This window comes from Lagopus muta, chromosome 7 (assembly GCF_023343835.1).
Source record: "Lagopus muta isolate bLagMut1 chromosome 7, bLagMut1 primary, whole genome shotgun sequence".
NCBI classification, from domain to species: domain Eukaryota; kingdom Metazoa; phylum Chordata; class Aves; order Galliformes; family Phasianidae; genus Lagopus; species Lagopus muta.
This window is the reverse complement of record NC_064439.1, coordinates 8,137,857-8,282,035: the sequence shown is the minus strand read 5'-3', so window position 1 is coordinate 8,282,035 and position 144,179 is coordinate 8,137,857. Positions and strand designations below refer to the sequence as shown.

Sequence of the window (144,179 nt, the reverse complement as noted above, 5' to 3'; positions counted from 1 at the left end):
AATGATCAAGAATTCAAGTCAACATAACCAGCAGGACTAACCCTTAAACATTCTCATATTCATAGCCAGTGTTTAAACAGCTAGATTTCAATATCTCTTAACTTTATGGTTATATCTCTTAACTTTATGAGTGCCAAGGAACTTAAGAAATATGTACTGTGATTACTTCTCACCTCTGTGCACTTGGTTACATTCACACCCATGTATACACACACACATACAAATTCAAGGTATATATGGGAGGAAGGAAGGAAGGAAGGAAGGAAGGAAGGAAGGAAGGAAGCTTTCACATACTTATTTATTTAGTCTTAAAATAAATAAATAAAGCTCCAACACTTTTCTATGTGGTTTGATGCTGCCTTTTCTTCTTCTTCTTCTTTTTAAACTCGGCACCAGCCCTCCTGCTGCCTCTCCGGGCACTGTGCGAGCAGAGGAAGATGCTCGGAGCTGCTCCCATCGCCGAGCTCCCCTAGCGGCTGCTTCCCTCCCCTGGCACCGCCTGGATTCCAGTGCCAGGGTTGGGGTTTTCCCCCACTCATGACCAGGAGGAAGTGGCTGCAAGTGCTGTGGATCACAAACCAGGAAGGGAAAACTAAATGTTAATAATTTCTACCTGAGGATCTCGGTATGGGGAAAAAAAAAGGTCAGGTCATCCAAGGAGACTGAGGAAGACTTGGTCTAAAGATTTTGCTGCAGTTGTACAACTAGACACCACTTATTGCCCTGCTGAGGGCATAAAGAATTCTATGGGACATTCTGCTTTATAGTCTGAGTTAACAGAAAATATGCACACAGAGTATGTATAAAAATATCTTAGGAAAAATGCTGCCTACCTGATTCTGTGTGTGTGTGTGATGGAAGGCTTTACTGACTGAATTCAAGACTATGATTAGCATTAATACACAAGCAGATATATTTAAAAACAGCAAAATCAGTGCACGTAGCTTTTCCAAAAGCAGCTGCTTTTTGCCACTCTGCACACTGAGAGCATTTTTCCTGTGGCAGAAATGCCTGCATACTGCACAACCACAGGCGTATCTGAGCAGGTACCAGGCTTCCCCTGAATGTTGATGGCAAACAAAAAAATAGATGGAAAATATGAGCTTAATATCTCTCACTGGTGCCAGCATTTGGGGTTTTGTTGTTGTTTGTGGGTTGTTTTTGGTGGTGTTGTTTCGGGGTTGGTTTTTTTGGTTGTTTTGTTTTTGTTTTTGTTTTTTTGAGGGAAATTCCTAGGAATAAGACCTGTTCTGTTTGTCACTATGAAGGTGTTGCCAGCCAACCTGCAGCTCCAAAGTGAATTTTTTAAGTCGATTTTAAAGATAGCAATTGCAATGCCACCAGGATAGGCAAACAGGGATGAACTACTCCTTCAAATAAACGAGTTTAGTATCTTTATGAAGGAAGGTGGGGTGTAGAAAAGAAACAAACAAACAAAGCTTGAGATGAAAAGCCTGCCTGATTCTCTGCCATTTATACCAGTCTTACTCCATCCTAACCTCTACCTTCACTGAAGTTTTTCAGGTTTAATTCAGTGGAGGTGAGCATTCAGGTCCCATGTGTGTTGGGAAATATCACAGGTGCAGAAGAGGCTGTGGGAATGAAGCGTTAGCACTCTTAAAAGTGATCATTGATTTCAAAAGGCATATACTAAAGGTGAGCTCTAAAGTTGGCTGTTAAGGGTGATAAGTAATTAAAATCCAGCTGAAGTCTACACAAATGTTTGTCTCTTCAGTTTTCAGGGAGAAGCTTCCTGCACCTTGGTATTCAACAAGAATAAATGTATCAGTGCAAGGAAACTCAGGGAGCTTGGCCAATGAACATCACTTGTGAGGTCTGAGCCCTTCCCTGTTTTATGCAAGGCAAACAGCAGACAACAAGTTCAGATTTCAAACAGCAAAGTTGGTAAGTAATAACTGAGTTTCTCAGAGGTGTTGCTGGATCACAGCAAGGGTTAAGGAGGCAAACATATCCCAGGCCAGTGCTGGGAAAGACTGGGAGCTTTCACAGTTGTGGCAGAGCCACTAGAAGAGCCCATATGGAAGCAAACAAAGTTGGGCCACGCAGCTATAGGAGAAGCTTGTACACAAGCAAGGAGAAGAAGACTCTTCGGGATCAGTGGTGGATGCACCCACGGCACGGGTTCTTGCTGTATCCAGGAGTATAGGGACCAGATGACCCTAGAGCTCCCAGAGTTTTTAGATTTGAGGCATTAGAGATCCAACAGGGAGCTCAGGGGCACTGCCAAGAAGGACTCAGCTGTTAGCATACGCTCTCTGGGCAAGGAGGCCCTAGGGGCTGCTCACTTCTGGGGGTGCTGTGGATGGGGGCCATGGGAAAAAAGAGCAGAGCAGCTCTTTGAGGGCTGGGACAGGGCCCAGCTCCGTGCTCAGAGAACAAAAGGTTGTCCTGTATGTTTTGGGACATCAAGACCCAGCACTGACTTTTATAATCCACATCTGAGGGACTGATCTTTCTAAGGCATCCGTGTCTAGTTGGTGTTCTGTTTGGTGGTTCTTATTGTTGTTGTTCAAATGTGCCCGCAGAGCAGGCAGGGATGTCTGTGGGTTGGGCAGTGATGTGTTGGGAAGGGTGCCTGTATGTCGGGCAGGGCTCTGTTGGGCAGAAATGTCCATGTGTATGTCAGACAGGATGTGTTTGTTGGGCTGGGTGTCCGTGTATTGGGCAGGGCGTCCGTGTGTCAGGCAGGGTTCCATTGGGCATGAATGTCCACGTGTTGGGCAGAGTGTCTGTATGTCAGACAGGACGTCTGTCTGTTGGGCTGTGTGTCTGCGTGGCAGGCATTGTGTCTGTATATCAGTCAAGCAGTGTGTCTGTATGTCAGGCAGTGTGTCCGTTTGTCAGGCAGGAATGCCCACGCGTAGGGCAGCGTGTCTGTGTGTCAGGCAGGGTGTCTGTACATTGGGCAAGGATATGTTGGGCAGCACGTCTATATGTCAGGCAGGAGGGATGCGTGGGGCAGGATGTCCGTATGTCGGGCACGGTGTCTGTGTGTCAGACGCTCTCCAGCAGCTCTGGGCGGGCAGAGCACGGCTGTAGAGGTGGGGGCGGTCGGGGGGATCCGTGCTGGGAGGCCCTTGTGGTTTGTGTCCTCCCGGCCCTGGGAGAGGTGGAACTGCAAGCCCGGAGAGCAGGGCGGGTCAGCGGGCACACCCCGCACCCGGCCCCGCTCCCGGCCCCTGCGGCCGCTCTGAGGCTGAGCAGAGCCCCCCGCCCCCCAGCTCTGCTTTCTTTCACATCTAATTTGATAGCAGGGTGATTTCGAGCTTCCCACAGTTACAACTTTTCTTGATTTCTCCCCTGCTCCCCCCCTTCCCCCCTCTCCAACCCCCCCCCCCCCCCCCCCCCCCCCCCCGTGCATTTATTACTCGCATTTAATTAATTCCTTCTTTGCGTTTCCTTTCCTGTTAATCTTTGGGTGACTGCTCTGTACATATGGCAATCTGATAATGAGGGAGTTTATCCTTATTCCCTATACTTGATCCTCCCAGGATATCGATCATCTTTCCTTGGGGAGAGGGACAAGGTAAGAAGGGTGATAAAAGATTTGCAGGATCCCACACCATTAGGGGCAGCTTTTATTCCTTGGCACTGTTTAATCAACTGCTATATCAAGTCATGCTGCTTAAGCAACCACATCAAAAGAACGTACCCTCTTTTGTATAAATTATATATTCCTTGTATCTGTCTTCTTGCATGCACGCAGACGGGAAGATAAAACTTGAGTGTGTTTTTCATGGCACGAAGCAGGCGTTTGGCTGTTAGACGGCTTGTTTCTGCAACTCGACGGGCTGACAAAAAACTCGCAGACGAGCAGCTGCCTTCCTCACTCCTTACCCACCGTTAAAAACGCCGACATTTCAAGTTGGGAAAGAGAAAGTGGTGCTTTACTGGAAGGTTACGCAGAAGCATAAGTAACAGAAGAGAAGAGTGGGTGCACGGGAGGGAAAAGTCGATCTGAGAGTTTCCAATCACTTCTTTCAAGCTCTTTCTCTAAAGTTTACCTAAGAAAGATCACTTTGTCCCTTGCAAGTTGGGGTGGTGCTCCATGTTGCTGTTCATGGTGTACAACTTTTTCTTGATTCTTTTTCAACCACTTAAAAACTAATTTTAAAGTCCATTTTCACGTGCTTTAAGTGGATTACGACTCAGACGGGAAAACTCCCATATCACCTCTCGCTCCAAAGAGCTGCATTTTATTTTTCCTTAAATAAAGCTGATTTTTATTTATTATTTTTGCTAAGAGAGTGGACTTCGGCTCACTTCAGCGTGTCATCTCGGGACTTTTGAGAACTCTCAAAAAGCTCCTTCGAGTTTCTGGACCCTGGGACAAATCGCGTGCTCTCCGGAGCAAAAGCAGAGGAGCCCTTAGCAGCGGTGTTTGTCCATACGGGACCCTGCCTTTCCGCCCGACCTGCTCTATCAGCCCCATCTCTGCAGTTCTGCTCGTCTCTCAACACCTTTGTCTGATCAGTCGCTTTTGGAGACCGGGGATAAAGACATCACTTGCCACGCTGCACGAGATAACAATTAATTTCACATTAAACTTATCCCCCCGCCATTCACTTTGCCGGGATCGATCGCTGCTAATTGTGTTTGCGGATGCTTTCAGCGCGTCGCTCTCCTTCAAAACTTAATGACACCCCGCGAGGAGGTGTGAGAGCCGGCAGAGCCGCTCGGAGCGCAGAACAAAGCGCAGCGCTGTGCCATCCCTGACCGCGGCCACTTCCCGACTCGCTGCGTTATTTTCAATGGGGACAGCTCTGATTTTTATTTATTTACTTATTTGAAAATAAACGCTGCTGAGGTGTCCGCGTGATGCAGACTGGCGGCCAGCTGCCTCCTCCTATCGGTTTTTCCTTCCTCCAAAGCAGTCATTTATCAGCTAAAACGTGACTGTGGTTCAATGCGCGGCTGCACGAGGGGAGCGGTGTCCCTTGCCATGGGAAGAAACCTGTTACAAAGCCCCCGAGGTGGGCTCACCCTCACACGGCACTGTTTCCCCCAGAGCTCCACCATTTCCCCAATAGGTTTCTATTTGCGGGGCTCCCCGCTAATTCGGCGTTTTATGAACTGCCCTCAGAAGCCCGCCTCGCACCCCTCGAACCTGATGTATTTTGCATTTATTATTATTATTATTACGCAGAGGCGTCTGTTCCCCTTACTGACAAATGTACCATTCTGCCAAGAAAGTTTTTATTTTTTTTTAAGAGAAAAAAAAAAAAAAAAAAAAAACAGCGTGTAATTGATGTTATCCCAAGAAAGCGCAATCCCCGCCCCTTTCAGCTCCGAGCCCTTCAGGTAAAAGGAAAAAAAAAAAAAATCTTTCAAGAATTTGTTGCCTTTTTGAGGGTTAAAACATCAGAAGACAAGCTTGTCTCGCCTTGGCCAATCAGCTCTCGGCCCTGGCAGCTATAATATAGAACTAAAGGCAGACTCCTCTCACAAGCGTCTTGCTTTGCTACCATTAAAATCAGACCCTTTTTGTCTCTCGATTGCTGTCTCCCGACCAAACTCCGATGTGTTCCGTTATCAGCGACCTAAAGGCTGCCATTCCAGCACCTGTCTTGCTAGGGATCGGTGGATAGTATACGATCAGAAAGCAGACAAGGACATAGGAGGAGAGAGAGCTCTAGAGAGACAGCCAGGGATAGGCACAGAGAGCTGTGAAGTAATTGGATTCAATGGACGAAATGCTGCTGTTGACAAGAATTCTCTTGGTGGGCTTCATCTGCGCTCTTTTAGTCTCCTCTGGGCTGACTTGTGGACCAGGCAGGGGCATTGGAAAAAGGAGGCACCCCAAAAAGCTGACCCCGTTAGCCTATAAGCAGTTTATTCCCAATGTGGCAGAGAAGACCCTAGGGGCCAGTGGAAGATATGAAGGGAAGATCACAAGAAACTCCGAGAGATTTAAAGAACTAACCCCAAATTACAACCCTGACATTATTTTTAAGGATGAAGAGAACACGGGAGCTGACAGACTGATGACTCAGGTAGAGCCACAGAGATACCTGTATTTGTGTTTGTTAACCTCTCTGAGCACCCCTAAAGGACGCATCTGTCTTAGCATTTTTTTGAGAGCCCCCCCTTTCCCTCCCCCCTTCCCCCCGCCCTCCAAACTCGGCTACTTTCCCCGTAATGTCAATGCCATCTCTCAGACAAGTTAGCGGGGCCGGAGCCGGCGGTGGGGGTTCGGTGCGATACCCGCCGGCATCGCCATGGCGTTCCCTGCAACTTGGGCAGGGACAGCCGCTCGCGTTCGTCCCCACGGATGCACTTTGCTCAAACGAACCGCATCCAGCGCGGAGTACCGCGGGCGCGCAGTGACCGCTGGGCCGCTCGCTCCCGTCGCCGGAGGAGCCCCCGCTCGGGTTTATCGCTCGGGTTTATCTCTCTTTTCTTTCTTTTTCTTTTTCTTTCTTTCATTTTCTTTTTTTTCTTTTTTCTTTTTTTTTTTTTTTTTCTCCGCTGTTTCATTTCATTTTGCCCTTCATTATTTTATTTATTTTTTCCCTCGCGAGCGTATTCTATATTTAGTAGGCATGCAGTCGTGCACTCACAAAAGGCAGCTGAAGCCGGATCGACCATGGCTCTCCTGATTCCGTATGATAGAGCTCGTATTGCAATACCATCATTTGCGATTGTGCCCATCAGAGCGTAAATATATTGATATTTCTTTAAGGATGCTCGCCGTCAGTGCTCTGGTACTTCCATAGGGGAGGGACTTGCAACTTATCGGCATTGCATCACCTTCGGGTTTAAAAAATCTGATGGCACAAGGTTTACAACCGGGTAAATATTGGATCTCGGGCGGAATCGGATTGCGGAACCATTTTATGCAAAAAGAGAGAGAGAGAGAAAGAGAGAGAGAGAGAGAGAACCTCTCCGAGAGTCACCTCGTAATTATTATTCATGCTCACCAGAGAGCTCGGTGAAGTCAATTGCTCTGCCAATCCCGGAGTTTCTCAAACTACATGCAATCTAGGCACTGGAAATGGGTTTCCTCCAAATATAGGTCAACGGCGCTTTTTTTAATATTAATACATTTAAGCCCCACCTTCAGCGCTAGAACAGGACTCTCGGGGAAGGACGAGGCGGGGAGTGGACGCGGAGGGGGTGCGGGGAAATGCGGGGGGGGGAGGGAGGGGAATTTCCCAAACTCTCCCCGCTCCTCGGCCTGATTTTCCGCACGTTTGCCGGCTCTCCCGGGGCGCGGGGCCACCATCTCCTCCCGACCACCTTAAATCTCCGCGTACCTCGGAGCGCGGCGACGCGCCTCTGCCGGGGCGGAGCGCGGAGCTCCGTGTGCGGTGCGCGGAGCTCGGAGCGCGGAGCTTCAGCCCCCGCGCCCCGCTGAGCGCTCCTCCGCCCTCTCTGCCTCCGCATCTCGCATTTTCAGCTCCACTTAACTCCTCTCTCGCCCATCGATCGCGCCGGCTCGGGTTTCACCCTTTCCTACGCGAACGGAGAGGAGGAGGAGGAGACGGCGGCGGCTCCGCGGGAGATGGGCTCCCGGCGGGGCGCAGCGCGGCGGTGCGGGCGCGGAGGAGCGGTGCGGGCCGGGGGCGGTGCGCGGATGCCCTCCCGGGGCACGGCTCCAGCCGCATTAGCCGGCAGCGGGTGAACTCCTGACCTTCTGTCAACTTCCCTCAGACGAACGGAACGAAAACAAATAGTTGTGTTTTTTTTTTTTTTTTCTTCTTCTTTCTTTCTTTCTCTTTCTTTCTTTTTCTTTCGGCTTGCCGTGCTTTAGGCACAAAGAGGGAAAAGGGCTGGGTTGGGGCAGAGGGGACCAGAGGAGAGGGGTCGGATTCGGGGGTTGCCGTCCCGCAGCCCCCCGCCCTTCGCCTCGAGCCCTTCAGGCATGGAAAGATCTTCCCCCGGAGAGAATTGTTAGACTCGGGGAATAGCCGCCGAATGCATTAGCCGCGGGTTAATATTAACTTCGGAGGGGGGTGGAAAAAAAAAAAAAGGCAAACATAGCTCGGTAAGTCGGGTTCTCAACTTCGCAGGTGACAACAGCGGTTTGCTGAGGGCTGCCCCCTCCCTCCCCCCCATCCCGGCCATTGGCTGGATTCGGCTGGGAGATAAGGAGGCCAGGTCAGCACGATAAAGCTGGAATTTGTTCGAAATAAAATAGCCATCTCGCCTAACGCGGGCACACGGCGGTGCGCGATGGGAGGAACTCAGAGATCAGCTTGGCATTTAGGAAGCCCACCAGGTTGTTTACACTGACAGGTACCTGTTAAGTGTTTCCTTCAAGCAATTCATTTGTGAAGAGATTAGGAGCTGGCAGGAGAGGGCTTGTTGAACAACTTCGCCTCCACACAAAGCGTCGGCGGAGGCAGCCCTGCTGAGCTTCACGGTGGCTGAACAGAATTGGGCTTGATTTGTGGCACACGACCCGATGAATTAATAAATAGTCTGGGCTTCACGGCTTTTGACTCCGACAATCCAGCTCAGGCGGAGTGAAAGGGAGGAAAGTCCTTTAGGAGGCCGTTCCCCTGCTTGATTCCCGACTCCTTGCGTTCTCCGGGCCAGAGGCCGGGAGGGAGACCCGCCACTAGAGCTGCTAGCGTGATATGCTACTATCATGATATCCTCGTATTGTGAAATCCTTCTATCGTGATATCCTGGCGCTGCAATATCCTGCTACCGTGATATTCTGCTATCCCGATCTTGTAAATACCCTAACATCCAGCCATCCCCATACCTTGCTTGTCCCTGTACAGCTCTGCAGGAGCACATCCATCCTCCCAGGTGTGCAAAGGGGGAAAGTAAAAAAATCCCCTGCGCTTCCTTGTGCTCTGCTGCAGGGAATGGGCTGAAAGCAGCCTCCCCGGCTCTTTGCACCGAGCGCTAGGCCACAGAGTCCAAAGTGAGCTCGTGATTGCTTTTGATATCTCTTGGGGCCATGTATGCTGCTGGAATTGCTTTTTATTGTGGTGATAGACACACGGGAAGTTTCTTGTTGAACAATCTTGTCACGTCCCTCGGAGTGGGGTCGGAAAAGGGGTGGCCGCACTTGGCCCTGCTGGGAGCTGGGAAGGGGCCTTTGTGGGACAGGGCGTCCCTCTTGGGGCTGTATGTGAGGGAGAGCTTCTGCTTGCCTCTTGCTGTGGCTTTACCCCATGTGCATCCTTGCTGTTTGTAGTCATGAGTTATTTCCCTCTGAAAAAGGGGGGAAAAGTTGGCCTTGTGTGGTTTTACTAGCTGTGTGCCTTTCAGTCAAATGCTTTCAGTGCTGATTTCTTACGGCTGGGGGTGACTGCAAGTCCCTCTTCCTGTAGAATTGGTCATTCCCCTTCATTGGCCCACACACCAATCCTCTACACTTTCAGGGCTCCTTATAGAGCTCACCCCTGAATCTGCCCACAGTGCAGCTCTAGGTGAGCCCAGCAGCTCAGGGGTGTGAAGGAAAACACTGAAACCCTTCCCTATGAGGCCTGAAGCCTCTCATTGCACACAAAGGCCCCTCAGCATCCCTGTAACTCCTCTGCTTGGTCCTCTCCTGCTTTCCATCTTCCCCCTCTGAGCCGTATTACCCTACGTCCATGCCGAAAGCAGAGGGAGCGCTCCCAGCCCAGGTTGCTTTGAGGACTCTAATGAGTGATGGGCGTGGAAAAAAAAAACACTACCAACAAAACAACACAAAAACTAGTAGCACATAAAGGCTGTTAACGTGTATTGAGACCCCTTTCAACAGAGAATTAAGCTGAAAAGACCGGGGGAGACATTCTGGGGAGAATCTGTGACTCCCAGATATATGGCGAGTGTTTGTTCTCGGCAGAACTTTGTTCTGGGAAGGGGACAGGGCACTTAGAGCAGGAATGCGGGGCTTTGAGTCCGCACACTCCGGCTGTGGAGCAGGTGCTGGGGAGGGGGAGGCGTTGCGGTGTTTCACCCCTGCTTGCTCCCTTTGGCTGGGGAGGAAGGGCAGGATGCGACCCTAGGGGTGCGGGGAGGCCGGTGGGTCATCTGATGTCGGTGACAGCAGCATCTCCTCAACACGCCTTTCCCTGTGTCCCCATGTCCCCGCAGCGCTGCAAGGACAAGCTGAACGCCCTGGCGATTTCGGTGATGAACCAGTGGCCCGGGGTGAAGCTGCGGGTGACCGAGGGCTGGGACGAGGACGGCCACCACTCCGAGGAATCGCTGCACTACGAGGGTCGCGCCGTGGACATCACCACGTCGGATCGGGACCGCAGCAAGTACGGGATGCTGGCCCGCCTCGCCGTCGAGGCTGGCTTCGACTGGGTCTACTACGAGTCCAAGGCGCACATCCACTGCTCCGTCAAAGCAGGTGAGGCGGGGGGGGGACGCGCTGGGGACACCCCCGGGCTCTGTGCCCCAATTCCCCGTCCCATCAGCCCTGCCCGCCCCGTCGGGGTCCGGAGCGGAGCGCCCGCCTCTGAGGCACACGTGGGAGGGGGGAGGCAAAGAAGGAGAGGAGGGGATGCGAGAAAGAAAAAAGGAAAAAAAAAAAAAAGAAAGGAAGGAAGGAAGGAAGAAACCCAGCCAGCTGCAGCACCTCCTGCCAGCGTTAATTTCGCTGTCAGTTTGCCCAGCCTTCCCACCACCGCCACACGCCCTTCTCCTCCTTCCGTGGGATCCGAGCTCTCCCTATCCGAAGCGATCGCTCATCTCGGGGCAGGAGCGGACCGGGAAACCGAACACCGAGCGCGGCCCCTCCGCCGGGAGGCGCCGGGAAATTCCCAGCGCCCGATACGAGCGCATCTCTTTCTGCCTCCCCTCCCTGTGCTTACAACGCCACACGCTGTCTCAACCCGGGAACAGCTCGTGAGAAACCCCGAGCTGCGTTTGGCGCTTCTGAAACAAAATTATTCTCGTTTTGATTATTTTAAGTGAACACCTTGGCGTGTACCAGCCTCCTGGTGCTGTACAGCGGTGTTGTGAGAGCATCTTCCAGCCTGGAGAGTGCTGCAAGTGTCAAGAAACACTTGGCTGCAAAAGAAAATAATGGGCTTTCTCTAAATATATCAATTTACTTCGAAACAGCAAGTAAACAGCATTGGCTTCACCACGCCAGTCTGTAACTGGGTCCCGATCCACACCGGGACTTCTCCAGCCCACGAGGGCTTTGTCCTGGGAGCCCAACACTGCTTTTGTTCATGTCCCCCAGCCCTTCGGAGGCTCTGCAAAGCTGCCGGTCTCACAGCGATACGAAACGTCCCTTTCAATAGCGAGGATGGGCTTTATGGCTCAAGGTGTCTGATTGTGGCTCACAATAACCTTATTCCGAGCGCCCACCCTAATCCACCGCCATGTATATTTCATAGGACAGGAGCGACCCCGAGCTGCTCATTGAGATTCCGCACACGCGGACTTTGGGGTGACATTTAGTGCGTGTCAGGCGGGGTCGTGTGACTGTACCACGCGGGTTGCAAGGGAACGGGCCTGAATTCCACCCACTAGGTCTGGTTTCAAACTGTGGAAACCTCGTTTCATGACGGAGCATCTTATGAGAAGATTAAACCCCATAATGGCAGGCAGGAAGATTCTTTATCTAGATCTCTGTTTGCAAAAAGTATGATCCCGGAGACTGGAATGCAAAGAAGAGTTCCCCCAAGGCCTGAATTATTGTCACTGGGACAGGGGAGGGAGAGGCAGGGGTGGTAAAAGGGACATTGATAATGCGCTGCGGCAAGTATTTAGAGCGAGCTTCTACATTTAAAATTCAAATACACATCTTGAGTGCCTTGGAAAAGTGGCTCTGCTGTGCAAATAGTGCTTGGAAGGTCCTGGGTTTTTTGGAGAGTATGTGTGTGAATTGGCACATAGGGTTTCTGCACCTGAACAAATAGGGAGGGGGAGAAAAGGGGGGGAAGAAGCTGGGAAAAAAATGGAAGTGTCCTCTCTTCCAAGAGTGTCTGCATTTATTACATGAATCAGAATGACAATGCTGATCCTTTATTGGATTTTAATTAGAGAACCCAAACAAGCGCTGCTCAAAGAAGCAGATTTTCACACCTCAGCCAATTCACTGGCATGTTTGTAGAGCTGCTACAGTACTAGATCTATTCATCAAGTCCCTGAATATGCAAACAAAGCTCAAGCCAGACCTTTGGTGCAGGCTTGTACAAAGGTGTAGTTTGCTAGCAGAGGGCTCCACATAAAGCACATAGCTTGTTTGTTGCCATGTCCTCTCTGAAGAGGCCTTGGAGATCTCGCTGCTTCATTTCTGAAAGAGAAGTGATAAAGTCGTTAGCAAATCAATAATGTTCTTATTTTCACCCTTCCTGTCCTTCCTGAGAAAGTCATTAGGAGATGCTCAGAGTGTTTATGTAAATCATGATAGCTTCAGCACCGGCCACAGAAGCTAAACATAAAATCTGACTACCTTTAGGAGATAAATTACCAGGACTCTAAATTGGCATAGTGACTAACTGGGAGAAACAAAGGGAATGCAAGGCAAGGATCAGAAATGCCGTGACTGCAGCAAAGGCACTTGATAGCCCATGGTATCATGGGCTACAACCCAGTGCAGAGAAGTGAGACCCTGCAAGTTCCTAGGCTAGGCCTGGAAATCAGCAGTGCTCCTTTCGAACTGCACTGCACAAGGCTAAACTTTTCAGAAGGAATTTGCAGAAGAGACTTGAAATCCATCAAGTCCTCTCACTGTTTCTGATTTGTTAAAGCCTACAATTATTCTTCCTGGTAGTTCTCAAAAAGCAGCAGTGGTAGCTACAGCATTCAGTGTCAAAACCCTGAACAATTCCAGCAACAGCTGAGCACGTGTTCGAGAAACATGGAGGTGTGGTGCCTGGGGGCATGATTTAGTGGGCAATAATGGTGGTAGGTGGGAGTTTGAACTGGATGATCTTAGAGGTTTTTTCCAGCCTTAATGGCTCTATGATTCATGTGAAGGAGGTATCTGGGTTGGGTGCAGGCATAGGGATGCCCTGGGACTACTGACTCAGGACAGAACCCTGCTTTTGGTGGAGTGAAGTAGTGAGAGAGGGGTTTTTACATGGAGTTAATTGAAGTCTTGGGGACTGCAGGGCAGTGGTGTTACAGGGAATAGGGTGAAAACCCCAGAAATGAAAAGGCAGTGAAGTCTGTGGGTGGAAGTCTTGACAAATTGGGCTTCTGTTCTTTCCACGAGAAAGCTATCCTGCCTTGTGGCATTTGCTGCCTGAGAGATGGGCTTCTTCAGTACAAAGTGCCATGAGCAGCAAACAGGGTCCTAGAGAAAGAGAAGACACTCTGCTTGTAGACCTATGCTCTACCTGCTGGCATCTGTGAGGTGCAAGGCAAATGGAACCAAGTGAGAAGTACTTCCAGAAAAAAAGAAAAAACAACGCTTATTCTGGAACAGCTATTTCAGCAGAAAAGTTTTGACTATCTTGCTCGAGGAGGTGAATGCAACTGAAGGGCTTGTAACTCAGCAGGAGGCCAAGCATGGTGGCATGGTGCTGGAAGGGTCTCTTGTAGCCAGCTGCAATGAGGACATGCTGGTTACCAGGACTCGTGGTGCTGGAGAAGACCGGAGAAGAGCAGGCTCAGGGGATACCTAATCACTCTCTACAACTCTGTTAGAAGAGGTTTTGACAAGGTGAAGGCAGCCTCTTGTCCCAGATAGCAGCGGTATGATGAGAGGGAATGGCCTCAAATGAGCCAAGTTCAAGTTGGATATTAGGAAAAACTTCCTCTTGGAAGGAGTTATCTGGCACTGGCATGGGCTGCCCAGGGAGGTGGTGGTGGACTCACTGTCCCTGGAGGTGTTATGAAACGTGTAGATGTGGCACTGAGGGACATGGTTTAGTGAGCAATATTGGTGGTAAGCGGATGGTTGGACTTGATGTCCTTAGAGATCTTTTCCAAGCTTAATGGTTCATGGCTCTATGCTTGGGGCATGTTGGGAAATGTGTCCCCGCACATTGGTCACCCCTCTAACACCTTGTGTCTCTTTCCTCGTGCAGAAAACTCAGTGGCAGCCAAATCAGGAGGCTGCTTCCCCGGTTCGGCCACAGTGCACCTGGAGCACGGCGGCACCAAGCTGGTGAAGGACCTGAGCCCTGGAGACCGCGTGCTGGCTGCTGACGCAGATGGCCGGCTGCTCTACAGCGACTTCCTCACCTTCCTCGACCGGGAGGACGGCTCCCGAAAGCTCTTCTACGTCATCGAGACGCGGCAGCCCCGAGCCCGGCTGCTGCTGACTGCAGCCCACCTGCTCTTCGTGGCCCCCCAGCACAACCAGTCGGAGGCCGCAGGGCTCACCGGCGGCCAGGCGCTCTTCGCCAGCAATGTGAAGCCTGGCCAACGCGTCTACGTGCTGGGTGAGGGCGGGCGGCAGCTGCAGCCGGCGTCCGTCCACAGCGTCTCGTTGCGGGAGGAGGCATCGGGAGCCTATGCCCCGCTCACCGCCCAAGGCACCATCCTCATCAACCGGGTGCTGGCCTCCTGCTACGCCGTCATTGAGGAGCACAGTTGGGCCCATTGGGCCTTCGCACCATTCCGCTTGGCTCAGGGGCTGCTGGCCGCCCTCTGCCCAGATGGGGCCATCCCTACGGCCGCCACCACCACCACCGGCATCCATTGGTACTCACGGCTCCTCTACCGCATCGGCAGCTGGGTGCTGGATGGTGACGCGCTGCACCCGCTGGGCATGGTGGCATCGGCCAGCTGAGAGCGGCTGGAGAGGGACAGAAATGGAGTGTGGGAGAGAGAGAGAGAGAGAAAAAATGGGGGGGTTGGAAGGAGAAAAAAAAAGGAAAAAAAAAGAAATAACCCAAATGGAAAGAAAACAGAAAAAAAAAAAAAAAAAAAGCAACAACAAAAAAAAGGAAAAATAATACATATTTTTAAAAAAGAGCACGGATTAAGACTTAAAAATAATAATAATAAAATAATAATAATTAAGTAGGACAGTCCAAAGTAGACTTTAAGGGAAACAAAGACCCCGGGAAGTTCTGTTCCGTTTAGTTTATAAATATATATATATTTTTATTTGTTCTTTTGTTGTTTTGTTCATTGTTTTGTTGTTGTTGTTGGTTTTATTTTTTCCTCCTCTCCTGGATATTTATTTCTTTGGTATGTCGAATAGATGTTTTAAATGATATGAACCGGACCTTCAAGAGCCTTAAATAGTTTCTTTGATAATTTATTATCATGCGAACTGTTCTCACAGGGGAAAAAATTATTTTGTGAGGCCGAGCAAAACTGCGCAGAGTCTATTTTTCTACATGTCACGTGTGTCCTGACTTTCAGAAAGCAAAATTCCGTACTTTCCCATCTCTCCATTACGTTGCTCCTTCATTTCAGCGAGTCTAGAGAAACAAGCAAGTGAACAAATATACAGAAAAGAAAGACAAACTTCATGGGGGTCCGTAAATTATATTTTTATACACAGAATTGTAAATTAGATTTTTTTGAGAGATCAATACTTAACTGAATCACATTTCGTTTTTTGAAATAGTGTAAAATATGAGAATATATTATTTTAATTTAAATAGTTTCGAAATGTAACGTCATTTCCTGTATTGTTTTCCATGTCTCTTAAATATTTTTGCTCTGTAAAAAAAAAAAAACAACAAAAAAAACCCAACAAAAACAAACCACCATTTGGCCACGTTCATGGAAGTCAAGACTGTTACACAAACTCTTTATTTGAAAAAAAAAAAAAAAAAAAAAAAAAAAAAGCCGTAAGAAACTTTGTTATTTTTAACTTCAAGAAAAAATTTATTAGAAAATAATATTTTTTAAGAAGCGCACATGGCGGCAATTCTGTGACGATGGAGACGGTAGTTTGTACAGAGGGGAGAAAAGGATGTTTTGCATTAATAAATTGAGAAATAACTGCTGTAAATTTACTAAAATGTATTTTTGAATATTTTGTAATAGTTTTAATAGTTTTATAGAAATAAAATGTGCCATGCACAGTCTGGTTAGTATATAATAACTAAGAGTTCCTGGTGCATCCCATTTTTTGCTTTTTTTTTTCTTTTTCTTTTTCTTTTTCTTTTTTTTCTTTTTTCCTTATTTTTTTCCTTATTTGTTTGGGAAACGTAACATATAACGCCCATAGAAACGCCCGTTATTTTATTTAGATATGTTGCTTATCACTTTTAATTTTGGTACGTTGGATAAGGAAACAGATACATCACACCTGCTCCAAACCTGTTGTACTAACAGTAGAACCTCACTCATTCGCACTAACAACCGCAGACCTTTCCCTTTGCCCACACCAGTGCCCCATCTCCCCATTCTTGCTCAGGCAAAGTTTCTCCTCTTCCAGTTTCAGCACTGGGTTTGTGCCCACCTCTTGGTCAGACCTGGGCATTGCAGGCATTTCTTGGTGGATTTCCAAAGGGACCAAGCCCGGTTTCCCCTTGGAAGCAAATTACCCTGAAGACAGGAAGCTGCATTCCCATTGCAGTGAGTCTGTGGGGTTGATTAGCTTTAATTTGCATCCCCTGGAGATGCAAACCTGGGGAACTGGCACTGACTTTGGTGAATTAACAGGAATTCACATGGCTGATGCTGAAAGATGGAACTGCTGACTGGATCCCAGTGACCACCTTGCCTGAGTGAAGATGCAGGGCCTGGGGCTACCAAGAGAAGAGCAAAACAACCTTTGCCAAAAAAGAGGGGTAAAAATTGTTTGTTTATTCTGAGAGCCAAACCTGAGTGGTAACTCATCCAAGCCCAACCCCAGCCACTGACTGGTGGAGATTTGGGGGAGAACAGCTCAGCTCCAAGGCCCCAGAGCTCGGTTTGGGGGTGCTGATCAGTGAGGTTCTGCTGCAACCCCCTTTCTCCTCCACAGAGAATTTTCAGGATTCCTTGACAAATTTTGCAAAACATTGTGTTGTGTGCATCTGAGACAGGACCGTGCTGGAAGGAAACTTTCCTTGAATGTCTTCTCACCTTTTCTTCGGTTTCCATTACTCACTGGTTTAGGATGTTCACTCTTCGGGCAGCACTGTGCTCCAGAGACAAGGCCACATCCTCCACTGGGATGGAAGGCTGCTCCAGAGGTCCTCCTGGGATGCATGGAGGAGCAGATCTTGCTTTTCTGTGCTGAGAATCTAGGAATTCCCAAAGAGGTGATGGGAGAGCCTGGGCACACATGCACCTGCGTCAGCCTCTAAGGGATGGATCACAAGAGATGGCTTCTCCTTCCTGACAGCCTCCATCTGGAAGCCACTTTCTCCCTCTGAAGATAGGGATGATGCTTGGTGGTGGCCAAGATGGCTAGAGCTTAGCATGACCACTCAGTGTTGCAGTATCTGCATGGACTGTCAGGATGAGAGCAGAGCTGTGGCCTTGGGCAGGAGATGGAGGCTCTGCTCTGGGATGGGCCAGCCAGCTCCCACTGAAGGTCCAGCTTTAGAAAGAACTGGTGTTGGCCCTTGAATGGGCACGCTTGCAAGACAGTGGCAACTGCAGTTCTTCAGACCATCTGACTGCAGCTATGTCAGCTACTCTGGCTCACTAAACGCCATCCTCCATAGTGCTCCAACCATCCCTAAGGTCACCACTGCAGTGGTGGTAGTATTTTCACCTCTCACCAGAGTATGGCATCACTGGGACTGTGCATTGAAGGCATCAAGGCTGGGACTCTGCTGCCTGTGGGTCTTTTGGGAGCTGCTGGTGCACTGGGAGCTGCAAGCATGGATGTAAGATACGGTCATGGAACAAAGGAGCCTCTACTTTGTAAAGAATTTGTCCTTCCATGGAGGTGTTGGGGCATCTCAGCTCTCTGTTCCCTATCTCTCAACAGTGGCTTGCACAACATAAGGACTTTGCTCTGGGAAAATGGCACTGTGGAAGCGCAGATCTTCATGAGATTGTGCAGTGCGATGAGGTTGTGCAATAGGATAGAGCTTGAGCCACTGATGTGAGGCCTTCAAACTAACTGAGATGACAAAGACCTTCCAGTACAGAGCCCGTGCTTTGGTCAGAGTAGGGCACACGTCCCAGTACAGATCATATCAGACCATCTCTAATCTCCACCAGAATGCTGGAGTTTTGCTGTGTGGAAGAAGCTCAGAGGCCTCTGTACGCTAGGATCAAGCTGCCGTGCCCAGTAACCCTGTGCCGTGTCCCCTCGCGCATAATTCTGATGGCTGACCTCCCTCTCACCATGTATTTATGACATCTCCTGTAGCCTTCAACGCACTGTGCCCAGACCACCACTCTACACCTTAGAAGCAATTCATTAGGACAGACCAATGCAACCAGCTCTTGTAGGAAGGATGTGCTGTTGTCACCTCGTTTCGCCTAGGAGATGTCACCGTCCATTTTCAGGGTCTGAGTATGGCAATAGTTTGTATAAAATGTACACATAGTGGTGGCTACAGAATAGTTTATGACTAAATACATATCTATTACTGTTAAAATAATGTATAAGAATGTACTTGAAGCTATTATTCTTGTGCTCTGTTGTCTGAATAATTAAAGAAATTACAGAGACTTGCTGAAATGCCTGCTGTGTGACACTCAGCTTGCCAGCTCTTGCCCCCAGTGATACTGAGATGGGACACGGAGACAGGGTTTGGCATGGGAGGAATTCTGCCTGGGCCAGCCTGATGTTTGCCTGCCAAATTCCAGCTGGGTGTGCAAAGACAACTCATTTGGCAGGGTTCTGGGAGGGAAGAAGGGCTGCACTGAGTGTTATCCCACAAGGCTGTGTGAGCTTGCCCTGAAATCAGGGTGAGAAGTGGCCCTAATGAGACAGGGGCTATTTTGTGTTGGTTTCCAGTGAATGGGGCTGGTCCCTCACACAGCACCCTGTGCCAGGTACAGCAGCTGAAGGGCAGAGGGGATGTGCCAGTAAGGGAGGATCACATCCACATGGCAATTAAAATTCAAGCCACTCACTGAAGCAAACCATCATCTCCATGTCTGGTAGCTCTGTGTTGTCATGTGAAGGAGCTTGCCTAGGTCTATCTTTTTATGTATGTGCACACAAATAGCTATATATAACATTATTACCCACACATCAAGAGCTAAACACATCCTACTGGGCTATAAATACATTTACATTGGCCCTCCTGAGCATTTCACGTGGAGCAGAGCAGGACGGGTGATGTAAATGAGCTGAGTTGGGTGATAGTTGGGCGGCAGCTTTGCAGCTCCAGCACGACTTATATTTCAATTACAGGGGGAAGGAAATCGGAATGAGCATCTGATTTTACTCATTACTGAGAGCCATTAGGGACCACTGCATTTCCCAAGCTTTTGAAATTCTCTCTTCAGCAATTTCTGCTTTAAAACTAGTGCAAACTTCACCAAAAAAAAAAGTCAATTTTCCATATACAGAACACTTCAGAGCTTTCAATGGAGCAGTGTTAATGCGATCCTTGGCCTAGGAAGCTAAAAAGGAAAGGAAAAATCATTTTTAAAAAGTGCATCTTTACAGAAGATGGGATTCTCTCCTATTTTGGTAGGAGCAGGATGAGACCCGCAGGCACTGTTTGAGCCAAGACTGTTAAATGTCATTTTCAATACTTTGCATTTGGGGTGTTGAGCCACACAGACTTAAATAATTCTAATTTTCAGGACTGAATGATGAAAAAAACAGGGAGCAAAGGCAGGAAATACGGGTTTTATAATCCTGCAATCCTGAAGCCAGTGTAGCATTCAGAGCAGGTTTGAGAGCATGGAGAGCTGTGCTCTCACCCTAGAGCCCAGTGCAGGACGTGTATTTCTTTCTGCTCCTTTTTTTTTTTTTTTTTTTTTTTTTTTTAAAGTGAGAGCAAACCACCAAACCCTGCTGCAAATCACGAGCGAAACTGCAAGGTCAGGAAATCTGTTTGGGGGGCAAAAAAAAAAAAAAAAATTTGCTTTGATGGACTGTGACCTAAATGCGAAATAAATATTAGATTTGCTCAGTTTGGTGTAAAGAAATGTCTGTTCATATTACCGAGGAGAAGAGGTGACAAGGGATGCTCTGAGTGCGTGACCATGAGGGTCCCCACGCTCGTGCCTGGCTCCTGGGGAAGCATCGCTGCAGCGTTCCAAGTCAGAGCCTTCTGCTGGCATTCACTGCAAGGGAACGGAGGATACATCTGCATGCAATTATGGCAACATCCTTTCGGTATCATCCGTGCTCTATGTCACAGACCTGACATGGGGTCTCACTGCCTGCAGGGAGCTTATTTTGCAAGAGGGGCACAGCTCAGGATCTGGCCAGTTTGGAGCATTACAGTCCTTCGTGAAGTTTTCTGAAGCAGTTTAGTCTGAAAGGGTCTATGATGGTCCTGGATGAAGAGTCATCCAATATAGGGCCAGCCTAGAGTGGGCTGCTGGGGGCATCCAGGTGGGTCTTTGGGGATGGAGAGCCCAAGCATGAATGCTTCCCCCATTAGGTAGCAGATCTTGTTCTGTATAATAACATTTTCCCCTAGATACTGCAAATCTCTACAAAGAACCATAGAGTCATAGGATGGTTTGTAGGTCAAGCACTAGATCAGGTCGGGTCAGATCCTTTATATTCTCTTCTGGGGGAAAGAAAAAACAAGAGTTAAAGCGATATCATAACGAAGTCATGCCAGGTTCAAAATCTGGGAGCTCAGAGCCCTACCACTCCCACAGAGAGCAGGGGCACTGCCTGCCCAGCCTTCTCCCTAAGTCAGCCCCATCCTGCTCTCTACAGCAGTAAGCACTGACTTTAATTATTGGACTGTGATGAATGCAAATAAACACTAGTCTGGGGATTGCTCATGCGGGATTTCTTGGAATAGACACTGGTTTGGTGCGAGCTTTGTTGGCTCTGCCAAATGATGCCCTTTCTGCTCTGCAAAGTTTTACTAGAGATGGGAGCATAATAAATGCACAATATCGAACAAGTCTGATCTGGCACAGAGTGTGTATGAATAACCATTTTGTGTGAACACCGGTGGCAGCTACGGGGTTCACAGGCCTCAGAAAGTCCAACTGCCATTCAAATATTTGCAAATAATGAATCATGTGATCCCACAAATAACAACAAACCAACCTGCTTGCTTTCATTGAAGAAAATGATTATGAATCACTGTGTACCGTGGGCCCAATCCAACAACCACCAGCGTCAAAAGCAGCCTTTCCACAACTTCAAACAGGCATGGAGCTGCTCTGTGTTTGCTCAGCTTTGCTCAGTGTATCCCTCGGCTTCATATCTCACAATTAAATAATAGAATATATCAGGCAAGCAGGAATTTCCTAGAGCAGCCAAGAGTGGGCAAATGTCATCTCCTGACTGCATATGTGCAGCTCCCACTGATGTCAGTAGGGTTACGCATGGGCAAAATGAGGTCAGGCTGTGTTGTCCTACTTTACGTGCCCTGTGGTATTGCACTCAATTAAGTTTGTCTCCCAGGACACAGCCTCCCTCCCACTTAAGTCACCAGGAACTTTGTCACTGCACAGCAGCGCAGGAGAAGGCATGAAACACCGCTCTTTGATCTGGAGAGTGATGAGTCGGTAGCACACGGCTGCTCTTTGAAAAGGGTAGTTTGATGCTGTAGGATAAAATAGAAAAATCCATGAAGTCACAGCGTCTTCTAGGGAATGTGACCACATTGCCAGGTCCCCCACTGATGGCTTCTGCAGGACCCTTTTCTAAAGGCAGCAGTGCACTCTATGAGGATAAAAAAACACACCTTTCTCTAGTCTGCAAGATGAGAAACACAGTCATTCTGACACCATCTGAACGATACCTCTGTATCTGTGCCATTCTGAGCGATGTGCTCTGCACAGGTACCACAAAACCCAAGAAGATTTAAAACTGTCACGTGCAGATATACATTCACAAAGCAGCCTGTTTGAAAGCCCTCTTATTTATATGATGATTAACAAATTGGGTTTGATTTTAATTCAACTTCTGCCATTAAGTCCCTTCTAAATACCTTTGGAAAAACAGGGTAGCTGGCTTTTAAAAGCTGTTGAACTTTGCACCAGCCATGTAACTCATAAGGAGGCCCCCAGAAGGCAGTAGACAGAACTTTGGCTCTGCTGGTGTGTCCACCTGCCTCTTAGTGCAGGCAATGGACTCCAACAGATACATCAGTTTCCCCTGCGGTGGGTGTCCTCTGTCTGGCTGGAGTGGCTGGGTTGACCCCATCTCCAAAGGGAGCAGAGACATTAAGAGGTCACTTGCAGTCATGACTCTAAACATAGGTGTCCCAGCTTGGAACTGGCTTGCCCCAAACGCTCTCCATTTTCCACGAAGGCTCTCTGTTGTGTGACAGATTGCAATTAGGGTCTCCTTGACTCATCCTGCTGTCCTGGCATGGGGAACATCTTGGACCTTCCACAGCTTTGCAGAATGGCTGAACACTGACAAATCATCCTTGTAAATGTACCTGCAGTGAGTCTGGCGTGACCCCCAAAAGGGATTTCTCAGACACTGGTTCTCTGCCGCAGGATAAGCTCAGGACTTCAGAACAGCTGGAAACCCCAGCACCTCTCCTTCCAAGTGCATGGTACGCTTGTTCAGCCTTGTCTGCTGTGGTATAAACACCGCACACGTACAGTGTAGTTAATTAAAGCTATTCCCACTCTTTTTTCCTTGGGGGGAAGGAAGGGAGAAGAGAGAGAACCACTTAGGAGAAGTGCTTGTCGTATTGCTTAATGCAGTCTTCAGGGGGCTATGGAGCACTGTGGGGAAGAATGCCACAGAGGCACTGGGAGAGCACCATGGAGCCAAGGAGACTTGTCTCTAGAATTTCCCTTAACTCATGTGCTGTCACAGAGAAGGAGAGAAAACAGACTGAGAGCCTTCACTCGCCAAGACCAGGAACATGGATGGAGGCTTGCGCTGCTACCCACCCAATATTGACTTCGTGCTTGGGACATTTTGGGACCACGGGATGCACCCGCTCTCCAAAAGCCCAGGTTCAGGGCAACTCTGAAACGGCAGCAGGAGTTCCATGTGGCTGGGCACGTCCATGACACAACCAGCTGTGTGCCAGCACTCAGTCTGAGTGACTCAGCCCCATACCCAGACCTTTCCCAAGCTTCAGATGTGGAATTAGAGCATTCTGCAGCTCCATGCTTGCCCTTGGAGCTGAGCTACTTGCCCAGACACCAGGAAGTCACTCGGGCTTTTGTCCTGTGGTATGACTCTGGGGCACATTTGGGCTTGGTGATGGCTTGTCCCCTGCTGGGATGGAGCTGCAGCATTTTGAAGTGAGCCACAGCACAGTTCTCTCCTGGGATTCAAGCATTTCCACAGTGCATGCCAACAGGAGGAACTTGCAGGGTAGGGCATGAAGTAGCCCAGGTGTCCAACAGGAAGGAAACACCTCGTTTCATTCTACACAATCATAGAATCAATCCTGGAACCACAGAATGGTTTGGGTTGGAAGGGACTTTAAAGATCACCCAGTTCCAAACCCCTGCCATGGGTTGGTTTCCCTCCACCAGTTCACGCTGCTCAAGGCCTCATCTAACCTGGCCTTGAGCAGCTCCAGGGATGGGGCACCCACAGCTCTCTGGGCAACCTTAACAAGGCAAGTTGTTTCTTTACAAAAGTAAAAGAACTCAAGTTTGGGTTCCTCTCAGATATGTCATTCACAGCAGTAATACATCTCAGGGAAGTGTTTTTCATGATATTTAGCTGTTAGTGGTTTTTTTTTTCTCTAACCAAGGAAATAACTGCACTTCAGTCATCGGCTGCGGCTGAGAAAGAAATGCACAGATATTATCCCACCTTACTGTACAGCAGAGCAGGCAACAAAATTAGAATATTATCTTGCAGATTTATACATCACAGCTCTTCTTTTCCCATTTATAGGGATCCTGACAGGACAGAAATATTTACTGAGAGTTAAACGATGTCATCTGTTATGATGAATATCAATTCCAGCAGAAGCTGTTTCATATTAAAATAGGTAGTCAGGGCCAATTCTCCTCTTATGAATATAGGCACAGCTTTATAAACTCCTTTAAAGTTTCACCCTGTGCACCAAAATAAAGCTCAGCCCAAGTAACTTATGTAAACAAGCACCATACACATGTGCAAGAAGAGTTTCCCTTCAAATAAATATCTCACCAAAAAATAGAAATAAAGCAGAATCCAAGCCCCAAATTTTAGAATTCCCTCCTTTAGGTGGAATCAAAGTGACCCCTAGTGATCTGCTGCTAACCATGCAGCCAAGCACGGTGTGCAGTTCCACGCTGGCTGATTAAAGCTAAATTACAGCAGTTAGCCACTATTACAAAGACCATAGAGACTATTCAAGTATAAAATATTTTCCAAAACACCACTGATTCTTTTCATGCAAGTCTTGCACTGTTAAAAGGAGAGGATTGTTTTTATTAGGCCATTGAATATTGGCAACACAATGAATTTATTAGTAACTTATCATCCATGTGTCTTCTGGCACTGCTAACGTGCTGTTCTTTGGGAATAGGCAGGATAGGAAGTGCACTAGATTTGTGATTTAACTCGTTTGTTCCTACTTTTTGGAACAGTCACAGGCTGATGGCAAAATTGTTACCAGTTGTGCAGTGAATGCGGGGTGCTCCACTGGGGTCAAGCTATGCTCCATGGGCCCAGCAATGGGCTGGGGGCAAAGGGAGACAGATCTTACCTTGGCAAGGTCATGCTTCTTCTCCTAAACACTCAAGTGTATTGGGTTTTTAAAAATATATTGACCAAATTGTGTTTGTTTACCATGAGAATCAGTAGAAAAGAATGCAGAGATGGGGTATCTTTGGGGTCACTCCTCAGCATGAGATCCGCAGGAGTGACGGAGGGAAGTCAGCCAGCAGTGGGTCCATGGTGTGCTCCAGCATGTCTGGGGAAGGTCAGGGCTGGAGTGTGGAGCAGCAATAGTGGGTTCCTCTGGTTCAGGAGGTAGGGGCGGATAGGAAAGAGATGCTGAGCTGGGCTGAGGCTCAGGATACAGATCTTTCATAAAATATACCTTCCATAGCTTGCATGTGTCAATGTTGGCACCAGAAATGGGTAAAAATCAGGATGCCATTCTTGCTAGGAAAGACTATTTTAGTTTCATAAGTGTATTAAAGTGTACCTCCAGCCCATCTCCACATCCATACCCATTAGCAGCTACACAGCCGTGCATCTGCAGGAAAAAGCACAAGAGCATTCCTCCTCCTAATGCCGCCCTCTGCGATGGCCATGCATGGAGCAAATTGCCACTTGACTCCTTTCCAGAGCTGCTCCAGCACTCCCTGTAATTTTTGCAGAGGCTCTCCTGGAGCATCATAATGACACTTGCTGCCTTGTTGTGGTCAGTGCTACTTTCATCACCCATTTGCAATAAAGCTCATTATTTTATGTTGTTTTCTTTTTTGGCCTACATTTGTCAGCACCTTGCTCTCCTAGCAGCAATTATGAGTTGAGGCATTTCTAGGAGAGGTTCCAGGAGGACTTCTCGTGGCAAGGAAGTTTCACAAGTGGTGCTGCTGGACCTGCCCTGCCAGCCCTGCAGGGGTGGTGGGGACCCTCCAGACTTTCAGAGGTGCCCAGATTTTAGATAACTACAGCCTGTACCCCCAAATGCTCACATCAAGATGCCGGACTGCTGCTAATGGTCAACATATAGCTTCATTTCTCAGGAACAGTTCTGCCCCATCCATCTGGGGACATGAAGAAACTTGAATGAGCAACGTTGTGCATTTGAGCATTGAAAATTAACCAGAGAACAAGGGTTTGTCATCAGACAATGAGCTCAGCTCTCAGGGAGTCCCAGCCTGTGCTCTACCCTGGGAATCTCTCATCAGAGCCACTGCTGGGGGACAGTACCTGGACTGCCAACACTGCTGTGTTAAATGAAGAATGGTTGGACCTCTGTTTGCTTTTCAGGCTTACAGACTGAAAGAAAACATTTTTGTTTTGTTCACAAGGAGCAAATCCAATAAAAACAGGCAGGTAATAAGAAGCACTGTGCTCAGTGCAGTGAGCTGGGTCTTTCAGACTTAGATATCTTCATTGGTGTTAATTCAAAACATCCTCTTCCAATTCTATATTTTTTTCCATAAATAAAGAAACTTATTAATCACCTTATATGTTTTATTTTTGTTTTGAATAAAATGATATAATTTTAATGAAGGGCAATCATTATACAAATACCTTTCATCTTGACAGAGCCACTTTCTGGTGAAGAACCATTTCCTTATTTATAGAGCCAGAACTGTGATCATCAGACATACTCACACAGCCTCTGAGTCCTAAATCTGAAAGCTGTAAAAATATAATTTATTTTATACATGCATGCTGCAGGTTTACTTCTCCAGCTCAGGAATGAGAATACAGAAGCTGGTTTCGCTTTTGTGGTCGAATAGGTCAGTGCAGATTTACCATTTTAAACATGTGCAGCCATAAATACCCAACAAAACAAATTGTCACTGTTGCTGTGATCCAAACCTCAAATTAAAAACAAACACAAATTAGAAATCCCCTTTCGAAGTCTCATCTGTCTCAAGCGGCTGAAATATCATCTCGATGACAGAACTTCTCAGATAACAACAGCAGAATGTTTGGGCTTTTTGGAGTGTTTTAACTCAACCTCTTTGTTGTTTGTTTGGAGTATCTTCATACTTTGAGGCGTTTTTAAGTTTCTTACTCTGTGAGCCATGTGATTGCATGAGAATTTCAGATTATGCTGTGGTTTTATTTTTTCAAGCTGGCTTCCAGCCTTCAGCATTTGCAGAAATGATGGCGAGAAGGAGAACCTCAAATCTTTAAGACCTGGAGGCACAAATAAAAAAAATCCTTGGGCTTAACATGATCTTGTGTTTATTTCCTGGTAAAGTTTGCACAGTTGAAGTTGGCATCAGGAGACGAGCAAGAAGCAGCAGAGTGTAACATTCCTACACTGCAATGCTGGGAGCTATGGAGAGCTGAGGAGCAGCCCTGTTCTGCCCATCCATGGAACTGCAGGGGCTGCCCTGCCAGGGGTTTCAGTAGGATGCTGTTGTTGAATATGGCAGAACCAGAAATATGGCTCATGGCAACCAGGGTATGGGGTGCGTGCACCGTGGAAATGGAATCACAGAATGGCTTGGGTTGGAAGGGTCCTCAAAGATCATTGAGCTCCAGCCCCTCGCCGTGGGCTGGTTGCCAATCACCAGACCGGGCAGCCCAGGGCCCATCCAACCTGACCATGAGCACCTCGAGGGTGGGGCATCCATGGCTGGAACCTGACCATGGAAATGCAGTCCGGTCTTTAATGCAGTGAAAACAAGAAGCCTTGCTGCTCTGTATTAAGAGGGAACCAACATATGAAATGGCACATGCAGCAATGAGAAATTTAAACACATATATCACATTGGCTGTCTTGGCATGTGACTGCCCAGCAAGGGTAGAAACTCTGATTTGTAATAGGGAGAAAGGAGCAGAGATCTTGGCCTCGATATTGCACAAGAAAATAAAGTAAGTTTTAGATGAGAGAATGATCAAAGATTAAGAGTCAAAGAGAAAATGAGATATATAGCACCTGATTGATTGGGTCAGGATAATGCAGAGCAGTTCTTTGATACTGTAAGAGGTTTCATTTTATTTTTAGTCAGAACAATTGATCTAAGAAGTATTTGCAATGATGTTATATCACTATATGCTGCCTAAGCCAGAGAAGATGGAAACAGAGAAGTGGAAGCTGCAGGCTCAGCGATGGGGGCTCACTGTGAAAATGGGAGGAGGAGACAAATGGATTTCCTCAGGCATTGATCCTCTCCCTGATCTATTTTAATACTCCTGGAGGAAACTGATATGTTTCCAATGGTGGGTTGGACAAGGTGAGCGATGCCATTGTCAATAAAGATGACCAAAATGTTGATCAGGAAGAACGGGGTGATCTTGACTGAAATAATAGAAATGGTATGAAAGTGAATAGCAAGAAGTGCTGCTTGGGCACTTCACAAGGAAAAACAGCTATTCCTTTTACAGGCTGGAGGTAAGAGAGGAGAAATGAGCCCTAGACCTATTAACCACCCAGAAATAATTGCTGTGAATGTGACATGACCTTGCTGAACGGTATAAAGATGCCAGGATGTATGGCGTGAGGTATTTCCAACAGATCAATGAAAGGCTTGGAAATAGTGCTTATATTTACAAAGGGAGGGATTTTAAAGTTTTTTGGTGCTCCTGGTGTTCAGGACTAGAGTGAATCCGATGAGAGAGAAGTAGGAAGAGGCACAGGGTGGTGCGAACTCTGGAAGATGTGGACTTAGAGTTGTCCCTTCCATCATACATGTTAGCGCCATCCATCACACCGGTAGCACAAAAATAAGCACTCAGAAATGATTACATTCCCTCAGGTTCTATAGCTATCTCAGTAGCCAATGACTTGTTTATTCAAAGCAGAGTTAATTTCTTCCCATATGCAACATCAGCCAGACTCAGGGTCGACAAGCTCAGTCTATGTGTGTAGAAGCACCAGCACGGGATGCCCACAGCTCAGCGTGGATGCCAAAGCACCAGTAAGCCACAGCAAAGCCCTGAGGGCCTGCAGTCCTCACCATGGGGCCTTGCTGTTTCAGGGACATGGGTTCCAGGCTCAAACCCCCATCTCCACACCTGGATCCCACAGTCCTGGTCGTGGAGGAGGGGAAAGACTGGAAGCCGAGCCCCAAAACCCAACCCCAGACTGCACTCAGTTCAGCTGGATGAGTTTCTCTCTAGTTAAGAATCTGTTTTTCTTTAACCCGCATACAATCACTGAATCAAAAACTTCCCCTTTCAGCTTCACTCTGGGAACAGAAAATAACAATTAACCTGATTCAGCTGTGAGTTAATTCATTTAATCTCCAGGTGCCCTTAGCCTTGAAATTAATACCCCTAAAACGCTGCTAAATAGCGCTCAGCTCTCTTCCTTTAATTATGTGCGTAATGAAGCTAATTTAAACAGCAACCAGCAGCCCGGAGACCCTACTGCGGTGCTGTGCCCCGTCCCGATGCCACCAGAGGACTTTTTTCAGGTTAGCTGCTCACCCAACCAGGGATGCTGGATGCTCGCCGGCCCCCGAGCACCACCTGCCGACACGATGCCTCAAAGCAGGCGGGGAACGTGCAGCCCTGCCCAGAGGGGGAACGGCGGTCTCGTTGCGGTCTGTGGGGGGGTCGGTTCTCTCCTTCCCTGTGCTCCCCACAGACGTTGAGATAAAAGGATGTTTCATGCAATTGCTGCCCGGCAGACGTGGTCCTGTGAAAGTTCTGCTTGTGCCGCGGCTGGAATCACTCGGAAAGCTTCTGGAGATGGGCTCAGGCTCTTTTTTAGGATGGACAGGCCCATATTAATGATCCTTATGAGTCCCTTCCAGCCTGGGATATTCTATGATTTTATGATGCTGTGTTATCGTGGAGGAGAGCAGCGCAATGGGGCAGACAGTGCCACAGTGGTGAGAGACATCCCAGAGGCAGAATTGCTGCATCTGCAGTCACTGTGTTGTTAATGTTGGCTTGGGGATGGGCAAAGGTGTGGCTGATGGATGTGCATTGGGCTTAATTATGAGGCTGGGGAAGAAGAAAAGCTCTTGTGCCATCATGCTTGGCATTCTTGCAGCTAGGGCCAAAAATCGCCTCTCATACTGCATTGGCAGCAGTTATGCACGCTGTCTCTCCCTCAGGCATGCTCTCCTTTAAGATATTCTCAGCAAAACAATGCAGCCTTAAAAGCCCGAGGACTTTTGTGAAGGCTCGCTTTCACATTGCTATGTGGGTTTTTTAAATTATTTTTGTTATGGATAATTTAATTCTTTTGGGCTGCATCCAAAGCAGTGTGGTCAGCAGGTGGAGGGAGGTGATCCTGCACCTCTGCTCTGTGCTGTGAGACCTCACCTGGTGTGCTGCATACAGATGTGGAGTCCTCAGTACAGAACAGATGCGGACCTGTTGGGGCAAATCCAGAGGAGGACCACAGAAATGATCCAAGGGATGGAGAACCTCCGCTATGAGGACAGGCTGAGAGAGCTGGAGCTGTGCAGCCTGGAGAAGAGAAGGCTCAGGGGGGACCTGATGGAGGCTTTTCAGTATTTAATGGGGGGCTGTAAGAAAGAAGGGGACAGACTCTTCAGCAGGGTCTGTGGTGATAAGACTAAAGGAAATGGTTGTACACTAAAAGAGGTGAGATTTAGACTGGATCTAAGGAAGAAGTTTTTACAATCAGGGCAGTGAGGCACTGACACAGGCTGCTGAGAGGTGGTGGGTGCCCTATCCTTGTAAGTCAGGCTGAATGGGGCTCTGAGCACCTAATGGAGCTGTAGGTGTCCTTGTTCACTGCAGGAGGTTGGAGTAGATGGCCTTTGGAGGTCCTTTCCAACTCAAACAGTTCTATGACCTTCATTCAGGAGGCCAAACCAACCATCTCCTAACTGAACACCGCTTATTGCCAATGGGTTGGGTTGCCATCCTTACATTGCCAGCTCCAGGCTTCTGAGAACCCACAAAACCTGAATGCTAGGAATTTTAGATGACCTTAGAGGTCTTTTCCAACCTTAATGATTCTATAGTTCTAAACATTGTCCAGGACTGTTATATGGGAACTGCTGAATCACAGCCTGAACCTCTGATTGATCACCTGAGGCGAGCACTGAGTCAGGCATGGAGCACAGGTGAAGGCAGGTCAGCTGTGCTGCAGGAAGGGGAGGAGCCTGGCTGCACCTCTCCTAGACCCCATTTAAGAGCTGATTGCCAGGGGGAAAGGATCTCTTCTGGAGATATCTGCTGGGGAGTTTTGCAGCGAGCCCAGGATGCAGGTAAGCACTCTATTCTCCTTTGTATAGTAACCTGCTTAGCCAAACGCTCTGGTATATTCCATAATTATAACATCTGTACATTCATTGATTATACAGCTATATGCTGGCATTCTGGCCACCATCACCTTTTTCCTCTGCTTCTCAAAGGGATTTTTAGAACCTGAAGCTGGCATTTAGAATGTGAGCTGCTGGAGAGCTGGTGACCTGGACCATGTGTCACACAGCACTTATGGCAGGTGGAAGGACTGAAGTCCTTTCATTATTGGTTGATTTTGTGGAGTTGGAAACTTTTATACACTGGATTTTGTGTGTGTGTGTTGTTTGTTTGCTTCCTTCTTTGGGGGTAATTATAAGGAGTGATTTTTGGATAAAACAGTTACTCCTCTGCAGGATAAGTCACCCCATTTCACTGAACTGGAAGAGAGGGAAATGTGAGTGTGTGGAAGCTCCTAGTGGTTCCTTACCTCTTCCCCAGCAAAGAAGGAGGAGCAGCACCTTTCCCAGCAAATCACGGAGGTGATTTTGTTGTTCTCCATACCACCACCTGCACAAAGCAGAAGGGACGGGATGGCAGCTTGTGAAACTTGCAGATTGACAGGCTGCACTTTGCAGCAGGTAACACACTGTTGATATCATCCTATTTGACTTTTCTACTCTGTTTTCTACTTCAGTTTTAGCATAGAGGTGGGGTTTGGAGACCCAAGAGGCAGGAGATCTCACCTGCACCACAATTTGGGTTGAGGAGGACAGGGATGTGTGCAGCAGTTCCCCTGTTAGAACATGGTGAGTCACTGTAGGACATCCCCACTTACATGAGAACCTCGGCGCAGTATACTTGCAATGGCTCAAAGCACAAAAAGGTGTTGGAAATGCTGCTGCCTTCCCCCCCAGACAGCCCCTCCACCAGCAGCACTCAGTGTGAGAGCCCATTTCACCTCTTGGAGAGGAGGTAATTATTTCTTGTCAGTTAGGCTCAATCACTGAGCGCTGGCCAGCTGGTGGTATATCACCACTTAGCCTCATTTACCACCATGATAGCCTTTCAGCTGCTCCACATCGCACAAGTTCTCTGTCATTGTGCTCATAAATTCGCCTTAAAAAAAAATCATAAAAATTTATGAGGGAGGGGAAAAAAAAAATAAGGCATAAAACAGAGGCAGCTTAGAGAAAAGGTACTAAAATTTCCAGATGAAGATGAGGTTGTATACCCCCAGCTGTGTGAAGTGCAGTGATTGAGGGGCTGGCTGATGAGAGTTGATTGCCTTCCTCCTGCTCCTTGCCCCCATTAAGGGAGAAGTGCATCCTCCCTCTGGGTGCACTGATTAACAGCAGTGCAGGGGAGACCTGGGAACAAGAGCATCTTCTGTGCTTTGATGCTATCTGTGGGTTTTCCTGAGCCTTGTGAATGAAAATAAAGGGGGCTGTAAGAAAGAAGGGGATGGACTCTCTAGTAGACTGTTGTGACAAGACAAGGGGAAATGGTTGCAAACTAAAAGAAAGGAGACTTAAATTGGCTATCAGGAAGAAGTTGTTGTGGCAATGGTAGTGAAGCACTGGCACAGGCTGCCCATAGAGGTGGTGGATGCCCTGTCCCTGGAGATACCCCAGGTCAGGCTGGATGGGGCTCTGAGCATCTGATGGAGCTGTAGGTGTTCCTGTTCACTGCAGAGGAGTTGGATCAGATGGCCTTTAAAGGTCGCTTCCAGCTCAAAGAATTGTATGAAAACAAGCCCATTCCAGCAAACCTCAGAGCCTGAAGAGGTTGCAGGAATTGAAACTGGGAGGCATCGCTTAGCATAGAGGACAACATGCGGCAACATTTAGGATAGATTTACAAAGAAATTACTAGTTGGTTTAGAAAACCCAACCCATTGGGCCACCCTTTGCTGATGGGCTAAAATCCTTCTCATAGAAGTACAGTCTTTTATCAGTGATATCTTGAGAAATGATCATGAAAATGCTCAGCTCTCAGTTCACTCCCAGTGCAGGTCACACTGCCACAGAATGGTTTTTCCAGGCTAGTACCTTTACCCTTTCTTACCAGCTGAAGGCAGACCTTGCTGCTTGTGGGCACAGTGGTAATGGGCTGGCAGTTGGACTAGATGATCTTAGGGCTCTTTTCCAACCTTAATGATGACTCTATGACTCCCCAGTGATCTTTGTGAAACAATGAAAGTGAATGGGAGAGTTGACACTCAAAACCAAGTAGCTGTGGTGCCATGTGATCAGTCACTTCTCACTGAACTGATATTGCCCAGGGGCTGCAGATGCTCTATTCCTGGAGGTGTTCAAGCCCAAGGTTGGATGGGACTCAGGGCAACCTGGTTTAGTACCAGATCTGGAGGTTGGTGGCCCTGCCTATGGCAGGGGATTGAAACTTGATGATCCTTGGGGTCCCTTCCAACCCAAGCCATTCTAAGTACTTGTATGAAGATGTTTTCTGTATCTAAGGCCCTGGTATTTCAAAGGCAGAACATGGAGAGCAAAAAAAGTGAACAATCTCTGATTGCTGAACTATTAAACAATACATATATATGTATTTACTGGGGGGTTCCTTCCACTTATGGCACAAGGGAGGGAGTTGATTTGGTTGCTTTGTATTTTGAAGTCCAGCACTAATTCTTTGTATTACATGTATACAGAGGAGTGTCTCAGCTCTGGAACTGCCTGATCCACTGATCCTAAAAAGGTTTTTCTTCCTTCTTCATGGTTCACCAGATCTGCTGGTCAGCTATCTGCAATTAACTCACTGCTCTCTATTTCTTTCTCGGAGACTCCCAGCTTACAGCAGAAGTCTGTACTTGTTCATACTGGAGTGAACATTCTTGCACTCCACAAGATTTAATTGACTCTCATCTACATTTTAATTCTCTAGCTCATCCAATTCCTGTATAGTGTTCCAATCCTCCTCCTCCTCACGTCAGCCCTCCCTCGTGCATCTCCCACGCTTGGTGAGCACGCTGCAACTCCTCGAGCCTCAATCATTACCAATTAATTAAGGTCAATCAAGACCAATTTTTGCAGCACTTCACACAGCATCCCAACATTTGATTTTAGAGGCTTGTTCGTTCCTCCCTTGGTCACTCCCTTTCCATTCCTCCTATAAGTAGTTTTCAACCCCATTGATTTCTTCTACCACTTTGCATTTATCAGCCTCAAGCTGAACATAGGGCTTTCCAGCCTTGGCACACACTGCTGTATATGTTCTGCATACAGCTTCTGAAAAAAATTACTAGTTCATTGGTGGGAGATTTTAACTATAAAAGTCATGCAGACTGGTACGCCTGATCCCAACTGTGTTCTTAAGTAGAAAGGTTGTTTTCTGGCCTGTGCAGTACAGCTCTTAATCCTTCCTGTTTATTACAAGTGAACTGTTGTGCCCTGTGGTGCACAGTATAATTGATGGTGACCATATTGAGCTTCTTGGGAGCTCCTTTATGTCATAAAAATAAACAATATCTGAAAGCAGAAGGCTTTTATTGGACACGTCAGCATGGCTAAAAACAGTAGAGGAGCTTTTACACGCGTAAGTGTTTCTCCTATGTTCATGCTATGAGACCCTTATTAGCCTCAAGATCCTTTCAATGATTCACACAAGCCCAAGTGCGGGACCATCAGCTGTTTCTTCATCTGGGACACCTTTGCACAGCTCTGGAAGATCTCCATACTACAGTACTGGTGCAGAAGTGGGGGCAGGGGGATGCTGACACAGTAAAACAATATGGTATGTATAGCTTTTTCTGGCAATGTGGAAGTTCAGGTAGCTGAACTAGGAGGAGGTTTTTCACACAGAGGTGGTGAGGCACTGGAACAGGTTGCCCAAGGAGGCTGTGGATGCCCCATCCATGCAGGCATTCAAGGCCAGGCTGGATGTGGCTCTGGGCAGCCTGGGCTGCTGGTTGGCGACCTGCACACAGCAGGGGGGTTGAAAGTGGATGAGCATCGTGGTCCTTTTCAACCCAGGACATCAAAAGACAACAAAGCAAACATGAAGAAGATAAAGTTTTATTCACATAGTGTTAGGTACAGTAAATATATTTGCACGTTGACACGTTAAACATGGAATTACAGGCAATAAGAACTTGCACGAGATCATTTTTGCGTTGCCACTTTTACATTCACTTAAATAAGTATGACAGAGATCTCTTATGCGAGTGGAGGGTTTGGTATAGCTCAGTTTTACATTCAAGAAATAAAGTGTGCAGATGATGCTGTAGAAAACATGAGGCAGATGAACCCCAGGTGGAGTCAGAATGATACAGTCGGCTGATGGATTTATATTCTGAACTGCTAATCAACAAACTGCCATCCAGATTAGAGCGACACGCTCTGATTCTCAATACACCTAAATGTACACAGCATTTCAGACTTTACAGGTTAGGAAGGATCACATTCAGTAATAGTAATAGGAGGTAGAATTGTGTCGGCAGAGCTTGTATTACTAAGTGACAATAAAAAAGTGCTATTACTATCACTGAATTCAAGAACAGAACTCCTGAAAAAGCAAAAAGGATGAAAGAGTTGTTAATCCTGTTTCTCCTGGCTTGCATAAATGCTAGAGCATGTATAAAAACTCTGTAATTCTCCAACATCAGTAAAACTGCAAAGCAAAATTGTTATTTGTCCAGAGCTTTGGGATGGGCAGCATCTCCTAAGGTCTGACACCTGCAAATGAGGCCTCAACTTTAGGTACTGTAAGCAAGTCTGCAAAGAAAAATACAGGCTGCTATGCTTCTGCGTGGAGATTTAGGCTTCAGGTATCAAAAGAGCCACTGGTGAGAAGAAGGTCTGGAGGGAGAGGGATGAATGTGGAGTCAAAAGAGCAAGAACATAACAAGGATACAAATAGCCTCATGGGAATGGAAAAATGGGGGCAAATGAGACGGAAATGAGGTACGGCGCAGGGCAGAGGAAAAGAGCACCTGAAGAGAAAAGAAATTTGACTTATTCTAAGGGCACCTTGTACCAATAAAAATTATATTAGGTGACAGAGAAGATCAGCTGTGAATAAATTAGCATTAGCATCTCATCTTTGGTGTATCTGTAAGTGAAAATGTGCATTCATTAGGAAATGAAGCAGTTGAAAAGTGTCAGTGCCTGGAAAAGAAATCCTGCAAAAAAAACCTCCTTTTTATTATTATATGCATGGAAATAAAACTCTTAAGGTTCCAAAGTCAGCCTGGCAGACGCTAGGAAAAAACACAGGGCATGTTAAAAACCATCAGATGTATGCAGAGAAAATTCTGAGCCACGGAATGAATGTAACATTAATACAGCAACGCTCTGTTCAAATTGTGATCTTCCAAGTAACTACGCACAGCATTTGCAATACAGCTCCTTTTAACTGTGCACAGGTTCCTGTACACAAATAGTCTTAATCTGTAACACGGATTGAAATTATTCAGAGGGTTAAAAAAAATGGCTTAACCTGAGCGCTGTTACATGAGAAAAGGGATGTAAACCTGTTGAAAACCTGTGTGCATACAAGGCCCATTTCCAGTTAGTCAGGAAAATGTGTCTGACCAAGAAGTGAGAAAGCCACACAGGCACCTAGAAGACCCACTGAGATTAGGTTTCCCTTTGAGGTTTTGTTTAGTGCAACAGGGACCATACATTCCACCAAAGCAAGCAGAGAAATAGAAAAAGGACACGGTGTTGTAGTTAAAAACCAGAAACTAAACAACAAAAATAAAAACCAACCCTAAAAAAGCAGCATTACAAAGAACAAAATGATCCTTCCCAACCGTATGATACCGGAAGATGGTATACGTAAGGATCCAATATGAATCAGATTTTGTACACAAGGCCCTTTGCTCATGTAGATAATAAATCATCTTCATGTTAAAAAAAAAAGCGGGTTACAAAAAAAACCCTTACATAAAAATCCTTAGGATTTCATACTAATTAAAGATCAAATACTTCCAGTACTATGGTTATGAATGAAGCAGTATTTGAGGTAGCACTGAAACAAAAGCCCCGTTTACCCTAAATGACCCGTTATCCTTTATAATACTGCTAACTTCCTGCAATCCATTCAGTATTTGTTTCCTTCACATTTTTTTCTCATCCAACACGCTGCTAAAAATCAAAAAGCACAAAAAATGATTTCAAAAAGGTTTGTCTGCATGAACAAAAACGTCTCTTGGACAGTGAGCACGCAAAGCCAGCTTTCTACCTTTGGGCATCACAAGCCAGGGAACAACCACAATAGCAGGGGAAGGACAGAACAGCACAATACTACAAATGTAGGAAATCCCTCCAGTAAGTCAAACAGGCAAAACCAATACATGAAACCCCCAGCCTCCCTCCGCCCTCTCAGCCCAAGTATAAGGGCATCACACCACACGCACATACACACACACAGTTACTTCATGCAACTACAGAAGTGCATACAGTAACTGCCCTATGTAAAGCTAACCAGGTGATATCCTACGTTTAAAAATTCTCTGCACCAAGTGAAAAGACTTTTCTCATGCCAAAGAGGTACATTATGTAAGGAAAAAAAACTATGAAGGACCTCAAGGTGCACATGTTCTCACCTAGTTTTGTTAAAAAAAAAAACAAACAAGCCTCATCTAAGCCCTTACAGAGGAAGACCAAACACTGAAGAACTAAAATGCTTCCTCTAATTGACATTGTAGTGGTTAGATGGCCTTTTTTTTTTTTTTGGGGGGGGGGGGAGAATATGAAGTGAATTCTCTGAATTAAACTGGGGACTAAATTCTGTATCTGAAGATACTCTGCACACAGGGTGCCAGTATTTACTCTTCTTACATCAACTCATAGGCTTTCTGGGGGGCTGAGAACCATCACCCTGTCTACATTTACTCTCCATCACTACTTGGAGAAAAACCATCAGCGTGGCAGTTTCTGTTAGCTGTGAAGATGCTATGGATCTGTCCTCCTCCCACCTAGCAGCAATTACACCCAGCTCTTCAAACACTCCAGTTGGTTTCACCATACAGTATGTGCCACAATCAGCTGCTAACATTGTGATGAAAACAAGGGTTACACGACCAACTTGAATTATGTGTAAAACAAGAACAGCCCAAACTTTGAGAACAGAATTACAAGGCAGACCTGTCTGTACTGGTACAGCAGAACCAAACAAACCTAGAAGCCCAGGCCTCAGTCTGACAGTGTATTCTATTTATTCTATTTCCCCTTAACAGATAGAGCTGTTTTTTAAACCCTTTTTTTTTTTTTAATGTATAACATTCTACTAAAATACCACAACATTTGGCCAATCTTTTAGGCCAATTCTAAGCAGAATATGATTAGTCATGAAGTGAATTATTCGCCAGTGCTACAGTGTGACAGACGAAAACAAAGCAATAAAAAAAAAGTTGGCTCCATATAAGACCTACTGGAGTCGCCTATTAAAATCAATATAGAACTACTCTAATAAGAATGGTGGACAAATAATACACAGATCAGGGTATACGTATTGACTTACTAGCATCTTTATAAAAATTTGAAGATATACACGAAAACACATCAACATTTATGGAACCATATCCATTAAACTTAGATAAGACAACACAAAAATCTAACATAGCTAAGATGTGGTTGACTGTAAGCACTTCGAGTAACATTTTAATTCCAAAAGTTCAATATTTACATACTACATTAAACGCTTTGTTTGCATTTTGCATTGTATTTTGAATGCATGATCAAGAAAGAACAAGATAATGGTTGCAACAGATCTTCCAAGAAAGTTAACTTAAGATGTTCAGATTTAACTATGTGCTGAAAGAGAACATGGAAATAACACGTTCATCTAGCTTTACCTCTACTTCCTCGGTGGTTTTTTGGGAGGAGACACAACAGAAAGAACTAGAAGAGATGCATCGTTCAAACTGCTCACTTGCCAACAGATCAGTGTTAAGGAAGGATTTGAGAACTAACAAAACACAAACATTTTAACAAGAGACTCGCCTAATCGCTACTTTTGCTACTGAGTTTAAGATACTGGAAAGAAGTGGTGACAATAAGGGTGAGCGTATGTATGTGTATAATAAAATACATATAGACATACATACATGATGTTTACATATAGTTCTGATACTCAGCCACTGCAGTGAGCAGTTAAAATCACCAGCAATCTGCCCGCACTGTCTATGCACAAGCAATAACTGCAACCACCTTTAAAGACAACCCACCTCGTCATTAAACAAGCGTTGTTAGCATCGCCTCCTACATTTAAATAGATCTGAGGCAATTCAAGTCTTTGTTCCAAAGCCACCCATTTTTGTAATTGTTTAAAAACATTTAAAAAAAAACCCAAAACTCAACTGAATAAAAATTCATAACACTTGTTTGGGTTGGCTGAACCTCAGCCTCTCTGGGATCGATTCAAAACCCAAAGCAGGAGCAAACTTCTACAAAGTTCTACGAACTTCTTTGACTTTTGAATCAAACCCATACCCTTCAGCTCCAAGAAACCCTCTAACCCCAACAACATTTGCTTATGACAGAACAGCTGATCAACTGCAGATGTTGCTACTGCTGAACTCAGCTGCTGGCCTGTCTGGCATTTGCACCTGACACAGATTTCCAGACACACGCTATTAATGCTCCATTCCTAGATGTCTTTCCGTTCTCCTCAGTACAGAGAAGTTGCTGTCTTAACAGTGGGGTGAATAACTGTTTAATGACTCGTTTTAAATATAAACATTTATTTAAAAACAAAAATAAAAATTACATAACCTGAGCAAGTAGCACAAAGGTCCCAGCGCTCATGGGAGTGAGGAACTAAAGAGCACTTAGCAGGGCTGGTCACTGCAATCACCTGGCATTGGTCTTCAGTTGGCTTCCACCGGGTGCTTCCTACCTGTGACTCTGTCCTGGGCTTAGGTCTAACTGAAGCACTAACAGCACTGTATGCAGAGTAACTGTGCTGAACGTTAAGTGTTATGCATAAGAGGGGAACTGCACAAACAGGTACAAAATTAGCTTCTGTATGAATATTGTTCTGATGTTCTTGTGCCTCGTCACTGCGTTGTAACTGGGCTAACAGTATTCTTCACATTTTTTCACCAGTGCAATTAAAAGCACCACATTACTCTGTTACTTCAGTGAACAAAAAGCAGTTCCTACCTAGAGGACTAGGTGGTATATATTACTCAATCATTAATTTTAGCAACTTCCACTCAATTCAAAGTTTGCACCAAAACTGTAAGAAAGCCAATTAGGTCTTAGTGACTTTGGTTACCATTTGATCTTAAGAAATATGTATCTATGCTACTATAAACTTGCTTAGTTCATCCTTCTCCTGTTTTGGACCCCACTCACAGTTGTTTAATTACATACCAATGGTGCTCTTCTGTGGTCGTTCAGATGACAAAAAAAAATAAAAAACCAAAACAACAAAACTTTGTAGGCTTAAGTCCCCCCATTCAATAGTAGGTGGAATGCTCAAGAGTATTCCTAAAATAAAGGGTGAAGCAAAAGCTCACAGTCTAAAAACTATGGAAATGTTCATTAAAAACTGCAATCCAATATAAAGATGACATTTTAAGAAGTTTATTCAGAAGTAACTGAAAAAAACGGTTCCTTTGGCAATACCATCTAAATGGTTCTAACCAAAAGGAAACATGGGTTTTGCTTTGAATAAAATATAAGCTCCTTAATGTTTGCACGTACTGTTGCGAACTGCCACGTTCACCAGCAGATTCACAATGTCCTTACAGTCTCGTATGCATTGGGAACAACACATCAAACCAAATCCTTTCAGTTAACGGGTTTCTTATGGTTCAGCATTAGTCACAAAGTAAATCTCAAAAGGAAAAAAAAAAGCTAATCCAAATAAAGCATAAGGCAATTATGAAACACTAGCCGAAAAGAACTATTAGGAATACACCACTCTTCCTGTATAACTTTTTGGTTTTTTTTAGGTGAGCCACTAAATATTTCTTTTTTCCTTGTAGCTGGCAACATCATTAAAAACAATTTAGTTACAACTTGGAGTTAACTACCCCAGGATGCTACTGAATGGCAAAGATCCTTGTTTTTAAAAACCAAGGGAAAATACAGCAATGTTATTTCCTACACAGTGTTTTATGGAATAAGTGGAGTTGGAAGGAGAAAATGGGAAGTCTGTATTGGAATAGAAAATGCAGAGACAGACTTAACATATTTACAAAGATAGAAACTACAGTTTTCCAGTGTCACCTCCAAAGTTTCTCAGCATACTTCTATTCAATGAAGTAGACCACGTTTAAACCTATGCAAGAATACCTTCTATGCTCTTGGATATACAACATAATTAATGTGTTTTGTTTAGAAAAGTGAGCTCTCATTCAAATACCTCACGCTGAAGATAAGAGCAACCATTATCAAATATTCTTTGCTATGAAGAAAGTTTGTACATCTTTCGGTGTAAACGTTCTATCTCAAAGTCACTGTGGTCACAAAGTAGTATCTTGAAGAACAGTGTCTACCTGCACTGTAGCTTTTTGAGGAAAAAAACAAAACAAGACTGTAGCTCCATGTGGTTACAACAGAATCTGAAGAAACCGAACAGAAATTCCACCTCTGTAGATCCTCTCAAGTTCAGCTCTTCTCGAGGACACCTTGCTGCTCTCTGTAGTTCAACATGGCATTTAAAAGACTAAGCTGAAAGGTTTCAGAACCTGATAGTTTTGTCACTGTGTCCCGTGTCGCTCCACTGTATGTTTCTGGTAGTGTAAGTAATTCTCTCAGCAGACATCACTCAACTATCAGTGCCACGTTTATGTGGGACAGATCTATCATGTGCCTGTTAAAAGAAATTTAGATCTGGTAATCAAGCTTATTCTAGGTATAGAGATCAGACAAGAAGGTTCTACAACGGTCAGTAACAAGCAGATGCTTGAATGGATTAAGAGAAACTTTGATCAGATGCAACAAATTTCACCTTTTGAAGGGAGTGAGCAAACCAAAGCCAGCTGTGCTTAATTACTTACCTGTGGAATTTCTGTTGAAATGCTAAAGCATGTGCTGGCTCCTTAAATTTTGCTATGGCTTTCCGTTGTTGAGGAAGCATCTGTAAACTCTGTAAGAAAAAAAATCAAAATCTGTTGTTAATGAGCACTAAGAATTTCACTTAAAAAAACATCTTGCATGGAACCCACTGAAATCGTCACCCTTCTTTTCTTAGAACCTCTTATTGCTGTCCATGAAATGGAAACAGACTTCTGAGATTCAGTCAGGACCCAGGTGAAGCTGTCTGAGCTCATGAATTAAGCCACTGTGCCAAATGGAAAATTCAATCACTTGTTTAGCAAGGACCACAACTCTTCGATCCGATCCACACCGATGAACCAAACCCCGCAGCCAAACTCTCCTCAACTGAATGAGAAGCATTAAACTGAGCAGAGCTTAACTTCACACCTAAGCACCTGGATTCATTCACTTGATCTGCTTTACTGGATCGAAACAGGGCAGAAACAGGAAAAAAATGGTAGGAAAAAGTCGTAGTTTTTCATCTCTGGATTGTATATCCTCACACTATTTCAATACAAATAGGTAGAGCTTTTGACAGACACTAATAACCTTGTGATGAGATGGCTTAGGGCACCAATTTCAACTCCTCCCAGTAGTGAGGAACCATGTCACACACAGCTACCTGAAAAAGTTCCTAAAATGCATGCCTCCCATACTGTGAAAGCAGCATTTTCCAACAAAAAACAGATGTGGTATTGAGGCCTCCAAAACTACAGCAAGCCTCAGCCTAGGAGCAGAACTCAACGTTCACGCTTCCTACCACAGCAGGAAATGCAAAGGTGTCTCCTGAGAGTCCTGTGGTCTTTGTAATAATACAAACATAGAATCTCCTGAGTTTCTATGGAAGATAGCCATACAAAAGTAACAAATACCTTAATACCTTTACATAAAGGGATGTTCCTTGGGAAACCATAATCAACCCCACTCTGATACATTCATCAGGAGTGCCACACTTTGAGAAGTCTTTGTGAAATGATTTTTAATCCAACCAATGTGTTTCCTATTCATTCAATCTAATGCAGCTTTTTAAGGCCAGATGTCAAATGCCATGATGAAATGTGCTACTAAGATTGCCTACTTACAATCTTTTTGAACATGTAAGACTCGAGTTGATAGCATGCTTATTTAGCAAAAGCTGTGGCATCCAATGGTCATAGTTCTCTATTTTCAGTTCAGGCAATGCAGCTTTAGGCTCTTTCTGCAACTTAATCTATCCGTAGATTTTGAAGTCATTAACTTTGGCAGTTCTTGCATCACCTTGTAATTAAAAGGAAACTCCCCCACAAAATCACAGAAGTTGAATACTTCCATCTTTCCTACAATTTTGAAGTGAAAGCACAGGAAAAGTCAAGGAAATTATCTGCTTCAAATTTGAAATGATTGAGAAAAGAGTGAGAAAGAAAACCTGAAAGAAATCAGGCATCATAGACTAAACAATCAAGTAAAAAGGCAATGTCCTTTATTTGCTAGACTTATTGATAGCAAAAACAAAATGTCATCATATTTTTTTCTCAGATATATGATTCATCAAATCTGTAAGATTCAGGTGGTTAATTTGCACTGCATACCTTTTGGAAAGCCTGCTACAAGAGAAAAGGTGCAGCTAAGTCACTGCAGTTTGTTGGTTGAAGCTAGCAGGAATAGAATTTATCTTTAAAAAATACTAAACAGATCTGATTTTTAATCAGGAAGCTCATTACAAAGCTAAGTACATTTTTACCAACGTGAATACTGTCAAGCTCAACAAAGCATCTAAAAAGGAACTTGGAAAACTCAGTTCTCCTACGAGTTGTTTGCTGGAGTGGATGAAGGAAGCATTCAAGTTTGTATTTTCCTCTTTACAGATGTCCCTTATAATCTACAGAGCTGTAGTTAATATACATTCTCTTCATATCACTTAACAGGCTGGAATGCTAAGTTTTAAAAAATGTTTTCAGATGATTTTTCAATGGAAGCAGCAACCATTTCATTACCAATTCCCCCTTTATTCAGTTCCCCTGACAGTATTTTATATTTCAAAGCCCCAGTGTAAACTCCAACAATCATGATTTTCCCACATTCACCTGGATAATGCATCCAGATGCAAACCACCTAAGTGGCACAGATGGGCCTCCTCCAATTGGAAGAGCTGTCCAAAAAAATCTACGTTCATAAACAGCTACATCTAAATTACCAGATCTAAATAGCAAACAGCTTTCATAAATATACTCAGCCTTCAAGAGACTCAAATTATAGTAGAGAAAATGGTGCAGAATAACTTTGTGTTTGTCTTGTTAAGGTATTAAAAAAAGTTTTCATCTTGTTTTAGCAAGGAAGAAATTGGACAATTATTAAGCTAATTTACTTGGACTCTATGAACACCATAGCTTGCAATACCAGCACAATACCTTTGCTGACAACGTTTAATATCTCAACACGGGACACGATCAACATCGTGTTCTCAAACAAATTATTACCTATCTTACCTTGCATTCATACCTGCTCACAGAAGTCTCTTGAGAAGGTCTGCTGTCATTTTGAGACAATACAGACTTCTTTACGTTGCAGCTTAAAGCCTGAACTTTACGCTTACATGGTTAAAGGAACAACAGTGCTGATTGTCAGGCACTGAACAAGTCAGTACAATTTTGCTGGAGTGTGTAGGTCCTGACCTGCTGCTATCCTGAGCCTGAACAGATGGGCTATCGGCCGGGAATACAAACAAGTGTTCCACTTCAGTGGCAACCTGAAATAAAATAGCTGCATATTCATCTTAGTGGATGATTTCTGTCTCCTTGAATTCTGGATGATACCTAGCTTAGATCTTGCACTTAAATGATGCTAACAGCAATATTCTGATGAAACTGATTTAGTCTGTTACCTGCAGAATTTTATACCTCAAAGGTGGTTTTTTTCAAGGCATTCCCTTTATAGACTTACTCCATAAGTTCTTCCTAGATGCTAGGAAAATACATACAAAATTAATTAATTCTGAATATCTTAAACTACCTTATTAGTTTAAAAGCCAGTTTTTTGTCACCCTTCTGAAATAATTTGGCAGCCATCCCTTGCAGTGATCAAGTCAGTATTTCCAGCATTCATATCTTCAGGATAGCCTGACTGCTCACACATTCATTACAAGGTCATCTTGAAATAACCTCCTGGAAAGCTGTTCACCACACAGACCACCCACTGTATTGTAGCCAGATTACTTGTAAAGAAAGCTCTAGAAGTTTCCAAAATTCCTGGTACTACTGTGTAAGATATTTCATTAACTTGTATAAGTATTTATTATTTGTAAATACATTAAGTATAATCTTAGCCATTGCAGAGCAAATATGAAAACAGATGCTCATCTGTTTTCAGTCTGATTGTTGCTTCCCACAAAGTGCCTGATTTATATTTCCAGCAGAATATTGCATATCACGAGAGATTTAAATGTTCATGATTTCTTTTCATAATGCTCATCTAATTCTGGAGAAGATTTTACAGCAACTTGAAGAGAATTATGTATGATTCTATAGATAACTAAATCAACTAATCTAAGATTTGTACATTTTTAACTATAGATCTTGTTTGCTTTTGAAGCTAAAATGACCTTCAGTTGAAATTACTCCAAGTTCAGGGAAGAGTTTTTCTATTTAATAGCTAATTTCATGAACAGAAACGACACGATTTTAAAGGAAGTGGTTAAATCTAATTTGGGCTGTCAGCCTCAATGGCTGCTCAACGATCTGCCTAAAGCATTAAACTGTGGATGTTCCTCCTACAAATTTCCATAGGAGCAGCCTTGAAGTGAAAGAGCTGCAATGGCAGCAGGCTGGAGAAACCACTGTCAATGTAAGGGCAGAAAAAAAATCATAATAAAAAATAATTCTCCAGCAGCTGACAGCTAGTGGGAACCACAAAATTTTTTCATCCCAAAGAAAATATTTCTACTTGACAATATTTAATACAGGCAACATTTGCAAAGTTCTACATTGCTCAGACAAGGTTCTATATATCATTTGAACCAATGATGCCAACTGGTCCTACTGCAAGTCCCTGCAAAAATATCATTCATTTGGAAGAAGTGCCAGCTGTCCAAGAGCATGAAATTCCCAAAAATGTATCAAGTAGGCTGCAGTGGGCTAAGGATCTAGGACCATTAAACAGGTCTTCATATGCTCCTACTGACATATTTTCAAATATCTAGCACTAAAATAAACCTCTCCCTTATGTTCTCCCTTACAATGTTAAAGCATGAGTCTGTGTTTCCCAGTGTACATCATGCTTCCCTTGGTCTGAATTCAGTATTATTTCATTAACTGCTGATTTTGCAGTGTGCCAAAGGTCACTCAGGGAAAGCTGGGGAAGGGCCAGCCACACACCACTGCCTTTGGAGATGCATTGCTTCTACCCAGAGTTGCTTCTCTGCCCGTATAATGCAGGGACACTGAAATTTCCTCAACAGGAGATTTCAGATTTGTCACATTGCACTCCACAACAACCTCTTTCTACGAGCAGTTCCTAAAACGAGGTATCACAATCCTTCCAACCATCACAGCTCTGAAAAAAACAACTTAATTCACATTTTCTCTTTAAGTTGACTCAGTCAGACATCAGAGAATGAAAACCCCTGCCCTGATCCACTCAGGTGTAAAGGATTGACAATGCAATAACTACTAGGGGATTTCAAATGACTTGTTAGTTTACAGATTAGGGCATCCAGATCTACTATGTGGCTCTTACTGGAGACCAGCCCGAGATCCAGGTGAGATCAGAGGCATTCTATGTATTTTCTCATTTGGCTCTGGTGTAGTAAAAGAGAAATCACATCCTGACACAGTCTCAGTATTAAAAAAGTAAAAATGAGTAGGGCCAGGAAGAGTATTCTATGAAAAAGATTTTGGAAGCACACAGCTCATATTGATCTTGATTATCTCCTGTTTCTGTTTCTTTAGACACTGTCGCTGGAAGATACAGATCTTGAGTAGGATGGAAAATGAAATAGTTGCAAACAGCCAGAATTTCATGAACACTGAATGCTTTTGATGGAGAGCTTGCCTACAGCTTTTTTTAAAAACACGTTAAATTTAACAACTCTAAAGCATCAGAAGCACTGACATGATCTACAACTGAACTGTTAGCAGTTACTCAAGAATGAACATTATAAAATGACCATTTCATCTACAGGTATTTCTTTAGACCTACACACTGGTCTCAAATTCCTCCTTTGCACATGTTTTATTCTTAAACCTATTCTTTTCCAGTATTCAGAAAAATAATATTCAAACAAGCTGTATGATAACAGCAGCACAATAATCCCACAATAACGAGATGAGCAACAGGGATGATCTATGGTCAAGATGAAGACGAGCTTCTCTAGCTCACACACTGCTCTACAGCTGAACTGGACAGGCTCATTGTGGAGTTGCTCTTTTCTCCCCCATCCCAAGGACACGGCAGGACTGACCATGCCTTCTTCCACAGTCAATGGAGAGAGACTCAGCAGCAACAGCTGAAAATGTTTTTTTGTCTTTTTTTTTTTTTACAGGCATGAAGAACAAACAGGTCACCAGAGCAGTGCTGTGCACCCCATGAGCTGTGTCACATGGAAAAGAACCCTGCTGATGCTGGAAGAGCACTCATGTTCTGGGCGCACTCATCTACATGTGCTTGTCATTTCCATTACTAAGCCTTTTACCCTTAAAGATAAAATCAGCTTTGCATACAGCATTGGTGCAGATACCTGTCTTTCCTCTAACTGAGCGCTAGGTAGCACTATCACTCTAAGAAAGCAAAGAGAAGCACATCAACAAGGAAAATGTTTTCCCTTTCTGTGACCAGAAAAGCAATAACTACATACATTATCAAAGTAAAACACATAGTTGTAAAAGCATTCAAAATACAACTACAATCACAGCATTCTAATCACCTCTGATACACAACAGCAGCTCCCCACTCCACTATTAATTGCTCTTAAGACATCAAAATTTATGATCTTCATAAAGCAATACTGGGAATTTGCACTGATACTTCATGCTTGGAAGCATCTGATGAAAGAAAATTTAAGACAATCATGGAACAACTGCACAGGATGATTACTTTAGTGACTGAAGAAGAATAAGGATGCAGAAAGGGACCACTTCTCCCCTGTATACCTCACTATCCACACTTGTAAAATAAGTCTCAAAAAAGTTGAAAAATTTCTGGACTTCTAGAAGTCTGACTTGAAATGCAGAATTATCAGCCTCCAGAATCATTAGCTAATTCAGCCACCTCTTTCAAGTACTACTCCTATATACACAGTGAGGTGAAAGCTGCTGATTTAGAACTTACCAAAGGTACAGCTGACACGACTGCAAGAACACAAGTTCTGTTACAGAAACACATATATCAGATCCCACTGGGAAATTACTTAATTTATTTCCCATAAACATACCCTCCCATACTGGTCTGTGACACTGCATTTAGAAACCACCATTTGCAGTCTGCTAAAAAAATATAGCAAGTACTGAAAACATTCCTCAGTACATCTCAACTGCTTCTCTCAATTCTGAATGCTTCCTAGCAGGATTTCTATTAATCTCCTTCTAATGTTCTCATGCAAGATTTAGTAAGTAAACACTGACTAAACGTGTTTTGGAACTGTATGAATAATTTCCTCGAGTACTACAGAACATGAAGGGACAAAGTATTTTGTGAGAGTACTTTCGCCTTCACAAACAAATTAAACCTCTCTGAATTGACGACATAAATAATTCAACTTTATTCCATTTACTAAATTGGGAGAAAGTGAGACAGAGCATACATCTCTAGGAAAGCACTGTGTTCTACAGCAGAGAGATAATCTTATTCATAAACAACTGAGCAACTGAATTGTTTCAATTAATGCATTGCATTTGTCTGAAAATGTTGATCCTGTCAAAACAAGCACCCAAAATGGAAAAATTGGAGTTAAAAAAAACATTGTAATCGTCTGCATGTTTCATTATCCACTGAGTGATATTTTTGAATGCACCAAAAAGGCAGAAATGGCCTCATAAGCCCTTCAGTGCTTTGAAAGCCTCATGGTCTTGCTTAAAGTCAGTTTTACTGACGTGATACTTCAGGAGCCTTTGCAGCAGATACACCTCCATACATATGTCATAACCTTGCTTACAAACCCCTCCCCCTTCAAGGGAGATCTTCCAAAAAATAAATACAGAAAATCCTTCAAACCAGAATGTGTTTTCATTTGAAAAAGCAGATAGTGCTACATGGTGTAACACCCGAAATGAGTAGCCTTCATTAAATACTGTTACCCTAGGACTGCAACAACACGAATCATAGAGTGTAGGTGCAAGCCAACAATAACAACAGCAACAGAATATTTGTTCTTACATAATTTGGCTTTAACAAAACCCCACAGAATGGACGTGCTCATGTTATATATAGAAACAATGGAGGCAGTACAACAACTCCAAAATGAAGGAGAATCTTTTGCAGCAGGAGTGTGACGGTTAGCAAAATTCTACTGTAGCTCCTCTGCTGCAATATAATCATGTGCTTGTCTTTGCTATCAGGTGTTGTGTGCGTGTGTGTGTGTGGAGGGGGGGTGCCTTCAAACACGAATTACCAATAAACACACATTGTATTTAGTGTCAGGGAATTAATTGAGCTTTCCAGAATGAAAGACTTTTGGCACAAAAATTATAAACCAAGGTTGACCTACCTGAATGGGTCCCACTGACATCAGCAGGTTTTTCAGTTGGACATCAGTAGTTGATGAAGAAAGCCCTTCAACTGACACAATACAGGGCTGAGGTTTGCACTCCACCACTCGCAGGTTCTGTTTATTTGGCATCAAGCGTCCTCGGCCCATCTGGCCTGCTACTCCTCTGCCTCTCCCATGCATAATGACCTGCCAACAACAAAAGTAACGGTATTTTGATTTACTTACCCAGTGTTTCTGTTAACTACGTTTGACAGATGATGTGAAAGTTAGCAATTTACTTAAAAACTTGATTCATGTACACGTCGACTTAAAACAGCTTGTTGCTGTTAGCTTATTTGAAAGGTCACATATTAACACATCCATCCATGCCTTATACAAACCTAATTTAGAGGGACAGAGAGTTAGAGATACTAAGGCTAAAAGCCTCAGCTTTAGCATAATTAGCCAGACAGTAAGAGTCCCACACCAAAATACATATGCTGTACATCAGTAAGATGTAAGGATTGCTCCCACATTTTGAGTCTAGTCAACAAAAACAGCAATACCTCTTCTTCCTTTTCTCATCTCAGTCCAAAGATAAATTTCATGTACATACGAGACCAGCAAACTGCCCCAAGTGCTTCCAGTCTCTATTATACCAACCATTAGTCTGTTATCAGGATGGAGTGCCTGTGTATAGCGAACAACTTTTTTTTTAAAGCTCCTTTTTCCCCCAAATCCCATAGGATCTGGAACTACAGTATTTGCCAGAGCAGGAAACGTGCGACTATTCTTGTAAATTCAAGGTTGAATGGTTAGAGGGAGAAAAAATTAACAAAGAAACAGTAACAAACATTCAACAATTAACACGTAACATTGAGTTAACACTCAACACTTTCTCTTTTGGAGCAGGATTCATGCTTGGAAAGCCTATCAAAGGTCAACAACTCTTCCTCTCTGCATCAGCAAGGAAATCTTATCCTTACACAAAGCAGGAAGGTTATGGTTTACAGTTCAAAACCAACAAATAGAAGCCCAAATCACTGTTATTTTCAGGGAGCATCTCAGCTTGAAAATGAACAGAAAGTACACACCAGTGCAGCATGAATGATCTGCCTGCCTCCTCCCAGTGAGTGATGAGTGTGAAAACCTCGTTATGAGCTCACCAACTATTTTGAGCAACACCACCTTTGAGAATCAACCAAAGAGCATCCTGACACCATTGTTGTGTACCCTAGTGAATAAAAGCTTAAGCACTTCAGAATAACTCTTGTTTTTTAAGTCAGAAAGCACGTTGGATACCGTTCCTATAGTAGCTATCATGAGACACACGCCTTTCCCATGGGGACTACTGTGCTGGCCAGAAAGCCATCAGACAAAACAACTTGCAGGCATCACCAGTCTGTGCTGGATACAAACGGACCTCTGTAGATTAAATGCTTTATATGCAATTATGCATCTCCTGGGTCATGCAGCCCTGTGCTAGTAATTGACAAACAGAATGCTAGTTATGAGTATAGCAACACAGCTCAACAGTACAACTTCTAGCAGCAATATGCATCTAAAAATCACCTTTTTAGGTTGATGGATTCCCTGGATGTTTTTGACCCCTTGAGGAGCTGCTGAACGGATCAGTGCCTGCTGCTGTTGGTGCTGCTGCTGTTGCATTCCCTTTGTCAATGTGACCTTCCGCACTGGCTGCTGTTTCGGCTCCAGAGGTTGTTGAGGCCGCTGGGGCTGGCCCTCTGGATGAAAAAAGCCAGCGTCCTCTCCCCCCTGCTGAAATCAACAACACAACACGCGGCTCAATGTCTACGCAGTGCAAACGCTCGCCCTGAGAAACCTCCTGTGACATCAGCGCACTTAGCGCAGCGAGCTCTCATCGATTTGCCTATTAACCAGGGGCAGTTGCAGAAGGGTGTAAGGGCTCAGCCTGGAAATTATGCTTTACTTCGTTTGGACTTCATTACTGACCACTATGTTCAAACCCAGATAGGTAAGGTATTTTTCATTTCTCTTTCCAAATCATTCTTCCTCCCGGGGATACATGTGAACTACGTTTGGGTTATTAATATTATTTTTGTTTTGTTTCTTTCACAGAGACGCACACATTACAGGAAACCGTGAGAGCTGGAAAAGCCGCTCAAACACTCTGCTCATCTTTACGAGTCCAACCTCTCTTTAGAAACCAGTATTATATTTATTTTGTAGTGTATGTTTATGCTGTCTGTTCCTATAACAGCAACCTCGTAAGTTATCTCTGTCCCCCAACACTGCCCATGTTTGGAGCATTTAGAACAGCTCTTCCCCCCAGGACTTTTTTGTTTGGTTTAAAACACTCTTAGTACAAATATTTACACTCACAAGCACTAACAACGCCTCACTCCCCCTCTGATCCAATGACCCCTAACTCTCCCCACTACACCTCTAATTGCAGTGACATACAGCACAAATAAAAGGTGAATGCACTGGAAGATAAGTGATTTGCTTGCATTGCCTCTGCCTGAGCAGTTCAGCTTTCTCTACAAACAGAAAGGCAATTTGTAGAATCATGGACTTCTTCACACAGTACCACCCAAAATCAGACCGTATGTCTGAGAGTATTGTCCAGAAATTCTTGAGCTTGTGTCAAGCCAGCAAATCAGGGCAGACACTGAAAAACATCCCATGGAACAACAGACAGCAGAAGCAGTACCTTGTTTGAGCCTGACAACAGATAAGGTACTTCTGCTTCTGTAAAGTCCTTTGAATTACTGCATGCTTTCTGCATGGCTTCGACAGCAGAACTTATATTTAAGCTGGACTCCACTTCAGAACTCCAATCTGCTAGTATTAGCAAATCCTGTATTTATTTCTTTTTAAAGCAGCTCACTGCATTGTAAGATTTAACTGGGAGCACACTCGCCATTGATCCAAGCTGCTATAACAGCTGGAAGGCCCACAGCACTTACAGCCCTGGGATGCACCCAAGCCACCAAGGGAGCCAGGCAGTGGAAATTCATTAACCTGCAATCACACACCACTGTAACACCAAGAGTCAAGCCAAATAAGCACGGCCTATGCCTAAGCCCATGAAAAACCCCAGGTTAACCTTCAAAAGCTCTCTAATGGAAGGCACGTCTGAAGAATAAAAAACAATTATTGAAGCATCTTTGTTTACATAATTTCTTTCCCTTCCCTTAAATACTGATGAGTCAAAAGTCTTTCTGCAGCTGTACCCTGTGTCGCTAACCAGAGGGCGTCAAATGATCCAACACCGTTTTCTGCAGATAAGGAGACAAAATACAAGGCTGCAGAGGGAGCACGTTTATGGTCCATGTGGAAATCTAAATCTTATCTTGAGTGGAAATATAAATCACGACACCTCTACCAGCATTACACCACAGGAACACCTACTGAGGGTAGGAACACCTACTGCTTGTTACTACATCTCCCTACAGCCATTGAAGAGAAGTAGCCCAGTAAGGTGTTATCTGGGATATCCTCACGTTCTCAAGCTCACTGGCATGCAACTCAAATCCCCAAACCACATACATACTCTGTATTATCAAGCATATGCAGGCAACAACTTCTCAAGAACTTAAATCCCACACAAGTCAAACCCCACCAAATTGGTTTCATCACTGCCTCATACCATCTACACTTCAAAAACACCATCTGGCACAGGGAGTCCTGAAGCTCTTCCTACTTAAGGGCTTTCTTCCACAGTATCCACAGTGAGAAAACAATAGAAAGTGGCATCTTTTCTCTACTTCTCATCACATTCACTTTCCCTCTGCTGAAATGAATGGCTCCACGTTAAACGTGGCTTCACATAAAATTCTGTACATAAACCTTCGAGATCAGTCACTAGAAGGAAATAATAAAGCTTTTCCTTCAAAGTCTGTCTTCGACTACAGCTCAAAAAAGAAACAAAAACAAGCAACAGCTTTTCTCTCCTGAAAACATAAGCACACAAACAAAAACCTGTACAAAAAACCAGTATTGAAATAACACTAAAATGAAGAGGATTTAAATAGCAGCATAAGCCTTATGCTCTGGTCAGATAATTTCCTTTATCCAACCTTACAGCAGCTGTAAGATTACAAAACTAAAAAGAACCAAAAATTCTAGCAGGAATTTAATCCTAAGAATTGGAAGTTCAAAGCTAATCTATGCTAAATGCCTGCTGTGCAAAACAACCATAAATACTTGCGACTGTGTCTCTCCAAACCCAAAAATGATTCCTGCACATATGAACAGCGTACAAGTGAAGCCCTCAGGTACAAAACACATCACACATGCTCATTATGGAGACTTCAAAAGCAAGCCATCATTTCCCATAAATGCTCGGACGGCCAACAACCACCCAATATTTAACTGGAAAGCTCAATTATCACCAAATAAAACTGTTCAAAATACAGCAGGAAACACACAATCACACAAAACAAACGCATAAACACACAATATGGGTTCGTATTCATGAGGAATATGGTGGGATATGTTTCCTGCTGGGGTTTCTCATAGGTCAAGACCCAACCCTGGGCTGAAACCCAGTCTGTGGGTTTCAAATGTTAACACAACGTGCCTGCAAAATTCTGTCAGATGCCAATCTGAAAGGTGGAAGCATCTCTGGACTTTTTGTAAGTTAATACATCTCAGAAGCATGAAAACCTGTAAAAAACAATAAAGGAAATCCACAGGGTAAGAAACGGGGAAGGAGCAAAGCCTGCTGGCTCCTGCAAACAAGAAAGGAAAAAATGGACAGCTGAATCAAAACCTGGCTTTATAACCTTGCTCTAAAAACACTGCTCCTTGAGCTGGCTTGAGCTCCCTGACAGCAATGCACTGTTTCATGCACAGCTCTCCTGGCTGTAAATGAAGACAAAATATGGCGTCTGTCTTAAATTAAAAACAAAACAAGGCAAACAAAAACCAAAAACATGGCTCCTAGGTCAGTGTGTGTTCAACAAGTGAAACAACAAAGTCTCAGGTAACAAACCTTAACCAGCTAAAAAAAGAACTGCTGAGAAAGATGTCACGCAGAGTCAAAACCAAAATGAGTAAAATCTACACAGTATTAAATTAAAAAGATGGCACTTTTAATTTGCCACCATTTTAATTGCCACCATTATCATCCTTTAAACTTATAAGGGAGATAACTGCTGGCTTCTTCAGGAATGCAAATGAAGAAGTAAGTCTGAAGCAAAACACCCATAAAGAGCTTTATCACCTGGTCTTAAAGCCACAAATCCTCTGAACATTACTTAGAGCCACACGTTTGTATGAGAATATTAACACTGGTAGATTGGCGTAACTGCAAACAGGACTGCTCCTGTGCTGACTCCAGACTTCACTAGGGAGGCAGAAATAAGCAGATAAAACATACAGTAAAGCTACAGGTAAGTGAAGCAAGATGGTACTGCAGAAGCTACCCAAAATGACATGGGAATCATAGAAGCCGAATTGCTAACATCTCTGCATAAAATATCTCAGTTCCAACACATCTGACATCAACTTTTTCTTCAGGACTTAATTTCTTAATGCTATTTTTTCATTAGCTTACATCACCTTTCCCCCCACATTTAAACATGTAGGAATAGAATGAGATGCTTTAGGTCTTGTCGAAGTACATCTTTATCTTTTTTTTTTTTTTTCCCCCCAAGAGCTTTTTTGGGATATACTGGACAACTCCAGATCTTTCAGAGATGCATCTAGCCATCATCATAGCCTGCTTCCTACAACCTGAAAGTGCTGAAGCCAGGTAGAACACTTCCCAGTTCACCCCAGTCCTATGGTAGGACCTGAGACTGATGACTATCTTCAATTTTATAACGCAAGCTTCCTCTTAAGTCCTCTACAGATAAGTGAATTTCATTTTCTGTCTGCAAGCCGATGAAGGAAAAATGTTTTTCTTATTCCCTACTGTGTATAATTAAGCAAAACTCAAAAGATCAAGACAAAAAAATCTGATCTACATAATAAGTATTTTTCAAACTTGACTGTGAAGGAATCTGCACCTCCTTGATCTGGAACTGGAGACTAACAAAAAAGAGAAATGATGTGATTCACTAAGGCCATAAGTTTTAGAAGCCATGCCCTGATACTAATCAAGGCTGTTTGCCAATATTGACATCCTCTCGCTTGTCAGCGTTGTGCATTCAGAAACAGAAAGAGCTTTCTGTCAAAAATGAGATCACAAATTCTAAGACCAGAATTGTATGATACTGCCTGAATTTAGTGAGCTGAAGCTTTGCACTCTATCATAAGCACGATGACGATAGTTTTGTTATGAAGTTTATTTGCCACCAACATTAGCAGGACAAATTTATTTATAACAAATGCTTTAAAATGTACTGATAAAAATGCCTATTGATACTGTCAGAGCTTCCTGCGATTTGACAGATCAAATCTTATTTTCATTCTTAAACCCCATGAAGGAATGGTATCACCAACCCGCATTCTGTAGTGCGCAAATTGATTAATCCCCCTCTATAGAAATCTCAACTCTTGATTACACCTATCAGACGTTAAGCAGCATTATTCTAGAGTGACAACACTTGACAAATTCCCAAACCATTTTTCTCTGCCTTTGTGGCCCTGCTAGCTTGTATTAACCCTGATGAAAAATTAATTTTCCTTATCTTGTGCTAAACCCCAAAATCCAAATCCGCCAAACTGGCAACTCTTTCTGTAAAGGTATTATGAAAACCTCTAAAAGATTAATTGCATGTCTTCAGGTGACATTAAATTAATTTCTGTACTCGTGACAGACATTTGATACTCCGTACTGAGAGGACAGATAACATTGTCAGGATACACAGAAGGATAGTGGTGCAGTGTCCCAGGGCAGCCTCTTATGAATTCTCCTTTCGATAAGGCCATACTTCACTGTCACTGGCACTGTTAGAGATCTTGCAGCTCACAGACCTCACTGCACAGGTTTCTATTAACGACAACAATGCTGTGTCTATCCATGTAATCTTTATAAAGCTAATTCAAAATCACCCAATAGTAAAGGGATGTGCATGCTGGATAAAGCACTTAGAGGAAATAAACTGCTGATTTGTGTAAAAATAACCAGAGAACCAAATTTTTTTCTTATGTTTACGATGCATTAACTCTCTCCAACATGATGAAGGCTTGAATCTTGCAGGAAAATCTCAATCCAAAAAACATCTTGTGATCGATTTCCTTTAAGAAAGGAGAAACTCCTCATCTCCTACCAGTTTGAGTCAATATTTCCAGAAATGAGTACTTCTGCAGTATCACAGAAGTGAAGAGGAAAAAATATCTACCATGTTACTGAACTCATCTTCACTCCAAGGACAGCAGCAATTTACTGTTCTTTCACCAGCTGTACACATTTTCCTTTCTTTTCTAAACTTTTTCTTTTTCTCTGATACCACAATTGGATAGTCAGACATCACAGCTGTGATCCTCACATAAAACAGTAAAGCTAAATGATGTATACAGCAAGGAAGACAGTCTTCCAATATACGTGAATATTTTTTCATCGCAGTAATCAGAAACATAAGTTGAAGGTAAAACCCTAATAATTATCTGCTTTTCCACTGGAGCTCCAAGCAGGTATGAAACAGGCAGGGACCAGGGAATAGGAAGCCCAACCACTTGCCAAACATCCCACAAACAGTGACACGAACAAGTGCTGTTTCCAAACAGCTGAAGATTTGTTTTCAATCTGTCAAACACCAGTAAGAAACATCTGGTGACCTTTTATTTTATTTAAAGGCTTTCAAAGACCTCTCAAAGTCTTTTTTTTTTTTTTTTTTTTTTTTTGTAATTCAAGGATACAGCACTTTAAAAAAAAAAAAGATGAAAAAAGCAAACTGAAAAGCTCCTGCTTTCTGGTCAGGCTGCAATACACTACTCAATGAATGCTTAGTCTAAGATACACTAAAGGTCTGGGCTTGGCTTGGAGTGCAGGAAGTAATCAGCCATATCACACCTCAGACCTGGTAGAGCTTACCAACACACAGCAGAAATATGACACTTGTGGTGCTTACCAGAAATATACTTATTTTTCCCAGCCAAAAACTTTGCTTAAATAAAAACCAAAAGTGGTTCCCTTCCTATGATACAAAATAAAAAGGCAGTTGAGCTGCTTCAATGAACTGTGTTTGATGACAACCTTCCAAGCCTAATGGTGTATGGATAAGTCAGAACAGCAGAAGAAAACGCTTCAAGAAAAAGCAGCCAATTCCACTTAATCCCATGTACTAGCAGGCTTCTTACCTTTAAGAATCACATCACACACCGAGAGAAGTAAGGCATGGAGAACTGCTCAAAAGGCATGAGAGAACCCCAGCTGTGCTACACTGGTTTCACCAGCACCTAAACATAGCTGATGGGGTGCTCCATCATGACTACACGTCCTGCTAGCACAAAGACCCACCAGTTTGTTATGAGAAATATGTGTCAAAACTACAGCAAAATCCAGGTTGTGCAGTGGGAAATTGTTTAAGCATCACCTTCATCTTTATGTTTCTGACTACGAAATACAGCACTATAATGTAGATAACAAAACCCAAAATTTCACATCTCCCAATTCAGCTGATGGTACCACATCCAGGATACTTGATAGGAACACTGGACACGCAGAGACATCACCAACAGAAAACACTCCTGTTTTAAAATCTCAGTGACCCAAAAGCCACCCAGAGCTCCTGAAAGAGCCCTTCCCAGCTGGACACGAGGTGTCACACTGCAATGGGAGCTTCCCTCATTTTTAGTTGCTCCAGCTTGCGTTCCTTGAAGCTTAAAACTAAAGACAACTTGAATCCTTCCCACACACTGCCCTATGCTTCTTGCACAGTCTCGGTAGGGACAAACTGCATTATCTCCATCTCCAGCCACTACTGGGATTCTCCCACCTCACAGAACCACAGAATTGCAGGGGCTAGAAGGGACCACTAGAGATCATCTAGTCCAACCCCCTTGCCAAAGCAGGCTTCCTAGACCAGATTACACAAAGAAAAAATGTGTTGATGTCAAAAAAGAGCAACTAATCAAGACAAGGACGACAAATCCACAGATTTATTTATTTATTTCCCTGTAAAGCAGATTTCCAGTACTCCAACCCACTAGCAATATTACTGGAACAGGTTGCCCAAGGAGGTTGTGGATGCCCCATCCCCAGAGTCATTTAAGGCCAGGCTGGATGTGGCTCTGAGCAGCCTGGTCTGGTAGTTGGTGACCCTGCACAATGCAGGGGGTTAAAACCAGATGATCATTGTGGTCCTTTTCAACCCAGACCATTCTATCATTCTGTGACTTTCATCCAAAAAACAGCCTGCTCTCTTTATTATGCACTTCAACAGTGTTAGCTGCTTTTAGTCCTTTCCCATCAGGTAGTTGGGGAAACTAGATACTCCATAACACCAACATCATACCAATGCAAACTCCACATTGTATCACTTACAATGGCAGAAAAGCTCTCCTTTGAGACTTTAAAAAAGTGACAAGCAATATCAAATGCCTTGCTTCCAGGGTATTCAGGAGGCTGTGCCTCTTCTTCCAACATACAATTTGAAAGTCTCCTGAGGAAAAGGAGAAACTTGTTCTCCAGTTTACAGTAGGAAATATTTTATTGCATTTTGGTCCCAAGTTATCCACAGCAGTACTAAATTCAGTGTAATTAGAATTATCTTCTCCCTTTCAAGGATTATATTAAAAACCTATAAAAAGTACTGCCTGCACCTAGTCTAACCCTAAGATTGCTAAGGGTGTCCACAAATACCCTCGTTTCCCCTGCACCTCATCCTCAACAACACAGGACAGCCCACCTCAGTTCTATAAAGAACTACTCTGAAGTTATGATGTATCCTACCGGGACAATCCTCACTAGATATCTGGGAGGACAGTTGATTGCTGAGAAATATTTCACAAAAATACTGTCTTTTTCATAACTGAAATACCATGGGGCTCCCTGATTTACTTTTGTTTGTTTGTTTGTTTTCCCTTGATACTTGGAGGTGGAAATAAGAAATCCACATCCATTTGTGAAATATTTCTAGAGTGCTATCTTGTAGCTTGTGGCTGGCAGAGTCCTTTTTCAGCAGGATTTAAATTAGCAGTGCTTCAGTGGTCGCAACCATTCTGACATACTCTGAACAAACATAGTAGCTGAATGTGAAGCTATCACAGCTTCTGCAGCTTCTCCAGTCTGCTTGTACTATGGGCGTTACCCGGACCTCCTTCAAATGACGGGATGTGAACAAACCACCACGTCATTCTGTAGCTTATTAAATTAACGCTGCTGTGTGTGGGGCCAGTTCCTGTGTGCTGTTTCTCAGAGCTGGCAGCACTGCACAGCTGGGCAGAGATACCTCAAGAACTTGTCATATAAGCATTAAGAAATCCTGATGTTTGTCAGTCCTAACAAATTTAGATGCAAGGCGCTATAGAGATTTCAAGTCAAAATGTTTTTAATTAAACTCGAACATACACATGCAAGCAAAAACAAATACAAACATTCAAGCGAAGTTGATTGATACGTTTACATTATCAAACAAGAATCATTTAAATCAGTGTCTCTTTCCATATTTAGAACTCCACATTCATCGCTTTCCCTTCTCAGTTACTTCACGTAAGAATGAAGTTTATCTTCCATTCTGATTTTCTTTTTTCTTTTTACAATCCAAGGTTAATTTTGTGACAGACTTCTCACAGAAATCTTGCCAATACTTTCTTCAAGCTTTCCAGATGAAGAATCTCAGGTTTTCAGAAATTAAGATCACTAATAAGATATTGCATTTAATCCAATGGGGAACACTGAGATTTCTACGTAGCTTACATATATAAAAAGCTCATTGTGCAGTTTTCCACAAAGATTGGCGCATTCTTGGTGCAGCGTAAGAAATCAGCATTTTCAGGCCTTTGGTACAGACATATATCACTTTGTGCATGGCAGATCATTTTCTGGCTAGAGAAAATACACCCAACAACAATATAAGATGAATGAAAGATACAGACATTTTAAGATTTTATTATGATTTCCCACAGAACCTCCAACTAAATGAAAAATACGTTCAGCACTCAACTTATAAAATCAAGGTACAAACCTGTTCTTTCCAGGAATAAAGGCATTTACAGTATACTGACTTAAAGAATGCAGTTCTACTACGTACTAGAACTATGTACTGACAAACTGTTTGCAGAGCCCAAAGGAAATCACTATAGAAAGCAGAAGGGTTAGAAAAATGTGACTTATCCAAAGGACATGACTGCTCAAAAACACTTCAAAAAGATCTTCAAAAAGAACTGGTCACAAAAAAAGGAAATAATTTTTCTGCTTCTTGACAGAAACATCTATAACAAAACTGTAGCAAAAAAAAAAAATCTGGCTTGATCTACAATAATCTAAAAGTACACATTAAACACTGAAGTAGATGGCAAAAGAAATCTTTATAACTGAGATCTCAGAATAAAGGCTGGACAAATCTGTCAGGAATGCTCTACAGCTCATCCCCCCTCAAGGCAGAACAAACTATTTATCTGGTCCTTTTGCTGCTGTTTTTCTGTAACTGGTTTATTTGGGCATCGCTTCCCGATAAACAACAGCCTACAAACTCACTGTTTATTCTTAAGCTGATCTTTAGGACTGAGTTCAGGCCCCTTTCCAAGCCAAGCAAATCTCAGACTTTTTGTAAGTAAAATATGTCAATACAAATAATTCTTAGTAAAATATCCTAGTATGAATCACAGAATGACTCGAGTCGGAAGGAATCTCAAAAACAATCTAGCCCCAAGCCCCCTACCACAAGCAGGGTTACCAACACTAAATCAGACACCAGCTTGGCCCCATCCAACCCGGCCTTGAGCACCTCCAGAGATGGGGCATCCTCAGCCTCTGTGGGCAGGCTGTACCAGTGCCTCAACATTCCCTCAAGTAAAGAAGTTCCCCAAGCTCTAAATTTCCTCTCTTCCAGTTAAAAAAAAACAAAAACAAACAAACAAAAAAAAAGTTCTCCCTTGTCCTATCTCTACCATGTAAAAAGTTGATTTCCCTCCTGTGTATAAGCTCCCTGTAAGCACTGGAAAGCTGCAACGAGGTCTTCCCAGAACCTTCTCTCTTCCAGTTAAACAAGCTTAACTCTCTCACCCTGTCTTTCATAGAATCATAGAATCACAAGGTTTGAAATGACCTATAAGATCATCCAGTCCAACCATCCCCTCATCACCATTGCTACCATTAGTACTAAATCACATCACGCAGCACGTCGTCCAGACGCCTCTTGAACACTGCCAGGGACGGCGACTCCACCACCTCCCTGGGCAGCCATTCCAGTGCCTGACCACTCTCTGAGAGAAAAAGTTCTTCCTTATGTCCAATTTAAACCTCCTCTGGTATAACTTGCGGCCATTACCCCATGTCCTGCTCGTTGCCTGGGAGGAGGCCAAATCCCTCTTCACCACAACCTCCCTTCAGGAAGTTGCAGAGTGCAGTGAGTCTTTGGAGGAGATCATATTCATGGCCCTCCTCTAGCCCCACTCCACATCGTTCCAGCAGGAAAGCAGGATGCAGTACTCCAGCAGGATGCAACACTCCAGAGGGGGCCTCAGGAGGGCGCAGTAGAGAGGGACAATCCCCTCCCTCTCCCCGCTGCCACCCTCTTGCTGATGCAGCCCTGGATACAGTTGGCATTCCAGGCTGCAAGCGCACACTGCTGGCTCACGGCCAACTCCTCACCCACCAGGAGAAGGTCCTACGACCATAGGGCTGCCCTCAATGACTTCCTCTCCCAGTCTGTATACACACCTCAGACTGTCCCCAAGTGCAACACCTTGCACTTGGCCTTCTCAAACCTCACGCAATCCATTAGGTTCATATAGGATCACAAATATTCAGCAAATATGCTGAACTCCTATTTCAAGAAAGGAAGACTCTGAAGACTCTGAAAAGTCTTCTTGAGCCTCAAATAAATTAAAAAAAAAAATTAAAAAAAATACCCAATCCAAAGTATTAATCTTCTAAAGATCTGTCACTGCTTCATTTTTCCAAGAGCATAACATCTAAATGGAAAACTATTCATTGTACCGCATAAATTCCTGCATAACTTAGGGGTGTACTGGAAAGGGACGGACATACCAGTATTTTTTTCTGGGGGAAAGGACAATTTGTTTAAAAAAAAAAAAAAAAAAAAAAAAAAAAAAAAAAAAAAAAAAAAAGCACAACATCTAACATGAGTCATCTTGATATGCAAACTTGCTCTGGTATACAGAAAATACTGAATATTTTCTACTTCTCTTTTCTCTAGTATAGTAAGACATAAATGAAGGCTGCTTCTACATCAGATAAGCTGAACAAATTATTTCTTGGAATTTAATTAGTAATTCTTACCATTCTGTTAAAATACTTAAGAAGTAATATCCTCAAGAGAGAACATTGTAGAAACAGATGAAAGGCTATTTTACCTACTTAAATAACAAGGATTACCTTTATCTGAAAGGTCAGAGATGCTCAATAGTACTGCAATGCCCAGCAATACAGATAAATACAGTCAGAAGCTTAGATCATGAAAGATACTGCCCTCAAGAAATGAACCTTTCTCTTCTGACGTTTGTACATCATAAATCTCACCAATACATTAAATACATCTCTTTAACTGTTAAATAAAAAAGCCACCAGCAGCACACAACCATTAGGCCCTGTTGTACATGTGGTCCTGCTGAATGCAGGGGAATAGCCCTCGCCACCTGCTCCTGTTCTAGGTTAATTTGGACTAGATAAGTTTGTAATAGGGCTGGCCTCAAAACAGCCAGCTCTTCAGCTGACAGCTCTACTACCATGCTGCACTACAGCTGGCAGGCAGATAGAAAAGGCACCTTCCAAGTCTTTACTGACATGAATCAAGAGCTTCAGAAAGGAACCTGCATTGTGTCTAATCGCAAACATCTCACTCATACAAGGGTCTTAAAAACACCACTGCACAAAAGAGCTCTAGAAAGCAAAAGGGGTACAAGTGATTACAGTCAAGAGCAACAGCAGGGCTGCTTAATTGCAGGGTCAAGTCAATGCCTGTAGATCAGAGGCACCAAACACCTCCTTGGCCAAAGGTAGGGAACCATATGAAGCACAAGAGAGATCTGGCTTCTGCTGTACATCTAGGGTTCATACAAAAGGTGTGAAAATAAATTTAAAAGGTGGCGGGTCTAAAAGGGAAACTAAATGTGATGCGATCTTTATGATACTAAGAGTCCACACAGCATTTAATTCTTTAAAATCCTGTCAGAAGAGACAAGATTGCTCCCCCACATTGCTCTTTTTTTCTTTTTCCTTGTGTGGTCAAAGAAACAAAGTCATATAGATTCAGCTTGTCACTAAATGATTAAAAATTAATCAACCGTCTTGATCAACGCTAAGCAGCTAATTGCAATGCCTGCTCTCATTCTTCCACAGTGGGAAGGAAAAATGAAATTTTCTATGACTATATGAAAAAAAATAAAAAAACAGAAAGCAATACATAAAGACACTGCTTTACCTTGGCAAAACCTCAGTATCTGAAAGTTAAGGACAGAACAAATCTGCCTGAGTGTATAATGAAAGAGAAGCTACATATGAATGTAATGAAGCTAATTGCTTTTGTTTACCAAGAGATTTATATGAAACAAATCACTAAGTTTCCTAAAACAGAGCACTACAATAAAAATTATTTCATTATAAATGAAAGTTTGGGCACTGACAACCTTTTGTTATGAAGAGCTGTATGCAGTGGTGACTGGCATTGTTTTGCTCCATCACATAATAAAAGATGTTGTGCATGATTGCTTTATTCAATTATTAATGAATAACAAAACTGTCATACCTCTTGTAAACCACTGGGATTCCTGCAGACATATCTCTATATAATTATTTTTTAGCCCAATAGAAACAATTTCTTTCAACCTCTGGTACTTTCTTCTATGTTTAAGTTACCATGTCTGAGGAATCAGACACCCTTTAAGTCAGGTTGTTGCCAGCTCTAGTCAGTCAACAACGTCCTTTGTGTTAATATTTTGAAAAAACATTATTATGCAATTGAAAGTATTAAGCATATTTCGACTTATGAGCTATATACAAGTAGCTAAGGTTTTAGTGTTTGATTTTCTCCATGTTACTATGCACTAAAGCCTAGCCTCCAAGGCTTCATGAAGCCCCTATTAACACAGGACATTCACTTCATTACAGCAGTTCTGTAAGTTCCTCTAATTAACATTCTTCATAATTTAAGAAGCATTCTTCTTAAAAAAAAAAAAAAAAAAAAAAAAGAAAAACCCACCATAAAAAAGAACAACACAAGAACACCCCAAAAATACAAAAAAATCTGCCCAATCTCCTCCATTGTATCACAGCATTCAAAATATCATGTCCTCCTCAACATAAAAACTAGACAGATTGCATACTGGCAAACATGTCCCTTCATCTCAGTTTCTCCAGAGCCCTAACAAATTAACTCATCTCTTCATTAAGATAGAAGAAAATCTGGTCTATAAACTTTCTAACCAACCCCCAGACCTTCAGTATGCATGCTGCCTTCAAGGCTGGCATTGAGAGTCATCCACAACACTGGTGCTCAAGGGACATTCTACAGACAACAGACCCCTCATCAAAAGATAAGGAAATCTAATTTAGATGCAGAAGTGAAACGGTAATGTTTTAAACCCAGCCTCTAGCAGGAAACATCCCCCTCCAATATACTGCTTGAATTCGCTTCACAACATGCTTCCCTAGAAAACAAAAACAATCTCCCCTTGAGTACAGAAGTCACGCTATTTCCAGTGTTTGCTCCCTACTACATTATGTGGCTTCAACTAATGAATGAACAAAGCCTGGCCGTTTAACTGAACCTTACAAACAGCCATATAAGTCCTTTTCTCTGAGCCGTGCTCAGACCTACCAACCTTAAGCTACATGAGCTAAGCTGAGGAGTCTTGCAGACTCAAGTTACAAAGAAGTTAAAAGAATGGAGTATTATTTTCAAAAAGATGGTATCAGTGATAACTGTCTGACAGTAAAGCATTATGGCAAACATACACTCCTGAGTAACTGCTAGTAACTTACAATTTTGAAAATCTAAATTATGGATTATTAAGTCTGATAAATCTGCTCCTTCCCCCTTCGTCTTAGGCCTATTTTTTATTTTGAACTTACACGGAATGAAACACACAGAAACAAACCATGACAGCACACACACACAAGATGAGCCTTGGAAACTTACCCCTCCTGACAACTTAATCACCCTGACTTTGCTGCCGCCATGGGGCACATCTCCACTACCACTGTTTGTCCGCTGCATGACAGTTCTTTTCACGCCAGGTTTCATCTCCTGTGGCCTTGCTTGTACGGAAGCCACTCTAGCAGTCTGTGAGGTGGGCAGCGGTGCTGCAGCAGGTTTTGTCTGTAACACTTTCTGCGATGCCTGAGGCTGACTGGAAGACACTGTTCTGGTCTGCCTCAGCTGTTTCACTGGTTTCATCTGCTGTCCTTGATACTGCGTATTAGCCCCAACCTGCGAGTAGTCTGTGTGTTTGGGCTGAATATTGGGAACTACCATATCTTGCTTTTTAACAAGAAGTCTGTTTTTCACATTTTGCCTGGTCTGTAAGCCAGAGTGGGGTATGTAAGGATTGCCGTTGGTAGGGTACTCAGAAGAGTCATCATCCTGTTGCATGTAGGATTGCTGCATAGAAGGTTGCTGTTGCTGCTGCTGTGCAAGCCTTTCTAGCAATTCTCTCTTCCTAGCACCAGCCTGCTGCTGCCGTCTCAACTCCTTCTGTTTCAGAATTTCTTCTCTTAGACGTTTCTGCTCTTCTATCTTCAAACGATACAATCTAGTCTCTTCATCTTCATCTGGATACTACAAAGGGAAATGCAAATTAATTTAGAAAATTCTCAGCATAAGCCTTGCTTGGTCAAAATAGAATGAGAATATTGTTTTAGAAGATGTCATAATGGCCTAAGTCTCTGAAGAGCTTCTGAAATTATCCCTGACATTGAGCTAAGGCTATTAGTAGAGCATATCTGCCAGTATGGTTTGTTATTCATTAAACACAAACAGCTTGAATCAGGTTTAAGACTTAGATATAATACTTCCTAGAGAGGAAAAATAAAATAAAATACATGGAGCTTATAATACCAGTTAAGAAATCTTATCAGAATAGTAAAAAATTAAGTCTTACAAATTGGAATTCATTTAGAACTTTCTAAAAGCAATTAAACTAAATTAATATAATTCAAGATATCAAAATATGTTTCAAATGGAAAGTAACAATACGAAGGCAACCCACTGTCACACAGGTTTTATCTTGCTCTTTTCTGACAAAGTAACAAAAGGTAGGGTGGTAAATGACCTGAAAGGCCCTGATTAGAACTATTGATTTTTCTCACAGAATTTTCAGCCTGATCTCAAACTCATTTGTCACACAATAATTGGTTATAATGAACAGCACAAGTCAATCTCTCTGACCTTGAACTCATGCACTCTCTTCAGAATCAAAATGTTGCCAAATGCAGTGCTGGAATATTAATGGTATTTAGAGAATGCCTTTAATATTCCACCCCTACACCCTTCTGTAAGTCTTATACACTACCAAGTAAGCTTTCTGAAGATGCCTCAACTTTGGCAAAATGGATTCTTAAGAAATGCTGCAAGAAATGGACAAGAGTCAAGGAAATGCAAATCCTCATCACCCTGGAAATGAAGATGCTCTTACAATACTATCACATGCTTTCTTTTACAATTAAAAAGCACGCTTTTTAAATATACATTTTTTATTTTCAACAGTTTGTACTGTTAGGTTAGAGACTTGTAGAGGCTGCTTACGAATGTTAATGAGCACAAAATCCTACTGGCAAATCCTACTGATACACAGGCTCTCAGGGAAACAATACTTCTCATTTCGGTAAGCTACTGCATAAACAGCATTAGAACATTTCTGAAAGGCTGAATCTGTGAAAAGTTGTCCACCTTGCACTAGTGAGGGTGCAATATCATGTCAACATAAATGCCTTTTTTTTTTTAAAGCCCATACACAACTAAAGTGAGAAATTAGAGATTTTGTTGTTCCACGTGGCTTTTATTATGGTACATCCTAGAATCCCCCCTCAATGTAGGGAAAAGCAATAGAACAAATCCAACCACAATGACAGTTCACAAATATAAAAGCCGAGCAGAGTTTGTGTTCACAGAACCCAGATACACAAATCCTAAACATTTGACTCCTGCAGAAAGAACTGCTTCTTTCCTGAGCATCTACTGACATGGATTTTTCCCACAGTGACTGAGAAAGAGCAGCATGTCTCACACCAAAAGTCTAGTCCAAACAATGGCTAAAAAAAGACTTACACAAAACTCAATTTTATTTTTCTTTTTAAACTATGATCCATAGTTCCAAGAGCAAGCCTGAAATTTTTTAGGACAACGCTTCATAGGACAAAAGGTTCTCATTTTTCTCTGTACTTTTCAGACTGTGACTCTGGTGTTGTAGTGACCCATCACTACAACAACTTTGCTGATAGATGGCAACAAATAGGAACATACTTCAAAAAACTGAAATGATCAAAAAGTCAAGAGCTGGAGATGCCAGATTGCTGTAAAAAATAAAGAACTCCTGAGAAACAATGCAAAATAAGACTCTTAAATATAGCCTTCATGGAATGAGAAAACGGAGAGAAGGATGATGTGCTATGATGCAGATGATACAAATTAAGCTTTCAGGCAGGCGCAAGACGTTACTGAAACTGTCCACACAGAAAACCTGTTCCACTTAATATGTTGTTCCTCACTTCCTTTGCTCTAGATCAAAGTATTCTGCATTTTACCTAAATGGGTCTGATCAACCCCAGGATCCAGTACCAAATTCACCATTGGAGGTAGCCTTGCATATTTTTTCTTTATAGACAGGTGAAGGTGTCAGTGCTAGCAGAAGTTTGCATAAGACCAGACCCTTCTATATCTAAAGGGCAGCACTTATTATCAGGGAACTCTATGGCCCCATCTAACAAGTTCTGAAGGCCTTGGAAGATACAGATTCTGATCTGGAAAGTAAAAAACACCAAGTCAAAGACTACAAGTAAGCAGCACAGAGATGTGTACTTCATGGCACAGTTAATAAGCCTTGCTGGCAGGCAAAGGACCAAACACTCTGATCAGTATGTCCACGTAGAACCCCTTGGGCAGATGAACTGGGTTCAGCTACACTAGTATTAAATACAGAGGACAACTGGCAAACTGTATTAGCAACACATGTTAAGTTTGATGAATGCTTAGCAAGATCTTCAGGCTACTTGATCTCAACTATAATCTGAAATTTTCCTTTCACAAACTCAACTCCTACTTATTGAATTTATAAGGATGCTATGAAGTCAACCTCTTCTTAAAGGGCAAGTTTTGAAATGAAAGGCCAAGAACTCTGAGGTTAGATGACAACTGCAAGGTCAGCTCATTAATAGCTATAAGTAGGCCTAAATTCTTCATCTCCATAAGCAAGTAGCTAGAACAGTTAGGTTCTTAGTAAAATATCCTTGCAGCTAGGATAGGGAAGACCAAACAATATAAAGATACTGAGATCATTAACAAAATATTTGCCTTAGGAGTCAGGTCTAATTGCAACCAGCTCTGGAATGAACCAACAGCACAGATTCAGAAATGATAGCAAACTTCTCACCAGGATGAAAATGGAGATAGTTGAACACTCTGCACCCTCAGCTTTAACAGCATCTCTTCTTCTACATTTTAAGGAGCTTCAGTAGACTGAACTAGCAAGGCAGCGCATTGGATCAAGACGGAAATGGTTTGTCATGGCTGCTGCTAACGATTTTCACCCCAGCACATTCCTCCTTAAGCAGTAGCACCACCCAAAGAAACAAACAAACCACTGACAAAAGAAGTAGAGATCTTTCAAAGATGTTGTGAAGTTCACAGCTTGTGTTGCATTTGGAAGTTTGCTGCCAAGAGCAAGGTTATCTGTAGGTGAAAGAAAACTCAGAGTAGCTTTTTCCCAGATAAACTCCATAGACGCTTCACCATTTTTCTGTAGAAAACTCCACATGAAGAAGTCGTGTATTTTCTCTGGCTTCTCCTTTTATGTACAAAGTAAGAAAAGAATAGAAGAGCACAAAGTGAGAGAAACAAAGCAGTTCCCTTAGCATCCTGTTTTTGTGAAGCAGAGATTGTGTTCTTGAACACAATACATTCGTGGTTCGGAGGGAAGACCAAACCTTAGCTACAAGGTTCTTCTTCTGCCTTAAATGTTCAGAGGTTTTAATGGAAAGTGCCAAAAGAAAATGTTACAGGCTGCCTTTGTGAGTCTAGCTCAGCAACAGCAGTAAGAGAAGCAGCAGTCCTGAATTCTCCAGGAAGGCTCAGACTGGCACTGCTGAGCAAAAGACAGAAAAGACAAACTAAAACACGTGATTACACTCCCTACTGCAATTTAAGTCCTAGTATCAGTGACTTGTTTCTCATACAGTGAATTCAAATATCCCACTTTTTTTTAATTGTTTTTAAGAGGTCTGCAGGCTTTATTACTAGTAATTAGAATTAAATGCAGAGCCATAAGAGCTGAATACTGCAAGTGCCCTGATTTGCAATCAAGAACAAGGACACGTGCTGCCAAGCTCATCCATCTCCCTAGCAAAATAGGTACAACCAAATGGCAGGATATACACAGATCTGTGTATTCTGCAGGTTTGTTTTTTGCAGGAATTTTTTTTTTCTGTTGTACCATTAGAAACATCATTTGTCCAGTAATTTACTACAAGTCTTCACAAAAGGTAAAGGCAAATCCAAATTACAGCATCTTTTGGCTGCCATTCAAAATCATAAAGTACCTTAAATAAAGGCAGCTAAATACACAACACCCATTTTACGCTACTGATGACAGTAGCTCCTAAACCCTAAGAAGGTATCACAGAATCACAGAATTGTAGGGGTTGGAAGGGACCTCCAGAGATCATCGAGTCCAACCCCCCTGCCAAAGCAGGTTCCCTACACCAGGTCGCACAGGTAGGCATCCAGGCAGGTCTTGAACATCTCCAGAGAAGGAGACTCCACCACCTCCCTGGGCAGCCTGTTCCAGTGCTCCGTCACCTCACTGTAAAGAAGTTCTTGCACATGTTTGTGCGGAACTTCCTATGCTGCAGTTTCCCCTTGTCCTGTCTTCAGCCTTTCCCCTTGTCCTGTCTACACTCACCACTGAAAAGAGTCCAGCCTCGCCATTCTGCCCCCCACACCTCAGATACTTATAGACCTGGATCAGGTCCCCTCTCAGTCTCCTTTTCTCAAGGCTGAACAGACCCAGTTCACTCAGCCTTTCCTCATAGGGGAGATGCTCCAGGCCCTTCACCATCTTCGTGGCCCTCCGCTGGACTCTTTCCAAGAGATCCCTGTCTTTTTTGTACTGGGGAGCCCAGAACTGGACGCAGTACTCCAGAGCTGCTACAAGTTAGTCTGAGTATCATACTATGATCTTCTAACTGGAAAAAGACTGACAAGAACAATCTTCAAAGAACAAGACAGAAAGCACCATTATTAAAATCTGGAAGCCAAATCTACTCAAATTAGAACAAAACATCAAATTTATACATGTACAATTTTTCAGGAGCTTAATACAGAAAAGATAATTTAGACACATCTGCTTGATAATTCCATACAGCAACTATTTTCCATACTCAGAGTTTATAAAAAACAAAACAAAAAAACAACTACCAATAAGACCCAACAAATAAACACCCACTTCAAAGTTTGCTGGTAGAATGGAAAGGTTGTCCACAGCAGGGACATCAACTGCAATACCAGCTGTGATATCAGCACACTTCTGATTGTGCTCTACTAGTTTTTTCTCCTGCTTTGACCTCCAATATCTAGTTTCTACTAGAAAGCTTTATGTCACCTTCCTGCGTTTTCTTTGTCCTTCTCTTCAACACAAAAGCACTTAAGTACCTTAATTCCTCTCATCCTAAACTGACCTCAGCACGAGCAGAATTAGACTCACAGCCATTATATACCTCTCAATTTCATTGTAAAAATGATTTTTCAGACTGAAGACATGCAAGTTCACATCTTGGAAAGTAACAAAGGCATTGAAGCCGGTATTTTCCAGTCGCATAGGAACAAGAACACAAGTATGCTATTCAGAAATCTAAAACAGTTTTTAGTCTTCTAGTCACTTTGGTTGCAAAACCTTTGTTTTGTAGATGAGGAAAACACTTAACACAATATTGCCATTTTTGTGCTCCCTGAATTACAGGGCATTCACAAACATGTCCACTGGCTCTTCAGGGACAGAGATGGAAAAAAAGTCTCAATTTTCCAGTTGAAGACACTTGCAAAATAACCTGCCCAATTCAGTTATGAGCAAGACAGCTAGAAGAGATGACATAACTTAACTCTTTCTCATCCCAGTGAAAAGCCAAAATCAACAAAAAGTTAGGTAATTAGAAGAAGACAAAATGCTGGAAAACACTGCAATCTGGCTAAATGAGAAATTTAATAAACTACAATGCAACAAAAAGAGACACGATTATGTGCTTGAAAATGAAAGTTACTAGTGCAGCAATCCTCAGTCTGTGAAAACGAGAATAAATGGCACCAATAAATACTACTGCAGTGGCACAGTTGAAGGACAACTGCTACTGCATTGTTTGCAGCACAGGCGTTCTCTCTTGGTCCACCCTGAAAACCTCTATGCATTTTTTCAGTACTTGCTGAGTTTACCCACAGAGGCTTTACCTGTATGATTAACAATACTAAACACTACAGGAGATGCATCCTTTTCTCAAGTGCAACACTTCTTTCCTTCTGTTTTGGAAGGGAAAGTATAACTTATACGAAACAGGTATTGCAAACTTCTTTCAAAGATAGCTTTCCAGATATTGTCAGAGATATTTCCAAACTAATGCCCAAAGTGCTCCATGACAGAAATACTAAGAGACTCTAAGATGCTTTAGATGGTGAGAATGTCCTTTGCAGAGGCCTTCAATATGCTCCTTTACTAATAGCCTGAAAGACAGAGACTTTCCTAAGAGGCAAAGCATTTTCTGTGACTTTGATTGTTCCAGGAAACTGAATTGAGGTAAAGGAAATTACTTCAGCAAATTTTTCAGAAACTATCAAAATTAAAAACTGGACAAAGGATTTTTTATTCCAGTTGAGAAGCTCCTGTATACAAGGTCAAACACCGCCAGCTATGGGTTTCTTTTGTGCCACATTTGTGAAAATTAGGAATGGTCGTAACTAATTCAAGAACAAGATGTGAAAATAATCAGCAGCAGCTTAAAGGGAAGAAAGTATTATCCCAATTAAAGCTTTCAACAGTTGATGAAGTTGAATGAAGGAAACTTGGTCCCTGAGACAAGTTTCATGAGCAACCAAACTATAATGACTCACAATCTTGTCCAAAATAAGCTGAAACTCAGAAATCATACAGGCTGCATGCTGTCATGTTCCTTTGGCACTTGCTGACATTCAGTATTAAGAGCACTATCAATGCAAAGCTACTCATTCTCTCACTCATGAAGAGTGCCCAGCCAACCTCTCAGATGTTTGGGTTTTTTTTGTCAACTGAAACTGTTTCTGCTATTGCGTTAAAGAAAGTGCAACTCAGAAGAGAGGCCTCTAGTGGCAACAAAAAAATGCTGGATGAGCAGTACATCAGGTGTGCTTACAGCTCACAAGCCAGACCAGAAAAGTTTTAAGAGTCTTACCTCTGGTTCTGATTTTACTTCTGGTTTCACTTGGCCCACTGGTGTGACTGCCTTAGCTTTCATCTCAGGCCTTCCCTGCGAGTTTCCACCACTAGCTACAGTCTTGGAGGCAGACATCGTGCTGGTAATGGGTTTGACCTGAGCAGCTGGAGTAGAGGTTCGCCTGTTGTTGCTCACTTCCAGAGCGTGTGACGGTGCTATGGGCAGCTCCCGCAAGTTACTATTTCTTGGAGCAGTTGGCTGTAGTTGCTGATTTGGACGCTTGACAATATTTTGTGAGGGTGTGCTCTGAAAAGCAGAAAGGAAAAAAATGTGAGGCTTCTATTTAAAGTCAGACTGAAGTGTTTCCTGTTTCAGATTTTCACAACTTCGTTGTTTGTCAAAAACAAACAAAAAAACTTTTCAAAATGGCACTGTGTTTTTAATGTAAGAAGAAAGTATGAAAATAAGCATATTAACTTTTTTTTTTAATTAACAGCAACACTCAATAACTTATTTAACACCTTTCTCAGAAATTGGCTTCACTATGATTTATTTTCTTAATTAAAATCATTCTTCTCAACTACAGTCACAATAATTTGAGCACTGCTACAGATTGCTGTGTCACCCCAACAGAACATGCTGCAAACTCACAGGACATTACTGGCACCATGTGAACCAGAACACTTATTTGCAGTGAAAGGTCTTCAAACCAAAGCAAGTGTCAGAGAACTGGGCTCCCACACAGTCACACACTATCTGCAGTTTTAAATATAACGCAAACTTATCCTCCAAAATCCTTTACTGACAGTTCTTGGAAAATCTTTATAATCTCTTAATGGAGCCAAATCAAGAAAACACTGGCTACTGAAATAAAAAAAGGTACAAGATAGACATGCTATTTGTGGAAGTAGGTTATAAAATGACCAAGGTAGAGAAGGGAGAAAAAAAAAAAAAAGGAAAAGAAAGGGGCAGAGCAGAAAAGGAATAAATGAGAATGAAAGACTACATGGTAAGTTTTATTGCCCATGCAGAACTACGTAAGATAACACTAAGTGGTACTTACATGCCTTGGCTTCATTGGACCCTGCCGCTGCTGACACTGCATTCTGTTGTTATTTGGCTGCTGTGGTGAGGCCTGTATGTGAGGCCTGAACTGTGGTTGGTTCATGGGCATCAAGGGCTGTGGTGGCCCTTGGAGATGATGATGGTGTTGCTGCTGCTGTTGCTGGTGATGATGCTGCTGCTGGTGATGGTGCTGCTGAGGCTGAGGCTGTGGCTGAGGCTGCAATGGAGGATGCAAGGGACCCTTCATATGAAGAAAAAGATTATTTGCTTTTAGTTTCAAAGTAATAACCTCTCAAAAAAGCAGCTCCAGCCTCCCAAGTCCACGAAACAACAAACTTGTGAGCTGCTATGGACCAAGCTAAATCAAAAATATACTGAGAGGAAAAGATGGATTAACAGAAGCTGTGTAAAGAAGTTCCATATTTACACAGTCAACAGCTTAAGTGGAAAAAGGCAAATGAAAAGCTTTCTGCTCTCCCCTTCCTTCTTCTTTAATTCCCCAAACTGTTCCTTCTCCAAACAAACATCACCAGACCTCAATATTTCCCTACATCAAAACACAAAGAAAACCCTCCAAATAAACACAGCCATGTGCATCACTCTGCAAAACCCCAAAATATCAAGCAAGCAGCTCAGCTCCCTCTCAGGCAGCAGGAGGCTTAGCTCTCTGCTGAGCAACGGGGCTGAGCAGCAGAGGGCGCTCCGGGACTGCCGTCAGTAGGACGGGGATATCGGGGCACAGGGACAGCCCCCCCTACCTCTGCGGAGCTAAAGGAATATCAGAAGCTAGACGATGCTGAACCAAACAACATTACAACTTCTCTGCTTCCAGTAGCATTAAGCAAATCGTGGTGTCTTTTGTAACTTTACTGTAGAAACAGGGCTGGTGTGTAGACCGCTATCAGAAACAAGAGTGCTGGTAACTGAAGAAAAAAGGTAAATCACTTTTTCAGACAAAGTACTATATGTAAATCTGCCTCATATCTGTTACCTCAAATAACTCAGTTTTAGCTGCATTACTCCTATACATCAACAAGAGTACAACACAGAACTAGGCCACCTGAAACACCTCTTTTAGGACCCCTCCATACTGCAAACCTGTACCTGCATGTTAGGCTGTGCATGTGCCGCGAGGAAGGGCTGTCCTGGGGCTTGTAGGAACTGCTGTCTCGGAGGAATGAAGGGCCGTGGATTTGCTGAACCTGGCTGGTTGAAGTGGAGAATTCCCACTGGACCTTGAGGCTGTATGTTTGGCCTTAGTGGCCTCTCTCTGGGAAATACAGGCTGCTGTCCTTGCTGGCTGAATGCTGGCCCGGGCTGGCTGAATGGCATCGGACTCTGGGTAGGGACGGGGTGCGGACTGTTAAGAAGCGGGGGAGGCGGTGGTGGTGGGGGACTCCGCTGCTCAAACAAGTGATGGCTGGGAAATCTTGGATCTGTGGGAATCAGGAAAGAAATTAAATGACAAACCACCCTTGGGAAACAAGCGTGCTTTTGAACTGCAAACATTTTGTTTTGAAAAGTAACCTGAAATTGGTAAAAAAGCAAAAACGTGAGACTTCATAATTTTAAGACCTAATTTCAAGGTCATGTTTCTCTGGCTTTGGCCACTTGTTTTTAAGAGGAATTGATGCTCAAAGCACCAGTACACTGAAGACAAGTGGAATTAAGAATGTCTTTTAGAAACGGATTACAGTGATTAGTGCTTAAAAGCACATAAGAACTTGTAGAACTTCTGCTGATCAGATATTCAGCAACTTTTTACATCCTTCTGAGTGCAGGAAAAATGTATATAACATACACGTTATATATAAATATTACATACAGGTGTTAATCTTAAATAGGTCTATACATAATGTATAGATATTACATACAGATGTTAAACATAAGTCTACATACACACAAACTACTATTTTGTTTGCTATGCTCTAACATTCCAGCTAATATTAACAGATTTCTATAGTGTACACATACTCCAGAGAGTATGGTGTTTAAAATATAACAAATCACAACAATTTGCAGCAATTACTTTGATACTAATTTTATTTTATAGTTGGAGAAATACATAAATCAATGGTCGACAGAAAACAACATCAAAAGAGGAGAAAAGAGACCAGGTCATTGGAATTTTTGGCATGTACTAGGCAGGCTACATCAAATACAGTCTTCAGGTTCTTCCTCAAACTGCACGTTTACTTCACAAGAAGTATATTTTGTACATTAATTGAAATGAAAAGGTTTACCTCCTAGGAAAAAAGGGTCTCTGTCCTGAGGAGGTGGAGGAGGGAGAGGTGGCGGTGGGGGAGGTGGGCCTCTCCACTGATCCTGCATTGGCAGCCGTGGGGCTTGGGAGAAGTTGGTAGGAACAGGTCCAGGTGCGTGCTGCTGGAAGTCTGGAGGGACCTATTAAATGAGACAAAAATAAAGACTACCATTCAGAGAATTATCTTTTGCCTGCTATAACTTTTTCTCCTCTTAAAATCTAATTGATTTATGGAGTTACCTACTATCATCTCTTCAAACTGGCAGCCCTTACTGAGTCATCCCTTCACAATAGAAGAGATATTAGACCTCAGTACAGTATTTTGAAATGAATTCACAATGTTTTAATAATCACTAGCACCACAGGAACACCACTTATTCTCAAGCTTATTGAAATCCATGCAATTATTGACCTTCTTTTCCATTAATCCAAAAAAACCTGAACGTCTACTTTAGGAGACATTCCTGACATTTATCTTCTTAAACCATGCTATTCTGTGCCATCAATTTGGTACAATGTAAGCTACAGAAGTGAAGCAGCTTTACTTATAGTGGGGGAGGGGAATTGTGGCATTTGAAAATTAAATCTTTTTTTTAATTAAAAAAAAACATGTCTACATATAATGCATCTGAAGCATTATAAGAAAGGCTGAAAAATTATCTTTCCACCATTAAGTTATTTCTTTTAAATGTCAAGTGAATCTATGTAGAGCAGAAAGCAGAACCTTAATCTAAAAGGAGAACTCTGCAGAAAGAACACTCAAGTCAGTAACTTACACTATTACACTATTACCATTTTTTCTTTTACTTCAAAAGTTGACAAAGGACATTGACAGCCTCTGACAACAGAAAAGCTATGCCTCACATAAACCATTATATTCACAAACACTTCCTTATTATGTATGAGTAAATCAAATAAGCAATGAACATAATATCTAAGCACGTTCTTGTTTTCCACTTAATACAATTTTGAAATTAGTGGTGGCATCTGCTCTATCTCCATCTGGTGTTCATCTAAAACCTTAAAACTTGCCATTGCTGAAGATAAGCCTTTCAGAACAGATCTCAGAGCACACACTCCCTGCTAAACTGAATTACAGTCATCAGTTTATTATTTATCCAACAGGCTGCCATAACCAAATATGTAGTCTATTCTATTTGTACAGCAAAAATATTAGCATTTTGGTTCAAAAATTTCTTGCACAGCAAAACCAAGTATTTGCCCTGGCTACTGAAGTCTGTTCACCAAAGCAGCATAAAGCAAAGCTGCTTCTCACCACTCTGCAAGTAAGCTACAGCTGGGATTTACAAGGACCAGAAATACATATGAGAGTATCATCGAGCATCAAACCAATATTAAATCTGTGGCCTTCTTGAAAACATCTAAGTGGGGATATCTGAAATACTAAGACCTCATTTGGAAGCGAGACTACATATTTTATGTCATTATACAGCCATCAGCTGTAAATACTTTATCACTCAGAGATTAAAGGTTCTATATCCTGCTGCCAGTGCTCCTAGTCAGCCAGCCTCCTGTGGGTATTTCATTTAGTGAAAAGACATCATTTTACACTCAAGCATGACAGTCTTTGTAACGTACATACTACTTAATGGTAGTTACCCACAGAAAACACCAAGACCTTTAAATTTCAAACGCTGTCTGCAAGCAGTAGCACTTGGAGGAAGAGGGAAATATTTGGGATGGAGACATTTATTTGTACCATCAAAACCCATTCATGTTTAGCTGAACCAGCCCGTTCAACTCCAGTTGAACCTTCCCTCCAGTTGAAGAGAACAGCAGTGGCTGCCCGCCGAACCTTAAGGATGCTGTCCCCTTGCTCCCAAATGCACCTGTATCATCACTGTGCACAGGAGCTACCAAAGGTCCTTTCAAACTAGGGTTAAAGGCAGTCCCTCATCTTGAAAGCCTTGCGGATAAACGCATATTAAAGCACAGCTCTTTCAGTCACTGGGAATACACAGCGTTTCCACAAACCACACAGCCCAAGGGAGGCCACCAGCAAACAACTGGCAGTTAGTTGTTAGTTGCTGCATAATGCATACAGCTGCTCCAACAGAGGCAGGGGAGAAACCAGTTCACCAGGGCAGTTTTCGCAACACTGGGTGGTTTTTATCTTACTTCTTATTTACAGCACACAGTCCCATGAGCATTTATCAGCTGGGGGGGAAGAAAATTCAGGCAGGTAACCTGCTTTTCACCTATTTTCTGAGTGCTTTACTTTAAAACTCTCGAGTCTTTAAACAATATTTCCAATTAGTTTTCTCTTAATCCTACTTGATCTTCAGACACATTCTGCCATCCTCACCACTATCACTGGGTCCCAATCCCAGCTGGGATCCAGCTTTCCAGCTCTGTACCACCAGCAGGTTTTCCTGTCTTGTGATAGTCCATCAAGAGCCAACACAGCCCCAGACTCTCCTGCCTGTGCACTTAGTGCAGGCCATTTACTCTCTTTTTCATGCTTGGGAAGGAGAAGAAAATAAGAGCACACTGGGAAAAAAGAGATTCTATATCTGTATTTTAAATAAACACCTCCTCCCAGCAGCTTTCCCTCTTCTGACATCCTGCACCCTCATAATTATGATCGGATGCACCTCATCCCAAAGCAGCCCTAAATCACATCTGAATGGAAATTGCTGCTGAATTTCACACAGGTCTCAACATATATGTAGGCAAATATTTTTTGGAAAAAAATGGAGCAAGCATAAAACATATGAATTACAATTTCTTGGACAAAACAGTATTTTCTACCGTTTCACCCTTAGAATGAAAGCACTTCAGTCTCAGAATGGAAGTCTTGGGACAATTCCAAACAAAACAATTCCAAATGAGGCAGATAACCAGCAGAATATATTAGCTTAAACCACAGAAGTCTGGTAATGCTATGCACACTGAGAGCAGATTTATATTTCCCACCATAAACAAGCTTTAAACATTTCTGAAATAAACTTTATTCACTTCTAAAACTTTAAGGTATTTTAGATCAGAAAATGTCACACTTAGAACAAACAGGAGAGCATGGATTAATTACAAAGTTACAGACACCACCAACCAGCAAGGTATTTTACTGCCACAAACGTAAGCAATACTGGTACCAAGCTTCCCACAGATGCAAAGGTGTCAACCACATCAGAAACAAATATATCCCCTCATCTACTTTCATTGACTTTAAAAAGTTACCCAACTGCAGAAAAAAAAGCAAATCCCATTAAGATGCACTGAAATTCACTCTGGTTTTGTTCACATTATACCTCAGAAAGTACATCCTACAGCATGCTTGGGTGAAAGCTCCAAAACAGTTCAACAAAATCAAATCACGAAGGAAATAATTTTAACTCTTCCTTATCAGCCTCTTCCTCACAGTTCAGAATGCTGCGTTTTTTTCCCCCCACTCAGTGATGTTAAACTCAGAAGCTAGCAAGTTTTTAATAATAGTATTCCTGAATCCTAAAGCCAACCCTCTTTCTCCACTTCACATTTAAAACAACATGAAAATCCTTTCCATATCCTGCAATGTGCAGGACTTGTCTCTGTCAGAAATCATTAGTGCTGAAGTGCTGTATGTGATTACTAAAGCAATGACCCTTCCCTGCCACAGCATTTATCCACGCACAACGGAACTGAGGTGGTGGGTTTTTTGTGCTTTGTTTTCAATCAAGAAGTTTTGAGTGTGGGGAAGCCACAGAAGTATATGCCAGTGTATGTATAGCAAAGCAGCATGCTATAAAAACAACAGAGTATCATTAAGCAATACCCACTTATTTGATCACCCACAGATTTTAACATCTGTACGAGGCATTTTAAAGAACTAGTAAATTATGACTAATCACATTTCTTGGCTGATAACCAAAGGCCAATCACAGAAAGTTAATTGCAAAGTCATTTGCTATTTGCAGAAAAATGAATTATCAATATTTGCTTCTAAAAACAGAAATTAGCTCAATTTGCTTCCTTCTAACGTCAGTGAAAAATGTCTGACCTCCACTTCTTTTTTCTAAACCAGATTTTCTTTTAGTACTCCTAAAAAGAGAATTGAAATTCTGCCCATAAACCACTGTGACTCAGCTGGGGAGAAGTCTCTATTTTTAGATTTTATGTTGCTGGGATTTTTCTTCTGTTTCCAGCATTCAGGAAAGCTCCAACAGCGATGGAGTAATTTCACACACTACACGTGAAAGAAAGTTTCAATCAGAGTTATTGCTTCCAAGCATAAACATTAGAAAAAAAGAAAAAAAAAAAAAAGGCAAAATATAGTGAATATTTTTCCAAGTTTTGAGGTACTCATCTATTATTCTGAAACACCATCATATTTCTTTTTGCCAATTTCTAGGAATACACTCATACTACAACTTTATTTACGCCACATTCTGCCCTAAAAGTTGTACAAAGTGATGCAGCAGTTTTCTACTGATTAAGGTCTGAGGTTGCTTTTTTCCTTCTTAACAGCAGTCAAACTATAATTCTCAGAGAGGATTATTTTACCATTAGCACTAAACTCTACATTCAGCAAGTATTTGCTACAAATAATCCCCAAGTGACCGCTGGTATTTTGTAAAAAAGACCACGCAGTTATTTAACTTCAAAAATTAATGAAGAGCAGGTGCATAAGCCAGTTTTCATAATGGTCTATTTTTGATAAAGTAAGCATACTGTAACATAGATGCATAATAAATCTTTATATGCACAGTAGTTACCTCCATTTTTCATGGTTTTGCTATGCGGACAGTTTCAAATAACAAGCAACTATTCAATACACACACTAAGCCTCCCTACAAAAAAATCATTTTAACTATTACCACAAAAAAAAAAAAAAGAAAAATCACTTTAACTACCACCTCACCATATGATACATTTTTGCAAACTACTTAATAAACACCATGCAGTTCAAAACCACCTATTTTCAAGTTAAATTGTTTAGCTGAAATGCAAGAGAAAACTGCAAATTCATACAGTCAGTCAAGGCTGTAAAATTTAACTTCCAGTCCCAAACTGGGGCCAACTGTGACACTGGGGGAAGGGACAAAATATTTATGTGCCTTCCCAGCAAGACCCCACAGGGCTGGCTCTGATTCATACAGACAGCGGTTCTGAAGATTGAGTTACCGAGCATCTGCATGAGAAAGGACCAGAAGAGCACAGACTGCAGCTTTTTGGGAGAGGCTTCCCTCTTTCTCATCATTATCAGATTAATTATTCAGTATTACTATTTTGATGTAGCATCATTATTATCGATCTTTTAGTATTCATATTTACTTTCTGTGTAAGCCAAACAAAATGCATTAATGCCCGAGCAATGAAAGCAATGTACTGAACATGCAGATTTTTCTTAAGCTACCAAAGTAATTTTGTGCCAGACTTCTCAATTCTTCAGGAATGCAAGTGCTGATTTCTACCATTTATTTTATCCTAGCAACATTTTGCAAATGCATAAAGTTTTATGCATTTTTTTGTGAATGCAAGAACTTAGAGCTCAATGAAAGAATCACAGCTACACTGGAAATGGGGTTCTGTGTGGATTTCTTAAGAGACACAATCACAGACATTCTAGAAATACTTCAAAGCACATAATCACACTGTGAAGTACTACTGACAGGTATTTTGTCTTAAATCTTCAGTTTTGTAAAGTTGATCCTGACAATAAAAAAAAGTCTATCCACACTTTCTCCCCATCGTGCTCTGATTTACAATACTTCAAATTGACTTTTTATACAATTTTTCATGCACATTACACAATTTCTTCTTTTACTTCCATTATTCAATTAACTCGCATGTTATCAATCACTTTTGGAAAAAAAAATGCAATGCAAACTTGTCTACAATTCATTAGAGCTGTGAATAGCTCATTGAACACGACTCTCACACTGAGGCAATCCTACCTTCTGAAAGAACACGAGATAAGGTTACTTTAATCCTTCCAAAGAACTGCACTATTTTGCTTTCCTTTTATCCCTTTAAATATCCTTCCTAGTTAAGAAATTAACATTCTCTCTCATACAATTCTTACACAAATTGTACTTTTACTTTTCTGCATCTCTTGTTAATTACATGATGTTATCTCTAATAATCTATTCATGAAGCACAGATAACTTTGGTTACCAATAAAAGGGAAAACTTAGCATAAATTGCTTAGCACAAAGTTAATCTTATAAAGCAAGGAATAAAGAGGATCTAAGAGCTATTATATGACTTATCAGCTTCTCTAAAAGGGTCACTCCACTTTTTTTTCCACGAGACTAATTAAATACCTTAACAATGTCATTGAAACTTCATGAATCTTTCAATAAATTACACCCTGCCTCTACAACATGTTTTCATTTATTAATCTCACTTAAAATGCAAAGAACTAAGAGAAGCCCATTGACAGTTAAGCAGGGCCACTCAGTTAATTCTTCTTATATGGTTTAAATGCAAAGAATAATGACCACTATAACCTATGACAATTAAAACTATAGCCATCTGTCACAAGATGTTAATCCTCTTATTTCAGCAGCTACCAGACTTTTTGAAAAGCCTTCCTAAAATGCCTACCTTCCAGTGCAAGGAACTGACTTTTCATCCTCTTGTGTAAGAAACCCCTCTCCATGCATCTTTAATACAGTTTAAAATTCTTCCAGTAGAAACGTACAGTATAATTATACAAACTGTGGTTTTATACACACAAGTTTCAAAGTATTTTGACCTACAGAGCATAGTATATAGAAAATAAATGATTCAGTGAAATTTAAGAATGAAACAACTGCTAGTTCTTGTACATGGACAGCACAGATTCTAATGTTAAGGTAAACTCAGTTTGGAAAAGAACAGTTTCGTTACTTCTGTAAACCAACCCAAAATTAATTTTTAATATTAAAATATGCCACATAACTTGAACAAGCTTCTCTTTGACACTGCACAGCTCCAAGAGATAAGAAAGTCCACTGGGACAATGAAGTACAAGTGTACTTAAAACAGGATTTTCATGTAAAATCTGTATGGAAAATTCACAATGCTCAAGGCTCCAATATGGAATCCAACCATCATGGGAAACAAGTCCAAGGAAGGAGGGAAGACACGGATTGCTTATTGTTTAGGCCAACTCACAATCAAGAAACTAAAGGATATGGTCAACAAAGAAGTAGAACGGTTAACTCGTTCTTCAGCATGCTGTGACCAACCCAAACAGTTCAGGAGACTAAATTAAATTCCCTTATAAAGGGTAAATTCCTTTCCAGTTAAGTTTTGGTGCACCTCCCCTAACACATCAAGCACAGACTTGCTCATGTTGCAAATGAAGGCAAAAATGCTCTGAATTTCAGTGTGTTCTTATAAAGACACCACACAGTAGAAGAGCCCACAAAGAACAAATGGAGAGGTCACTCAGTAGATCGGCTCCCAGACTCTCACCTATTCTACCACTAAGGTATGAAAGTCACAAAACGAAAATCACCTGGACAGGTGGTCCCACTCACCCATGAAAATGCTCCAAAATGAAATGCAGGCAATAGGAAAGATACCGCTGACAGAATCCCAGCTTTGGCTTTAAATTCTAAATTACTGACGTGCAGAAGAACCAAACTCCCTATCCATTCCTTTTGTATGGATGAAGAAAGAGTGTCTACAGCAAAGAGACACAGGTGCTACAAACAGTATGAAGTTGTAGCAGGCTGCACTGCTTGAGGGTAAAGAAAAATCAAAGCTCTAAGATCAGAGTAGAAAGTTAAGTGATTTTTTTAAACTGATGTTTAAAAGTAACTCATTTGAGAGCTTCAGTTTCACTTTTGTTTGTAGCCCTCTCCAGGGGTCTGGTGTAGAAGAACGTGTAACCACTCTTCACAGTCCTAACTTTTAAAAATAAAGTACAAAAAAGAAACATCACAGAACATCATAAGGAAAAAGAAGAAGAGTGCAACAGACATTAGTGCCAGGATGATGAAAAAGGAAGATGTTTATAACTATTTCACCTTGAGACAATAAAAATCATTTTCCATATTTCTGAGCTGAAAGCTAGCTTGTCTAATAGGAATAGATAAACATCAAGAAGCATGGTAGGTTTTGGAACACTTCAGCTTTCACAACTATTGGCATAAAAAGCATATAAAATGAATAACTTATCCCAAGACTAAGGAGTATCACATGGAAGTATTATTAGAGTTTACTGACCTGATGTATTTCGGTGACCTGCACGTCACTAATGATTAGAAGCAAAACTCAGGAGGCCAGTATTGCATTACATGATGGAGATCAAACTCAAAATTTCTACATGACACTCCAAGCTTGACAATGCAGTTAAGAGTTAATTTCAACACAATGTGTGAATCTCAAAGATCTGACCTGGGCGGTGAAGCTTCCCCATCCCCTTTCAACTAAAAGGGCTCAGATTACCCTACACCAAAATAGAAAGAAACAAGACAGCTTTATAGAAAATACCATAATTTCAGCAAACTTAGACTTTGATTTGTAACATTTCAGATCTGATTGTTTAGATGTTAAGCTACAACATTGCTTATCTATAATTCTGTACAGAAATTGCACTTTGGGGATATTCTACACATCTCTGATGTTGCAAACACTCTGCTGAGAGGACTTTACACACCCAGGGCTATTCATGGGCTTGCAGGTTCTGCTCACATGTTGAAGATGAAGGCCTGAAAATGTTTTTTTTCTTGTGCATGGCACAGTCAACATGTATTACTCTTTTAAATTAACTCATTTGCCTACAATTAGTAGTACATCTTTGTACTATATCATTAATGAAGCATTTTTTCCTTTCATATGCTAAAGTAAATGGCAAGAACTGAAAGAACAGAAGGCAAAAAAAAAAAACAGTTTACTGATAAGACTTCTTTTTTTAATTATAATGACAAATATACCAGCTTACCTCAAAAGGACACTTCTCAGCACAGTAAGCACTATACTGTCATCTAGGACTGTGTTTTAACAAACACATTTGAGCTCTACATTCAGTATTTAAGCACTAGATTAGTCTTACTGCATTGTAGTAAGAAGTCAATTGTATGTTGTAATTAAATTTCTTTGTAAGAGAAATCTTGGCATCAGCAAAACAGTCTTTAACAGTGCCTAATTAATGGCTATGAAACTATGCCCTTAGTACGTGTTTGTGTGTGCTTCAATAACAAATTCTGCTTTGCTTATAATGCTTAACAAGTTCAAACTTCATTCATACAAATAAATCAAAAACAATGCATTTGTCCGTATACAAATACGTACATGCAAATATCTGTATAAGTCTAAAAACAAATACAAAACAATTAAAAATGCTAATTATATAATTCTATATATAAATTGAAACTTTTCAAGTGTTCAGGTGACTGAGCACTTTAAGACATTCAAAAGCCACCTGGACACGGTCCTGGACAAGCAGCTGAAGGTGCTCCTGCTGCAGGAGGGGGGTTGACAAGCCAACATCCAGGTGCCTTCCAGCCTCAACTACTCTCTGATTCTCTACTTAGCAGATAACAAGGCTGAGACTGAACTGTAAAAATCTACTGTCATGAATACAAAAAAAAAAGTTTAATTCTGCAACTCTGATTTCCTTGGTAGTCCTACACTGCAATTAGTTAAATGACAAAAGCTATGAAAAATTAAGTGCACAAGTTTTCTGTTTGATTTTCATATCTAAAGAGAGTGTGCACACTGGAACTAGCATAACAAGTTAAAGGGTTACTGCATTTACAGACCATCTATTTCCCTCAAATTTAATAGCTGTTACCATCATGTTTAGCTGCTGCTGCTCCCCCTGCAGATGGGAATTCATTGATATGATTAAATTTGATGGTATGATAATGTATGGTAATCGTGATTAATCAGAAGCCCACCAGCAAATGGAGGATGTTGGGTATTATGTCACCTGCATTTTAAACTGCATTCCCTTTATGCCAGCCTGACAATATTTGACAGCTGGAGGGTTCTCATGCTGCATCTGCTTGCTACTACTTATAGATCTGATAAGAGAAAATGCTCATCATTCCTTCACTACCTTAAGTGCTGTAATTATAGAGGTTTGCAATCAAGTTGTGAAAACAGTAAGTGTTCAAAAGAAAAGCTTTTTGCTAGCTGCTAAACAGGCTCTGTCTCACATTTGCAAGGGCTATAAATCTGAAAGAAATGTAATTTGATGCAGCAGTCTCATTCAAACATGATTTGCATGAAATGCTGTATAAAGCACTATCCAAGAAATGTCAATCAACACCACCTGATACCATGTATCCTGTTAAATGAAAACAAAATGCTTTCTACACTACCTGTGATCTGCTCTTGCTCCATAGTAATAGACTGAAAATTTCATTTACTGTTAGTCATTATATTAAAGCCATAGCTAAAGCAGAGTAATTGTGAGAAAGTAGGAGAACCGCTTTCACAAGTGGCTTTTTATCTCCATTAACAGTTTTATCTCCAACATGCATAGTGTTGTAAACACATACTGGTTACTTACTGCAAATCATTACTTCCTAAATATCAGCTTAAAAGGACTGCCAGTACTGAGATGCACAACCACTTAAAAATTGTCCTCACCATGAACACCAGGCAACACACAGCAAGACCTTTGCAACAGTTGCTAAAACTCTTATGTAGGAGTAATAATCCATGACCAAATTAGAAATTTTGGAAAAAAATTAGCTTCCTATATAAATTTTCCACAACAAACATGAAACACTACTGCAAGGAGTTTTGTTTCCAAAAGCACTGTAAATTTCTTCTTGTACAGACTGTGAGAGGCATTTATGCAAAGATACACTCACAGGCCAAGGTCCATTGTGAAATCCATTACACTGACCAAGTTGGCTAAAACAGTGTTACAGGCAGATACAGCCAGCTCAAGAGCTAACTTACAAAATAAAAAAGTAGATCATATTCTAACATATCTCTTATAAATCAAATAACATCAATACTTTTTGGCTAAAGTTCTACAAGCAAATGGCAAAAATTAAGGACAGTGATCAATGACAGCAAAGCTGGGCACTGCATCTCTCACAGATTAAAAGGAAGAAGTGTTTTCTAAGCATCTGAATTTCAAACAACTTCAAAGCTGAAAATTTGCCAAACTGAAGGTTTCAGCAATGACTCAAAACAGCTAACCAATTCTCTGTTCCAGCAGCTATTTACAACAATGACATACTGGAGATGAAGTTGAATACTCCATGAAAATGTAAACAACATTTGCTAAGGTTTCTGCAGTTTAACAAAAAAAATATTCAGGTGTTCTGGGATGAGGACCATTTTGAAATAAAATTCAAAGGCAAATTCCAAGAGCAAATCACATTAAAAAATAACCCTCTTGGGAAGTAAAAAGACTCATGATGTAGAATATTCACTAGAGCCCGAGGACAGCTGCTCTACTAAGGTCTTATTTTTATATTGAATAAGACAATTTATACACTGTACAATTCAACTTTTTTTTAGATTTGAATTCAACAGTTACTTGAAAGGCATCTAGAGCACTAAAAGGTGTCCTATCAAAGGAGAAAGGCTTTGTGGACCTCAAAAGCCCTCGTGGCATAAGTCAGCCAGGCAGAGAACAGCGCAGCTTCATTTTTTGCTTCATGTCACTTCAGACCATTCCTAGTTCCAGCTCTGAAACTCAGAAGAATCAAATTTAAAGGAACCGGTCTGAAGGGCATGATGATGCTTGGTCCATTTTTATATGTCCTTGAAAAACTGCACACAAATGACAAGTGAAAATCCTTTTGGTGTTAAGTTAAATACAGCTAAGTAATATTTGAAGGAAAAGTCTTCAGGCATATCTAGCATTCCAATTTCCTGGAATATTTCAAACTAGAATGTGCTGGTGAAAGCGTATAAAAGATGAAAAGAATTGGACCATCATCTCAGCTCCTGAAAACTGCCATTCATAAGCAAATGATTTTGTTAGTTACATACTAAGTAAGGATCTGGCCTCTATAACAGTCAGTTAGCAGCAACCTACATACAGAGTGCTCAGAAGCTCCTCTTCCATATCTTTTTTACTTTCCTTTTGATTTTTTTTTTTTTTAACTTTATTATATCTTGCTCTTCTTTACACAAAACAGTAAATGAAGAAAAAAATTATCCTAGATAAATAAATTCCACCAGTCAGAAACCACAAGCGCTACACAAGAGGGATAACAAAGTCCCATAACTCGATTGGAACATCCATAAGAACTACTAACGTGGTCAGAAAAATGTGAAAAACTCAGGAGATCCATGCAACAGTTTATGAGTAAAACTTCCACAGTTTTCTTTCCAACAGATCAGTCCCCATTGTTACCTGAGAAACAGACTGGGACAGAAAGTCAGAGAAAGGCATTTTACTGCTTTAAATAGAAGGCTTTAGATGATATTTAAAGCAACACTGCCAAAAGCACTCAGCTGAAGATGTTAGCTTAATCTCTTCTTTAAACAGCTTAAAGAAAACACTGCATTGGCACTTGCACAGTTCCAGGTTAACTCAAACACCTGGTGAAACACTGACATCAACTACAGTTGAAGTCTGAATTACTACTAAATACAGCCATCTGAAGAGAGCTCATTCATATGAGCACAGAAGCCTCTGCAGAACTCAAGTCTTTAACTTCCAAGTCAGCACAACTTTACCACATTTCTCAGCTACTAGCGTGTCTCATACCCACCATTTATTCAGTCCTACGTAGTAAACTACAGCTTTTAAATTTTGTTAAGACTAAGTCACTTTGAATCGTTATAGAGTAAGACATGGACAACTTCCTTATTTGAGTCAAAATTACTTTAAATGTTCAAATAAGTTCAAAACACAACTGGATTAATTCCATCATGTCATTTCCAGACTTCCTCTCTAAGCACAAGGAGTTAAACTTTAAGTGAGAAATAATTCAACAATATGCTTTACCCTGAAATATTAAAATTTAGATTGAGGGCTGTCAGTGAATTTAATTTGTCCCACATTCAAGACAATTCAGCTCTGATCAACATCACCCAATTTAGTACTACATCATTTCTTACAGTTTAGAACCGAAACCAATATGCTAACATGTTCATTACAACTTTGTTCATTCTTCAATTACATTTGTCTGCAAAAGGTTTTAAGAATTAACCATTACATGTTACAAGTCACTTCATTAGCCCTAAATTAGTAACACCTGGTTTCCAATGGATTTATGACTTGCAATTGAGTAGCAGTTGCTCTGATTGAAGCTGCTCTCACAAGTGGAGCACACAAGGGCTCTCTGGGAAGACTTCCCAAGTCTCCACTAGATGAGACAGGAACTCAGATGCTATCTTTCTTTCAGACAAGGCACCAGCACTTGTAGGTCTCTCCCCTTCATTTTCACTTCTGCCACATTCAACCAAACAAAGCATTCAGTTCAAAGTCATAGGGGAAAGAAGACCAAAAATATTTTTAACTCCAGAGTTTTAGAAACAAAGCAACCAGCAGACTGTTTGACTACTATCTTAAGATCAGGTGATCCTAAAACAAGAGTCAATCCAAGTGATTGCATACCCAGAGACTCCTTTTATAATGAGAAAAAGCATGAATACACTGCAGCCTGGAACACTACTTTGATCTTTTTCAAATGGCTTGTCAGCAAAGTTGTCTAACCACTGCTATACTGCTAAGAGTCAACATCTCTACATAAACAAGTGAATTATAACAACACAGCAGCGTTTGACATGTAACAAAGCAAGGAAAGGTAGTTCTGCAAGATAAAACATTCAAGTCAAAGTAAATTTGTGCTCAGCTCAAGAACAAACGTACTACATTTAATAAAACAAACATCATTTGTACACTGTGACACTTAATTCCTAATCCTAACTGATCACCTATGCAAAATTCATAAAGTACTTCATAAGGGAAGAACACATACCCATTTTACAAACCACTGAGTCACGGAGAGATTAAGCACCTTTCTCATGGCCACAGAGCAGGCTACTAGCCGAAGGGGAAAAAAACACTCAAGGCAGTCAAATCACACTGGATTCTACAGTTAAAGCTTTCTTTCTCCTAATAAAAGCAAATTACATCGACTCTTTGCTAGTAGAATGCTTACATAAAATGGCAGCAAGTAGTCAGTATTTTCCTTCAGGCAAAAGGAACAACAGTCGTACTAAAAACGTTCACTGACTTTATTCCATTTAAAAAATGGGTGCACACAAGATTAGCGAGGCTGGAGTACTTGTCAACTTTCAAAAACAAAAGTAAACAGAATTAAAATCTAATTTCACAGTCAATTTAAAAAAAATTAATTTCCAATTTTTCTACACTGATGTAAACATACTTCAAAGACGTCAATTACAATGCCTTTACAGATATTCCTTGTCCTTTAATTTCTTTTTAATACTAAATTGTGTTTATTGACACAAGCAAGTTAATGTCAAAGGAAACCACAGGCAAGATACTTCTAAAATGTTAATAAGGTTTCTGCTTAATACTACAGGCTCCGAAGGGAACTTCCTCTTAAAACCACAGTATTTCTGAACAGAAAGCTACCTGCACTTAAAACATTGACACTGAAACTATGTAATGGATAAAGCTGATGAAACTGCAGTTTTACTATGTAAGTTTTATAGAGGAAATGTGATAATTTGAAAACTCAGCCACTCTATGAAGTATGGACAGCAGTTACTCACCTAGGTGTCTAAAAAACACTCTGCATCAGAAGCAACCCAGTATGCACACAGCAATCAGAAGTCACAGCAGGTTTCCAAAATCTGCTGTTTTCAAATTCATCTGACCTCTGTGCAAGTAATTCACTGTGCAATACCACACCACAACCATTAACAAAGAACCATTTTTTGTGTGTGTTTAGGAAACAATGTATGTGTCGTTAGCTAAAAATGTTTAGGGAAATACTGTACTATATATTTATTTATTTATTCTTATCTTGATACTCTGCAAACCACTTCAATTAAAACTTCAGGACAACAGAACTGTGAAATATCAATTAAAAATGATCAAGAAGGGCGTTTTTCTTCATTCATAAAAAAAGTAAAAATGATCACCATGAAGTAGTTAGGTATCTTGTTAGGCATCTTGTTTGTTTCGGAAGGTAGAAACATGCAAGAACACAAGCCCATTCTCTTTTCCAATAAAATAATTTAAAGGCATTTAAATGGCTGAAGTAATGATAAAAATGCAATTTTTCTGATTTTTAAAATACAGAAATAACACTGCTTGTTAGGCTTTCAGATGTTTTTCAAACAGCCTTTTATTATATCAAATAAAGTAAGGATTCTATTCATACAGAAAGACTCAAGTAATAAAATAAAGCCCATATTCCTTAAGATAAGATGCATTCATGCCTCTCCCACTGGAGAGATTGGTTCAACAATTTTACAGTTAAACAGAATTAATTCTACTCTCAAAAATCCATTGACCTTAAGCTTTTAACAAACATTTTCAACTGCAGAGTGTATTGTCAATATTTACAAATCCTTAAAATTATATTTCACTAGAACAGCCTTTATTTGCTATATTAATATTTCTTTGCAAATGTATGCTTATCCATATCAAAGAAGAAGAAACAGCTGCTACTCACAGGAAATCTCTGGGGTCCTACAGCAGGTCTTGGCTGGGCTGGAACTGGCAGCAAGGGCACTGAAACAAGAAGCACCTTTTAACACCATTTGTTTCACCTAACAGTTGTTGCTGTTATTTCCAAAAGTACCAATAAGAAGCCATGATTAAAATCTGCTACATTTACCCTCACATGTCACAGTTCCTACAATTAAATTCAAGCAACCATTCCCTCTTCTGCAACATGCAACAGGGCAATTAGGATTCTCCTAGTTCATTTACATAACTTAATTCTGCATTTTCCAGAATTAGATTGCTTCTTGTTTCAGGGAAGAAAAAAGACAGAGTAAGTATTCAGCCAAAGATGTCTCTCAGACAAAGCTGACACAGACTCTGAACAATAAAACCATGTTTCAAATACAAGGACACATGACTAATTCACCTTCCCCACTTAATGCCCCTCATTTCCTACGTATGTCTTAGTGTCACCACCTACTCCCACAGCAAATACAGGCATAAGAAAAATCTATCTGGCATAAATCACTGTTCATGGGAGGGTACAATGAGGCAGGCAGGCAGCAGCAATTAACAGTAAGCAAAAGCTACTTCATCTGGCTTTTCCACTGTAATGGTGAACGCAAGTAAAATCTGTCTGTGTAATCACAGAACTGGTGATATCAGAAGACTTTTGCTTCATAAAGAGACATCAAGAATTAAAAGAACCCTCTTCTTGAAAAGTAACTTCTCCAGAGATAGAATTTCAAGGAGTCAAACACAGACCATGTAATACCATTTCAATAAACTGATCCCCAAAAACATGACCCAAAACCACCACTCAAAATTATGGTATAACACAAAGAAATAACTACTGTGGGATCACCGTGGAGACTGAATTTTGGAATCTGTAGTACAAAGTATAACGATAGATTTTTCTCTTTTCATTGTAGGCTCTCCTTCCTACCTTCCTTTGAACTGTATCAATCATTAAAGTAAATACATATCAGTGCTAGACAAAAGACGTACAGAAGTTAATATAAAGCATCAAACAGTAGCTGATATAAAATATAAATATAAATATAAAGCAATCAAACTGTACAGAATGTACTTGCTCACTTACTAAAAACTATGAATAGGTTATTTTCCCACATGGGGGTAAATACTGATGTCGACAACTTTGTAAGACTGAACTAGCTGCATCCAGCAACACATTTAGCTAAAATGCCTCAAGAATTTTTCCTCAGTAATACAGGCACAGGAGCTAGTGCACCAGGATCTGTTTTCAGTGCATGTCAGCTCTGAAGGACTAGGTGCAAACTGTGCATCAGGTTCCAGGAGAGGATTAGTCCAATGGTTTCATCTTGGCTTCTAATGAAGATCTGCCAATTTCATACAATCATCACCACCTGAAAAAACTGACAGCAAGCTCTTGACAGACCTAGAACTAAAATAGCTCAGGTCAGAGCAGCAGGAAAAAAAATAAAATCACATAAGGTAGTAAATGCAAAGGAGTGTCATCTGTACAGGCGACTCAGGTCTATTTTGGTATCCTGCCTCTGACAGGAGCATAAAGATATATCTGTTCCTTTAAACAAACAAATTTAATACCCCTGAACGATTGTTCAAACTCACTGCCCTTCCAGTACCCAGTCACTTGCTAAAGCAGCAGAGAATTCTCAAATAAGGATTCATTTTCCCTACATTACATCTTGCACAGGTTTGAAAGTTATGTTTCAAACGCAGTATTATGTTGCTAGATGCTATTTTGAGAGGAGTCATTTGTCTTTGGCTGTCAATTTCAAGGCTTTATCTGTAAAGATGAAGAAGCCATTCCCATACTGATAATTTATGAGAATAATAATTTAATTTTTCCCAAGACATAAAACAGTTTTCAAAAAGGTAAATGGCATGAAAATTCACAGAGCTGCCACAAGCTGCTCACTAATAGCTCCTATCAATTTTGGCAGCACTACAGTAGCTTTGAAATGGTTATTTGTGATATAAATATTAAGGAAAAAAAAAAAACATTCAGTACTAAAATCACAGGCTATTTCACCGTACATCTACTTCTACCATGTGATCCTCTGGTATTTGTGAATTGATCATACTCAAATTTGGACACACACTCAGCCAGAAATTTCTTCTAACAAGTCAAAAATGATTTACAGAATAGGATACAAAAGAAAAAAATTACAACAAGCAATCAACGGCAAGACATGGGATTCAAATGCCACAAAAGATACAACTGAATGCTAACAAATAGTATCTGCAATAGACACTCAAGGTTTTTGACAGACTGAGCCTTTCTTAATCATTTATGAAGCTTCAAAGACCAAAAAACTACTAGAAATTTGTTTGAGAAAACTGGCTTGACACAAAGCAACTGCTGGTTGGTTTTCTTGTTTTCTGAACTGAGATTGAAGATTTGCTTCTGGAACAAAGAAATAAGCCAATAATGGGATACTTCAGGAGTGCTTCAGCTCACTCTGGCTAAAGCTGATGGCTACAAGAAATCTGAAATGCTATTTTCTTCAAATAAAAGTGTCGTGACCATTCACATTTTAGTTTACTTTAGAAAACACTGATATACTGAGCACGTTTCAAGATGAAAAGCCAAAAAAATGTTGAGAAAGAATACTGCTATGGCTTGCGAGTAAGAACACATACCCTTGGTGTGACAATGTAAGTGTATATTAATGACATAAAATTAGAGAAGCAAAAAAAAATGTCAGTCCATGTGAAGAAACAACAGCACACTTAAAACTAACAGAACCTAAGTGTACCTACCATGCACTTCCAGACATGGCATTTTGGCTTCCTGGCATCACACTTTAAACAACCGAACCCAAATAAAGTTTGCATTGACTGCATTCTCTGACAAAAACCTCATGTTTGAAACAGATTCAGTTGAGAATGGACTGGATATCATCAAGAACATCAAATTAATCTCATCTCTTCCACAGTTCCTGTTACCTCAAAACGAATGCTGCTGCGTGTCAAACATGCTTGTACTCCCAGCTACCAGTGTCTCTCTGCTGGGGCCTCAAGCTGGACTACTAAAACTCTTGCTTGGTATTAAGAAGAAATTTAGAACAGTTATCCCTACACTGGAATTTCTATTTGCCATCTGCCTACAGTGATTGCTTAAAAATTCATCTTACTGTGCAAATTCCACTGAAGATTTTAGAATTGTGCTCATCTTCCCTAGAAAAGACATACGATGTCCTACATGTTTTCCTTCAGTATATGCAAATGTACACTTTCATGCAACATAACTCCACTAGGATGTGCTAAGACTGAGATGGCCACTGTTCTCAGCCGCTGCAGAAAGCTAACTGCTCACTAATAAACAGATTTAAATCACTAGAATTTCTACAGTTACATTTAACAGTATGCTGCACATCTATCAGCAGAAACATTCAATAACCCTTAGTAAAATGGGTGGCATGAAGTGTTTTCTTACGAACCAACTGCCATCAATACACATGGCAAAGACCTTACTCGCTGACATGCAAGTGTTCTACCATTTGAAAAATCATTCTCTGGAGCTGCTCATTCAGAGAGGATGACTAGTCTTACCAGTGAAGAAATGAACGTGCACACAAAGTCTCTACGTTCTAAAAAGAACGGAATAAGGCCACGCTCAAGACAAAAGCAGACCCCAAGCATGCCCAAGGTGCCACAGGCTGAGACAACTGCCATAACAATGACAGAAGAAACTCAGACAGAAGAGATAACATACACTAGTATACTTGTGACATCAGGCAAAAGTAAAAATCCCCAGTAACCATTACTACCATCAGAAGGAAACCTGTTCACACAGCTACACAAGATGTATGGACTGTTTCAGAAGGAGAACAGGATGGCATCTAGAATTGTCCAAAATCTATTTTTGCTTCTCACAAAACAAGAATTGTTGCTTTGGAAATGTTAATAAAATTCACAGAAGGCAAACATCCAAGACTCAAGGACTTCTCAAACTGCTTCCAGATAATCTGCCCTGATAACTAATTTCATAAGAACCAGATTTTATTGGAAAGGAAAAAATGAAATAATCTTAGCGGAGCAGCTACTGCACAGCCAACTGCAAGAAGTCTAACAGGTGTCTAACAGCTGGCAATATCCTACCCTGCCAAATTCCTGCCTTCCATTGGACAAACAAATGAAGCAAAGGTAATACAGGCTTGGAGATCTGCTAATTTAAAGAAGAAAATAAATAAATAAATAAATAAACCAACGAAACCAGAAAGCCTAAAGGTAGATACACCCACGTTGACCTTTCGTTTGTTTTGTCTAGACTCAATCACAAATCAGCCTTTTCTTTATCCTCTTGAGGATAATGCTTTCCAAATAAGTAGCAATATTAACAGTTCTGCTTGCTGAGAGCTGTCCTAAATGGTGTACCCTGAAGAGTGTTTGTGTCAAGTGGCAGAAAAAGTGTGCTTCTAATACACCTCTACACTATCAATCAAATAATCATAAATGCAGCACTGAATGAAAATTGAACACATACACACTGTTATGTGAGGACTACAGCTGGTACCTTTCACAAAGCAATTATACAATTATAGTTCAGAGACTACCTTCATGTAATTATTTTACAAAGACAGGTTGAGGGAGCTGGGCTTGTTCAGCCTGGAGAAGAGAAGGCTACAAGGAGACCTCACTGCAGCCTTCCAGTATTTAAAAGGGAATTGTAAAAAGGAGGAGAATCAACTTTTTACTTGGGTAGACAGTGACAGGACAAAGGGGAATGGTTTTAAGCTCAAGGAGGGAAGGTTTAGATTGGATGTCAGGGGGAAGTTCTTTACCAAGAGAGTGGTGAGGTGCTGGCCCAGAAAGGCTGTGTATGCTTTGTCTCTGAAGGTGTACAAGACCAGATTGGATGGGGCCCTGGGCAGCCTAGTCTAGTGCCAGATCTGGAGGTTGGTGGCCCTGCCTAGGGCAAGGGGTCAGAACTCGGTGATCCTTGGGTTCCCTTCCAACCCAAGTCATTCTATGATTCTATATATTCTCACTAAAATAGGTGGGTGGTCATTCTGTGAATCCTTGGCTGAACTTAGAATGATATAGGGAATTCTAAACTGCAGTACATACCTGGTACTGAAGACCAACATCTGCTACTTTTAAAACACATTCTCTTTACAGTTTTATTGGTCTTTGAAGGCTTTGGAGAAGCAAAGGTGATAAAGAAGTGGAAATGGATATACTAACCCCTGCTGGCCACAGTCCAACAGCAGACATACTACATCACTGTATTTTCTTTCTTCTGTACAATTTCCTTTTTCACATCACCTTGCTTAATGTTACAAAATATTTAAGGAAAAAAAAAAATCAGCCCGAAGCACATTTACATGAAGTGGTGAACAAATATGGTTGCATCCCCAGCAAAGAACAATGAGTTACATACTAATGATTGCGTTCAGAAAGCTCACCTTGTACAGGCGTCACTACTGTTCCCTTGAAATGGGGATTTATGTGTATGTTCTTCGGTTGCTGAGGTGTCACTGGAGGTGGAGTCATCATTATTCTAGGTGTTTCTATCTGAGGGGGCATATGTAGCCCTGGAGGAGGAGAAGAATGATGCTGATGCTGTAAAGGAAGCAGAGATTGTAACTGTTGCTGCTGCTGCTGTTGCTGCTGCTGTTGCTGCTGCTGCTGTTGCTGCTGCTGGTGCTGGAACAGACTCCTAACAGGTTGCTGGTGTGTTGGAATTAACCTCTGTGAATGAGTCTAAAGTCAGACAAAAGAACAAAGTCAATAGGCTTTAAAGTTCACACAACCTGACATAAACCAGCACAAAAATAAGACACCTCTGGAAAACACAACTAAGGCCAAATATGAATGGAAAAAACTTCTTTCCCATATCATCAAATCAAATGGATCAATTAGCACAGGAAAGCAAAGGAAGAGACATCAGCACAAAGAAGAAAACAGCAAAGAGCAAGAAAAAAAATTCACAAGTGAACAGCAGTGCTGCCCGGGATGTACACACATTGAGAACATTATAAGAATGCATTTATCTTCAAGGGGGTTTTTTGTTGTTGTTTTTCTGTTTTTCTTTAAATTGTGAAACGTCCTCATTTCATAGATCAGGGTTTGCATACGTCACTGGAAGCTGCCATCAGCTGTGTTAGGACGTATGTGATGAGTTCCAGTAACAAAGCAAATCCACTAACTTTTGCCTAATGTATAAGAGCCTGAGAAGACAGAACTAACAGCTGGAAGAAAACTCAAAATAAATTAAACAGACTCCTGAGCTATCAGTGCAGTCTATCTGTTCATACTGTTGGAAAGAAAAAATGTTCATCTGCTTCAAAGATGCCTTTCAAAACAAAAACAAGTCTCTTGTTCAGTATCTCAAACATGAATAGCCAATTTTCTTTCTTTTTTTTTTTTTTTTTAAATAACAAAAACCAAGTTTCTCCTTCAGAGACACTCGTTCTTCTACTTCTGAACTCACTGATACTACAGGTCAGCTCTAAACCAGAGCTTTAAAATCACAGTGCAAGAAGAATCAAGCACACAACCCTTTAGTAATAAAGATGTGTCACATCTGTTTCTTCCAGCAGTCATGAACGTCAAGCAAGGCAGCTACAAGGAACACACAAGATATTATGACTAGCACAGAAATGTTTACAACATTGAAGATCAGAATAAGTAGCAAAGAGTGCAGCAGTACAGAAAAAAAATGATTCCATCTTCACAGTTTTAAAAATGCAAAACATTCCTCTGGCAGGGCTTTCAACCACCAAGCCATCCACCAGCTCCTGCTACAGAACAATACCTACAGTTACTGCTGTTGGAAAAATTCTCATTGTTTCATACAAATGACCTCATCCTGCAAAGGCATACACTGAGGTTGTTCTACAAGTCAGTTTCCAGTACACCATAACAGTTAGAAAAGCAAGCGTGGGATACCCCTGGATCCTACACATTGCTTGTCTGGATGGAAAAAGTAACATCTTCTAGTTGTGATACAAAGTACAAGCAGAAAAATAACAGTAACAAAGATAAATTTCAATTAAAATCCTACAGAATTAATTTGTCTAGGTGGGATTCTTTTGTTTCAGTTTGATTCCATAGTAGAATGGTGGAAATACAAATCAATTTTTATAAGCTGCAAAGCATGACAAAAAGAAAAAACAGTTCCACAAAAACCCTGAGTTACTTTATATTTATTTTTACTAAGCTACTATTTGTAACACGGACTGAACACATCCCCATACTGCACCTATCTCAGAGGAATTATCTTACTCCTCCATGCTCAGTCAGGGTCTCTACTGCCTTGCCTGTTTGTATTTGAGTCAAAATTTGATTTTCATCTGCAAGCTTATAGATTCCTCAAGGCTGGTAACAGGATTAACCCCATGCTTTTACAATCATCACATTATTCAAAGCTCGTTTGACCTAACAGAACACCAAAGGAGTAAGAAGTGTATGTTGGAATATATATTCCACCTTCATAAAGACATGTGATTTAGTGCCTTCTCTCCATCATTTCCTGAAAGCACGTCCAAAGAATACTAAGGATTAAAAGGTACCATTGTCGATGGTGTGTTTGGCAGCAGTGCAGGTCTGTGATCCTTCATTCTTCCCCTATCATTGTCTCTCCTTTGTTCTCCCATTCCATGGCACATAATTGAGCCTCCTCTTCGCCCTCCTCTCCTTGAGCCATATCGCCCCTGTTTAAGCTGCCTTTCCCTTTCTTCAAATTCAAGTAATGCTGCTTTGGCTTCTGCAGAAAGTTCTGTTAAAAAAAGAGATGGAAAAAAAAAAAATTAACCTCAAGCTGAAAGCACAGAAAATACCAGGGAAAAAAAACAATGCTAGAACCATAGAAACATCCCTGAAACTAAGAGAATTTGCATGCACTTTGATCTCTTCCAGGTGACATGTTAACATTTCATTAATGACACCTCCAACAGGAAAAAAGCACACGCACTTGTGTCTGTTGCACAGGCAAAGAACTGGCAGGTGACTGAAACAAACATGAACTAAAAGGTTTGTTTTTCCTCTCATGTATCTGCAGAAATGCCAGGCAACACAGTAAAAGCCCAAGCAATCTTTACTATCAAGGATCTGTTGAGCCTTCCATAAAAAGAGATTCAACCCAAAGAACGTTTTGCACATGGGCATATTCCAAAGAAGGACACTGCTGCCAGTGAGCTGCATTTTTACTTTGTGAAACTACTTACGTACATTTGATGTGGCTGACGAACCAGCAGTACTTCCCAAGTTCCACTCAGAGCACACTTCAAACTGAGTGCTCAGCTCAAGCCTGATACAGCCACTGACAAGTCTGATACACACCCAAGCCACATCACAAGCAAACACCAGAGAACAGATGGTACTCAATGAAGTCTGCCAAACTTAGCTAAAAATTGAAACAATGCTGATAAAATTAAGAAAATTATGCAGTAACAGGGCCAGGTTATCAAATTACTTGGATATGTAGAGAAAGTCTACAATAGAATCACCAAACACCATGATACCTCCAGCAGTGCCACTCTTGAGGTATCCATTATTTAAAGGGGAAAAACTTAAACCCAAGCAGGCAGCTGAGCATTTCACCACACGCCAGTGAGAACCTTCACTTTCACATGTAACAGTGGAAAACTAAATAGTCTACACCCAGACTGGATATGGCTCAGGGCAGCCTGGTCTGGTAGTTGCTGACTCTGCCTGTGGCAGGGGAAGTGAAATTAGATGATCTTTGAGGTCGTTTTCAACCCCAGCCATTCTATGATTATGTGATTCTACAAGAAATGCACTCCCGACCAAAAGAAAAAAAATAAAACATCTTTTGAATTCACATGAATGGCAGTCAGAGCAACATTTCCATTTTTCCATTTTTAAGAATTCTCCTCTTAAAGGAGGCGAGGCACAGAGATCTGTTTCCAGGATAAAACAGCTACTTGTTAATACTGCAAAATATGAAGATGAAAATAAAAACATTTTACATCTGACAGCACTCTTAAGCTGAAGACACTAATATGATGCTAATATTTCTTGCAAGTGTAACAGACAAAGCTACTTAACCCACCATCTTCAACATCTTTATAAGTAATCTCAGCTAGTCTTTGAAATGGAGGATTGACAGAAGGGCACAAAAGATTGAGAACAGCATATTCCCACTGACTCAGCTGTTCTTACTGAGCTACAGATACCAGCTGTACAATGGACCTGCAAAGGCTGCCATTTCACGTGCCCCAATTTTCAGAGGTATTCGACACCTACAGAAAACAGGGGCTCTTTGATTCTTAAAAGTTTAAAACTGGTTGACTGTCCAAGAATGCAGCAAAATGACAACTCTACAATCCCAATACCTGCCATAACGTTTCCTATGCCATTTGTGCATGCTGGCAATGAGAAAAATTTCTCTTAATTTATAGTCACACCAGATATTCTTATGAAATGGCACCTCTGCTTTAGTACCTGCCTCGGGAGATCAGCAGAGCTCAACACAAAAAGGTTTCTTCAGCAAAAATCTCATACCATGCCTAGACAAGGGGCAAGGAATCACAGTCCCTGAAATCTTTTTTACAGTAAGCATAAACATTATGGATTACTGAGGAAAATTTAGATCACTATCCTCTTATACAATGCAATCAAAAGCATGAGATGCATCTAAAGTAATCACCTTATCCACTGCTGCTGTCAGAGGTAGTAAAAGCAGGCAGGAAAAAACTGGGAAAAACAGAGCTCTCATTTCAAGCCTCTTTCCTTGCCCGAAATCTCAACCGTAAGTTAGCATGGTGAACACAAACTAATCAGAACACAGAAGAAAGTAGTTCCTCAAACAATAACAACAATTGTTACCAGTTTGTGAGAGAGTCTAATTCTTCTTTTTGTTTTTTAATGTTTTAGTTTGGTGATATTAAAGCTTTTTTTTTTCCTTCCTATTCCCTTGGGATAAGCAGATCCGATGCAAAATGGCAGTTCCAACTCAGTGAAGAGCTCATCACATGCACTAAATGCTATATATTCCTCACCAAAGATAATTCAAAAGATTCAGCATTTTTAGAAATCAATGGCCTAGCCATTCTACAATCTCTCTGTTCAAACACTTTAAAACAATTACTTGCTTTACCATGGATAAGGAAATATTTAGGAGAGATCCCAGCTACATTTATGAGATACTCTATTTTTACACAGTTTGCCCTGCACACACTTACTCTGATCTTGACTGTACAGTCTCTCACATGCATGCAGTTAATGCAGTGAATCAGCAATTATTTTTCTAGTGTCTCTAAGTGTCAAGATTAATTTCAATATCCCTAGTAATAAAATGGTTTCAAATGACATCTTTAATCAGCAAGAAAGAATGCACTCCTCCAATAGAGACAAGCTGTCACAAAAGGTCACCAAAATGTGACAGGATGGAAATTACGTTTGTAACTTCAACTGAAATGTTAATTTCTCTGTAAGTGTTTTCTCAACTATGTTCAGATGTTAAAGTAAGGAAATGAGGCTCTACAACAAAGTTTCATTTTTAAACCAGCCATATTTACAGAGTTGCCTTATCTCACAAGCAAGGAAAAAGCATTTCCTGAGAACAACTTTATACTATGTGATCAGTTATTTGGTCCTTTATCAACAAATTAAGACACAAAACTAGTACGAATAGGAGCCATTTCATAACAGCAAGATTGTATTTTGTCCAAAAAAGCAGGTTAAACAAGCTTTTACAAATTCACCCGCATTTGCATCATCTTCTCCTTTTAAGTCAGGGCTGCATCCTAAATTACCCACAGAAGCAAGTCTAATTCTAAACACTACTCTTCTAATATTCAAGCTGTAGTATAGGTTGTCTTCTCACTGGCTAGTCTCTTTTCCATACGTACAGACTAAAACCATAGATATGAAAGTGCATGCAACTGCAAGGCACTTTGCAATCATGTACTGAGATTCAGCCATTCCAATGTACTCTTATTTTTAAGAGAACCTGTTCTGTAAAGTCACTGGCACCTTTTTTACAAATAAGATACACTGTCTTAGGGTTGAAAATACATTTGGAATGCAGAACAGCCAAAATGCCCCTTTTCCACGTAGATTATTTTTGTGTGAACTCCTTCAGAGGGTTCTTTCAGTCCTGTTGCCATCATCACCAGCACTTCATTATGAAAACAGTGCGAAATGATGGCCTTTAATATACACCTTGCCCAAAATCATAAGAAATTATGGATGAGATGGATATCAATGGATGAGAAAGATATTAATTTAAAAACAAAAAACAAAAAATCGTACACTGCTGTCTCCCTCACAGCACACAGGGACTCAGAAAGCCTCAAAAAACACAAGGCAACTTTGTTCTATTTACAGATTGAAACAGGGCAGCTGTACAAAAGTTGCTTATCTACTGCTTCTTCTGAATAGTGATAAATTCATAAACCTGAAAAGAGAAGATGGGGCTTCCATATTTTTCTAGCACCCAAATAGGTTTGGGGATCAGCAAGTTATAATTTCTCCAGGCCAATCCAGCAGTGGGAACGCAATAGGTTCTCAACATATTCCTGAGAGGGGAAAAAAGTAAGCATAATAGCTATTTGACAGCAGAACACAGGCAACAAAGTCTAAGCACTATTCTTCTAATATTCAAGCTCTAGTATAGGTTGTCTTCTCACGGGCTAGTCTCTGTTATATGTACAGACTGAAACCATAGATATGAAAGCGCGTGCTTAGTGCATGCAAGTGTTATGAAGTGAAAATCTTCCTCAAGGAATTCCTTAAAATGTATTCCATGACAATAAGCAGTAAAACAAAGATCAGGCAGCCTCCACTTAAGAACAGCACGGCTTTTGAAGACACCACAGAAATGTCAAAGAAAAGACACTGTGCTCACATTCAAAATGCTGTAAGCTTAAACGTTACCACCAAGGAGACGGACACAGCACACACTGAAAATGACTGCAGACAACCTGGATAGAGGCCAGTCTAAGTTAAAAGAAGGCCATCCTATCTTTCACCAAAGCAGTTGTCAAAAGTTCTACAAAGCCCCTTAAGTTTCTTTTATTACAGCTCTTCAAAATTGCCACAGAATCTCACCCAAAGTTTCTGGAATGTTTCTCCTTTCTCTTGTCACATCTGAGAGTCTAATTATTGTTCCTTCTTTCCGTTCAGTTTTGAAACGTAATCTTCCAGACTCTTCATCATCATCTTCCTCTTCATCAGATTCCTCTTTTGTTTCTTCTTGAAGTTCCAGAGATTCAATAGCTGCCTGAATCACAAAATACAGACGATAATGCAAACTGAAAACCTACTTTCTTGATATCAGTGAGATTCAGAAGAAAAAGCTTCCTTTAAAAGATTGGCTGCCACTATATATTACAAAAAACTCAATGAATGTTAAGAACTTAGCAATTAAAAAACTCAGAAACACAACGTATAATCAATTATATAGTAATATCTACCAATAAAACATACTGTGCTGCAATGCCATGAGAGATACAGAATCTCCAATAAAAACCATCACCAGGTTGCTAACTGCTTTTGAACACACTTATTCCATCTCTGAATTGACTAAGAGGCAATCCTGGGATACAACCAAATTCAAGTAACCCAAACACTCATTTTTTACTTTTTATTTTAAATTTCTTAACAACTACAAGAACTGCATTGTAGAAGAAAAAATGCAGATAACCTCACATTTCTCAGCTTCACTCCTTTAGGTATGTATAATTGTAGTTGTCTTTATTTTTTTCTACTCTTTCAATATTTCTGATACGTAATTCATTGGGGAAGAGAATGGATTAAATGATTGCATAACATTTGAATATACTAAATTTGTATATTGGAATGCTGCTCCCTGGTCCTCATTTACTTGCCAATTCTCTCTGTAACAGAGAACATTTATTTAGATGAAAATGTCCCAATTGAAAATGGATTTCTCACTTTCAAATTAAAATATGTAAATAAACGTCATTTCCTGCACTGGCAAGATAAAATTAATGCTTAGAATGTTACACAAGTTATATTTAATTTCTGGAATTGAAAATTAAAAATCTTCTAATGTAATATGATTTTCCATAAATTATTTGGTTACTATAGTTGGCCGTTTTTTGTAGAAGCCTACTTGCTCATTTCTTAGAGGCTGCACATGCAATTTAATTCTTTGTGAAGTCACTAAATACATCACAACTTTTACATTGCTTGGACAGTTCAAAAGTGAGTGAAATATAACATGCAAAAAAATGGTTTAATCTTCTAATTAACCAGATTGGTGCAGTAATTTATATGAAAAAGGCAAAAGGTGTCAGTCAGGCAGACAGATATTAAGTCAAACATCAAAAAAGGAATTAATAGCAGAATAGTGCAAAAGATTGCCTATTTCATCACCCAGGAGCCCACTTTTATATTAAAAAAAAAAAAAAATCACAAGAAAAGATAGGACCTGGCAAAACATCTTCAACTTATACAGGATTGCACAATGTAAGACCTTAAGCTCAAAGCTTCACCAGCTTTGGTCTCGTGTGTTCAGTTACTGGGCTTTATTGAGTTACTGATCCCACCTCATTTCCGATTACTGTTTATCCAATCTGAGCACATATTTAAGCATTGTACTTCCTGACTTTGTAGAAATTCTTCAAGGTAAAGCTAACCAAACAGTCTAAGTTTACAAAAAGCTCTAAGCCATATATTTTTAGAGATATTTATTTTACACACAGGCTTATCATATCAAATAATAAAATTATAAACAACAGACAGGATGGCAGGCAAAGGAAGTCCTTCAAGATTGAAAGAAATGCAAGCCTCAAAAATCCAAACTGAGAACAACTGGTATGATTAACATATCCACATGAAATCAGAACACCTCACAGGAAAGGCAGTTGAAACCACTGGAAGAAAGGAGGCACGTTAACAAGGAAAAAATGTTAACATAGTTTAATAAAAACAAGGAACGGAAACAGGAAAGCTAGAAGTTTTCTGATTTAGCAGAGGGTTGTTATGGTATGGTTAGGTTGTGGTTGACTGGATGATCTTGAAGGTCTTTTCCAACCTTGGTGATTCTGTGATTCTTCCAAGAAGGAAAGGCACAGCACAATACCTCCACCAAATCTACACTTCAAAATACCTTAAAAGCCATAATTTCACTGTTCCAATGCTCGTTTTCCTTCAGGATCATGAAGTCATGGGACAGTTCCTTTGTGGGACAAGCTCTCATTATGCTGAGCACCTTGCTCTACTTCAGAACATAAAAACCCAGGCACATCTACTCTTGCTGCACATGCCTCTTAAAAGCTGTGCTCGTCCAGAGCTCTGCACATAGTTTGGACTGAAGAATCAGGCCCAGAATGGTTAACATGGCCATTTCTCCAACTTCTCTAGACCTGCATTACTCTATTATTCTCACTCACTTGATAACAACCCTGTGGTCTTTTGGGTCTAACTCACATTTTTCATCAGCATAATGCTCACACAACCTATTAACAAATAACAGCCACACAAATGTTACCTATCAAAGGAAAAAAATATATTGAAAAGAGCTAATAAAAAAGCAGGCACTGAGGAAAGGCAAGGCTTGAGAATGCTGACTGATGTCCAAGTCTGATTATACCTATTACTGAGGGATTATTTAGCTGAGATGGAGACGTGAACGTGTCAGACAGTCAACCATATGTTCTCTACATACAGTACCAGGAAAGGTTATCTGAGCTGTGTAGGAAAACACACCCTAGCCCACCATTTGTTTAATACCCTAGCCCACAACAACACAACTTGTTTAAGAGCTGTAGCACACAAGATACCCTTTTCTATTATCTGCTAGATAGGATGAATTGTTTTCCTGGTATTACAGTATACAAAAAGATGCTACTTTTCAGGAAAGAAATCAAGTGCAAGCACTGAATTAATAGGTAGAAGTACTTAAAGGACTCTAATTAATACCAGCTAATGGTGAATCCCTCTACACACATGAACAGCCCTGGAACAGCCACTCCACATCACCTGACTGGCCAGCCAGGGCTTCTTAGCAACTCTCCTCAAAAGAAGCTTCACATTGCCCGTTATGATACTTTGTGCAAAGTTCCCCTAGAGCTTTGCTGATTTTTCATTATTAGGAGAAGTAATAATGACCTTTCCCCTACCATCCTCATCGGATAACTACGCCTTAAATCCCAGTCACTGCCCAGAACTCCCCATGCTGGGTTACGACCTGCTACAGAGCAACAAGTGTTCCTGCACCAACAGCTTGCCAGGCAGCTGCAAAACTGATAACAGGCATAGAAAGCCCAAGGAAAGCAGCACAAAGCACTAGTCAGCATGCTCAGTGCTGATCTTAGTTCAGCATCCTAAAGATGGGATGGGCAAGTGTTCTGGAGACCTTTCTGCCATAATGCCAAGAGGCACAAACCAGGTAAGCACTGTAAAGGCTAAGTCATATTTCTTCCACAAGAAAAATTAGAAACGAAAAGAATCTTTTATTACTTTGCTGGCCTCTGGTAGCCCCTGCTTATCTGCTAACACTAAGCAGCAACTGCTCAATCCTAAGGGATCAAGAAATAACAGAGCAGTTAAGAGGGCATTACATCAATTCCAAGGACACCTACAGATGGAAAATGGGACTATAAAACAAACCTCAGAATTTCTAAGTATTTTTTGAAAAATATTTACAATCTGACTGTTCTGATTTGCAGCTTTTTATCATTTTCCTCCAGGCTGATAAGCAGTGTCATGAAACTTGAGCGAAAGTGTAACACTAGAGATGTAGCTAAGCATAGAATGAACGCTCTCCCAAAAAACACAAATGTTGGCTTTTTTTTTTCCCTTTTATGTCTCTATTTCATAGAAAGAAAACAAGTATACAGCATTTCTTTTTGAAATATTTTCCATCTAAGTCCAATTTTTTTTACAAGCATAACTCAAGACATGGCTTAAAAGTATGCAATGCGAAACCTCCATCACTGACTTCACAGGAGATTGGTTCCAATATTAAAGTGACAATGGAATTATGAATTCTAATTCATTTTTAATGAATATTTTCTAGAAATAATTAGGGATATCATTCTTCTGAAAATATCTGGAACACAGTAACTCATGTAACTGACAGTTTTACTACATTTATTTGCTGCTGAAACACCTAGGCAGCAAGTCTTCCTTTCTATCTAGTGAAGACAAAACCATTTTCCGTAGTTTCCAAGGAAGCTCCAGAGTGTTGCCACATTTCAAAATCCGAGTTCTAGGCACCAATTCAAATTAAATATCACGTGAGAAAGTATGCCTCAAAGCAGTTCTAGCCTGGCACTCCTTCCCACTCGAGTGCCACTCCAACAAGTCCCTCAATTCTGTTTTTTTATCAGCCTCCCCCATCGAGTTTCAGTCCTTCAGCCAGTGGGATTTTCTCTTGACTTACAAATTCTTCATGCAATACAGTACGGTGTTTATTTATTTGGGAGCTTTTTTTGGTCAAGGTTTTGTTGTTTTTTTTTTTAAAATGTGGAAATTGCTTAAGATATAGCACTGCAAAACACTTCAAGCTCTTTTCATTAACGAGATGCCAATTTTCAAAAATAACACTATTTAATTGTACTATATTTAATACGGCTCCAGTCTTGTGCTCTATCTTCCACAGGAGAGATGCCAACGATTACTTGTTTGCAAGCTGTGAATGTTATCAGATTTAGTGAGGACTGTACATTACATAACATCCAAATAATAAAAATGTTTGTAGTTAAAGACATGCATCTGTATCATATGCAGAAGTGCATACTCTGGCTCTCTCTCCTTGTGGTATATTCTTTGGGAGAATCCAATTGGTAGCCTACATGCAAAAGTAAATAAAACACACCTGGAATGGAAAAGAAATAAAAAGATAGTACTATCTTGGAAATAAAGCTGTAGCAATCTGCAAAGCATGCAAATCAAGTCAGAATATAGATCAAGTGCATAAAGAAGCAGACAAAAATTTGCATTCCATGTTGAACGATTTCTATTAAAAAGTCAATTAAAAATGCATTCATGTTGCCTTTTGAATGAAAACAACTGAATTCTGAACTAGAAAAATTTCAACTAATCAAGAGTTCTGTAATAAATATTCCCTATATTCTAAATACAAAGCTGTGCTTTCTCTAAGCAGTAAGTTTGACAGAGAAATCAGTACTTGATTTTATATAACACGCAGTGCTCTCACCATCTCACAGAGCCCTTGGATGCAGATAGCACAAGTGCAGACTGCTTTTAGAACACAAGAGAACTGTTTATCCAGTGAATGGAGAAAAACTAGTTCTTCAAGTGTTGTACTAGTTGTTTGTTTGCTTTTTTTTTAAGGATAAGTTTAATACAAACGAAATAAATGATATTTAAGTTATATGTGGTTGAGGATGTCACACCTGCACAGAAGAGTAAACACTACAGGCTGTCTTTCAATATCTCTGCTCCTATACCAAAGAATGCTATTTTAAGTTTCATGCAACTGGAGAGTTCCACAGCACACCCATTTGCTAGCACCTCAGAGAAGAATGCTCCTGTGTCTTTGAGGAATTAATTTTCTGATGAGTTCAGTCTCCACAGAGGGCACACACTCTGACTGCGCTTCTCAGCAGGTATCACACTCAATCCTATTTAATTAAGAACTGGATAAAAGTAATATGAAACCAGATTCCTGGTGGGGAAAGGAAAAAAAAATCCCTCTGCAGCAAGCATCTGGTGTGGAAGGCAAATTAGTAACAAGTATGATATCATTGTTTCAGGCTGCAAGATATACTTGAACAGTTTTTGGCACATGCTTCCTCCCTGCAAATGAAGGAACTTACCCCTCCCTTCCTAACCAAAAAGCTGAAGTGAACTTCACAGAAATTTCTGTCCCAATACAACTTCTTTCAAAACAAAGACTTCATCTTTGTCACAATATTCATATTATGTTCTCACTCATCCTCAAAACGTGATACCAGGAAGCTCCACCATCACTCTTAACAGCAGGAAATCATCTACCTGAAAAGAGATGCACCACCGCTACCAGAGATTTTAAACAGCCTAACCACAGTGCACTGTCATTGTTCTCCTACTCCAAAGGATTTCTAAAATTTCTAATGCTGAACCTAAGATTCAACACAAACACTTTGAACTCTCCTACAATTATCAGCCCAAGGTGCAGAGAGCACTCCGTGTACCCAGCAGTGCTATTACATTAGATGCTATCACAGCTCATCTTTATATAGAAAGAGTAATGGCACCAATAATTCACCACTGGCAGAGTTGCATTAATTCTTACCCAGCAATACTGCCAATTCTAATTTTGAAACAACTCAATTCGGTTTTCCATTAAATTCACAACATACCTCTTCAGATTCATTTGTCATTGTCTGTGATTCTTCCAGCTCCTCATCAGCTGTATACTCTCCTTGTTCTTCCATTGCTTGCTGATTGTATGACTGCATGTAATCTTCATCCTACAACAACAGTGCAAGAAACTGTGAAGACCCAGGCCAACTTTACAGAAACAAATCCATCAAGAAGCAGGCTCTGGGTGCATTGTTATCATTTTCAGAACTGGATGATAACTGTATCTATCAGAATTCTCAACTATAAGTGATAGATCATAGGAGGCATAATTATCAGGCTTTTAACTAGATCATAATTTCAATATTATTAAAAAAATACATATAACCAAAATGTTTTCATTGTTTCCAATAATGTCATCTCATAAAGCTGCCATCTGCTTCTGTACTTCTACATCCTTTGATGAAGCAAGAATTGCAGTAATTTCTTTCCAGAAGACATAGGTACCCACAGCACACACACATTAACACCAGATTTTAGTCCAACAAAAACAAATATTCTTAGAAAACAGAGATCATTTACAAATGAATGAGTTACATTCTGTACAGTTCTCAATAACTCCGTATACTTCTGATCAATAAAGGAGAACAAAAATGTCCTCTCATGAAGTCTGATGACGTTTTAAGACATCTCACTGATCACACACAGTGTTAATTAAGATTATATCATTTATCTAGCAATTAAAGCCAGCACTTGTTCTCTAACGTACTGTTTAAAACATACCAAATTATGCAGGTGACATTTTCTGAACTAACCTCCAATCTCTTTATTCAGGTTTAGACAGTTCTCAGTTACAAAAAGGATGAACAAGCAGGACATCAATCACTTTGGGATATTAGCACCTTAAAGATGTCTTTAGCAGGTCAATAATCTTTTCACCTTCGAAAGACTTTATCAGATCTTGCCTAAAGCTTGGATAAAAGCTTTTGCATTAAGTACTTCTAACAATTGGCAGTGTATCTCCACCACACAAAGCTGTTTTCTTCTTTAAGGATACAATCCTCAAGGTCATGATTCTCAACTGCCTTCCAGCATGACAAAGGAGCATTACCTACCGCCAAACAAGCTGTCAACACAAACTTTGTCACAGCCTAGATAAAGAAACTGGCAGACAGTGATAATAGGTCTAATTTCCCCTCCTCCCTAGGGAGGTAAACAGTTTTCAAATCAGTCTGAAACCCTATGCACGTGAAGCAATGTTATCTTCGAAGATACAATAGAAAGAAACTCACTGGAAATTCATCCAGGGGTTCATTGATTTCAAGGTCTAGCACTTCATCATCTTCTCCAGGCTCTTCCCCATATTCTATTTGGTCTTCTGTCAGTTCAGGATCGTTGCCTTCGTAATGTCCTTCCTCAGAATACTCTGAAGCATACACTTCAGGTGCTTCAGATTTGTCGTAACCAATTTCATCTTCTCCTTGGTTGTACCCAGACCCATGTTCGACTGATGGATCGTTGATGTTCTCAGAGAGTTCGTATGATGTAAACATGCCGGACGTAGCATTGAGGCTAACCGTGACACCTTGAGAACTGCAGAATAAGGGCAAAAGATTAAAAGGCTGAAGTGTAAAACCCTCAAGTGTGCACACAAAGGCTGAGCAAAATAATACATATTTTGTGAGTCTATGAATAAAATTGTACCTCACACACTATTTGACTCTATGCCATGCTCTCACAATGCATACTGTACTGCAGCTTATCACTAGCTGCAGGCTATTTGACCAGGGGAATCAAACCAGCCAGATGGTTTAACAGGTCAAACTGGCAAAAGTCCTGCTCAGTAACCAAAGCAGGCTGGATTTAATTTTAATTCCAAGACTAACAGAAAATTCACAAAGTTACCATAACTGCATCTGCTTTCCCAATCTCTCAAACCTGTAAATCATTTTTCAATTGTATGCATTAATATTGTTCATTCTTAATTACACTGAATTTGTTTGTTTGTTTGTCTTGACAGATTCACTATTCTAATATAATACATATTGTCAAAATTACAAATACATATGCATGTCTTCTAAATGCCTAAGATTCTAAATTAGTAACAGCACTGGTATAGACAAGGAATAGAAGCAAAATAAAACATCAAGAAGATTATCTGGAAGAAAAGCAAAACTCAGAATTTATTGTTTGACACAGCTAGTGTCATCAACACAGAAAAGAATGACTCATTAACACAGACCAGTTATAAAAGCAGGGACAAAAAGCTCTTTGATTTGAGAGGTTCTGGGTACAAGGAAAAAAAGATTGCTTTTTGTTGTTGCTTTTTAAATTACATTCCTATTATCAACCATTTTCGTAAGTTTGAAGGCACAAAAATCAAGGCAGCTTTGAGCAATTTGCATCTATCAGATGGAGAAGATTTAACACAACCAAGACATTATGCAGGATTATCATTATCCTCTCAACTATAGAGGCAGACGAGTTTCAGTGGAAACAAAGGGAGAGGAGTGGACCAAAGCTTTCATATCCTGGCAATAAAGCTGCTAAAAATGCAATAATTTTCTACAGAAACCTGCTTCCACTACTACATTTAGGTACTTTCTCAGCACTAATACAGTCACATAGCTATCCCTGCTGCCCATAGCTCGCAAGGAGGAAATACAGAGCAGAAACAGCAAGGATTTCCCATGCTGAAGGGAACAGACCACTCCTGCAAGGAGGAAGAGCAGCCAGTACAGAGATGAATGGTCAGAGATATTTTACCTCACCATCATCAAGCCAACAAAGGGAGGCATCCCCATGTCCTAATCCAGACCAAAGGCAGGAAGGAGGTTGCAGAGCAACACCAACATAACCATTCAGAACATACACCTGCACAGCATGACACATCAAGAACAGCAGCACCCGAAGGAAGAGGTCATTAAAAACAGCAGTCATACTGCATTACAAGCATCTTCCAATACCTTTCAATCCAGCTCAGAACTACTGAGGCTTGCTTACAAGACATCCTTGTAAACAGGTTGTGCAAAGTTTTGCAAATTACTTTCTGCTTGATAGCTGTACTTATTTTGTAAACTTTCCCCAAATGAGGTTTATCAGGAAGAAGAATCAGAGGAAACCAGGAGAAGCAAATGCAATCAACTGAGAGCTTGAACTCAGGAATTTTGGACTTACTGTACAGGCTTAATAGGCTAAATAATATTAACTAATTCACCTTGGACTGCATAAAGAGTTAATTGCACATGCAATGTTATGATACACAGCAGGATCACATACAAGGGGAGAAAGGAGGAGAGAAGTAAGGATAGAAAAGACTCAGCACCTCCAAAACTTTGAGAGACTCTGTGGCAGGGTTGGCCCCACAGTCTCTCCCTTTACTCAAATAAAGAAAGGGAAAGACACTCCTCCGCCTCTTTTTGGGATAAAGATAATTGAGCAAGTCTATCTGAACCAAAATTTTCACAACACTATTAAGACTGCCGTTTGGATTTGTAATGCACCTAATTTAAGTGCTAATTTAAGATCTGTATCAACATACATCATTCACAGGGCAGACTCCTCAAGCTCCCAAACAACATCCTTGCTTAACCCTAAAAACCTCACACAAATTTCCTGCTGTGTACTCTATGCATATATTTAAGCCATGGTTCAAGCTTTATAAACTCTGGAGCTCCACTCCTCAAGATATTCAGGGATAAGATACATTTTTAAAAGCAGAATGGCAGTGAAAGGACTTGTCAAGGAGGAGAAAGTCTACTGCAACAGAAACAAGGCATAGAACACAAGTTCTGCAAGACTCACAGATAGTCCTAAACAGCACAGGAGATGTCATTTCTTCAAGTTATTAATATTTTTTTTAGTATAGATTTTGATTAAGTTAATTTTATTCAAATAAGCTAATCATTTTACTCATTTGCTAATAATGCTACTGAACACACTATATAATACACCATTAAGTAACTAAGAAGCAAAAGTAGGTTTCAAATATATAACAATTTCAGTATAGCTAATAATGAAACTAAAGCTATCATCAGTGGTAGCCATTAACACTTTGCATATATTGGTTGTGCATGTAACTTCACAGTTATCCAGAACACAGGCTTTAGAAAAGAGATACCGAAATTCTTGTTCCTCTTCATTGTCACTCTGCAGGAGGTCATCATTCAGCTCTTCATCTGACAAGTCTGACTGATTCTAGATTTCAGAAAAAGCCAATCATTAACAGAAGAAGTACACAAAGTTTAACTACAGAAACTACTCAAACTTCTGAACATTGGCATTATTTTTTAATGAGGAACATATTTCAGACTGAGACCATATCTCCAATGAAATTACCTAATTCAAGAAAAAACAATACTACAAAAACAACAAATCTATAAACATTTCACAGCCTTACTCAGATTTGCCCAGCTATCTAGTCTTTCACTGAGGTATTCCCATGCGTAGCTAAATATGACAACTCATTTGAAAGACCAGGATAAGAGAAATGTTAACATCAGTGCCCCTATTTACTGCCTTGTGACCCTGATGTATCAGGCAACTCAAGAAAAACACCCAGTTACACCTCTTTCTAAAGGGCAGAAATACTTAGGAGGCCGGAGGACATGATGTAATGATATTAAGAACATTGACACAACATAATTTGCTTTCAAGTGAAGTAAAAATTTATAAAATATTGTGACTTTTCTAAACTCCTTATTTGCCAATCATAATTTCACTTTCTTCATACACATTTTTTAATTATTTTGTTCTAAATAATTACACACCAGAAGGAGAGAACCACGGCTTTCCTTAGACACATTATTCCCATCGCTCTGAAGTAATGGGGGCAGAAAGGTTACACAAGGATAGTACTGAAACTACTGAGATAGGATTAAGTAGAAGCAAGTTTAGATTGACCAGCTCAGGGAAAACTCCCCAAGAAGCCTAGCACTACTCCACCACTCAAGTCCATACCCACACAAACTGCTGAGCACTAAGACATAAAACTGCAAACACAACAAAGGAGGGCACAAGTCTCATCAAACACTGGAGAAACACAATACTGGTAATATTCACACAGATTAATTTCAGTAAGTGAGCAGCTTTATCAACTCACATTTTAACTACTGCATATATACACATATAGTTAACATTTGGATAACATTTAACATTTTGGATAGCCGGTCTATCAGACAACAGGATTTCCTACCTTAACAGAAATTACTGACAGAGCAATTTCACAAAGCTAGCTTTTAATATTTAGAGTGTGGAAAACACATCAATTAAAACTCAACTTCTACCGGATTTGTGTGACTTAAGCCTAGTCATCTTCAAACATAACTTTAAAAACTATTTCATAAATTAACTCATTTAGCAGATAAAGAGAAACAAGGGGCAACTAGCCAGTTTTGATTTCCCAAGCATTAAATCCTATCTCCTCCTTCAGGTATCAGTTCTGTTATACGGTTCAATTTTGTAAATTCAATTATGTTCTCCAGCATTAGCTGCTCCTTTCCTTCCCCTTAGAAGGGGAAATCCTCTGCCTACCTGCTCCACAAAATAGTAGCACTACCTACAGATACTACTGACTTTTTACGTTCTTTTGTTGTTTTACTTTTCTCACTGCCCAGGATGAATCAGAGCACCTCACACAGACCTCAGCACTGCTGGGAATGAGCAGCACAACATTACTGGTATTCTTTAAATAGCTTTACACAGACAAGAAACTGACAGTTTAAATGAATTCTCAGGAATGCTTCAGGAAGCTTTTTTTTTTAAATTAAGTCAATTTGAACTTCAGATAAATCAATTTAGAGAATCAACTCTTTTTTGAACTGTATGTTTCAAGAACAAATACTATTTCAGAAAAAAAAACTTAATTAAAAACCATCGTACTTGGAGGCACTTCACTAAAAGACACAGGCACAGATTGCTCTGCTAACAGCAGATCTCAGATACTCGAGCAACATGGCTGTCTTTGGGGATGTTTGATACATAAAAAGCCACATCAAATAACTACAGTGAACGAGATGAATGAAGTTCACATTTCAATACGCATAACAACTCGCTTAATGTACATCTCTTACCTTTTTGCCAGCAAGCAAATCCTCTCCAAGCAAATCATCTTCAAGTTCACTGGAAAATATTAAGACATTTTTCAAAGTTGAACCTCAGAAAACAGAAAGACACATTATTTCGGGTAAATGGCTTAGGAAAGTAACTTGAGAATTTTTACTGATTCCACACAAAGCTTTCCTTCCATCGAAACATTTAGCAAGTTGAAAAAAAAGATTTTAAAAGTAACCGCAAACCAGACACATTAAAGTAACACTGCTGTTGTGCAAACACTTCTTTTCTCTTTATCCCTTTCCAAATCCATCCTATCATGACAAAGTACAAAGACCTAGGCAAAGCATATTGCTTTATGACAAGATTAGCCAGATCCCTGCTCCAGGTCCTTCTTTTTAAGGCCTCTTGGGCATATTGGCCAAATTGTTCCTTCCCATTTCCCCACAGAAGCTGCAGGTGACACAATGCCATGCTGCAGGCAGGACTCAGCCTCCAGGCCACACCATCCAAGCTGCATTTGAAGAAGAAAGCACTTGGAAACCAGTTAACCTGGGAGGCATTAAGGCCTATAGATTTTGTGAAAGCTCCAAGCTTCAGGAGGAGGAAATAAAGACAGGTCAAACAGACATCTGTGGGACTACAGAAATCAGGTCTGTGGCTCACCACCACTTTGAGAATGACTAAGAATTCAGGAAACAAAAATACAGGGTTTTGGCTCACAAAACTTCTTCCATCATATAAAAAGCTCTGCCATAAAGAGGATGCAACAATAAAGAACTACACTCCTATGATTTAGAACAAGTTGTTCTCTCCTCAGTGAAAAGGTTGTCTAGCCCCAGGAGACCCACCCTTCAATACAAAATACTTCTTACTGCCAAATGCCAATATTAGAACAAGCACGAGCTAATACTAAAATGAGATGACAGTGATTTGATGTATGAACTCTAACTCAAGAATTAGAATCCATTTTAACCTATACACACTTAAAAAAAAAAAACAAAAACAACCCACAATCAAATTACATACAAATTAAATACCCCAAAGTGAGAACAGTCCTTATGAGCAGAATCAAAAGCAAAGATAGTTTTCATAGTATTTCTGCCCACAAAAAAAGAATGTATTTGCCACTCTTTCAAAGCAACTAGAAAGCAAAGTCATATTGGAGTAAATGTGTAAGAGTTCTTTAGAGCTCCAGAGGAAGACTTAAAGGCAATCCCAAGGCATAAAGCATTGCTAGAGTTGACAGATAAACCTTGTTAAGACCTAGCTAGTGTACAGATAGCGCCTGAAAACATAAAAAACAATCTTCTGAGAAAAGTGATTATTTTCTATATCAGCACTGAATGGGATGTTATCATCTGCACACAGTATTTGTCCATAGTTACCGATCTCAAACAGTTCCAGGAATGACTGAACATTAATAGCAGCTGTTCTGTGATCACTGTGAGCAATATTAAGCACAAATTAGGCCATAAGACATACCACGCATTCAGTGAGTAGAAGAGCTAGAATTTAAGCCCTTCATTTCAGAGACAGAAAACTTTCTGTAGCAGAATTGTTTCCAGAACAATTTAAAGCCAAACCCAAGGTAGGGAAACAAGTCTGATCTCTTCAGCACAGAATCAGCTGCCAGTAACCTGACAAATGCACCGAGAATTGAAAACACTTCCCAGCAGTACAGTCCACCACTGACAGCTTTTAATAAATAGCACCAAACAAACTGCAAGAGACAGCAAGCATGTGTTGCACAAACATTCAAAGACAAAAGCAAGCCAAGCTAGTAAGAAGTTTGGATCAGAACTGTAAAACAATGAAAGATTGACTTTATTATCTAAATATATTTAGGGCTATTCAACATATCACTAAAAAACTTTTGATGTGATTACTTTCCTTTTTAAGAAAGACTTGATCAATAGAAGTAATTGCAAACATACTCTAAATATAACATGACAAAAAAATTGCACTAGCACATAAACGAAGCTCATAACAACTGGGAAATTGTCATAGTTCATAGTGTTTTTCCATGTTTACATTGTTTTTTTCTTCTTCTAAATGAGCAAAGTTGGTTACTATTTGAATAAACAAAGAAATAGTGGAAAGCCTACACAATAAAGCATACATAGCTCAAGCTTCTTTTAAATAGCTAAATCTGAAGTTACAGGTCAGAAGGAAGAGGAACCAGAATTACCAGATCTCACTTCTTAAAGCAACTAACAAAACCACTACTACAGGATTTTAGGTCAGCAGGGAAAAATAGAGAAAACCAAATGGCTGCAAGCTGATACCAAAGCCATACAAAACAAATTAAGCTGGAATAAAAGTACACACCCGTGACAGTTCCAAAGGAAACTGATCCTCACTATCACCAAGACAAAAGTCTTCCTAATGCTGCAGTTCTAAGAAAGTAGGGCTACAGTCATCAAATAGTTTGCTGCTCTCAGAAGAGACAGACTCATTACCTGCTCTTCTTTGACTTCAATATTCATTATTCCCCCCACTGAATAAATTCAGCTCACCAGATCAGCAAGAGAAAATACCCTCAAAAAAGAAACACAACAAAATGGAAGATATTTTTTGCCAGTACAGAGAAACTGTCCCAGAGGAGAGTCAGAAGAAATAAATGTCCACAAAAATCAACTATCAAATCACTTTTGTCGTCTCACTGAACAGCACCAGAACGGTACATTTCTCCCAAACTCAAGTTTGCAGCTACTTGTAGAGATAAACGTATAAGTTAACAGCCCGTGATAAACACATCAGATTATATGGGCCTTTCTGGCCTCTGATTTCATGAGCATGCCCCATTAAACATGAGCAGTAGCAAGGACAAATGTTTTGGGAAAGAATGTTAAAATAAAACCAGAGAAAAGTAATGGGAAAAATTCTCTAAGAACAATGTGATATTTGTACTCCAAAATAATAAAACCCTTCTGATTCTCAGTAATCACCCTCCACTGTTTGAGAACAGAAAGAGCTGGGAATTCAAACTGGTTTACATGCCTGGGGGATGGGACTCTTAAGAAGCAATGCAGTGCATGTGTGGATGGATGACAAATCAGCCCCTCACCCGCCTCCCAGAAAAGTAAGGAAAAGTTGCAAAACGAAGCACGAGGAATCAAAGAAATCCCATGTTCATTTATTATTTTCAGTAAACCATGTCCTGTACAGAACAGGGCCAGCAGTTACAAAGTTTCAAGCAATTACGTTAGGCAATAACATACTCAGGAGCAAGGTATTCACAGTCACCCAGACAAACACAGAAGTCAACACTTCCACAAGAGAGCACTGCAATCTATAAAAAAGTAGTATTAAAATATTAATAATTCTAACATTTGCAAATGATATAATGCTCCATTAGATAAATTTGTAGGAAGCATTCTCTCAAATGATCAGCAAGATGACTGGGTGATCAGCCTGGTGGATGAGGGAAAGGCTGCTGACATACTCTATATATGTCAGCAAAGCTTTTGACTTTTTGTCTCCCATAGATTTCTCCCAGGGAAGGTGGCAGCCCATGGCTTAGACAGATACACATTTTGCTGGGTAAGGAACCAGTTGGCGGGCTGGGCACAGAGAGCAGTGGTGAATGGAGTTAAATCCAGCTGGTTACTGGTCACGAGTGGTGATCCCCAGTGGTCAGTATTGGGGTCTGTCCTGTTTGGTATCTATACAGATGACCTGGACAATGGGACTGAGAGCAACTTCAGCAAGTTTGAAGATGACACCAAGTTGAGAGAAAGTGCTGACCTGCCTGGGGGTAGAAAGGCCCCTCAGAGGGACTTAGGCTGGATAGCCGGGCTGAGGCCAATGAGATGATCTTCAACATGACCAAGTGCTGGGTCCTTCACTTTGGCCACAACAACCTCATGCATCACTGCAGGCTTTGGTAGAAGGCAGGAAAGCTGCACAGAGAAAAGGATCTGGGAGTATTAGTCAACATCCAACTGAAAATGGGCCAGCAGTGTGCCCAGGAGGCCAAGAAGGCCAATGCCATCCTGGTTTGTATGAGAAATAATGCAGCCAGCAGGGGTAGAAGGTGATCGTCCCTCTGTACTCAGCTCCGACAAGGCCACATGTACTGTGTTCAGTTTTGGGCTCCTCACTACAAGAAAGGCATCTAGGCCCTGAAGCGTATCCAGAGAAGGGCAACAAAGCTGTAAGGGGACTGGAGCACAAGTCCTACAAGGAAAAGCTGAGAGAACTGGGATCGCTTACTCTGGAGAACAGTCTGGAGAAGAAGAGGCTCGGGGGGACCTTACTGCCCTCTACAACTACAGGAAAGGAGGTTGTGGTAAGGTGAGGGTCTGCCTCTTCTCCTGTGTCACAGCAATAGAACAAGAGGAAACGGCCTCAAGTTGTGCCAGGGGATGTTCTGGTTGGATATTAGGAGAAATTTCTTCTCCTAAAGAGTGGTCAGGCTCTGGAACAGGTTGTCCAGGGAGATGTTTGAGTCACTGTCCCTGGAAGTTTTCAAGAAATGTGGAGATGTGGTACTACAGAACATGGTTTAGTGGGCAATGTTGGTGGTAAGTGGATGGCTGGACTAGATGATCTTAGAGGTCATTTCCAACCATAATGATTCTATGAATCACCACACCAGTACTGAACCTGAAACCACTTCCCTTACAATTTTACTACAGAATAAATAAAACACAACTTCTAATAATAAACCAAGAAAAAAATGAAAGCAAATTTAAAAGACAAAACATTTGTCTAAAACTCTGTGTTTCAAAATGTCAGCTTAGTGAAAATACTCCATAACCTTTCTCAATCCTATGAAAATAGCTTTGCTACCAGGGGTTTACCCATAGCAATGCACTACTTCTTCCAGTGGAGTAACTGTCTGACTCTTCCAAACCACTTTTCACAGTAACAGTAGCTCAGGACATGATTTAGTAGAGGGTTGTTAAGAGTTAGAGTAGTGTGGTTAGGTCGTGATTGGACTCAGTGATCTTTAAGGTCTTTCCCAACCTGAGCAGTTCTATGATTTAGCCATTCTAAGCCAAGGTAGGAGAGCTACAAAACAAATGGGGCCAATCAACATCTAAAAGTCTACCATGAAGTCAGCAGCAAAAGAAAAAAAGAAACAAAAGATATTCTACTACCAACATTTGTCCATGACATTGGTTTCAGTAATTCTAAGGTATCTCATGCTACCTCAAACACGACATCACATTTCTGGGGCTGGGAGGCAGCACAGTATAGCAATTTGCCTCCAACAAGTTATTTTAATTGCATTCTCAAAGCAGATCAGTTCCTTGATGCAGTTCACCATCCAACCCACAGCTGTGCTGGCATGACAGAGCAGCAATATCCTTCACAGCAGAACACTGTACACTCAAGATATTGTTTGAGTTCCTTATTCATTCTTACTTGCCTCCTAGAGCAATAAGAACTGCTCGCTCAGCCTAGCAGGAAAGCACGGAAGAGGAAACTAACTAATCCCTTAGGAATGACAATAAATGCAGAGTAGCTGGTTCACTCCCAGGGCTCAGCTCAGTGGAAAACTACTTACAGTAAAGTTTGTTTACTACAATCACAAGACTGATTATTAGATAAGACTTGTTTCATTTTTTTCCCCTTTTTCACAGTGAAACCTGGTGACAACTGGCACAGTCTGAACAAGTCTCTCAGCTGCCAAACAGGAATAACAAAAAAATCAACTTCACAGGAAGTGAAAAGTTCTCTCCCATAATGGACAAGTCAAATCAGCAGTTAGACATAGGTTTTTCAGAACACACACGCACACTCTTCAAAAATAACCAAGTTCATGCATATTTCTAAATCCTCATAGCTGTCATATTTTTCAATAGAAGGTCATATGTAAGCTCCATTACCAAAGGATTTTGAAGAATTTAAACATCTATTTTAAAAATCCCCAAATTCAAGTACTAGCAAAAAATCTGTTTAAGCCAATTATTAAGACCCTACTAAAGATGTAGAGGAAAACCAGGACAGTAATTGTAAATTTAATTACACACCACAAACGCTTTATACTTATCTAATTTTAAATAGCATCTCTTCATAGTGCTCTCTATATTCCTCAAGGCAAGTATACATTTGGCACAGTCTAACATCTGCTGACACATGCATAACAACCAACATCTTCATTAGTATCTAAATGTGCACTACTGCAAATGTTAGAATACAAAATGTGAGAATCAGAAAACACAGCGATGTCATTTAATATACAGAAGCTGAGCATAAAAATATTCTACTCACCTGTCCCACTCATCATCTCCAGCTCTTCTTCTCCAAGATCTTTCTGCACCAGGCTTATCAAATTGATCAAAGTCATCATCTGTTTAAAAACAAAACAAAAGAAAAGGCAACTACGTGAAATAATTCTTATTGAAATTCAAGGTTGTTTCTAAAGCAACCACTTCAGAGACAGAAGCTTCCCAGGAATTCATGAAGCTCAAGCACACTGGAGGTCAAGGAAATGATGTCCAACAGTTCTTTGCCTTGTGCGCATCACACCCATCCATCCATACCAGGGTCCTGGAAAGGTACTCTGAAAATGGCAGCAAGCATCAGCACAACACAGGAAGGCACCAGCAACCCCAAGAAGTCGAAGGAAGCGAAGGAAGTCAGGCGTAAAAACCCTTCAATTGTCTCAGCCAGAGTTTAAAAGAAAACAAACTACACAAGAACTGGAAGTAGCTTACACTGTTACTAAGCATACAGATATCCAGTCATCCTCCAGCACAATCTGTGCTCAAGTCTTTGTCTAAGTACAATGTCAACGATCAACTGGTTTTCTGCTTTTCTGCCCTTAACAAGCCTCCAAAAAAAAGAAAAAAACCAAACCCAAATCTACCTTTCCTCTTAAAACTCAATCTCAGCATTCACCACATGCAACAACACATCTATTCACTTCTTCACATAACCAAAATACAAGTATTAGTGACCAATACAAAACAAAAAGAAAAAACAACATTAAAAATTGAAACTTCTTTTAAAAGAACTGCTGGCTTAGTGATGTTCCCAGAGCTGAATTTTCTATCATATGTAACTATGAAAATAAGACTGCTCAGTATGAATTACAATGCAATAAAAGATGTGTGGCAACTCACTGCTTTTGAAACAGTAGACAAAAACAACTCTCCTTGATTCCATTTACTGCCCTCAGATATGGCTATATTTTAAATGATATTCTGTGTTTTCACAACTAAAACAAACTCCGAACTTCCACCTCTCTGCTCAAACATCCACGTACCACAATCTCTTTCAATTCCTATCCTACTTATAAGGAAAAGCCAGATATTCAGACACAGACTATCCTCCTCTTGAACACCAAATTATCCAATTTTGTGATCACTAAAAGAACTGCCACATTATTTTCCCTAGAATCATTCAAGACCATGCAGCAGGGATTATCACAGTGGATTGCCATTTTAAGGCAGAAATACCCTGCAGTGCCACTGTTCTTACAGCTGAACTGCAGTAATGCACTCACTTGATATAACCACCTACAAAGGTTGTTTAAAGTAATATGCCTGAGTTTGCAGTAACCCAAATTAGGAATGCTCACAGAGTAAGTCAATGGAAAACAATCATCATCACCACAAAGTCAGCAATTTCTTTCTATGATCTGCCGGTTTTCCTTGCAAAAAAAACTGAGGTTTTGTGTCCCGGGTACCACCTTTAGAAGCATAGAGCATTTCATTATAAACCAACACAGCTTGAAGATCTTAGTTCTGTCATGATGAAATCCAGCACACAACTCTTACACAGATGGACTTGAACTGCAGCTAAGTTTAAATCTAGACAACACGCACCAAGCTATACGCCAAAATCTTCTTCTCTGTTAATGTTACTGTACAGCAAAAAAGAAAAACTCTTCACTACAACTCAGTATCTTTCTAGGCCAGATACTTCTGTCTCACTGACAGGAAAGTGCTTCCACTTAATATTACTTCCAACAATGAGAACAAATTCCTGCCAAATTTCTAGTGCATGTCTGGACCCCCATTCAGTCACTGATACAAACTTTAACTCTTCCAACCTCTCAAAAATCCTCCCATTCTACTGAAGAGCAACTCCTACCAAAATCCAAAGCTGCATTACACTCTTTCAAAATTCTTTTCACAAGTGCTGTGTGGCAGGATGTGTCCCAAAGCCTCAGCAATGCCCAGTCAGTGTGTGTGCAGTGAGTGGAGCTTCTAAGAGCTGCTCCAGACATCCCCATCACTTCCTTGCCATCATTTCCCATCTCATCACACACTTACAACACCAGGATCTTTGTGGCAAGAGAGGAAGCTTTTTTTTCTAGGCTTTATACTTATCTGTCCCTTGGCATTTGACATTGACAACAAGCACCACAAATTACACCACTACGCCATGGATCATCATCGGAACGCAAAGTAGTTCTTAAATCTCCTTTAGAAAATCAGGTTACCACCCAGCCATGGACCTGCAAATATTATTCAGTCCCAGATTCAAGGCTTGAGACAGCAAACACTGAAATGGACACCGAGGCCTTACACATGCAGTGCCACTTGATATTTAGCATATCTCTGGCAGAGTGGCTTGAGGTTTTGTTTCTGAAGCTACGTTTTCCAATCACGCAGGCAAAAACAGTTAACAACAACCCATATAACCTTTGTAGATGTTTCCCCCTGAAGAATTCGATCTTTGTGTCAAGCATGGTTAAGTACTCATAAACATTAACTTTTACAGAAAGACAAACAATCAGCACCGGGCACATTGCAACAGAAGACTTTTTCTTGCTTGAATAATTCTATCTTATGTGGAAGGTGGAAAGGAAAAAAATGAAGGAGGGAAATCCATGAACATAGGGCCTCTAAGCAGGAAAATGTCCACTGCAGGATGTGAAAGACGTTTTGTATTTCTTGCAGTGATATCACTGCAGCCAGGGATGGAACACTACAACTGCTGCCAAGACATGTAACAAAACAGCTAGGGCTCCTTGTTGCAACTCATGTTGTTCACAGCAAAGCTCAGCAAGGCATGTGTAGATTAATAGTATCGACTGGAAGATTCTGACAGTTGATCACTAAACACAGAGAGCCTCTAACTTCCAGGCAGCACTGTAAGGGAAAGAACAAGGCCTGTCACATACCAAAAAAAAAAAAAAAAAAAGCATTAACTGAATGACAAAACAGGAAAGACCAGTTATTTAGAAAAATGAAAGAAAGAAGCCAATACTTGGTTATTCCTCACGGCAGCACTGAGAAAATCACCATTTGCAAAGCTGCAGAAGAGTTGCAGGATGCAGCAGAATGACCGACCCTGGCTGCTGTTAGGCCTGCCTGCCTCACAGGGCTCTGGGCAGCTGGAATCCAGAGTAAGCACAAAGACTGCCAAACACACTTCATCCCCAACACTAAAAAGGTCTGACTACTTCCTACTTCACCTGGTGCAGCTAGAGCAGAGCTGTAAGCTGTTGTACAGCTCATTTTCTCCTCTTATCACATCTGATCTCATTTGTCTTTTTGTGGCAGTGGTCTTTTGCTCCCCTCCTCCTACCTTATGAGAACAATTTGCCCACACTAGAAACCCACTGAATTCAAGCCTCATTTCCCCTCTGGCTATGCTGATGGTATTTCCTACTCTCTGGTCCTCCTTTCAGTAAAATTTACACTAATAGTTTTCCATGTAAAATGGTCCTAAGCCACACAGTCAAAGTCTCACAAGTGTGGGAGGTGAATCAGCAAGAACACTGCAGAGCAAAGCTCCCACATATCTCAAAATGGTACCAAGGCAGCCCAAAAAGGTCGTTCTACATAGCAACTGTTGCTAAGATGGAATATGTTACTGTGTTACTGCAACCCAAGACTTCCAGCCAGGGAAAAACATTTCATGGCCACACTGTTGTTGCTACAAAAGCACCTGCACACTCTCTGCACGACCTCCTTAGCAGTACAAAATCACGTACTTTGGCCCATTTCAGTATTTCACAATCAAAAATACCAAACTTACCATTACTTTTAGGCATTGAAAAAGCACCAAAGATTTCTCCATAACCTAAACAAGATGAAGAAAGGCTAAAACTTGCCATGAAGATCCAGTCAACAGAAAAGAAAAAAAATTATCACACGCTGCTTATGCAACGGGCTTTTAAAGTAACTAGGTGTACTGCTTCTGGGCACAACTGAAGGAGGGTACTTTAAATAAATAAATGGGGATAAAGGAAAAGCCATTACCTACATGGAAAAACACTGCTTCTCTATGCTTAGATCTGAAAACAATCATCTCCATCTTGATCTCTCCCATTCCCCAGTGCTGTGCTCGAAACACTCGATATGACAACGTGACAAGCATGAGTCGCAAGATCAAAAACAGTGTACAAGCTTATCTGATAAACATTTTCTTCATCTTTCATCGCAAGATTTTATACAACACAAGTACTGTATAGCCTAGATTTCCATTACTTGAGCATACCACTTCAGTGCTGTTGCCTTCCTCTACTGAATTTTCTTTCACATCTCTTGCTATGTGATACAGGCAAATAGCAAGCTTCAAGAGGAACAGCCATGTCTAAAACATGGGGTGGAAACATAACTGTACTATTAGTACCAACTGAATAAAAACTTCTGCTTTTCTTGTTATGATTAGTTACGAGGTCAACACGAACCCCTGACCTGTGATGCAAACCAAACGTGATGAAGGACTATGACTCCTGCTTCACTTATGACAGTCAAGCTCCCTATCATAAAAATTGCATTCATTCAAACAACTGTTCTATGCACAGGAGAACACATGCAGGAGAAACACCCCACAAACACAAACAGTTTGGTTTATGTGTTTAGAGACAAACATCATATCATCTTCATGTTGGTAAACAATTACTCATACAAGCCTCAAGCATTCAGTGATTAAGCATCTGTCACAACACAGCAATTGCACAACGTGTCCCTCAGCTTCTGGATTTCTTCCCACGTTTATAGCGACGCAAAGCAAGTCGCTAGCTGTAAGAACGGAACAAACAGTGATATGCCACAGGTACTGAAGCTCTTCCTGATCCGTGCTTGAAAGGAGTATCTTAAAGGAGGAAAAAAATAAAAAAGAAAAAAGGTTGCATTTAAACCAAGTCATATAAAATGTTTCCAAAGCCTGCTTGGAATTAATAATACATTTGCTTTGGAAAAACATTAATGTCATGATTTCTTGCCTCACAAGCATGTCTAACAGTGAATGAAGGCCAAAGGCTTAAATGAAATCCACATGAGCTCAGCTCCCAAATGGCTTTGGACACCAATGAGAAACTTCAACTCTTCAGTACCTTTCATAGCCAGCAAACATTGGGTGGACCAGTAACACTACTTGTCTGGAGGTCCCTTTGGCTGAGCCTGAGACAATCAACCATCTTTAACATTCTAGACTGTAAGTTCTATATGACCTAAAATCTTAAGTCAAGCATTTGATGTAACAAAGTTTGGGTTTGGCTTCAGCTTCGTAAAAAAAATAAAGCAGCAATAATAATAAAAGCAAGTGATACTCTGGTTAGGTTAACAATTATAATGACCTTAAATGATATAATATGTGGAGAAATGTAGCTCTTCCTTAAAGCCTTTCAAAACATTCATACGTTTAGAACTGCTATGCTTGAAAGCAAATATGCCTGTAGTAATGTTTTCTGGCACTAGTCCTCAGCTGATACAGTAGCCCAGCCATACTTCATGATACAGGTCTCTGTCACCCTGCAGTTTGAGTGTATACATTTCAGTGTAAGTGTCCAGCTGCATCACTCCATCCAGCAGCGTGCAAAACCCAGAAAATGAACCACATCCAGGACTCTACTCTCATTCAGGCATAAACACAGAAGCTTTACCCATTAAGGTGCCAGTGCTATCAGAGAGCAGACAATCAACAAGTGCTCTTGCTTAGTTTTAGTGTGAATGTGCTGAACCATCTCATCCTGAACAAGATTACTACCATCAATTTAAAGCTACATTTTAAATATCAAGAAAAAATTTCAGCAGCTATACTGTACAGTTGTTATACTGTAACATTCAATGTTTGCTCTGGTCCCAGTTTTGCATGCAAGTTTGCACTAAAGTTTGGCAATCACCACCTTAACCATATCAACAGACTGACAAGCAACTGTAAGATCTCAGAGCACACGTGAGCACTCGATCCTTATGAATCAAGCCAATGTTTCCCAAGAGCTTAAAAAAAAAAAAAAAAAATAGTGACCAACAACTCTACACAATCTACACAACAGACAAACCAACTTCCTTCCTTCCATCCAATCCAACAGACACAGTGCTGAGCAGACACAGCAGTTCCGTACTTCAATTATCAGCCCCACATCATATCCTTGCAAACAATCTGCATCTGCAAGGACAAAATTCTTCACTTTGCCAAACATTATGTCAAAATGGTGTCACACTCAAGTTCCATTTATTTTTCCAATACTTATTTTGCACATCTTTACTAATCATCTGTAAGCATCCTTAAAAAAAAAAATAATAATAAAACATTTTGTTGTATCACCACAATTTCAAGTCAAAAACAAACACTCTGAGAATGAATTCTAAAACATTAACTCCTCAAGCTGAAACCTGATCAAGTAATGAACAGCTCTGAAGCCAAATAACCACACTGTCCTGGTCTTTTCACCTAGGAAGCCTTTTGCCCAATTGGATATCACTATTGACTTTAGATAGCAGCCTCTTATCAAGAAAAGTTGTGTATGCCATTCCTGTAAATACCAGGTTTTTTGAAGTGAGTTTAGAAGTGCACTTAAGAACTTCCACCAGGAATTTTACTTGACTAGTCATACTAAGAATAAGCATGCAATAGACACTTCTGCTAGTCTGTTTTTCATTCAATAAAGTGTTGCAAGGTGACCACCCAGATTAAAACCTCTACTGTTTCCATAGAAAACATATCACATTTAATGGACCATGGACCACCATTTATTGGCTCATTCAACTTTTCCAACAGTTTTGACACACAAATTGAAGTAATTAGGAAGTGACAGTTTCTTTAAAATACCCTTCACTCACAGCACCAGCAAAATACTTTCACACAAATCAAAAATGCAAACATTTACCTCCACATTATAAGTAACCAAATCACAGAAAACAGCATAAGAGTTTCTGTAAAAAACTTAAAAGAGTGCATGTAACATCTTCAACAGCAACACTCAGTATATTCAGAATATTGCCAGTTGGTGCTGCCCTCCCGAGCCGAAAATTTTCAATTTTTAAATTTGGGAATATCCTTGTAACATTTGCCTTCAGTGATTGCATTTATATACCTTGCTCACCACTGTTTGCTTAACTGGTAGCAGCATGAGCACTCCAGCAAGTGCAAGCCACGTTCTTCTCTGTGATGGCTACCAACAACAAAAACAGCACAGAAAATATCACAAACCATCATGCAAACAAGGACCAATGTGTTAAGTAATGACTGATCAGAGCTACCTAACCTGCTATTCCCAGTGAAGGTAAGGCACACAGCTCCTAAAATACACACATTCCCTAAAAAACCCTCTTGCACCATTCACAATGGGGTGTTTCAGTCTTTTCTTTAAAAACCACTCAAGCAATAGTTTTAGGATGTGCTTGACGTGCCCATCAGAACAGCACTGGGTCCAACCATCATTTAACATGCTGCAAGCGGAAGCCTAAAAGCAGTGCATTGGTGCAGCCAAGAACCCTGGGACCAAACACCGACTTCGTTTTACACGTTCCAAGCGAGACGCTCTGCTTCTGGGTTACCTGTGAAACAAAACTCTAACGACCGCCGAGATTAGCGATCAGTTCTTCAAACAGATCACACACCGTAAATGCACGAACATGGAACCAAACGAACGGAAGCTTCAGAAGTAAACAGACACCAGAATGCCTCCATTCTACCCGGGGATTCGAACCGGGGCCGAGGGACGAAGCGGAACGAAACCGCGGCCCAGGAGAAAGAGCCAACGGCCCCAGCAGCCCCGGCACCGCAGGGACGGCGGCCGCAGGGCCAACGGCGCGGCCACTCCCCCTCACCCCCCGGGTCGGGCTCCCACCGCGGCCCCTCGCGACAGAGAAGCGCCCGCTCCCTTCCGCCCCACCGGCGGGCCCCGCGCAGGCCGCACAACCCACCTGCTCCTCCTCCCAACGCAGCAGCCATGGCTCCTCGCCGTGCCCAGGCGGCGGCAGGCCCCGACAGCGCCTCCGGTGCCGCCCCCGGGAGCGGCGGGGAGAGGAGGGAACGGGGAAGGGCCCGGATTCAGCGCCCGGCAGCGGCCCCTCGACGCGCAGCCACCACCGGCGAACAACAAACTACCACAACATGGCGGCCGCCACCGCCGTCGCTGTCGCCGCCGCCGCCCTCGCGTTGCATGATGGGATGGCGGAGGACCGGTCCCTCCCTCTCATGGAGGGAGGGCGGTAGGCACCGCTGGTTGGTCAACGAGAGCCGCGGACGGCATCCGCTGCGCACGCGCAGTGCTCTCAGCCTGAGGTTTAGATGGCTGGGCGGGCGAGGCGAGAGTGCGCATGTGCGGGAGGTGGAGCGGGCTGAGCTGCGCGCGGATGAGGGGCGGGAGTGCGCGTGCGTGGTGTCCGCGTTGGGGTTGCAATTGTGCGACGTTGCATAGCGGCTCGTTTGGGCCCTCGGAGGGTCGTAGAATCGCTTGCAGCGTCAGCGCGCCTTCCTCAGTGTCCTTCGAGTTCGTCTTCCTCCTCTTCACCGCACCACCCAACCCTTATGGCTGAGAGCGGTTTCCCAGCGCTCCACCAGCTCCCTGGGCAGCCTATTCCAATACCTCCCCATCTCTGAGCAGAAATTTTTCCAAATATCCAACGTGACACAGCACTCTAGATCCAGTCTGCCAGCAGGCTAAAAGTCCTTTTCCACTGCTCGTTTCTCTAGGCATTTCCGTCCTAGCTCGGTAATACACTCCTCCTTTTCAGAGGACTAAGTGACTCTGTGACCACAGGGCAGATCAGGTCACTGATGTCACAGAAAACTGACCTTTGAGAGCCAACCCGTATTAGCTTTCCTTCTAATGGGGGAAGAGAGCTTGTGGCATTCTGAACAGAGCAAGTTAAGGAGTATAGAAATGTGCCCTGATACACAGCAAACTTAGTTTGTGCTATTTGTAAAGCCCAATGTGAACTTAAGGAATACTGTGGAGCCTCCTACAGCAAGACTAGTTCAAGTAACAAGCAAAACTTTCCCAAGTGGACAAGCCCTCATGGAAATAATTAACAATGTTAATATTTAAATTGTCAACAGTATCTGATTAAAGCCACGCTAAGAGAATAGGGAAGTTCTCATGTCACTTTGCTCCAGGCTCCCTGAAGACTCATCCCTGCATTGCATTTGGTCTCATTTTTTAGCTTTGCTTCACAACTGTACAGCTAGAGATTTATTCTTGATAGACTTCTGTACACTCCAATTTTAATTTAGGAAACACACCACCAGTAGGTCAGCGCTCGTAACTTAATACGTAGTCCATCTGCCCAGCTCTGATTGCCTCACATGGAGGTAGAAGTAAAATGTGAATCCTAGAAGGTAAAATGCGAATCCTACTACTATCAGTGGTAAAAAATGTGACAATTCCTGTGGGGCTGGGATTTCAGCCATCACCTCTTGGTATCCATCTTTCTTTTGGGTAACTGTTTTGCAATGCAAAAGGATTTCCTGGGAGTTCTGCGATCCCTTTAAAGACTGCAGGAAAAAAATATGGGGTGAGAATGTCAGTTTCAGCAGCAGGTTGTTACATTTCACAGCTCTTGACAGAAATCTCTGTGTTCTTTCTGGCTGAGGGTGGGAAATGAAGTTATTAAATGTAAACAGTATGTACACTGAACATCTGAGTGGCATTCAGATATGTGAAAGTATACTTGATAGGCATTCAGTATTCTATTTTTGTGCTTATTTTAGTACCGATTTGACTTTCTATGACTATCAATCCAAATGCAAATCAAGTTACCAAGTATTTCCTTGCATATGCTTAACACATCTATTTAATACCAAAAAAGGAGTAATAGGATAGTTTACTCTTAATCTTTGTTAGTACATAGACTCTTCAATCATTTTGTATAATTCTGGTACAAAGAAAAGTGGCTGCTTCTGAATGCCTAAACTTAAGCAGGTCTGGAACAGGGACCCAAACTATGATGACAGAAACAAGGGTAATGGCTGTACTCACTTTCACTCAGATGAGTTCTGTTTCCTTTCTGTGAGTTTTCAAATTCCAGGTACCATAACTGCTCTGGATTCTCAATAAAAATTCTTACTTCCACTCAGTTCTAGCTAACCTGTGCTGTAAAATGTGAGTATGCCCAAGTTCTTTCTGTAAATAAGAGATTAACAGAATTGCCAGCTTTGGGAAGTTTTAAACCCGTGAATTAAAATGCCTCAATCTGAACCAATCACCAGTTTATTAAATAATTCTGAAAGTTCTACAAAAAAATGTACTTGTCAGCATGTCTTCCAATCTGTGATTGGGAATCCTACAGCTTGTTTTACAATGGGATTAAAAAAACAACTGAGCAAGAACTCAAGATGCCTTTAACCCTGGCTCTGCCCTGGCTTGCTGCATTACTGGGGCAGCTTACCTTTCATCTGCTGTAACACATTTCCCTCTGTAAACTGGGCAGAATACTGCTAAACTATTTTTTTATCTAATTAGGTAGGCTTTTTTGCTCAGATTGTTATTTTTTGTTTGCACACTGAAATGGTTGAAAGCCATAGTTTAGATATCCAATAAAGCAGAATTCCAAGTTAATTCCACTGAACGCTCCGTGCAAAGAAGGTAAGAACAGTGTTATCAACAGTAAGTGGCTGCTAACTCCTTAGAGAAAATATCTTTTTGGCTTCTCTTGTACCTCAGTAGTCTCTTCATGAGCTTTCATTCCAGTTCCACTCAGCCTGATAAAGGAATAAAATGAGTTTTGTTACTTATATTTATCAACTATCTTATATGTTTCCTATGCAGCCCAAGACAATTTCTTTTCATTCAGTGCAGCCCAGGCAAGACAAAAGTTGGGTATTCATGATTTAAAGGATACAAATGAGGTGTGTGAAAATGAATTCACTCTATTATAGGTGCCTTTGAGCCTGTTGATAAAGACAGCAGTCCTCAGGGGCTGCAGTGCCTCTTAAAAGGTATACACAGATGAAATATGTTTTTTCTTTGAACATATTCCACATAAGTGCAGAGGCAGAAGAGGAAATAGGGAGGACTTAGAAATCAAGTAGATGTCTTCATGAATGAGAATAGCATGAGAATTAAAACAATGGATATATGATAAAAAATGTGATTAATTTTGAATAGAAGATATTTGAATAGAAAACATATCACCAAACTAACCATAGCTTCAGAACTTCAGAACCTGTTCATGTAGATCTGTTGTTATCACTGTCATTTTCACTGTTTCCATTCCCTGTTCTTGTTATTTATTTATTCGGTGCAACTTATCTACCTTGTCTGCAACCTACTTGATGAATCTTATTTCGGTTATGATTTCTTCAGAGCAACATGACCCGAGGACCACTGAAACAGCTGCTGGGTGGAGAATGGGCACCTTTGTGTGCTGAGAAATGGTCCTAACAAGCAGTGTGGCTGTCAAGTGTATTATTAATGTGTATTGTGTGAAGTCTCTAGAAAGCTAGTCAGCCACCAAAGATCAAAATCTCAACAGATTGAATGCACTGTACAGTGAAACAGAGTACAAAACATAAATTATCACCAGCACCAACCCAGGCTGAAGGATATACATTACAGTCTAGGCAGCATAGCAGTAATCATTGAGCAAGGCAAAGGGGAATGAAGCAATACTGGCCTCCAGATATACAAGCAGTGCAGCTACCAATTTAACTCAGCACGACATTTGTGTAACGTGTGTCCCTTGGCTGATTCTCTGGGAATCAAAAGAGAAAGGGGAGCTGGACATCTCAGCTGCAGGATGAGGTTCCAGCTGTAGCTTTGGATTCCAGGTACTGCTCTGGGCCCCAGCATATGCAATGTTTTTAGTGATCTGGACAAAAGTAGTCAAGAAACTACAGAGGAACCCAGATGTGAAATATATTACAGGATTTTATTTGAGTATTTTTTCAGTCTGGACCCTGGAAGTCCTGTGTGCTTTGCAGAACAAAGGGCTGCACCAAGAGACTGACTGGTGTTAGAGGCATCAGTTGAAGCCATGTGAAGCTAGCATGTGTAAGGCAGTCCTTATGAATGACTCAGTGGAAATAGAGTGGAAATGTATAATGTGTCTTAGGCAAAGGAAGCTGTACCCCATGAATGACTCCTCAGAACAAGTGAAAGTTAGAAGTGTTTCTGGAGGTTTCTTAATGAGGATACAATATAAAGCACTGGGGATGTTCAGGTTGGTTATCAGAAGAGGTTCTTTCTTGGAGGGTGGTGGGCATGGAACAGGCTCCTCAGGCCAGTAAGCACAGCTCCAAGCTGCCAGAATTTAAGTAGCATTTGGACAACACTATCAATCAGATTATCTGATTTGGGGGTGATTCTGTGTGGAGCCAGGGGTTGAACTCATTGATTCTTATTGGTCCCTTCCAGCTTGGCATGTTCTATGATTCTATGATTACTGGTCTTGCCTGAGTGCTGAGTTTGAGAATGGACTTTCTTCCTTTGGATACAAGCTGGCCTGTATCATACCTTACAGAGTAATGAGATGTAGGATGACTTCAGGCAAACCTCAAAGCAGCACAAGAAGCATTAGAGGCTCAGTCTCTTGTGACCCATACCCATGAGCAAAGCCCTGTGCTCTGTGGAACCCTTCCAAACTTGGAGGCTTTCTACACAGGTACCAAATATTAGCTGTCATACATTAACTTCCCGATCTTACATTCCTAAAAACTCCTCATACCAGAAGGCTATAATCCTGTTAAGGGCCTCTGGGAACCACTGCAATGCAAATAATAGTAGCAATAATTAGCTCTACTTTAATTGATACTCTGTATTCCTCAAATGTCAGGGAAAATTTACTTTGTTAAGCCAACAACTTCTTCCCTGGAACTCTGCAGGCTTTTCCAGAATTACACAAGGGATGAATTTGGATCATTGCTGGTTCCTGGCATAAACTATCAGCTGTTGATTTTTTGCCCTTTAAAACTTGGCAAGCATACAGGAGGAGTTTGCCAGACATACAAGAGCTGGATCTATGCATTTAAGGAGAAATCCTTAGGGACTATGCATAGAAAAGAGTGCAATTTGCTAGAAGTATCCAGCTGTGAAATCCAAGCCCTCCTGCACACCACCCCAGCAACTCACAGTGTATTTAGACTGGCCTTGATACCAGTGGTTCCTGGAAGCAGTTTTTGTTGCCTTCAGCTTTATGAAACTGTGGATGTAATTGTAGTGAACCCTCCAGATGCCTTGAGATGCTAAGCTTATAGAATGGCCCTAACAGGGTCGATTTTGTCTGGCATAATCCAGAGCAGTTTTATGGTCACATCTATTTATCTCAGTAGTCAGTTATCCTCATGGCCAGGAGCTTAACACTGAGCATATAATTGGTATAAATATATAAAAATAACACACTTAAAAACTGTCATCATCCTCAGTATGAACAAGATTCACATCTACATCTTTGTGTTACTGAGCACCCAAGAATTTCAGTGTCCCATCATTCATGGAAAGACATCACTGTCATAGTAATACTTGAGCTGCACAATCAAACAATCCTTAGGAAGACTAAATGTTCTGTAGCTTTATCCGTCCAAAAGTTAGATGCCTAATCTCAGCTGGCTGTGTTATCCTATTCACTTTGCCTATATGGGCTAAATAACGAATCTGAGTTACGAGAGATTTGTCTCAGTATAAGTGAAGGGGAAAAAGTCCCAGCTGTCTATATGGAATATACTGTCTGTATTTTGATAGGAATGAGCAACACTAAATGCAGTAGCAGATTTCAAGTCTTAAGTTTGTGTCATTCCCCAGGAAAAGACTCCTGACGTGCTGAGCTTCAGTGCATGTTGCGAAATCAAATCACTTTTGTCTTCCTGGGCTTAGTGCATAATGGTTTTAGGCTATAAGGGACTTCTTCAGAGATGCATAGATAAAGGCGCTTTGTTTTATGTGTTATCCATATATCCATAAAATATCCATATACTCAGAATAGTTGTTGCTAATAAAACTCAGAAACAGTTCACTCTAGCATGTTGTCAATAAGCCAATTAGTGAATATTTATTATTAATAAATAATAAATAATTAGCCAATATGTGTATTAGAGTTCTTTTTGAAAATACATTTGTCTATTTGGAAATTTGGACTGCATTTAGTATTCAAGACCTTGCTAGTATGATACTTTGTGATAGTTGTTATTACTGACTAGTTTCCTTCTTCACCCTGATACATCTGGGTGTAAATGCACTGAGTGATATGAACGTAAGTGAAATTGTGGTCAGGACTTAGACCTTTTCATGTGCTTTTCTTTAACTGGGTTTGTTCCATGAACTTCATGATATATCTTCACAATTAAATTCAATTATATATTTTCATTTTAGTGATCTACTGCATCGGTATTTTATTTGGGCCAAAATTCACAGATCTTTCACATTCAACTATTTTCCTCAAAAGAAAGATGGACAGAATTAGGCCCTACGTTTCAAATCAGTTTCATCCTGAGGCTTTAGTTTATCTAGTCAATCTCACAGATTTATTTATCACAGCCTGTCCAACCTAAGCTTGGCACCTTTTTATAATGAGTTCCTTGCTGCCCAGGAGTAGGCTATGGATCACAACCCATTACAACATGCTGTGGTACAGGGAACTGATAGAGATGCATTATCCAATGCAAGCACAGTTTGAAGTGCTATCTTGTATAACAAATTATTGACTTCATTGTATTTAGTACGAGGATTTAATTAAGCGATAAGGCCCATCATAGTGGTCCTTTATCTAACAGATAAGGATTTACTAAGCTTATCCAGGAGGTCTTTATCTGAAAGATAAGGAAAAGGTATATAAGGTGCCTTCCCCTGTTTCTAAATCGTTAATTGGAAAGACCTTCTTTGTAAGTTCTAGGTTGTTGTCTTCATGGCTTAGTATGAAGGATTCAGATAGACTTTTATAAGGTAGGCTTGAGCAAGAATGAAAGTTAGCTGTGGCCTTCACTGAATGAATAGTTTTTGGATAGTTTTTATTTACAGTGTGCCCAGTTCCAATTCAGGGCTGAATTGGAAATTTAGCTTCTGATGTATATGAAATTTTCCATGATATCATGGTCATAAAAGAGATTCATTCATTGCTATGTTTATGATTATGATTATGTTATAAAGTTTAGGGAAAAAAACAGAGGTTACGTGAAAGAAGAAAATGAGGGATACGGCCTTTTAATTTCAAGACAATCCTTTTGATGATCATGCTGTCAGCTAAGCTAAATGATGCCAAGATCTTTGGTCTCTTACCTTTGTAATTTGAAGACATAATAAGCAGAAAACATGTAAAGAAATGCAAAGAACAGTCAATTTAAATAAGGTAAATACAATGGGAAGCACGTAATCATACTAATGCTGATTCCCAATGAGTAAGAACGCAGAGATTGACAGAAAAGAGATAAGGTTTATATAGAGGCACCAACAGTCTAATGCATGGATGAAAAAGGACAGGATCTTTGGACTTAGCAGATTTAATGCCTAATGTTACAAACACTTCTTTATGTAATCCTTTCATAATGTTCAAGATTGTTTTAAAGCAGTGAGGCTGTTACCTCCCCCTCTTTCAGGAATGCCATGATGCAACATGTGATATCTTCAGTTTACAAGGTGACTGTATCCTAGGCAAATCCATACTTGTTTGGGCTTATTTGCTGACATAATCTTTTAGCCTTGGTGGCATTTCTTCCTTCTCAGCCCTTTTCCTTCCCATCCTAGTGCGTGCACAGAGAGCAGTCAGACTTTACTATGCTTTGTAAATCAAGATCCCACCATGTAGTTCTATGAGTCCATAACTGACAAACACACATTAACTACGTACACTTCAGGGATCTGGGACATATCAGCCCCACTGTTCATTCCATGTCAAGTTGCTTTCTGAAGGCTCTGTGAAATTTTCCTGCATTTGCAAGCATCCAAGAATCAGAGCTGCCAGATACTGGGAATTTGGTGGGTTACTGCCCAAAGCAGTTGTCTACCACATAAATTGATAGTGTTGGCAGCTCTGCTTGTGAAAGACTCCCTGTTCCCAGATTGTATTAATCATCCTGCCCTGCACCTGTTCCAGCTTGAATTCTTCATGCTTGAGCAAGGGCAGTAAAGCAGGGTCTGAAGGGATCAGATTGTATTAGAAGTGCTTGGAGCAATTCAAGCCAGGCCCAAGTACCAGTTATAATGAGACCCTCCAGGTTACACGATAGGCAAATTGCCTAGGTAGTGAGTGGAAGTTTGTAGTGCTGCTCCCAGCCTGTTTGTTCAGTAGCTGGGGATTTCATTGCCATTGTTGACAATCTGACACCCTTTATGGGCAATCAGTTCCCTTTTTTAAAAGTATCTAGTACAGAAGCAATAAGCCAGTGGAAAGGTGTGAATTAAAATTTGTACACAACTAACGACGATTACTCAGATATTTGCTTAGATCTGAAATCCCAGCTGCGGACTGGGATTATTCTTTCTTGCTCCCAAGTAATTGCCTTGTGAGCAATTTTTCTACTCTATCTTTTTATTTATTTAGTTGCAATTTTGAAAAGTGGTTGAGCTTCCTGACTCAGAGAAAGCTGTGTGCATGGTCCCTCACCTCTGTACACCTTTGTGTAGCCTCCCATGCCTGCTAGCCCCCGATCCAGGTCTCTGATGGCTCACGCTCCAGAGCAGCAAACAGTACTGCATCCACTGCATCCACTGGCCTCAACAGAATAACTTTCCCACCGCATACCTCATGCTTATTTCACTCAGAAAAGATGTTATCTGAGTGCTGCTGTTGGGCACTCTGCTCTCCCGTCCTTTCCTAACAAGTGAACAAAGTCAACCTCCTTGAATTATACGTCTATCAACACAGAATTATTTTGCTTCATATCTTTGAATGGTAAAATATAGAAAGGGATTTTTGTTCCCTGAAATCACACTCTGGCAGGAGCTGCCCCAGTCAGAAATGTTTGTTTTCTCTCTCTCTGCGTAGTTGTTGCATTACAGTAGTGTGAAAGCTACAGCTGTGTGTCCACTGTCATTATGTATTAGAATTCAGGAGCAAGGTAATGATATGCAAGCTTGATCCTTCTGTAATACTTTCCTTGGAAGTACAGTTCTGCCTTTTCTGCTGTCAGCCTGCATTTAGAGTGCAGAGAGTGCTGCATGACTTGAAAGCAGCAGTAGGCAATTCCCAGTCTAAGCCTTAGACATTTACATATTTATGCTCACTTCAGTGGAGTAAATATGCTATGAATAAATCCTATTATGTTTGAAACTGTACTTACAGTATAATAAAAACACACAGTATGGTTGTGCAATCTCAGATTTTCTTTCAGTGTCAATATGGGCATATATTTACTAAATTATGCATTGTTAACATGGTATTCAACTTCCACCAGCTGTTAGAATACCTTGTATAATATGAGAAAATAATGAGGAAAAAGTCCCTTTGTCTTTAAACAATATTTGAAGAGAAAAACACTGCTGCAAGTGAAATAGTTCTGCAGAAAATGGCCAGTCCTCAGGCTGATTCTATAAAGACCAAAGAGCCAATGCAGAAAGAAAAGGACAAAGCAGTGATGTGAAAGAAGCAGAAGACTACTAGAAGAGCAATGCCTAATCAGAGAGTGCGAGTGACACATATTTTACTGAACAGAACTTTTTATCTACACCTGCAAAAAGAAGATTTTCAGCCCTGCACGGGGCCAGAGCTCAACATGCAGAGGCAAAGACTCAGTTATGCTCTGTTGTAAGATCCAATAAGAAACAGTGTAAGGTGTCTCCTCCTTAGAAACCAGTGTTGTCGGGCAGTGCAGGCCCTAGCTTTTGGCTGATGCTTTGGTGGAGGCAGCTCCTGAAAGGGTCCTGGAGGAACTCCATGAGATGGTGGGCTCAAGCCTCTGCCATTGTTGTTCTACTGCATCCCTCTTGTGCCAACATTTCTGAAAGAACACTGGTTCCCTCCCTCTCCTGAGATGGAGGAAGACTTTGCTTAATTAAGCCATTCTGAAATGAGAGAGGACAAATCTGGCTGTTTTTTGTGAGCTTTCACATTGCATTTAGTAATATGTGTGATGCAGTTTTAAATTCCATGTGACGACCTCAGTTCAAGGTTACCAACATGCTGAACATTTTGGGCCAGCTTGCAGCACTCTTGCAGGTGGTAAACAATACTGTATTTCTTTGGCAGCTGTGCTGAAATACAGAACTGCTTATAAAATTCAAATCCATCCTTGTTGCCCTTCTCTTTTGGTTGCCTCCTTGAAAGTCAAGCTGGAATCCCAGTGTTGGAGAGCGATGAGTAGTAGAGGAGTTGCTGTGATCTGTGTTTATCTCTGAAGAGTAAAGCTTAGCACTGCTGAAGTGGCTGGGCTTGCTTTAGGACTTACAAAACTTGCTTTATGTGAAGTTGACAGGTACTGGATATTGCAACTCTTGTTATTGCCCCTTGTATCTGTATTTCATTACGCCTTGAAAATCTTACCAAGAATTGGATCTGCCTTTCTCCTAACCTTTGAAGCTGTCCTTACTCCTAACACCTCTGTCATGGTCAAAGTGTGAAGATGAAGCATCAGTGTGAGCAGCAGCTGGAAGAAGTAGCTCAAGAAACAGAAGAAATATCTTGTTTACTGTCCGTCACTGAATTGTGGATCAAGTTTGCCTATGCTGCAAAGAGGCTTCTTACAGTTCACTGAAGTTTTGGTTTAGATAAAATAGAAATTTCAGTCTATTAGGCGTCAAAACTCTCAAGGAGTATTTAAATTCTGAACTGTCACAGGACACTTATTCAGTCATCAAAATCTCACGCTGATTGTATAAGATAGTTATTTAAAAAGTCAAATGACTGCTGGGATGAATACAGTGGCTACATCTGTTCCAGCAAAGAGGAAAGGCCAGAGATTACATCTGGCCCTGAGTGGCCCAGCTGTCTGAGTTGGTACCACAGAACAGGGAGATTCTGCCATTAGTGCATTTTAAAAGTGTGATTCACTCTGACTCAGGAAACAAAACCCCTCTTTTAATCCAAAGATTCAGAAGGAAAGACAAACTATTATTTCTAACCTATTACTTCCTAACTGGTCAACTCATACAAACATCAAGGAGACTGCAGATTGGTGTTTCAAAATTGTTTGTTATCATTTGTAGACACAAATGTGTACAGCTTCATTTGGAGCTTTCAGTATTCTGTATTGGTCCTATGAAGCAGCAATCAATCAAAGAACAATCAAAACTTGAGGTTACTTGCAACATTTTGGGTCTATTTACGCATGAGCGTGGCATGCACGCTCTTGTTCATTACTGGTGAAAATGCATAGCTACTGGTAGTAATCATAGTGGAAAATAGTGTTTTGTAGTTGAGAATGTGCTCTATCAAATACTGTTATTGTGCTCTTTGTATCTGTAGTGGTTTCCATGGAAATAAATAAGAGGTGTTACTACGTGTGACCTACGTAGATACATCCTTTGAGTCACAGTGTCCATGGGTGTAAGGATACCAGGGTGAACTCATTTACAGCTGGCTCAGGATGCAGAAACAGCCTAGCCATAAGAACATGAGCTCCAGGTACTAATTTATCAGAGCCAGACTGTTTCCCATACTCATTGGGCTGTCCCTAAGCAAAACTGCACTGTGAGTGTAGAACTTTGGATGTCCAAAGTCATATAAAAAATTGGACCTTATGGCAGAATTGAATTCCTGTCCCATAAGTCTCAGCTTTATACAGAGCTGTTGAATCATTTCTCCTCTCCAGGAGATTACATTTTCTTTCTGTTGCAAATCAAAGATGAGTCTCCTGAAGACACTCTTTCCACAGAGTGCAGACTATTGGCTATTGGTTCCAGAAGGACCCTAAAGTAGTTTATGTGCCTATCTATTGAAGGGACAGTAAAATCCTTTCAAGTCCGTAACAAATCTATTTAAAAGTCGAGTTTGTTCAGATTGCAGTCAGCAGGAATTCTGCTACTGTTCTTCAGAGATCTTTGAGAGTGTGAAGACCTCAAGTGAATTTTCATTTTAAAAAATGAGGATTGGTACTGTATGCAGAGAAAACTTTTGTACAGGCTACAATAACTTGACAGTTCTTCTGCTGAGGACAGGGAGCACCAGAACAAACCAATATGCCTTAATTAACAACCATGTCTACTCAGTACAACTGTGGTAACACTGATCATTTCCTGAGAAGCTGTGGAAGAGCCTTGGCTGAATACAAAGGCTTTTTTTTTTTTTTTTTTACTTCTACTTGATTTGCTCTTTCAGAATCAAATTACTGCGGTGTTTTGAAGATAAATAAAATCTACTAATGAATATGTATATGTTTCCTGATGTAGAGTTCGTCAGTGAGTATTCTAGGGCAGCTTTATAGCCTGCAGTAAACAAGCTCCTTTGAAGTTTTTACAGATGTGAAAATGCAGTCATTATGTTTGGTCACACATCAGTTTACTGATAGTTTACTGATTTAGTTAAACAAAGAAACTAAGCTCAGACAAAATAGCTCAAGACAAGAAGACTTTAACCTTAAATGTAAAAAATATCTTGAAAATTGTATTTAAAGAGCTGCAAGACAGTTAAAATATCTTTTAATTAGCTTTATTTTTTACCTAAAAACAAAAACAACCTCACAACATTTTTCTAATCAACTTAAAGAAGAAAAGAGAATGAGTTAAGAGCCACTGGAGGATTAGAGTCATCCATATGAAGGCCACAAACCTATGGAGTCTATACTGAACAGTGCTAGCTGTCCATCATGCTGACTTCATGCAGTGCTCTATGGAGGCAGTGGTGGCAGCCAGGACCTAGAGGCAAACGGCCACAGCTCATAGCCCTGGGCAGTCCCAGTGGTGTGAACAGCTCTGGCTGCATGGCCTTTTGGTCAGCAGGATCAGAATCGTAGTTAGCATCCTTTGACTCATCTGTGATGGGAAGCCATGGTGGGTGAGATGATATCTTCAGCTTTCCTTCAGAACAGGGGGAAAATGAAGTGCTAGACATTTAACATTAGACTTCCAATTTTCTCTTTGTTGTTTTTAACATTCCAATGTCAGACTTTACTGAGAGAATCATCCTGATCCATTTGGTACTACACAAGCTTAGGGTAAGACAGCTCCCGTCCCAGCAAAATGACTGAAAGGCAAAATGGGGAAGATTGAAATGGGAATAATGGCTTGAGGAGACGGTGTTGCCTGGTCCAGATTGTAATTGTGATGTCCTCCTCAAGTCTAATTCACACAATGGCAAGGGATTTGTGGGCAGCAATCTCCTAGATACCAAAAGTGGAATATTCATGGAACAAGTAGCTAGCAATCAGGTCTGCAAAACAGTAGCATTTATCACTAGCAAAGTGCAAATCATGTTGAGCCAGTGATATCCTTTCGTTTATGGAGTTATTTCTGCAGATTGTTTGTTTCTTTCATTCTCAGAATTTGGTACCAAAATGACACCTAAAGCTGGATGGTAGGGAAGACATTTTACATCCTGAAATGAGGATCCCCCTGCTTTCCAAAGGGGAAGAATGTTTTATCAGTGTGTGTTTCAGATTTGTGCCCTGTCCTGTTGGTCTGTGCTCTTGGAGTCCCGAGGAGCAGCTGGCTAGCACAGGCTGTAGTGCTGAGATCTGTACCCAGTTACACAAACTCAAGATTTTTCCAGCAATGAAAATACACATTTTTCCTAATAGAATCGAATTTGCTAGGCTTACCTTTATTTTATCAAATTAGTGCTATAATTAATGAAATCATAAAACTTGGTAAGTGCAATCAACTATATCTGCAAATGCTGTTTTAACTATTACCACAGCCCCTAGAATAGATTGCATACCCACTTATACCATCCAGCCTTTCTCCAACTGATTTGTGCAATAACAATCAAGCAGTTTCCAGACAGCAATGCAGAGACATTGTGATAATTCTGTGATAAGTTAGTATAAATTAACTGAACCATTCAGATCTTTTAGGTGGTACCTTAGCTATCGTTTTAGTTCCCTTAATTGGTTGCTTGTCCTTCTCTCCAAACATGGACATGCCTGTGAAAAGACA

At 41.2% G+C, this 144,179-nt stretch overlaps 2 protein-coding genes across 7 annotated transcripts; one reads left to right on the top strand and one right to left on the bottom strand.

The window, feature by feature from the left end:
* The first annotated feature begins 5,705 nt into the window (after positions 1–5,705).
* Positions 5,706–14,726, top strand: SHH (sonic hedgehog signaling molecule). The gene is made up of 3 exons (XM_048951857.1): positions 5,706–6,014; positions 10,063–10,324; positions 13,965–14,726. Exons 1-3 carry the CDS (start codon positions 5,706–5,708, stop codon positions 14,669–14,671), a joined length of 1,278 nt encoding a protein of 425 aa, XP_048807814.1. The 3' UTR covers positions 14,672–14,726.
* A 19,953-nt stretch (positions 14,727–34,679) lies between these two features.
* Positions 34,680–130,472, bottom strand: RBM33 (RNA binding motif protein 33). Of its 6 annotated transcripts, none has more exons than XM_048950321.1 (19): positions 130,147–130,472; positions 122,306–122,384; positions 116,101–116,183; positions 114,150–114,226; positions 111,322–111,622; positions 110,089–110,199; positions 103,862–104,033; positions 99,358–99,563; positions 97,249–97,546; positions 91,839–91,897; positions 76,310–76,469; positions 75,171–75,502; positions 74,065–74,307; positions 73,020–73,307; positions 65,533–66,171; positions 50,906–51,112; positions 49,352–49,540; positions 41,637–41,725; positions 34,680–41,449 (listed from the first exon to the last, which is right to left on the bottom strand). In XM_048950321.1, the coding sequence occupies exons 2-19, from the start codon at positions 122,382–122,384 to the stop codon at positions 41,401–41,403; spliced, it is 3,582 nt and encodes a 1,193-aa protein (XP_048806278.1). In that variant the 5' UTR covers positions 130,147–130,472; the 3' UTR covers positions 34,680–41,400. The 6 variants fall into 6 exon arrangements, with proteins under 6 accessions (XP_048806278.1, XP_048806279.1, XP_048806281.1 ...); XM_048950322.1 differs by having other exon boundaries at positions 50,906–51,109; XM_048950324.1 differs by having other exon boundaries at positions 97,249–97,405.
* Positions 130,473–144,179: the final 13,707 nt, after the last annotated feature.

Coding starts and splice junctions, on each gene's coding strand:
- SHH (XM_048951857.1), top strand. CDS start 5,706: ATGGACGAAATGCTGCTGTTGACAAGAATTCTCTTGGTGGGCTTCATC. Junction 6,015..10,062: donor CTGACAGACTGATGACTCAG/GTAGAGCCACAG, acceptor ATGTCCCCGCAG/CGCTGCAAGGACAAGCTGAA. Junction 10,325..13,964: donor CCACTGCTCCGTCAAAGCAG/GTGAGGCGGGGG, acceptor TTCCTCGTGCAG/AAAACTCAGTGGCAGCCAAA.
- RBM33 (XM_048950321.1), bottom strand. CDS start 122,384: ATGATGACTTTGATCAATTTGATAAGCCTGGTGCAGAAAGATCTTGGA. Junction 99,564..103,861: donor AAACATTCCAGAAACTTTGG/GTGAGATTCTGT, acceptor TTTTTTTAACAG/AACTTTCTGCAGAAGCCAAA. Junction 66,172..73,019: donor AAGTAAAATCAGAACCAGAG/GTAAGACTCTTA, acceptor TTCCCTTTGTAG/TATCCAGATGAAGATGAAGA.